General features: G+C 43.6%; 9 protein-coding genes, 1 long non-coding RNA gene and 4 pseudogenes across 16 annotated transcripts; 7 read left to right on the top strand and 7 right to left on the bottom strand.

Annotated features, from left to right (window-relative positions):
* The first annotated feature begins 14,909 nt into the window (after positions 1–14,909).
* On the top strand, positions 14,910–17,521 carry LOC127761162 (UV-stimulated scaffold protein A homolog). The gene is made up of 2 exons (XM_052285403.1): positions 14,910–15,229; positions 15,303–17,521. The coding sequence occupies exons 1-2, from the start codon at positions 14,984–14,986 to the stop codon at positions 17,223–17,225; spliced, it is 2,169 nt and encodes a 722-aa protein (XP_052141363.1). The 5' UTR covers positions 14,910–14,983; the 3' UTR covers positions 17,226–17,521.
* Positions 17,522–18,419: 898 nt separating this feature from the next.
* Positions 18,420–19,220, bottom strand: LOC127762484 (zinc finger protein ZAT3-like). Its single transcript, XM_052287008.1, has one exon. It carries the CDS (start codon positions 19,218–19,220, stop codon positions 18,420–18,422), a length of 801 nt encoding a protein of 266 aa, XP_052142968.1.
* Positions 19,221–20,513: 1,293 nt separating this feature from the next.
* On the top strand, positions 20,514–21,587 carry LOC127762486 (uncharacterized). Its single transcript, XM_052287009.1, has 2 exons — positions 20,514–20,549; positions 20,622–21,587. The coding sequence occupies exons 1-2, from the start codon at positions 20,514–20,516 to the stop codon at positions 21,585–21,587; spliced, it is 1,002 nt and encodes a 333-aa protein (XP_052142969.1).
* Positions 21,588–22,180: 593 nt separating this feature from the next.
* LOC127763420 (uncharacterized) lies at positions 22,181–27,727 on the bottom strand. 5 transcript variants are annotated; one of them, XM_052288118.1, is made up of 4 exons: positions 26,348–27,727; positions 23,927–23,962; positions 23,404–23,649; positions 22,181–22,640 (listed from the first exon to the last, which is right to left on the bottom strand). In XM_052288118.1, exon 1 carries the CDS (start codon positions 27,693–27,695, stop codon positions 26,424–26,426), a length of 1,272 nt encoding a protein of 423 aa, XP_052144078.1. In that variant the 5' UTR covers positions 27,696–27,727; the 3' UTR covers positions 22,181–22,640; positions 23,404–23,649; positions 23,927–23,962; positions 26,348–26,423. The 5 variants fall into 5 exon arrangements, with proteins under 5 accessions (XP_052144078.1, XP_052144077.1, XP_052144076.1 ...); XM_052288117.1 differs by lacking the exon at positions 23,927–23,962; XM_052288116.1 differs by having other exon boundaries at positions 23,404–23,962.
* Positions 27,728–36,709: 8,982 nt separating this feature from the next.
* On the bottom strand, positions 36,710–39,710 carry LOC127761263 (uncharacterized; annotated as a pseudogene).
* Positions 39,711–40,953: 1,243 nt separating this feature from the next.
* Positions 40,954–47,177, top strand: LOC127762903 (WD repeat-containing protein 26 homolog). Its single transcript, XM_052287432.1, has 5 exons — positions 40,954–41,227; positions 41,982–42,879; positions 44,253–44,354; positions 45,261–45,890; positions 46,690–47,177. The coding sequence occupies exons 2-5, from the start codon at positions 42,088–42,090 to the stop codon at positions 46,948–46,950; spliced, it is 1,785 nt and encodes a 594-aa protein (XP_052143392.1). The 5' UTR covers positions 40,954–41,227; positions 41,982–42,087; the 3' UTR covers positions 46,951–47,177.
* A 3,318-nt stretch (positions 47,178–50,495) lies between these two features.
* Positions 50,496–59,319, bottom strand: LOC127762747 (protein PAT1 homolog). Of its 2 annotated transcripts, XR_008015559.1 has the most exons (6): positions 59,067–59,319; positions 58,595–58,755; positions 53,990–54,046; positions 53,701–53,770; positions 51,160–53,491; positions 50,496–50,985 (listed from the first exon to the last, which is right to left on the bottom strand). XR_008015559.1 is itself a non-coding variant. In XM_052287230.1 (5 exons), the coding sequence occupies exons 1-5, from the start codon at positions 59,098–59,100 to the stop codon at positions 51,321–51,323; spliced, it is 2,493 nt and encodes an 830-aa protein (XP_052143190.1). In that variant the 5' UTR covers positions 59,101–59,319; the 3' UTR covers positions 50,496–51,320. The 2 variants fall into 2 exon arrangements, 1 of the variants encoding a protein (XP_052143190.1); XM_052287230.1 differs by having other exon boundaries at positions 50,496–53,491.
* Positions 59,320–61,653: 2,334 nt separating this feature from the next.
* On the top strand, positions 61,654–63,966 carry LOC127762487 (uncharacterized; annotated as a pseudogene).
* A 12,909-nt stretch (positions 63,967–76,875) lies between these two features.
* Positions 76,876–85,895, bottom strand: LOC127762488 (coniferyl alcohol acyltransferase-like). Its single transcript, XM_052287010.1, has 2 exons — positions 85,790–85,895; positions 76,876–78,212 (listed from the first exon to the last, which is right to left on the bottom strand). The coding sequence occupies exons 1-2, from the start codon at positions 85,893–85,895 to the stop codon at positions 76,876–76,878; spliced, it is 1,443 nt and encodes a 480-aa protein (XP_052142970.1).
* Positions 85,896–96,697: 10,802 nt separating this feature from the next.
* LOC127762748 (uncharacterized) lies at positions 96,698–103,734 on the top strand. The gene is made up of 3 exons (XR_008015560.1): positions 96,698–96,852; positions 96,924–97,060; positions 98,166–103,734. It is a non-coding gene; the product is annotated as an uncharacterized LOC127762748 (long non-coding RNA).
* Positions 103,735–103,743: 9 nt separating this feature from the next.
* Positions 103,744–106,639, top strand: LOC127762489 (replication protein A 70 kDa DNA-binding subunit B-like; annotated as a pseudogene).
* A 5,639-nt stretch (positions 106,640–112,278) lies between these two features.
* Positions 112,279–120,045, bottom strand: LOC127762746 (protein PAT1 homolog). Of its 2 annotated transcripts, XR_008015558.1 has the most exons (6): positions 119,757–120,045; positions 119,249–119,409; positions 115,934–115,990; positions 115,634–115,703; positions 113,013–115,337; positions 112,279–112,838 (listed from the first exon to the last, which is right to left on the bottom strand). XR_008015558.1 is itself a non-coding variant. In XM_052287229.1 (5 exons), exons 1-5 carry the CDS (start codon positions 119,788–119,790, stop codon positions 113,167–113,169), a joined length of 2,493 nt encoding a protein of 830 aa, XP_052143189.1. In that variant the 5' UTR covers positions 119,791–120,045; the 3' UTR covers positions 112,279–113,166. The 2 variants fall into 2 exon arrangements, 1 of the variants encoding a protein (XP_052143189.1); XM_052287229.1 differs by having other exon boundaries at positions 112,279–115,337.
* Positions 120,046–134,513: 14,468 nt separating this feature from the next.
* On the bottom strand, positions 134,514–140,851 carry LOC127764140 (cell differentiation protein rcd1-like). Its single transcript, XM_052288973.1, has 10 exons — positions 140,741–140,851; positions 138,816–138,887; positions 138,682–138,741; positions 138,470–138,559; positions 138,347–138,389; positions 137,332–137,438; positions 135,951–136,046; positions 134,926–135,116; positions 134,757–134,826; positions 134,514–134,621 (listed from the first exon to the last, which is right to left on the bottom strand). The coding sequence occupies exons 1-10, from the start codon at positions 140,849–140,851 to the stop codon at positions 134,514–134,516; spliced, it is 948 nt and encodes a 315-aa protein (XP_052144933.1).
* Positions 140,852–143,184: 2,333 nt separating this feature from the next.
* Positions 143,185–143,254, top strand: part of LOC127762490 (coniferyl alcohol acyltransferase-like) — a 4,283-nt pseudogene continuing 4,213 nt past the window's right edge.

Consider the following 143,254-nt stretch of genomic DNA (forward strand, 5'->3'; position numbering starts at 1 on the left):
AGCGACCCATTATCATCGTCATCATCCTCGTCTTCCTCATCATCAGACAGACATCCACGAAGGACACACGATCGCCGACAACCCACCGCCCCCAGCGCTGGGTGTAGGGCTTTCAGTCGTTCCCTGCGTGATGTCCGATGGCTTGAGAGATTCCGACCTGGAGCAATAGAAAAGTACGATGGGAGCACCGATCCAGAGGAGTTCCTTCAAGTCTACTCCACAGTACTCTACGCCGCCGGAGCAGACGACAACGCGTTGGCAAATTATCTGCCAACTGCGTTAAAAGGCTCTGCACGTTCGTGGCTGATGCATCTTCCGCCCTACTCAATCTCTTCGTGGGCAGACCTGTGGCAACAGTTCGTCGCCAACTTCCAAGGAACCTACAAGCGCCACGCGATCGAAGACGACCTACACGCGTTGACACAGAACTCGGGTGAATCCTTGGGGGAATATGTTCGGCGCTTCAACGAGTGCAGAAATACAATCCCCGAAATCACCGACGCTTCTGTAATTCGCGCCTTCAAATCCGGTGTCAGAGATCGCTATACTACCCAGGAGTTGGCAACAAGACGCATCACAACCACTCGGAGATTGTTCGAGATTGTTGAGCGATGCGCCCACGCAGATGATGCGCTAAGACGCAAGAACGATAAGCCGAAGACCGGGGGAGAGAAGAAATCAGCCACGGACGCACCTGAGTCAAGCAAGAAGAAAAATCGCAAAAATGGGAAAAGGAAAGCTCAAGCGGAAGTCCTCGCAGCAGAATACGCGAACCCTCCCAAGCGCCCAGACCCACAAAGTAGCGACACAAAGAAAGCAAGGTACCCCATACACAAGACGGGCAGACATTCCTTGGAAGATTGCCTCGTTTTCAAAAAATCGCTCGAGAGGCACATTGCGTCTAAAAAAGGCAAACGAGTACGCGTGATCGAAAAGGACGCGGAGGTGGCTCCCCAGGAATTGGACTCAGCATATCCAGACTCTGACCTCCACGTTTCACACATCTTCGGAGGTTCCACAACATACTCCTCGAAACAAGAGTACAAGAAAGTGGAACGTGAAGTCTGTTCGACATGGCAGGGGGCTGAACCCAAGATGGAGTGGTCTGAACAGAAGATAGAGTTCTCGGAAGAATACCACCCCAAGACCGCCGTCATCCCAGGACGATATCCGATCGTGGTCGAACCCACTATTCGGAACATCAAGGTCGCGCGGGTCCTCATCGACGGTGGCAGCTCGATCAACCTTCTTTTCGCCAGCACTTTGGACGCGATGGAAATTCCGCAAAGCGAGTTGACACCAACCGATCAACCCTTTCATGGAATTACTCCCCAATCCTCGTCCAGACCATTGGGCAAGATTACGTTGCCTGTGACTTTCGGCCAAGCCAACAACTTCCGAACAGAGCAGATCACCTTTGATGTCACTGAATTTGATACAGCTTACAACGCCATCATCGGGAGAACTGCACTTGCGAAGTTTATGGCCGCATCTCACTACGCGTATCAAGTGCTCAAGATGCCGGGACCGAAGGGAACAATCACTATTCAAGGGAACGCAAGTTGGCGGTGCAATGCGACAAACGGAGCCTCGACATGGTCGAGCAAACGCCCAGCCCACCCGCCACGACTGAGACACCCAAGAAAGTGAGCAAGACAAACAAGACGCCGAAACCGGACGACGTAATCAAGATTGTTCCACTCTCTAGTGCCAACCCCGACAAGACCGTCAAGATCGGGGCGACACTAAGCGAGAAATAGGAACTCGCACTCATCACATTCCTCCGCGACAACGCTGACGTGTTCGCTTGGCAGCCGTCCGACATGCCGAGGGTCCCCAGGGAGGTGATTGAGCACAAACTCATGGTGCGACCCGATGCCAAGCCAGTAAAGCAAAGACTGCGGAGATTTGCACCAGACAGAAAACAAGCCATACGAGAAGACCTCGACAAACTTCTCAAAGCTGGCTTCATCAGAGAAGTACTTCATCCAGAGTGGCTAGCCAATCCAGTCATGGTGCGGAAGGCCAATGGAAAATGGAGAATGTACGTCGACTTCACCGACCTCAATAAGGCGTGCCCAAAGGATCACTTCCCTCTTCCTCGAATAGACCAACTGGTGGATTCAATAGCCGGCTGTGAGCTGTTGAGCTTCCTCGACGCTTACTCTGGCTACCACCAAATCAGTATGGCAAAAGAGGACGAAGAGAAGACAGCATTCATCACGCCATTCGGAGTATTCTGCTATGTCAAAATGCCATTCGGACTAATAACCGCAGGGAATACCTTCCAACGCACGGTCCAGGGCGCACTTAGCGACCAGCTCGGCAACAATGTCGAGGCCTACGTCGATGATATCGTTGTCAAGACCAAGACAAGCGACTCACTGATTGACGATCTGCGGGAAACGTTCGACAACCTCCGGCAATATCGCCTCATGCTCAATCCAGAGAAGTGCACGTTCGGAGTACCGTAGGGCAAGCTGCTCGGATTCCTTGTCTCTGGCAGAGGAATAGAAGCAAATCCCGAGAAGATCAAGGCAATCGAGAACATGAAGTCGCCCACAAGACTCAAGGAAGTACAAAAGCTAACCGGATGCATGGCGGCACTGAGCAGGTTCATCGCTAGGATGGGAAAACGAGGGCAACCTTTCTTTGCTCTGCTAAAGAAACAAGACAAATTTGTATGGACACAGGAAGCCGAAGAGGCATTTGTTGCACTCAAGCGCTACCTATCAAACCCCCATGTACTTGTTGCTCCCCAACTTAATGAAGAATTATTCCTTTATATTGCCGCCACGCCATATTCCGTTAGCACCGTCATTGTTGTCGAGAGAGAGAAAGTACAACGACCAGTCTACTACGTCGGTGAAGCTCTCCACGACACAAAGACAAGATATCCACATATCCAAAAGCTACTTTACGCGGTCATCATGACATCAAGGAAGCTACGCCACTACTTTCAAGCCCACAGAGTCACAGTTGTCTCCTCCTTCCCTCTCGGTGATGTCGTGAGAAACAAAGACATTGTCGGCCGCATTGCGAAATGGGTAGTCGAGCTGAGCCAGTTTGATGTCCACTTTACTCCACGAACAGCCATCAAGTCCTAGGTACTTGCCGACTTCGTAGCCGATTGGACTATGCCTGATAGCAAATCAGATAACCAAGTCGACAACGAAATGTGGACAATGGCGTTCGATGGTGCACTCAACAGCCAAGGAGCAGGGGCAGGATTTATCTTGACATCTCCCTCCGGAGATCAATTCAAGCACGCAATCCACCTCAACTTCAGGGCGACCAATAACACAGCCGAATACGAGGGACTACTCGCCGGGATAAGAGCTGCAGCCGCACTTGGGGTCAAACGACTAATCGTCAAAAGGGACTCCGAGCTAGTCGCGAACCAGGTGCACAAAGATTATAAATGCTCTAACCCCGAGTTATCCAAGTGTCTCACAGAAGTCAGGAAGCTAGAGAAAAGGTTTGATGGGATCAAAGTCCGACACGTCTACCGCAAAGACAACATCGAGCCAGACGACCTAGCATGACGTGCGTCCAGACGAGAACCGCTCGAGCCCGGCACTTTTCTGGACATCCTGATGAAGCCATCAGTGAAAGAGGCGAGCGGCAAAGTTAGCCTGGACACCCCCGACATTAGCTCGGAGGCCACAAAGGCAGAACACGCCGTTGCCGATATCGAGACCACAGACGACTGGCGCATCCCACTAATCAAATTCATCAACAACGAGGAGCTGCCCGAGGACGATACAGAGGCCGAGAAAATAACCCGTAAAGTAAAGATCTACTGTATGGTCGGCAACGATCTATACAAGAAAGCGCCAAATGGGGTACTTCTCAAATGCATCTCGTCCGACGACGGCAGACACCTCCTACTCGATATACATGAAGGCATTTGTGGGTCACATGCCGCCGGTCGGACATTGGTCGGGAAAGCTTTTTGACAAGGTTTTTTCTGGCCAACCGCCCTTAAAGATGCATGCGACATGGTCTAGCGATGTGAAGCCTGTCAATTCCACAGTAAACACACAAAGCTACCTGCGCAAGCGCTCCAGACTATCCCTCTGACTTGGCCGTTCTCGTGCTGGGGGCTAGATATACTCGGGCCATTCCCACGAGGATAGGGCGGCTACAGGTTCCTATTCGTGGCGATCGACAAGTTCACCAAATGGATCAAAGCAGTACCCATGGGGGAAAATCAAGGCCGACAACGCCATCAAATTCATCAAGGGGATATTTTGCAGATACGGACTACCGCACCGCATCATAACCGACAACGGCTCCCAGTTCATCAGCGCCGATTTCCAGGATTACTGCATCGGGCTGGGGGTCAAAATATGTTTCGCCTCGGTCTCTCACCCTCAAAGTAACGGACAAGTCGAGAGGGCAAACGACATAGTACTACAAGGGATCAAAACCCGCGTCAACGACAGGCTCGTGTCACACGACAAAAAATGGGTCGAAGAACTCCCATCCGTACTATGGGCCGTACGCACCACACCGACAACGTCTAACAAGGAAACACCCTTCTTCCTCGTGTACGGCTCCGAGGCCATGCTCCCTAGCGATCTACGACATCAGAGTACACGAGTACAGAAGCACTCCGACAAGGACCAGGAGGAACAGCGAAACGTCGATGTAAATCTACTCGAGGAACATCGCGAACGAGTTGCCGTTCGAGCAGTTGGATATCAACAGGCCCTCCGCCGTTACCACGAGAAGCGCATCCGAGCACGCATACTTTCGATCGGCGACTACGTCCTCCGACGAGTTCAAAGCCAAGCAGGGCGAAACAAACTCTCACCAAAATGGGAAGGACCTTACACGATCACACAAGTCTTGCGGCCAGGCGCATTCAAAATCGCAAACGGCGATGGTCGTGAGTTAGCAAATTCTTGGAACATTGACCAACTACGTAAATTCTATGTATGAGTCAATACCATCCGTACCTGTAAGATACCTTACAGCATCAATAAAGCCTATTCTTAGGCCCATATTACAATCAAAGTGTTTTCGCCCGATGATCCCTTACCCTGATGACACCTAGCGTTGAAACCTATCCTCATGTCCCTTTACGCCGTCTTGACAAGGCCTCCGAGGAACCTAAGGGATCTTCGGCTGGGGACGCCCAGAGCCGATAAGGCCTTGTCAGATCCTGTAGAGACGAAAGACCATGTAAGATCTGGTCGTGTAAGAGTTCTCGCCGTGCGTATTAACCAAGTCGTGAAATCGGAAATTAACTTTCCAACTTCACGGCTGGGGGCTAGGATCAGAGCTTATTCAACCAAGGCAGGTCAAAGGTCCAAGAGCCTTATCCTCCGAGAAAATTCCTCTGACGACAAGGCTGGGGGCTAGGGAGAGTGTACGACTCAAACGACTGACTAAAGTCGCGAACTGAGAACACACTCTTACACACGACATCCGGAGTAAAAAACATTTGTTAAAGATAGATTTCTTTTCAATTTCACAAAATACTCCTTACAGTTTTTACACAAATTCAAGGCCATATTACACCTTTTTTCCTGAGATGTCTATCACAGGGTACGAAGACTACCAAGAAGGCCAACGCCAGTCCATAGACTGGAAGATCTTTTCTGCCAACGGCGACATCAACCTCGCCAGATGGTCTATCTCCGCCGGAGTCCTCCGAGAATGAGCAAAATCCTCACGGAGAAAATCGAGGTCCAGGCGCGGGCGATGATCTCGCAGGCAAGCCAACACGTGCCCTCCGGCATATTGGCTCGATCGACAACACTCCTGCTCCAAGGCCTCGTCAATATGCTTGCCGATGCCATCGAGTTGAGCACAAGCTCCGTTCAGCCATGAGATGTATCCGGCCGCCGACTCCTCGGGATCTCCACGGGGCACTCGAAGTTCTCTACAGACCCTGGCCATGGATGTGCAGCAACTCTTCAAGTACGAGTTGAACCACACCTCACGACATTGGAGCGTTTCCACAGCCTGCTCTTTCTTCACTACCAGCATGGTTCTCTCGAGTTCCGCTACTTCAAATTTCGTCTTCCAATATTGGATACAACGATCTTGGCCAGCAAGGGCACTCTCGAGATCTACTTAATGTGATAACAACTAAGTCAAGCTATATGCCCTTTTCGAGAACATAGTTGATCTAGTCGAGAGGGCATCAAGGGATGAATGGACTACTAACCTGAGGAAGTCGTCGCCATCTCCATCCCCGTAGCAAGGGTCTGGTCCACATTGTCGGGCGACGCATGTGGTTGAAACGCGAGAACCGGAATAATCGCCGGTGACTCGGGCTGCCCGCGCTGCTGGACATCCTCGTCATCAACATCTCTACAAAGGACAAAAGCTCCCAAGATCAACATACAAGAGTAAACTAGAATGATAATTGCACGCACAAAGGCGGTTAAAATTCAGTTTTACACGGCATGTCTTGGGAGTACAAGAGGTCCTACTCTTCAAATAGGGGGAGAACAGATTCCCCCAGATCACCGACTTCTTCCATCACATCCTTACGCGTGTTGCTAGCCACCCCCTGATCCAAGATCTTGCGCAGATCGAGTTCAGGATGCGATAGCTTTACACACGCAAGACATGGCACGCCCCGGTGTAGATCCCGTTCGACGTTTCCTCCCCGATCCTGGCCGCATGCTTGGAGGGGATCTCCCCCATCGCCATCGCTAGTTCCGCAAGAGAAGATGTCAGCAAGAACTCGTCGGGATTCGCCAGGATGGTAGACTTAATGCCGCACTCCCCGGCGAGCTGGTGCAAGCCAGTGTGTGTGACCCGCAACGAGCCACGGATTTCCGATAGGTTGTTCCCGAGCTCTGACATGCGGTCCTCGAGCCCCTGCCGTTGTCGCTCGTTGCCGGCCACCAACTCCCTCATCTTCTTGAGGTCTTCACGAGCTTCCGCCAACTCGCGTACCAGCCGGTCAGCACGCTCGTTCGCCAACGCTGCTTCCGACCTCGCCTCTGCAATCTCGCGGCCGATGCCGCGAGCACCAGCCTCGAGGAGGCGCCCCATCTCGACCTGGAGCTCCTCCTAGGTGAGGACGGCAGCTGGTGGACCACGACCAGCCGCGGGATCGCCGACTGGGCCACTTGGTGTCGCCTCGCGGCTCCCGGGTACGAGCACGACATCCGTCGAGGCCGCAGCGGGCGACGCGCCGGAGGTCCCTCCGGACTCATTTTGCGTAGCCTTCGCCCGCGCCACCCTATGAGACGACCACGGTTCAGACAACACTCGAATAAAATCACGGAAACCTAAGATTCGTCTACTTACTTCTCGCCAACCGTCACAAGACGTTGTCGTCGTGGAGGCGGGGGAGACGCGTCCGAGGCCTGAAAAACGGTCGATGCGAAGTAAGGCGAAATTCTTCTGGCTGTACGATCTGACGACAGGATAACTTACCGAAGGGGTTGACGCCTTGCGACGATGTCCGCTTACATAGGAGAACTTCCTCCTCTTTGTCGAAACATTGCCACAACTAGTGGTAGCAGCAGCAGCATCAGACGCCTCCTTGGCGACCTTCTCTTTCAGAGATGCCGCCACCTGATGGTCCGCGAGCAGCCCGGTGATGTCAGTCAGAGGAAAAACCTATGCTTAATCAAGTCACAATGTGATCTCGAAAGGAAAATGCAGGATGCCTATCGAGTACACTTACGTTGATGGCGTCATCACGTTCGGCCGCCCCCTTTTCACAAAGGGGCACGGGGATGTTACTCGCCGTTGTCGGACCACTGATCATCACCTGGCCGACACGATGTTCCACGGCTTCACTGTTCAGACCTGTGAATCAAGAACCAAATCTCGATAAATCAAGAGGAACGTGAACAGGAGCATGTCAGGATAAATGCGAGAAAGATACCCCGAGGAGAAACCCGGGTCGCGTCCTCCGGTCCGGAATAGTCAAAGGCTGGATGGGCTCGAGCCTGGAGCGGGTGGATCCGCCTACCAACGAAGTCTGCAGCGACTTAATACCCCGACAAGCCTCGTACTCGGAGATCGTCGATAATGTCAATAAACGACTGGAGAGAGGGGGTCAAAGGGGGCTTTGCGGTCCAAGACGAAATCTTGTCCGGTTGTTCTTTGGGAACAACGAAGACAGGGTCCGAATCTTTGATCTGAAGATAGAACCACCTATTCCGCCATTGGCTGCGAGAAGAAGGGCACTGGAAGGGGATATAACGCGACTTCAGGCCATCCCGAAGTCAGAACCCGATGCAACCAGATACCCTGTTGGACTCCATCCAACGCAGCTCGTAGTAGAAGCGAAAGAGATCAAGAAAAGGCTCTACCCCAATGTAGGCCTCGCAAAGATGAGAAAAGATGCTAAGAAAGGCGATAGAATTAGGGTTCAAATGGAGAAGAGAAAGACCATAGAAGTTCAAAACCAAGAGAAGAAATTCAGAAGGCGGAGGGAGGAAACCGCAGAGAATATAGTCTTCAATCGTAACCATGCGACCTAAGACAGGCTGGGGATTAGTACCTCCTGCTTCCCTTTCCATGGTTCCGCGACCGGGAAGGGCACTGTCTTCCTGAAGCTTCTTTAGCGACGCACTGGTGGAGGATGATTTGCCGAGATCCATCGCTGATCGAAGATCACCGGAGAAAGGGCTCAGGTCGATGAACTAGGGTTTCTTGTGGCAGCGAAGAAGGCGAAGAGCGCTTGCAGGCGGGATGTTTTCTGCACGGTGGGCGGACTTCAAAATGGGTCCCCAAAATTCCTTTAAATAAACGCACTACCGACGGTGCGAATTCCAAGGAACAGAGAGAGATGCCCGCCGGAAATTTCTGGGTCCGTTGCGCGCGGCGGTTTTTTGGACTTCAGTTTAAATTTGCTCGTGACCGTTGGGCTTCAAATGGTGCTCTCGACTACGTCTTGTCTCTACGGTCCTCGCACCGGGAACGACAACAGTCTCGACACTACAAGTTGCGAATGGTTACACGAGCTCATTTTAAGCAGAAGTCGGGGGCTACTGTCAGGGTTACGGGTTAGGCATACCCTTTACCCTTCGATATACGTCACATATCGGTATAGTATACCCGCGCGCATATGGATATTTCCTGCATACATTAAGAAAATCCTTCACGGAGTCTACGGATGGGAAGAGTCCTACTCGGACAAGACTGGGTTGTCAATGTATCGTATAGAGTCTGATATCTCCGAGTTCTACTTGGAAACCGCCTGACCTGCGATATAAAAGGGACCCCCCGGGGAGTACCTAAGGTATCGAATCTCGGAGCCAACATAACCCTCACAGCCTACGAAGTCGGAGCCTGCAAGGAGCCAAATCGCCGAGGATCTAGTCGAACCAACTCGACCACGATCTCGCCGGATCCCTCAAGTTCCATTGTTCCCTTTGTAACCTGTGTTTTCCACCATATAATCCCACATCAACTGGATTAGGGCTATTACCTACCAAGTGGCCTGAACCAGTATAATCTTCGTCTTTTCTCTGCTTGATATCGTATTACGTAGATCCTTGTACCAACGTACCCCAATACCCTTTATATCCGGTCTATGGGTATCACCCGTCGACAATATGATTTTTAAAACATTTTCTATGAAAATATTTTGGAAAAAAACACATACTTTTGTGTTTTTCCTGCCGAATGCAGGCTACACCTAGCATAAGTCGATGTACTGTTCCTATATTTTATTCTTTAAAATAACCAACATCGATCACTTCATCACGAGATAAAAGGTTAAAGAGCAGGGCTTACATATACTTAGAAAAATTATTACAAAACAGTTGCTAATAAAGTTGATCTCAAACCTTTAATTAATTAGTTAATACTTCCGTTCTCATATTTAACTTTGATCATTCGTCTTCTTTTAAATAAATTGGAATACTTAAATAGATATCATAGTATCAAAAAGTATTACATACTAATAAACATTAAGAATTAAACCACTTATTGTAATTAAATTGTTTTTAAGAGTTATAAGGGGTCAAAGTTGAAACAATATCGATCAATAAACATATGATAGAACTTATAAAAATCATATTCATCCACATCAATATTTATGAAAAGTTTGTAGCTATTTTACTTTACATGTAAGAGTATTAGCTTTTTCTGATGGTGAGAAATTGGCTTGTGGGAATCTGCCAACTTCTGAGTTCTAATTAATTTTCTATATTTTTCTCAGAATTTAACTGATAATTTAAACTGTGTAGGGAAACTTGAGATTTTAGGAGAACCTCTAGTGTATGGTTAAAATCAAACCATGCATAAAAAAAATCGAACAGACCATGCTGTGAAAGTCGGCTGGTAAGTGTCCGGAGGAAAACATGTTCTTTAAAGAGAAGCCGAACACAACCAGTTAAAAAAATATTTGTTGCGCACGGCTATCAGACTGTGATTCTTTTTTCGCATGGGTCCCACAATCGATTTTTACACTGTGATGGTTAAAGAGAACTTTTGTTCGGCTTTCATAGAAGTGCTAGTCGAACTAAACACTAGAGGTGCCCTAACAGAAGGTGAAGCTGTTAGAGCCGATATAATAGGATGTTTTAGCGGCGATACTGTATGTATGCTACCAAATATGCTGAGTTGGCTGAGAATTAGCAGAGAGAGAGAGAGTGTGTGTGTGTGAGCCGGCGACTAATTTGTCGCCGACTACACACACGCTCCAAGACAATGGATGCAGCACCATGACTGCTTCTACTGGAACACGCAGTTGTGGGCTCCATGCAAGGCAAGCACATGGGGCGATTTCGATGTTCGACGGCAAAAGGGGCGGAGCGACGGGCGAAATGATGCAGCGGGAGGAAAGCTCGATGGCGACGCGATTGAGAGCTAACAGAGAAGTGAGTTCGTTGGCGGCAATGCCGACGGAAGCTGGGAGGTCGAGGATAGGGACAGCTTTGTTGGCGATGACGCCGACGAAAGCCGCGAGCTCGAATACGGCAACAACGTTGGTGACGCGAGTGGCGACGGGAGCTATGAGCTTGAGGGCGATGACCAGAGGGACGATAGTTCTACGTTCTCCATGCTCCATGGAGCAAGCTAGCTCTCTTTGACAAGGGCTTTGGGCATTAAGCGGTTCAATGCAGCTGCCTGTTGTCCCACCCCGCCCGCACTCCACGCTTTTGCTACGATTCGCTCGCTGGCAGTCATCTAGCCATGGCACCAGCTCTATGTCCATCCATCTTTGCTAGCTGCTTGCAACCTGCATATCTCCATAACAATAGATAGATCAAATAAGAGGTGGAAACTAGAAAGGGAGTTGTAGCAAGCTAGAAGATGGATTGGACATGAAGATCGATGGGAACTGTGTACGGTTAGGGCAGTAGCAGTGCGTCCCACAAAAGTGAGGAGCCCATATGTCCACATAGGAGAAAACCCCGGAAAAAGGAGTTGAAGCACCTCTCTCCACAGTGCGGGCACGCGTAGTGTAGCTTTAGGTGGACCCCATCAATTTATTTTCCTGAGGCCGGCCCCACCACGACGTTTCTCTTCATCTTCCCGGATCAATCTCTCCCGCACCAAACCAACCTCCGCTCCTTCCCCTCTCTCTCTTCCTCTCCCTCCCTGAACTGGCACATGACATCAACTCCCCTCCCCCTACTCTCCTGGTCAGGGTGGAATTTGCGGACGTGGGTGCCTCCCTCCCCCTACCGTGACGGACGCTTGGCGACGACGAACTTGGCGCTTCGGGTGGCTCAAATCGAGAGCCGGCGCGGGCGGCGAGGTCCGAGTGGCTCGGATCAAGGGGCAGCGCGGCCAACGAGCTCCGGGCGGCTCAGATCAAGAGGCGCGGCCAACGAGCTCTCCGACCCCACGCCGCTTTTCCTCCGCCGCACCATTTCTCCCTCCTCCCCATCCAACGGCGCATCGATGCAGACAGAGCCGGACGGGAGCAATGATTCTAGCGCGGGAACAAAGATGCAGAGCGAGGGAGCAGAGGATTGAAGCTACGACCTCCACAGCGCAGACGCGAGGTGATTCCCTGTGTCACGCGTCCTCCTTTCGACGAGAAAACTCATCACCCAGATAGGGGGTGGGCGACTAAACAGAGTACCGTGCTTCGTCACCACATATGCGCGGGTCCGACGTGGTGTGTGAGATAACGCTCCAGCTCACCACACTGTAAAAGGCCCTAGAAGAATATTCCATCCGTTTCAGATTATAAGACATTTTGACTTTGTTCAAAGTTAAACTATTTTAAGTTTGACGAAGTTTATAGACAAATATAGTAATATTTAAAATACCAAATTAGTTTCATTAAATCAATAATTGAATATGTTTTCATAATAATTTGTCTTAGGTTGAAAATGATATTTTTTTCTACAAATTTAATTTAATTTAAAGCAATTTGACTTTAATTAAAGTCAAAATGTCTTATAAATGTAACGGAGGGAGTATATGCTTACTATATGAACTAGCAAAATGCCCGTGCTTCGCTACGGTATTAACCAAAGTTATTTTCACACTGTTTTGGTACTTTTGCTTGCTAGAAAAAGTCTCAAATGATATAGAGAAATATAGTAGCTCATAATAAATTATTGAATTTTTGCTTGCTATAAAAAATCTCAAATGATACATAGAAATATAGTAGCTCATAATAAATTATTATTCAATAGTGCGTTGCAACGGGAAAAAACTAATGTTATTAACTCAGTAAATTTATAGAAAAAAGAGCATCCACGTTAGCTCTTATGGTCTAGAAATTCTCATATTAATTAGAGTAAAATATAAAAAATAAGGAGAACTTATTGTAGACAAGGACTCTTTCATTTTTTTTAAAAAAAAATCGCGTTGTCCAATCATAAATAATATTGGATGAGGAGTCTAGAATATTCTCCAAAAGAGCCTAGAGTGCATATAGGAATACAATTTATAAAAAAAATTAAACTTCAAAATAAAAAATATTGAAAGAAGAGTTTAAAGTCCATATAGAAAACTAATTAGAACAATAAAAAATAGGAATATTGGAAGAAGAATAGAGTCCATATAGAATTAAAAATAATTGAAATTATTTAATTTTAGTCTAAATTTAAATTCTATATCATGATAAATAAATAATTACATTTTTAGTTGAAAAACAAATAGAAAAATCTAGCCAAATTTTTAGTTTATTGAATTTAGTTGGAATTAAATTAATAAGCAGTCATTAACAATTAAAATGGTATTAATACTATTTCTTAAAATAGAAAGATGCTTAAAATTACTGAGAGAGAAAACATTGATTTTAATTGCGGGCTATTTGGAGGCCCAATAATGCGGAGGCCCAATAGTCCAGTGGTCCGAGGCGGGAGAAGCCGGAGCCATTCTATCGAATGGACTGTCCAGATTGAACCAATATAAATATATGCAGCAAAACCCTAACCCTAAAATTCTTCCCCCCTCCCCACCTCTGATCTCCTCTCTCTCTATCTCTCTCTCTCTCTCTCTCTCTTGATCGAAAACTGACGGCAGCAGCGGTGACCTCCGCCACCGAACAGCGACGGCGGCGCCCTCCTCCCCCCCCCACCCACGAGCGGCTGCGGTGCACCCTTCCCTCCTTCCAATGAGCGGCGGAGGCGGCGGCTCCCTCCGTCCCGTCTCGCCTCCCTCGCCGGCAGCTGCTCCCTCCGCCCTGTCTCGCCTCCCTCGCCCCTCCTCCTCTCCCTCTCGCCTCCCTCCTGCGGTGGATACGGCGGTGGTGGCGGCGGGTTGGCGGTGGCCGCGAGCGGATTCGAGGGTGGTGGCGGCGGATCCCTCCACCCCCTCTAGCCTCCCTCCCGTGGCAAATCCGCCAGCGATGGCCGCGAGCGGATCCAGCGGTGGCGGCTCCCTCCCCCAACCCGCCTTCCTCCTGCGGCAGATCCGGCGTCGGTGGCATCCGTGGTCGGATAAGGAGCGGCGGCTCCCTCCGCCGCAACTCTTCTCCCTCCGGCGACGGTGGCGGTGTTGGCGGCGGCCGAAGATGGATCCGGCGGCGGTGGCAACGGCCGAGGGCGGATCCGGCGGCAGGCGAGTGAAGTTTTGTGATGTATATTGTTGTTCTTCTTTTTTATGTATATTTTTGTGAAGTTTTGTGATGTATTTTGTGATGATTGTGGTTGACTTTTTTGGGGCAAAGAGTGGTTGAGTTTTGGTTGTGCCGATTTTGGGAAGTGTTTCCCTGTTTCTGATTCTAAGAGCGATTGGGATTCGGGGCTATGAAGGCGCACCGCCGACGGATTCGTCCGTCTTGTGATGAACGGAAAATTACGAATATTTTAATTAGTTAAGATATACCCCTCCGTTTCTAAATATTTAACACCGTTGACTTTTTAGCACATGTTTGACCGTTCGTCTTATTAAAAACTTTTGTAAAATATGTAAAACTATAAGTATACATATAAGTATATTTAACAATGAATCAAATGATAGGAAAAGATGCGTCAAATATTTAGAAATGGAGGGACTATATACACATCAAGCAGACTGCAGAAGCAGAGGAGACGTGTGTAGAACCCTCTCCCTGATGGCTTCATCAAAGTCCGTGTGTAGGCCGCCCTGGACAAAATGGAGTCCGCGACGCGTGTGGCCCACGCGACGTTCCACCTGGGCCTCGATCTGTATGCGTGGGCCTTCATATGTTGAGCCCATTAATTTGTTTTTGCTTGGGCTCAGTTGCCTAAAGAACACTTGGATGAATCGGAGAGCGCACGAGGAAAAATTAGCGCGATTAATGACGGACGAAAGCACGCAATCACAGATGTGACGAAAGGAATTATATGAATCTTTTAATTAGTTAAGATTGGTAGTTTTTAACGCTACCTATAACAAGCTGATGTGCCAATCTTGGAGCCAGTTGCACTATCTCGCTCTTAAAACCGAGCGGCCGAGCGTAAACTAACCTCAAACAAACCGACCTGGACACGTCGACACGATCACATGGTCCATCATCCTGGGCCCACAAGTCATAGAGCCAACGAACTTCAATTCAGCCATCCCCAACAAATCGCATCGTTACTCCTCTTCCTCTGCCTGCCGCCCCCAATCGCCGGCGATGCCGCGCCCCGCCGCCTCCTCCTCCAGCCGCCCTCCGCCGGAAGGCGAGCCGGCCTCGAGCCGCGCGACCTCCTCTGCGGAGTCCTCCATCGCGTCCCTCATCGACCGCGCCACCTCCACCACCTCCCCCTCCGTCGACCCGGCCCTCCTCCGCGCCATCAAGTCCGCCGCCCGCGCCTCCGACGGCGCCATCCGCGACGCCTTCCGGATCCTCCTCTCCCTCATGTCCAAGCCCCACGCCCACGTGAGTAAGCTCCTCCCTGCTGGTTTGATTCCCTTGCCGAATTCGCCCAAACCCTAACTCGCCCAATCTTCAGGTGCGGCTGCTCGCGTTCACCATCGCCGACGAGCTCTTCATGCGCTCGAAGCTCTTCCGCTCCCTGCTGGCCGACGTGCTGGACGGCTTCCTCCCGCTCGCCGTCGGCTTCCGCCGCGCCCACCCGCTCCCGCCGCCCGCCGCCTCCGCGACCCTGCTCCGCAAGGCCGCCGTCCAGGCGCTCGAGCGCTGGCACCACCTGTTCGGCGCGCACTACCGCCAGCTCCGCCTCGCCGTCGAGTACCTCAAGGAGTCCGCCCGGGTCCAGTTCCCCGGCCTCCGTGCCGCCGTCGAGGCTCGTGCCGCGCGGGAGGCTCGCACGCAGGAGATCTTAACTGCAAAGGTCGAGCAGTTGCGCCGAAACCTGGCGGCGATTAAGGCTGAAATCCGCTCCGTGATTGATGAGATCCACAATGGGTTGGATATCATTCGCATCGAGAGTGAAAAATTTAACAATTATGCAAATGATGAGGATGAGGAGAAGGGGATTGCCTCTTTGGCGATGCGGAGTATTAGGATGGCTTCTTTGATCGCTGGGGAGTGGGTTCCTGAGACTCAGGAGAATGAAGCAGTTTTCGACGCGTTGAGGGAGTCATATCGGCTCCTTGTGTCAAAGCATTTGGTCACAGTTCAGGAATGGATATCTGTGCTGGTTAGGGTCAATCTCGCAGATAATCGTTTCAGAGATTCTGCTTTGAAGGAATTCATTGATGTTAAGAATGAAATACGAGCAGTGAGAAATCAGTGTAGTGAGCTTGGTCTTAATCTTGACAATGTCCATAGGCGGAAGGGTGTTCAGGAGGAAGAGGATGATGACTTTTGGGTTGAGGGGAATATTGAGGTTCCTAGCCCTGGTAGAGTAGGTACCAGTGCAGATGTTGCAAGTAGCAGCAAGGACACTAGAAAGGGAAAGAAGCCAGTAGGTGGCACGGATACTGATGATGTCAAGGCACCTAATGCTGGCAATAGTCCTCAAGAGCTGGATCCAGAGAGGGCAAAGCTGCATGCAGAAGCCCCTGTGCTGCCATGGAGCTCTGTTTTGGATCGTTGGGGTTCGAACAGGGATGCACTTGTAAACCAAAGGGGACTTGAGCTCGAGAGCCATTGGGGAAGGGTGGATAATGATGCTGTTATACCTGCTGCAAAGATTGCAGAATTAAATGTTCATAGTTCAATATATAGAGAAGATCCAGTTGAGATTCTACCATGCCTTGCACCTCTGAAGAAAGGAGGCCTTTGCCAGAGAAGAGATCTCAAGATATGCCCGTTTCATGGGCCTATTGTTCCACGAGATGCCGAAGGAAATCCAATTCATCAGAGTGATGGCCATTGTGATGCAGAAGGAAATCCAGTTGGGCAGACTGATGGCCGTTATGATGCAGCAGTAAGTCCTATTGATCCGAATGAAGACAGTTCTGATGTAAGAGAAAATATGATTATGCCAGATGGAAGCAGTGATGGTGAATGTATTTATGAGTCCTCTCCTTCAAGAACGGCAAACATAAATAATGACATTAGCGACAGCGATGTAGGTCATGACCTCGGTAAAATTACAGTGGAGCAGTTGGCGAGACAGGCAGTGCAGAATGTCCGGAAAAGAGACAGGGATGACAAAAAAGCTCTGGAAAAAGCCCAACGAGCGAGAATTCGTCAGCATAATCAAGATGTTTTGCGGGAAGCGGCTCTTGCTTCAACCTCGCGCTCAGCGGCAGACTATGACCTCCCTTCGCCAGCAGTGTCTCGACGGGGACGCCAAGGTAAGACAAAGGGACCAACACTGGCATCGATGCTGAAGAAGAAAGTTACTTCCAAAGATAGAATTGCAGAGAGGCTTCTGAATGCTCGAGCTAGGGATGCGACAATAAGAGAAGTTTCACATACTGAAGATATGAGCTACAGAGAAGCATTCCCAAATCAATGGTAGTATAAGAAGCCTAATTTTTGCTGAATAGGTTGGTGAATCGTCATGATAAGAGTGAATCAATAATTCTTTCTGTGCGCAGTTTTCAGTTAACCACATGTCTTCTTGAGTTGCCCAGATACAAGTAAAATTGTAGGTTTTCGTTGTGAAGTTTAGTTTTTGTACAGTACAGTAGATTGAATAAGTTTCTTTTATTTCTTTTGCATGTTCATTTTCCCTTTGTAAACATGTATATGTACCACTCCATACTTGCTGGATTAATAACTATATACGCTGAGGCTGCAGTTCAAATTGTGTTATTTTATCTGAGTAATATTGTGGATTAATTAATATTGCGGTTTTATATGGTTCAAGACTTCAAGTTGCTGGTGCAACTCGTGACCTCATGTTTTACAGAAAAAACAAGGAACGACCGTTGTTGCATAATAGATGTAACATGTTATTTTCACCCATACATGTTAGCATATATTCGCTACTTCCCCTCATAGAAATACGATTTGTTGTACTAGATTGTGTTATATTCTTACTTAAATTGTTTTTTTTTGGACGGAGGAAGAACAGAAAACCGTTCGGAAAGATTAGAAAGCGCTCTTCTGATCAATCAGCACACCTATCTCTAAAAGCATACAGAGAGTAATTCCACTCCACAGTGCACTTATGCCTCGAATGGAACAGCGCAAAGCAACGATGAACCTCTGCACATACTCACTCCGCTTCATAATGTAAAACTTTCTAGCATTGCCCATGTTCTTATTTGACACAGATATATAACATAGTTGCTAACACATTGCACAATGTTATTATTTTCACACATTACTAACCTAATTAGTACATAGTTATATACACATTCACTTACAGAAATACACATATACACAGTTGCTAAGTACATCACATGGTTCAGATCGATAAACAGAAATTACCTGTGTTCAGAACGATTAGAAACGCTCTTATCTGAACCAGGCACACGTAACCAAAGCTAAGAACTTGTAGAGATTTCCATTCCAGAGAGCCGCTTATGCCTCGAATGGAATTTAACGAACACAAATCTAGCAAAAGCAATATACACCTGCACATCATCATCACATACACAAATTAACCTACCAAACTGGACACACACACACACACACACAAATACATATATATATATATATATATATATATATGTGTGTGTGTGTGTGTGTGTGTGTGTGTGTAGCCCTAACTTTGCAACCCCAGATTCAAATCCAACGTCTCGTTCGAGCCGCCGTCTTGGAGGTTCTTCCGCGGCAATGGCGGCGGCAGGCTCAGGTTGAGGTCCAGCGCGGTGGCGGCGGTCGCCGGCGCCGGCGGAGGTGATGCCGACGTGGTAGTGGTACTACTGCTGCCGGCGGTGGAGACGGCGAGCATCGATATCGCCTGATTGGCACAGGAACGATCCGGCCAGTGGCACCGCTTGTGGCCGCCGAGCGCCTGGCCGGTGGCGAACCCGCGGTGGCAGACGGCGCACTTGTGGTCGGCGCAGGTTGCCGGGGAATGATGAGGAGCAGCGGCGGCGGCGGGGGCGAGAAGGCGCTTCTTGCCCTTGCCCTTGCCGACGCCGGAGCGGGCGGGGTGAGCGCCGGACAGCATGAGGAGGCTGGCGGCGACCTCGCGCTCCCTGAGCGTGAACTGGCTGGCGGCGGTAGACGACGCCGCGCCTGCGCCGCCACCGCCAGGGGGCGTGATCCCGCGCCAGTGGCGCTCGGGGTGGCAGCGCATGTGGCCGAACAGCGCCTTCCACGAGAGGAACCGCCTGCCGCACTCGGTGCACGGCGGCGCGTCCCCGGTCGGCGACGAGCACTTGGCCCGCGCCACCATGGCCTGCAGCGGGCGAGCGGCGGCGGCGGCGGCGGGCGGCGCGAGCGACAGCGTGAGCGCGGTGTCGTCATGGCGCGGCGGCGGCGGCATCGGATGACACGGCAGCGCGGGCGGAGGTGACGGCGGGGCAGGAGGTGGAGGCGGGGAGTGCTGCTGCGCCATGGTGGGCTGGGAGCGGGAGAGGAGAGGAGAGGAGAGGAGGTTTGGGTTTGGGAGTGGAAGTTTTGGAGGTGGTGGTGGGGAGGGAGGGACAGTGCGTGTGCTCGTGGAGGTTAATGCGGGCGGGGAGAGCGGGAGGAAGGAAGGAGAAACCGCTACTTGCCCTCAGCCTCTGGCCTCTGCTGCTGTTTTGCGACGCACATGCTCGGTTAGATTAGTACTTCCTCCGTTTAGTCTTTGCTTTAAGTTTGATTAAGTTTGTATTAAAAAAGTAGTTACGTTTTCATCTCAAAACAAATATATTATAAAAATATAATTAATTATAGATTTAATAAAATTAATTTAGTGTCGTAAATATTATTATATTTATCTACAAACTTTTTAAAATAGATTAATTTTACTTTTAATCTTAAACGGATGAAGTGATAACTAATCAGCCTGAAGGGCTGGGGGCTGGCCCTTCAGATATTCCCCTTGTGATGGGCCGTAATGGGCCTGATGGATCACATGCCCAATCTTCTCGGATAGGTCTAATTTAATTGATTCGTATTTTCTTGGGTAAATTTTTCCGTTTATGGCTTGAATCAGAAGGTAAAATTGAATCCGTGAAAAAGAAAACAAAAGTGAATACGAATATATTTTTGTAGTCGAAAATATTCTCTATATTAGCATATCAAATTTGAGTTTCGTGTGTCATCCACTAAAAAACTACCCCCTCCGTATTTCAATGTATTGACGCATTGATTTTTTACCAACGTTTAACTATTTGTTTTATTTAAATTTTTATGTAAATATAAAAATATTTATGTCATATTTAAAAAATATTTGATGATGAATCAAGTCATAATAAAATAAATGATAATTATATAAATTTTTTTAATAAAATGAATAGTCAAACATTGGATAAAAAGTTAACGACATCGTACACTAGGTACTAGGTAGTAGTAATTAAAACAAGGAAAACCAACTAATGAAACATGGTAAATGATCTACCGTCGGATCGACCGATCCCGTTCTCTCACTCGAACAGCCATATATCAGGCCCATGAGCCCATCCACGAACAAGTCGATCGCCCGTAGTCAGGCCGCACCGGGCACTAGTACTGCTCCCGCCTGTACTCGGACTCGGTTTGTACTGCCGCGCGCGCGCCTCCCCTAGCCCGTCTCCGACTCGGATTACACGTAGGCGCGCGCCTACTTATAGCTGCTTGCCCGTCTCCTTACTCCATTAGCTTGCTTGCTTGCTAGCTCGTGGCACAGTCAGGAGCAGCGAGACCAGCAGTAAGCGAGGCGCGCATGGCGGCGCGCGCCGGCGACACCGGACTGAGCAAGGTCAGGCGCTACTGATCCGGGAGGGCGCCGGAGTACTGGGCGGGCGCCGCTGTCGCTCACGACGAGATCAAGCACGTGGAGGAGGAGGTGCTGAGGTCGCCGCGCCGCCGTGTACGGCAGCCTCCCGAGATCGTGTCGGCGGCGGCGGCGGCGGTAGATGACTGGCATGAGCCCGATCAGATCGAGGAGGAAGAAGACGAAGATGATGATGATGATGCCCGGGAGGAGCGCAGAGCGAGGATAAGGGAGAGGGCGCTGCTCCTGAGGCAGCATGAGGAGGAGCAGCTTCTTCTTCTTCACCAGCAGCATCAGGACGAGGATGAGGCATCTGAGTCCGACGAGACGGCGGCGGAATCGGACTCCGACGGCGAGCAGATGGCCATCGTCTACATGGCCGTGCCCCTGTTCGTCCCTAAGTCACAGCGCGACACCACCCGGCTCAGGGAGGAAGAACAGTATCGGCGGCCGCGGCGGCTTGATCTGGAGCTGGACAAGAAGAGGCTCGAGGACAGGAAGGCTCAGACGAGGCGGATCCTGCTCCAAGAGATCATCAGAGAAGAGCTCCTCGCCGCCACCACAGCTTCGGACGAGGCAGCCATTGACGGCGTGGACACCGACGACGAGGTGGACCAAGCCGAGGAGCACGAGTCGTGGCGGCGCCGGGAGGCGGCGAGGATCAAGAGGTGCAGGGAGGAGAGCGGCATCGACGACGACGACAAGTCGATCATGGAAGACGAGAACCCGGTTGCTGACGATCGTCCCAACAAGAAGATGAAGATCAAGAAGCCGATGAGGAGGTTCATGCAGAGGTACTACCACAAGGGTTGCTTCTTCCAAGACGACGCCGACGACGCGGCGCAGACGGCCGCCGGAGCATGCGAAATCTACCGGCGAGATTTCTCCGGGCCGACTGGGTTGGACAAGATGGACGTGAGCGTCTTGCCCAAGGTGATGCAGGCGAAGCACTTTGGGCGGCGTGGGGGAAGGAAGTGGACGCATCTAGTTAACGAGGACACCACGAACAGGAACTTTACCTAGACTGATTTTGTATCTATCCCATATAATTTTGTAAAATTTCAAAAGATTTGAGCAGTGGCAAGTTATTTTCCTCCCCTTGTAATGTAAATTGTTTTGGCTTATCCATGCTTTGTATTGCATTTGCATTCATAAATCAAATATGAAAAGTTGGTATATTAAGCAATGTTCAGAATAAGAATTAATAGTACAAAGTTTCAAAATTTATAGTTAACCTATATACTACCTCTGTCCCAAAATAATTGCATTTCTAGGATTCAAAATTCGTCCCAAAATAATTGTAATTCTATAGTACTAATTGCCCTATCAATCATATCTCATTCAAATTTCTCCCTATTTTACTCTCAACCATCTTCCCACTCTCACATAAACACCATTTAATGAGAGGCACCATAGTCTTTCTTATCAAATCTTAATATATGCTAAACAACATAGAATTGTAATTATTTTGGGACGGAGGTAGTAGCTCACTCGAACTTATTACTAAGTTTACTACCTTAATTAAATTGGTCTCAATGGTCAGATTTAAATTAGATTAAAATAAACAGCAGCTGCACATAATTTTCAGTGTTAATCCTTTTATAGTAGTCCATAAATTGCAGTACCCACCAAAGAAAAAACATAGGATTGAACAAAATTGGTTCAAAGAGAATGTTCACCTAAGACAGTTGCGCTATCTCTAGCGAGTTTTCCTAACCATACTTGCTACAAACCAATCCTTCACTTCAAACAGTCTATCCGTTGATTGCCTCATTTTACTCGTAGTACTATCATCAGAGTCAGAGGCACAAGTACCCTTTAGCTAAGCCGTGTGTCCTCCCAGGTGTGTATAGAAGGAATAGAAGCAAACTGGACAGTAAATTGTAAAACACGAACAAATTCTATGGCAAGAAAAAAGAATATCATTCAGAATTTCAGATGAGCCCTAAAACACGTGTAGCAAGGTTTGCAGAGTGACAGAAGGGTAAAATTTCCAGTACTAATTTCCCATTAGAGAAGCTTGATTGCTTCATCTGTGCCTCCCCACTTCTGCACGCAGGTTGAAGCATGTGTGGCCTGCAAATGGCAGAATGAAGATGACCGAGGTTTAGATTTAGGTCCCCACGAAAACTAGGCAGGTCGAAACAAATTAGTAACAGAGTATGGTATTAACCATTCACTTAACAAAACTGAAAAATGTTCGATGACAAAATAACTTACACTTAATTTGTAACCATAGTATAAATGCTTTGCAATGTAATACCTGGTGGCAGTGACATGATTTTGCAGTGTCCTAGATAAAAGTCACGAAACTAGAGTGCTCGGTTGCAATTTTTTTGCCTAAAAGTATCCATGTACGAGGATCCTGAGACATTTTGATTTAATGACTAACTAAAAGTGAAGGTATTATGACAGTGTTTCACTTCCAGGACTAACTGAGCTATCTGTTTTATTTCCATATCCGAGTTATCTGTTTTTCATTTTTGTATCCAAAGAAAAATAAAAATTGAAATTGTGACAAAATAAAAACTAAGCAATCTGTTTTATTTCCATATCCAAGCTATTTGCTTTTCCATGTGTAAGTGCAGACTATACCAGGATTCACAATTTTAGAATGCCAAAAGAAAAAAAAAATCAGGGCACTGAAATTCAGAAATTTCAGGGGGGGAAATGTAATTTTGCAAACTGAAAATTTTAAATTTTGGATAGATTTTCATTGAATTTGAATTTAGAAATTCAAACAAATTCGATTTTTTTGGGCAGAGGCACCTCCTGTCAAGTGTCAAGATCCATCTGTAGACTGGAATCTTTGAGCTGAAATTGTAAACATTAGATTTACCTGACACCACAGGCTGCACACTGTTGAGCACCATGGTCAAACCAAGAAGCCCTGCAATTTTGGCAACGGCCTGCCACAGCTTCACATCGCTGGTGAATAGTGAATATGATGGAGAAGTGATCTCTGAGAACCAACACGACAGCCATGCAAAGCAGCCCAATCATCAGCGACTAGACGACGGCAACAATGACATCGAACATGGCAGCTCTTGGACGACCGGAACCTAGCTCACAGGAGACTCGGATACTGAAACAAATGGCAATTATCAAGGTTAAATGAAAAGCTTTGGTATTATAAGTTCATCAAGTCTTTTGTTTCAAAGAAAATAAATTACACAGATTCTTGAAGACACTTTCTAGTTAAGAACATTGAATCATCAAGTAGAAACAAATTGTAGTATATGTAGATAAGAGCAAGAGTCTGCAGCCAAGGAAGACGTAGCAAAAATCGTTCATAGCTCAAATAATGCAGCATTATAATCAAGAACCTTAAAAATAATAGAAGAAAGTTAAAAGAGTCAAACCTGCGGGCAGCCTGGTATCAAATACTGCTACATTTCCTTCAAAAATTATATTGTCAACATGTAACCTTAAAAATACTTAGGTAATATTACTTCTGTTAGTATGTAACCATATATTATAAACATAAAAAAGAAATGCCACATAACAAGGCAGTATTGAGTATCGCAAAATGGTAACCTTTTTAAATGAAAAAATGCTTTAAATCCTGTAATCAGTAATATGGTATTATAAAAGTCATAATTCAAAAACAATACTAGGATCCACTTTACTCCAGACTGAATCAAGATATAAGATAAGTTTAAGCTGCATGTGTCAACACTCAATAGTTAATCAATGCATACATATAAGAATCACCAAATGGTCCCTCCATTTCATGAGATCGAAATTGCCTCCTCAAATATGAAAGCGGACAAACGTTAGCCTCTAGAGCATCAATTAACAGGCTCATTTCAGCCCGTATACTGAGCTGCTGTGACACCATAGTGCTGACCCTGTACAGTGAGTTTTCTTGCTCAGCACTGTTAGAAGTCCAATTGCCATCCAAGCAATTTACTCGATGGATAGTGATCATCTATAGAAATTTTGGAATAATCAGTGTTGATGATTGTGATTAAATTGCTTGGAGTAGCAATTCAGTCTTCTTGCTATGTGTGATTCAGGAAAACAATGACCACACTAACTCAGAGTGCCATGGTGCCCTGTCAAATCAGTAATGGATAAAACGAGCCAAATTTGGAACTTTGAGGACTATTTTGGACATTTTAGTAGTTGGTGGACCTATTCGAGCCCAGTGCGAATGTTCAGGGATCCTTTTCGTGCAATAAGCATAAATACAAATTGATTGATAAACATGACAATTGCATGTGCTTTACGTGAACTCTTTGTTGCCAATTCTTAACTTTATTTACAAATAGTATATGGAATTTAGGAAATAACCTAGCGCTGTGGCGCCTGTGCGTTGGCCTTGGTGCACACATCCTCAGGGCTCTTAGAACTTGGAAAATTTTAAACTATTAAGTATGTGGTTGTGACTTGGTTTTGCACAATGTCTTAAATTCTTTAGTAATTCAGGCATATTACATTCTGGATACTCTGATAACTTCCAAGATTTAGGAGCAAACTGAAACTCAACTTATTATGGAACACTTCTATTAAATAATAAGAGTTCAAAGGTGATGAATGCCATTGTCATAGACTGAGTGCAAATCACCTCATCTATAAAATTGTTTATGTCATTCCTTTTTAAGGAGATATTCATGTTGTAATAGTACAGAATTCTAGTGCAGTCCTATGGAGACCTGTACCAAGGAAACATGCTTGGAATCCTAGCATTGTGCAACCACACCTGATGTTACAGAAAGTGCAAATGACAGTAACTTGCAGAGATACACAGAAACAAAAAAGTAAAAACGATAATAAAAGGTATGTTTTGGTGGCAAAATCAGTGTTCTAAAAGTAGGTGATATAGGTGACCATTAGGCACTAGGCACCGGGTAGCATGATTAGGCATTAGATGGTGCATTAGGCGGCTGAACTACTTTGGGTGGTGTTTGGTTGCTATTTTAGTGCTGCATAGTATACTTTTTATGTAATATGCTTGCTAATTTCTTGGATTTGACTAGTTGGTGACCTAGGCACCGCCTAGGCACCAATTAGACATTAGGCGCCACCCAGCCGCTGAGCCGCCTGACTAAAGCCCACCACCTTCTTGAGCCATGGGGAAATGTTTACTCTCCAGATTTATTTATGAACAAAGAATTCATAACAGTTCACCGGTTCCAATCTATTCAGATAAAAAAAATGCATCGTGCGTCTACCAAAAATATATCCTATTGACTTCTCAAAATAATCAAGTAAGAGATGCCTTGAAATACAGATATGTACAAGCTGTTATCTAGTTCTGCAGCAGCCCTGCTCCAGTTAATTTATTATATCTCCACCATAAGCATGAGAGGTTTTTTTTTCCTTGTAACAAAGTCATGACAATGATGACTAACAAAAATACGAGCGAGTTTCTCTAGTGGATTTAGATATGCTAATGCCAAAATAATTTTTGTTGTGGTGATTGTAACAGACAGTAAAGCATCAAAATCTGACAAATTAACTATCATTTCTAGCTAAAGTCCCTCAAGAATGGACATTTATATAGGTGAACCATATTAGTGCATTGTTCCCTACTAGCTACATAAATGGGATTTTAACTTCACATCGATTGTTCCACTAGTGCTTGACGGTGGGATGCAAATTTTGCCTATCATCATTGAAACAGCAGCATAGGCCAGGATTTACATATTTTTAGAAAAGGCATGTGACTTATGATTATGGCATTGAAAAGAAGATCTTTGGTTTAAACAGTATGGGCAATCATGAGGTAAATCAACTTGGATATCAAACTTTTCATCAATTTTATTTTGTACAATTACCTCACTACAGAAGTAGCAGAATCATCATATATCATCACTTGATTATGCAAATCATCTAGAGGGAAACCTTGCCGAATCACTCTAGATCATGTGTTTTGATCAATGCTGGGAAGATTGGTGGCCAAACCATCATGAAGGGGTATATCTCAAACAGAAAATCATCCTTCATTGCCATCTCATACACCTTCTCCACTGTCCTGCTGATAATATCCATGCAAAAGACCTCACCATCCACCTCCAAGAACACAAACTCAGCATTGTCCCCGGACCCAGGCAGACTTATGCGTGAATCCCCTGACTCCCAACTAGGCTTCACAAGATGACCAAACACCTCGCGCAAACAAATAGTATTTACTAGATTCCAATCGGCAGTGCTGTTTCCATCTGTTCCGTGAAGCCAAACATGGATCTTAAACCCCTCCACATGGATCAGATAAAGCCCAGATTTCTCCGCTTGCGACAGCTTAACGCTCAGCTGAAAGCTTTCGGGGCAGTCATCTCGAACGGCATCGGGGACCTCAATGAAGAACAAGCTCATGGACACCAATTCCAATCCAAGAATGTACCCTGTTGTGCCCAACATATACAGCTTGCCATTGACAAGAAAACCCCGGCTTAATGATCTTCTCCAGTGCGCAGGTAGCTCAATGGGCGCCGAGGTTCGCGCGACGTCCCAGACTCCAGCTCGCAAGATCTTCTCTACCTTGGCGAAGACCTCCCGCTCGCTGCTCACTAGGGTCACCACGGTGCACGCCACGGCATCGCCATCGCCACCGTCCTCGGGGAGGAGGATATACCGCGTGTGGCGCTGGTTGGGCGGGAGAGGGCGAGGCGGCGTGCGGAAGGTGGAGATCACCGCCCCGTCGCTGGCCGGATGGAGCGGGCGGCGGAGCTGGAGCGTGGACTCGCCGCCGCCCCTGTGGCAGACGAGGAGGCGGCCGTTCCGGCAGCAGTAGATCCCCGTGCCGAGGTGGAAGTGGAGGTCGGCGGCGGTGCCCAGGTCGAAGCTGCCGCGGCGGACGACGGCGGCGAGCTCGGGCGGATGGGGGAGGGGGACGAAGCGCGGGCGCGGGAGGCTGGCGCTGTCGACGTAGAAGCCGAGGAGGCGGGGCGGGTGGAGGGCCGCGAAGCGGCGGAGGAAGGCCCGGTCGGAGGCGTGGCGGAGCCAGCGCCTGCAGACGAGCGCGGCGCGGACGAGGAAGGTGGGGTGGGCGAGGCGGAGGAGGATCTCGCGGAGGAGGTCCCCGTCGTCGAGCACCGAGGAGGAGGAGGAGGAGGAGGCGGAGGAGGCCACCGGCGGCGGCGGCGACGGCGGGGGAGGGGGAGGGCGCGGCCGCTTGCGATCCATGTGGACGCGGTTTTGGGTGGACCGTGGGCTAATTACCAACAAATGGAGACTTGGGGATCTCCCGTTCATTTGGGGATGTAAATCGAAATCTTGATTTGTCCTTTCGTTGGAAAATCCATCATTTACCCCGTCCAGAGTACTAAGGTTAGTCTATTCGGAGCATTGAGGTAAAAAGAAGTAAAATAATTATTTTACTTTGTTCTAAAATACAAAAAAAAAGAAGTAAAATAATTTTTTTTCCTTAGAGGTTGCTATTGTATGATATCTCGTCCCAAGTTGGTATGGTACCATCTGGGTACTGAAGCGATGTATATATTATGGTGTATTGTCATTACCAGACCTGATTTGAGAGAGGGAGAGATCAACTCTCCAACTCGGTGGCTATCCTCCTATCCGACAAGAGCGTCTCCCTACCCACTTGTAGCCACCATCATCAAATCCAGCCAAGCCTAGATCATCGAAGTCGAGTCTAGTCTAAGACAGACAACGACGAGATCTGGCATCCTTGAGTTTGGGACGTGAAAGATCTATGCACTAGAGTAGCTCTTATAAGGGGAGATTGGAAGATCTATGATCCTAAGAGTGCGGTGATTGTTTTGGTGATTAATGACAACCCATTGTTGGAACTAACTATTTCCATGAGTTGGTGAGATTAGGTTAAGTTCCGGCATCGAGTTAAAAGATTGAAGCTAGAAGATGGTTATTCTACCTTGGTGAGGAGCAAGCGAAGACATTGATGATGCGGGGTATGAAATGACGATCTATGGCAAAACGGTGAAGAGCAAGCAAGGCTCGGCTAGAAGATGAACATTATACCTTCATGAGGAGCAAGTGAAGACATTGATGATGCGGGGTATGAAGTGGCTATCTATGGCAAAACGGTGAAGGGCAAGCAAGGCTCGGCTACAATGGACCATGCGGGGGTGAAGGGCAAGCAAGAGGCTTGGCGCCGACGGACCGAATCCGGTGGTGAAGGGCGAGTAAAGGCTTTGTCATTATGGACCGTGCGAGGCCATTTGAAGCTATGAGTAATCCGTATCAATTATAAGAAGACCGCAAGATGGAATGCCGAAGATCAAGAGGATGCGGTTCTCCGATGAACATCAAGTCAAAAGCCAAAGTGGGCATTGATCAAGGCAAATGTATAATTGATTTGGGACTAATGTGCTTAACTAGTTGTAGATAAGAATAGTCCCAATGGTGAAATGGCGTTGACGTTGGCACCCCTCAAGGCGAAGCAAGAAGATGGCAAGAAGGCATTCCTAGTGGTATAGCTTTTCTATTTGCATTTGAGTACAGGAATATTGTACTATTAAGAGGGATGCAACATTGATATGTTTGTTTATGTCTCGGTGCTCAAAGTGACCTATGCAAGTGCTACCTTGAGAGAAACCAAAGCCTTAACCCAACCTATGAGTGGATTTAGAGCTTGTTTCTAGTTGGGTTGGGTAGCCCTCTCAATAAGCTTTCCATAGAGCCCAAGTTTACCGAAAACGGACTCCGGAGCAAGGAGTTATGACCGTTTTTGTGAAGTGCTGTCAAGGTAGCTCGGAAGTTCCGGGCCCTAAGCCAGAAAGTTCCGACCCGATCTCTCTGTTTGGGCGAGGAGGGTGCCAGGAAGTTCCGGGTTTGGGGCAGGAAGTTCCGGGCCCTGTTATGTGAGTAACGGCTAGTTTTTTGGGGGATTGGATTTTTAAGCCCCTCCACCCTCTCCTTTGTTGGCTGCTGACTTTGGGCAAGAATAGACCTATCCATAGCCAAATAGCCCCTCCCAAACCTACCTTAGTGGTAGATCTTTGTGAGTGAGATTTGGGAAGAGATTTGAGAGATTGAGAGGTTGCAAGGTTGAGATCTTGAGAGATCCACTCCATCCTTTTGAGCACTTGAGTTCATAGCAAGCAAATCATCGTTTGTATTTGTTACTCTTGGAGGTTAAGCCTCCTAGACGGCTAGGTGTTGCCCGGTGAGCTCCAAAGCTTGTGGTGAGTCGCGGGAAGTTTGTGAGGGCGTTATTCCACCTCCGAAAGGAAACGGAATAATCGGTGAGTGAAATCCGAGGTGAGGTTTAGGAGGTCGTCTTGGTAGAGCAAGCCTCACTTGTGGTGTTCTTTTGGTGTTCAAGTTGGGGATCTTAGTGGTCACTTGAAACCAAAGAGAAATACCTAGGGGTGTTGGCTTGAAGACCGGAGACCTCTTCCTAGGCCTTTTCTTGGTGAGGCAAGGGGTTAATCAAGACCCGACTCTTTGGAGCTCCTCAACGGAGACGTAGGATTCTCGGTGGAGAATCCGAACTTCGGGAAACAAATCGTTTGTCTCCTCTCACTCTATTTATCTTTGTGATTGTGATGCTTATCTCCTTGTTTGCCTAGTTGTGCTATCATGTCTCCTATTGTATGATCACTTGTGCTATCTTGTGTATTTTCATGTGTATTACCCTTGTTTGAGACATGTTGTACCTTTCTATGGTTTAGGCTTCCTTGTGATTTAATTTACTTGTTGTGAGGTGCTTAAAATAGCAATTCACAACTGCCCGGAAGTTCCTAGGAAGAACCCCGGAAGTTCCGGGCAGCTTTCTCTGCTTGTGAGAAAAAGCTGCCAGGAAGTTCCGAACCTTTTGCCAGGAAGTTCCGGGCCCTGATTTTAACCGCTGTGATTTGAAGTAAATTTTAGGAATGCCTATTCACCCCCCCTCTAGGCGACATCAAGGCCCTTTCAATTGGTATTAGAGCCTAATCTCCGGATTGGCTTAACCGCTTGGAGAGAAGATGTTGGGGGATGGCGAGAAAAACGTGAAGGGTAACATGGTTGATAGTCAAGATGCTATAATGTCAACACGAGGTGAAACTTCCCTTGAACTTCTCATGCTAGATGGTTCAAATTACATGTCTTGGAGTACTCGCATGCTTTATGTGTTTAGGGTCATGGGACCTCAAATAGAGCGAGTTGTAGATGTGAGCATTTCTCCTCCTAGTGATCAAATGATATCATTTGAAGAGGAAGAGAAATGCATACATCTCAATGCTCAAGCTACTAATGTTTTGTTTAGTGCTTTGAGTGAAGATGTGTTTGAATCCATCATGCCACTTGAGGATGCTCATCTCATTTGGAACACACTCAAGGAGAGATATGACAAGTCCGAGTGTGATGAGGCAAAGCTCGCTATAGAAGAACCACTTGTGGAGTGCTCAAATTCATCGACAATTTGTAAAGAGCCTCAAGTGATTCTATCCAATGATCAAGATAGCCTTGCCACATTCACCTCCTCACCAACACATGTCTCCATTAAAGGTAATGAAATGGTGAGTAGCGTCAATGTGGATACTTCTACCTCCTATAGTGCTTGTGGAACTAATCTTTTGAAGGTAGAAGTATGTGGGAAAAAATGGCCAAGTGAAGAATTTACATCTCCAAGATGCTCATCTTCACACTTGGATGAATATTCTTGCATCATGGAGAAATCATTAAAGCTCAACTTGTGGAGCTCACTAGCAAGCTCAACTTGGATGAACTTTTGTGCTCTCATGGAAATCTTGTGGATTCACATGCCATGCTAGAAGTAACTCATGAGGTGATCATAACAACGGTAAAATCCTATGTGCCTCATGTTCAAGTTGACTTTACTTGTGCTAACTCTTGTTGCTCTCAAGCAAATATTTTTCCGGGCACTACATGTGACTTGGATTATGTAGAGAAAAAGGAATAACACATCGATCATGGACTTGTTGGCAATGCTCAACCTTCTCAAGATAACCGTGAAAGCATGGTGAAGAAGCTTGAGAAGGGATCAACCTAGCTTGCACCAAGTTCTATCAAGAAGATAACAAATCCAACAACAAGAGCAAGGGGCAAGATCAAAGGAAGAACAAAGCTTCCATTACTTGCTTGAAGTGCAAGAAAATGGGACATCATGTGAGAGATTGCCCTTGGAAGAAAGAGAAGAAGTTGAACAAGAATGAGGATCTTGCTCACAAGTTCTTCAAATCCACCAAAGAGGGACACTTTGCCTCAAGTTGTCCTTGCAAGATTGATGATGAAGCCACACTTCCAAGAAAGACATCAAGAATCAACAAAAGGAAGTGCTACGGTTGCAATGAGAAGGGGCATGAAATTGGATTTTGTCCGCACAAGAAGGATGATCATAGAAATCGATCAAGCAAGAGGCAAACCGGCAACAAGCAAGTCAAGAAGCAAGATAAAAGCAAAACTCAACTTTGCTATTCTTATACTAATATATGTAAGTTCCTTGCATTTAGAACTAGAACGTGAGGCATAGTAATGGCGCATGTGTGATATTCTATTGATCCTGTTTAGGCTGCTTTAGGAAAGCAGTCAAGCGGGAATGGAAAAAATGTCTTCTGCTGCTATCTTATCTGCTAAAATGGAAAAAAAAATCTTCTCTTCTTATTTATGTCACTCATCATAGTCGGATAGACCCATGAGACTTTCTTTTCTCCCAGTAGGCTCTAGCGCTACAGTAATGCTTATGGCTGCAATCCAAATAGCAATGGTCCTCGCGGATTTAGTGCACCCAATCCATTAAGGATTCCTGGTAGTGAGATTCCTCTAGTCAAGTCTAAGGATTGAGTATGAGGGATTTCATCCAGTCCATTGCGGAATGTATGGTCACAAAATAGACTCATCCCCCTGCTTATAGTATGTAGCTTGGAAGGCCTTGGATTCACACGTCTGGTGCTGCCCCATCTTCTCCGCATCAAAGAGTAAAGTATGTTGTTGAGGTGGTAAAAAGTCGACTTTGTTTGTCACTAAACTTGCAGCATTCTCGTATATTGAAGCCGCTGAAGACTAGGGCCTAAGTATTGCTTCTATCCGAGGCGCTACCTGCGACTCTGCATGGGAGAAGAGGGTTGAATTGCAAACTTTTGTGTTTTGGCTTCTATTATTGAATCAGGCTTCTATTTTCAATCTTTAGTTACCATGGGAAAAGAAAGCTGTAGCTAACACATTAAGTATCCCACCTGGGGAGTATGTTCACAAGAATGAAACTCAGAGGAATTGACGGGGGAGGCCCGGGAACGGATTCACAGCCATATGGCTGACCGACGATTACTAGCGACTCCTACTTCATGCAGGCGAGTAGCAGCCTGCAATCCAAACGCCCTTGCGGCTGCTGAAGCAGCTATTGTATATCCATTCTTTCTTCCATCCATCCCTTTCTTTCATTCGGGTCGGTCACTTTTTTGGGCTCGGATCGAGAAGTGGAAGTCATAAAAAACATTTATTTATGCTATTTGTACCGGTCACCGGTTTATGGATGAGTGCTATTGGCGTAGTCGGACTGACTCTAAACCTACATGCCTATGACTTCGTTTCCCAGGAAATCAGTTTAGCGGTTCTTGAGTCGTCAATGATTGGTGAACCGGCAGCATTCATTTGCAACTCCTCTAGGTTGATTCTCGGATACGAAGATATCAAATGGAATACATCAAACTCGCATGTCCTGCCACTCATGTGTGGTATTTGAAATGTCTTTCTAGTTATATCGCGAATCTTCTATATAAACCCCACAGGTGGTGCATGGCTGTCGTCAGCTCGTGTTGTAAGGTGTTGGTTTAAGTCTCGCAACAAGCGCAACCCTCATGTTTAGTTGCCACTATGAGTTTGGAACCTTGAACAGACCGCCGATGTTAAGCCGGAGGAATGAGAGGATGAGAGCTTTTCCTATAATTGTTGGCCCTACCTGGTAGATGCTTTCAACACTTCGAGTTTGTCTGCCATAATATACATGAAATGTTGGGAGCTCTGTGTGATAAATAGAACATTGTTGAATTGGAAATGCTATTTGTGCCGGTGAATCGATGAAACTATGTCCTATGCAGTTTTTTTGCGCAATGCCATATGTCGTAAAAAAATGTTGGACAAAATATTTTAAATCTTTTCTATAAGATATATTTCTCTCAAAATGGTGACACGATAACATATTTGGTATCTATAGTTTTTGGCTCATACATTTTTGTATTTTTTGATAACATTTTTGTATTTTTGGTATCTAGAGTCCTAGCCTCACAAATCCAACAAAAGGCAAAATCACATCCTCACATATCTGTCATACATGTGTTCTACTTAGTGTTCTTAGATTAAACACATTGAATATGTAGAAACCCTAATAATCTGTCGTTTGTTGCATTGACTCTCATGGGGCATATATAAAGTACATATGAAATAGAGATTTGAAGTACAAGACAAAGTTAGAGTAGATTATCTCTAGGATTTTATCTCTGTAGTTTGTATTCGACTCTTATCTTTAATCATATATGTACTTCTAACAACTTTATTGTCTTACATTAATTATATGTAAACTAAACCATTGTTTTAGTTTGAAAACCATGGGCATAGTGAATTCTCCAACCAACACACAGCGCCAAAGGAAAGTTATTGAAGGATAGATTGACGATTTATATAGCTGAAGTGTGGATTTGTGCTCATAAAAAGCTTGTTAGAAAAAACCATCTGTTTGTTTAGGCTTAGACTTTGTCATAAAAGCTAATAGTATATTTGCGGCTATGAAATTTCCAAAGCATGATTAAAAAGGCAATAGCTTATTTATTTAGCCTCTACCTTTTTACCAAAAAAATAAAAAAATCTAAGGACACCCCTAAACAAGTAAGGCTAAGTTCGAATGTGAGTTTTGGGGCGAGCTTTTTCTGGCATGGGAAACGAGGCAAGCAATTAGTGTACGATTAATTGAGTATTAATTATTACAAATTTGAAAAAATATATTTATTTAAAATTTGAAAACTTATATATTAAAAGTACTTTTTTTAGAAAAAAAAACACATAGTTTAGCCATTTAGGAAGTGTGCTAATAGAAAACGAGGATGTTGCTGAAAGTGCATCTAGACCCCTAATTTGTTTTGATGATTAATGACAATACGATTAGAGAGGACTAACAAGTTTTATTAAGTGAATGTGAAGGATTATCAGTCCGTGATGATTTGTAGCGCAATGCATATCTCAACGAATGTGACAAAATTATGAGTTGCGGCAATGATCAAAAGTTATATTGTATATTTTCATTTCTTTGGGTCATTAGGAAAACCGCACTATTAAGAGTGATGATGCATTGACATATGAGGTGTGATGAATGTGCTCAAAATCATTTTTTAGAAGTGTTTCTCCTCGGTTTCTGTATTCTGGAAATTTTCGAAGTTGTCCGAAATAGATTTTCGGAGTTTCCGAAAATACACAGAACCAGATTTAGCTTCTGAAAATTTTCGGAGTTGTCCGAAAGTGATGACATTCCACTTCCCTCCATCATATATTAACACATATCCACCTGATACCTCATACCCTGCCCTGGTGTCAAGTGGTAACTGGTAACCATGCATGTATCACCACAGAAATATGTATTCTAATACACAACAAAGATTTTGAAATTAAGAATTGACAATTTAAAGTTGTTAGGACGAGAATGTGGAAAAGCGCCCTTTCACAGTTTTGGTTAATGAATGATGAGTCACATCATACAGCTCACATTATTTCCCTTAAGATCTTAATCATGACATTTGTGTGGTGCAAATGATATCTATATTGCAACACCAAACACTTGGTTAGTGACAGAGGTGAGCATACTTCTATTTTGAACACAATGTTATGCCAATGCACACCTCAATCTGGTTTACATGAAAAGAAAAGCAACATAGTTCATATAATTAGAACCCATGGTTGTTAGCACTAAGTAATATTACAAGGACTGGCATGAACAAAAGCTTTAGCAGAACCAAAATTTATAGCAGAAAACAAGGAGTGGTTGGATTGGCACCAAGGTAAAGCTAAATGTTTAGAAACATTGATTTTATATGGTTTGGGTGCTTGGCAAAATTACAGACAAAACTAAGTTGTTTGGAACCAAATAAATGGCCAAATGACAAAAAAAATGAAGTTGTTTCGAACCAAATAAATGGCCAAATTAAACGTTGGAGATTTTTTTGCTATATGATCCTTTTTTAAATAGGGAAGTATCTGTGCGATCTTTTCCCATCACATTTACATGATATACTCATATTTATACAACACGTATAAATTTGTCTATTTGGTTGTCAACAATATTTGGATAATTAATAATTTAATCATATATATATAACATGTATAAAAGTATTATATAAGTATTATTAAGATGTATTTACATTGTTACATCCTTCTCATTTGTCCTTTTTAGAAACACAATATAAACGCAGACGCTCGTAACACGTGCACACTCATTTTTATAAACATACACCCTACCCCTATGTTGAGCACCTCCAAAAGATGGGCTGATATCTTGAATGTTGAGCACCTCCAAAAGATGGGCTGATATCTTGAGATTTACGAAGTCACCACAGACGCTTCGTTGTCAACGGGTACGTCACCTACCGCTGAAAAAATAATTAGCCGTAAATGCAAGCATTCGTGTCGAGTCTAGACTTAACCCGGGTGGGTTGGTTTTACCACAAAGAACCTAACTAGTTTGGTTACGCTTATTTGGTTACTAGTGATCATGCACGTGCAATGCACGTTGGTCCAATATAAATTAAAAAAAATGTCTCCAATTACAAGCAGAAACATTTCTTATTAATTTTAAAACCATATTTATCATGGTAGTAAAATATGATTTGAAGCTAGGTAATTTTATCCCAAAATTAAATTCCAGTGAAGTTTCATATTATATACTACTATTAAATTTGAACTATTGCAGACATATTCACTTGGACAATACAGTTAAGGCAAACCCAAATGATAACATGTATATATAAATGGTGTATAAGATTGTAATCTGTAAACAAACAAAAGTAAACTTGTTCAAAATAAGTGAAATAAAAGTTTAGGATGTTTGAAGTTACAAATTTTCTTCACCATAATGCTCATAACCTGAATACTGCGTACATCAGATGCTCAATAATTTAGTTTGTAATTTACAATTGGATACCCATCTATCAGTAAGTCATAGAACAATATAGGAGTACACTAAAGACTACATGAATAGTCTTTGAAACAAATTCAATATACCATGTCCGGTGCCAGATCAATTCTCACCGTTATTATTGACATGTTGTAGAAACAAAAAAAAGTTTATAACAAGCAAAGACATAGATTGTCGAAAAGTTCTCTAATGTTTCCATGCTGCGGTATAGTACATAGTATATACCACCTAATATCCAGATCCTGTGCTACTAAAAAATTACCATCAGTCTTAGGTAGCACAAATTTGAACTATCAGTCTCTAAGAGCCAACTGCGTATTTCATGATATTTTGCAATTGCTCTAGCATCCCTTCTCTAAGTAAGTCTGCTATGATAAAAAATAGAAAGATGAGGTAATCAACATTGCACAACTTGAGGAGCACCAACCCCCTGCTTCTTAGGTTATTCCACATAGCATTCAGGTACTCAGCATTTGTACCCAATCCTTTTTTTTTTTCAAATTTGTATTCTTCAGAGTTGCAAAGTAGATGGTCCTGCATGCAACAAAATTATTTGTCAGAATCATTGGTTCAGAAATTTCAAAAACATAATTTTTGTATATGCATGTGCATAAGTTGAACTCTAATAAGCATGGATGAATAATGGTTTATATATATATTTTTAGAAACTGTGATGATACATTTGAGATTCTTTGCAAGCAGAATTCATGCCAAGAAAAAAAATCCCAACTATGCTCACCTAATTTAGTGTGATGGTAAATCATAAATTGATGGATCAACCATAACTTTCTGTTAATAATATTCAAGATTACATCGTCAAATGGTTCTCATTATTCACATTATCGACTGAGATGAAATGCAGTAATATCTGACAAAATTGGAAAAAGAATACATGATTAACACAAATTTGGTCACATTTTGCACATTAACTTACCTTGTGAGTACCTCTATAAATGATGAAACATCAAAAGATTTGGCCATTTGCTTTGTTGTTACCATCATCCATCCTAAGCCATTGATTTTAGTACCATCGATGGGGTGAAATTGTTTAGCAATCACATATGCTTCTCTCTTTCCTATGTTTCCTGAAACAAACACCAGCTTGATTGGTGAGCAGGAAGCATGCCTGAGAACAAATAAAAATTTTTACACTACTGTAGCTTAAATAAAATGTGCAACTCAGTGACTACAAAATCTCACACATTCAGGGAAAATAGTAAGAAAGTACATGTTGCAGTGTCATAATCACATTAGAAATTAATATGTTGATGGCGTAGTCCCTGCTTGACACCATTGGTCATGCCAAAAACTCTGAAAATGTAGAAGCAAACGGTATGAAAGGAAAATATATTCCTAACAGGGTAGTAAAAGAGCTGTGCACAAAGAGCAACAGCTTGAATCTTTCTAAAGTGCATCATCTAGCATAACCATGCATTGATCGATGGCATAAGTCAAAATATTCATTTCACAAACAGAAACATATATCAGTTTCTCTTCTTCCACGTCTCCATCCAAAGCATCATCTGTAGCATCCCCATGACATCACTCATCATCTCCATCTCTAAATTTTGGCGCTCAACGTCCATCATAATCGAATTAATGCATAGCTTGTGTTGAAATTAAATAAGTCAGGGATTTCAGCCCATTGCATCGCATATCTAGCAGCTACAGCATCTTAAGTAAAAGATTGATCCCAACCTGACCATGTTGCTACTACTGCTTAGTACAACTTAATGAATTCAAAATCATGTACAGTAGCAAAAACCTTAGACTTTCACGTTTTTCCTTATAATGCATAGTAGATTCATAGACCATGTAAAACACATCGCTTGGTAAGCATGGAAGACACTGCTAGTTGACAAGGCATGGACACATTGTATAAATAGCAATAATTGGCATTTAGCAAGAAAGCGGCAGAGCAAATGCACAGTTATCTCAACACTCATAGAAAAGCTCCTTGAAGCTGAGATTTAAGTTGGCAGATCTTTGTGGTATGATGTTGTGTACAAATAAGATCTTTGGCTATCATTTTCACAGCTACCTGAGCGCGTCATGAGAAAAACTGGCATATCGTTGTTGAAATTGCATGGAACACAAGAAACTACAAATAATGGGCTCTAATTTGTCTCCACGGTTTTGGATGATGTCAACAACCAACTTGTGGGATGCTCCCTGAGAGATGAAAAGAAGTGAATTAGCATTAGCTGGACAAAAACAAGTAAATTAGCATTACCTCAAACCATAAGCTTGTAACCAAAATAGTACTTAAAATCAGCAATACGTGGAAAGCATAAATCTAGAAATATTAATTTCAATAAGTTCAAATCAACATCTTTAAAAAAAGCAAAATTCTGTTAATTTTCAACAGAATAAGATATTCTCTGTAGTGGTGATGATCAATAATTAACTTTCATCAAGCTGTACAGTGGATCGAGAATGAAAAGAGGAGAAATTTTCATATAGGGGATTGATGAGCTCAAAAGGGGAATCACAGAGTAATTTTCAGATGAATCAATCTAACCTGCACAAGAGAGGACCAGCGTCCAGGGAGGACCGGCGCCCTGGAAGCATCGGAGCTGCTTGATATGGGCAGACTCTACCCCTTAACTGTCACGCCACAAGAGGCGTGGCAGGGAGCCACTGGAAGGCAGGATCACAAGGACGCGACGGGGCGGCTGCGCCGGTGGAAAGGAAGCTCCACCAGGACGTTGATTGATGCGGAAGAACTTATGGCAGCGCGAGCGAACAAGAAGGCCCCCGGGGGCGGGGGGCAGCGATGGGAGGAGGCGGACGGCGATGCAGAAGGGGCCGAAGTCGGCTCCGGCGGCTGATCCGAGTGGGAGAAGCACGATCTGGCCGCGTCTCCGGTGAGGACGCGGTGTAGCGCTGGCAGCGGGGCGCAGCGGTGGGGAAGAAGGAGGACGGCCGCGGCGGCTCCGGCACGGCCGCGGCGTAGCGGCGGCAACGAGGAGCAGGAGGAGCGAGCGAGGAGGACGGCCGCGGCGGCTCCGGCGAGGACGCGGAGGAGCGGCGGCAGCGGGGAGTCGCTCCTGCGAGGACGCGGGGAGTGAGCGAGGAAGAGAAGCGCGCGGTCTCCGCGGCCGCGGGTGGAGGAGGAGCGATGTCTTCGCGCGTGGAATCCTCGGCTGTGAAATCGTGGGGTGGAGAAAACTTGCGCGGATGGACGGTCCAGATTAGTCCGGATGATTTGGCATGTAGCATTGAAGGGGGACAACTTCTACTTTTTATATTAGTATAGATAGATTTGTCTTCTTTATTGTAGAAAGATGTACAAGAACACACAATACTGTAGTTTACAGATACACACCACACTAATACACCCTCGGTGCTTTCTCTTAACCCACGTTTTAAGAGACAGATACTATTAGTACGTGCACACCACACTAAAACATCCACGAGTGCTCTACTAAAACACATTTAGGCCTTTGTTTGGTTTGCTGGGGATTGAAGATGATTGAAGAAAATTGAGGAAAAATAATTCCACACATCATAATAGATGCAAAATAAATAACCTCCAATCTCTCCCACTTGGAGACTAACTAAACATGACCTTAAAGAGAGAAACCATTGATAAATCTCTCATCTCACTAATTTCCAATTAAAAATGCGCTCATGTACATAATATTTATGATTACGGAATTTAAATTATGGTTGGTAAAGTTGCATCGACTAATCCATCGTCATATCACGATGCTTTCCTCCTTTTGACTTCACATCTCTACTGTTATAAAAATTGAAAAAGATTTTACCGGTACTTTGGTACATATCTGTGTATGAGTCGGTTTCTAAGTTGTTTTCTTTTGAAAATACATATTTGTATTTGAGTTAGTTTTTAGTTTTGTTCGCTTTTGGAAATACGAAAAGAGTCATATGAGAAATCACTTTGAATAAACTCACATATTAACTTGAGACACTCGGACTCTTATAAATTCCTAATTAAAGCTCATAATTTTCTAAAAAAGTTTATATTCAAACGAATTCCCACAGTATATTTTACCTTAGCTAAACCGTATAACAATAACAAGATTAAAGTAGCTTTCACCCGTTGCATTGCACGGACATTTTTTTTGCTAGTTGTAAAAAAAAAAAACAAACGTGGCATTACATTAGATCACATGATTTTACTTCATTCAGCACAGGCCATTTTAAGGCCCATTTCGAGTTTGCTAACCAATAGTTCCTTCCTGGTCCAATAGAGTAAGGATAGAAGTAGGGTTCCCTAGAAGTTTTTATTTTCTTTTTTTTTTTTATTTCTTTTTCTATATTATTTTCTCTCTTCTTCTAGGAGTATATTTCTCTCTCTCTCTCTAGCGAACTACCCAAGCCACTGCCCTTCTCCTTTGCCTTGCGCCCTTCTCTTTCCTCTTCCTCCTGCGTTTGCGTGACGAGGAACGAAAGCATCATCTCCGCCCCCCGCCGCCGCCGCCGCCGCCTCCCGCCGCCGCCGACCGCACCCAACGCCCCCTTCGTCCTCCCGTGCGCCCGCCCCTCTCCGCATCGAATCGATCGCCCCCTCCAAAGTCGGTGCAGAGTTCGTTGGGCGAGCCCGCGGAAGGGAGGGAGGTGGGTGGTGGTGGGAGAGGCGGCCGTGGAGGTGAGGATGAGGGGGAAACCCCTCGAGCTCTCCTCGTTTGTGTTCTGTGTGCGCGACGAGGCTAGGGGGAGAGTCGATTTGGGATGGGGTGGGGGGGGGGGGGGATTGCGGGGGGCGCGTGATTCTGGATGGATTGGTGCTTTGCGCTGCAGGAATTTGTGATCGCGCGGTGGGATTTGGGATCAATCAGAATTTCATGCGTGTTGCCAATGTTTTTTTAATGTTTGGGGGTAAGGTTTGATATGGATTGTTGGGGCCAAATTTCCCCAAATCTTCTGGGACTAGCGTTGCCGACAGTTGCTTCAGTGGTCGTCTGCACCGACCAGCGCCGCAGGGATCCGCCGCCGCCGCCAAGATCCGCCTCTGCGGCCGTGGATTCCACACCACAGCCGCTCCAGTTCATGTCTTGACAGACTACGGATGCTGGGATCCTTGATCGCTTCATCCAATCTTTGCCGAGGCGGCGATGATGGGTGTACCGCGTATTCAATGTGATGTTAGGATGTTCAGTTTCTACGCTAATTGATACGCTTGGGTGGTTTTTGCTCACTAAGGCCGATCAAGTCCGGGCTTCAATTGTATTTCACGCATTACGTGCCTTGCTGGTTTTATTTGTTGTTTGTAACTTGCTATGCAAACTTTCGTGGTGGGTGGGCATTAGCTGCAAATTGTAGATAGGATGATCACTTAGATAGACCCTTCTCTGCATTTGATCATCTAGAACTTACACTTTTCAACTGCTGTCTCTCTGCAGCAACGTCCTTTCGTTATACACCACCCATTGCAAGCATTCCGCTCGGAGCTGCATAACATCATCTCCCTAGAAGTCAAAAATATATATGGGCTGATTTTAACATTTCATGGGAGGTTTTGAAGACGATGAACCACCCTCGAAACGCGCAAGAGCATCCTCAGTAGAACCAGCAAGTTTGTTAGATAGTTTTTCTTGCTTGAAACCTGCCGCTCCTTTGGGAAGCACAATGGCTAGACCTTTGCCTTCCCAGGGGAAAGAAGTTATGGTTGGCTCTAAAGGTGTTATTAAGAGGGATGAATTTGTGAGGATAATCACAAAGGCTCTGTATAGCCTTGGTTATGAAAAAAGCGGAGCAGTTCTTGAGGAAGAATCAGGAATAACTCTGCATTCCCCAACAGTGAATCTTTTCAGAAGGCAGGTACTTGATGGGAATTGGGATAGTGCAGTGGTTACCTTGAAGAAGGTTGGCCTTTTGGACGAAAACATTGTAAAGTCTGCTATATTTCTGATACTGGAACAAAAATTTCTTGAACTTTTGAGAAATGACAATGTCATGGGTGCTATAAGGACTTTGCAGAGTGAAATTACACCACTTGGTGTCAACAAAAAAAGAGTTCATGAACTGTCGGGCTGCATAATTTCTTCTCCACAGCATGTATTACTTGGTTTTTCGAAGCTTGGCATTGAATCTTCAAACTCACGGCTGAAGCTGCTAGAGGAATTGCAAAAGGTGCTTCCCCCAACTGTTATGGTACCAGAGAGGAGGTTAGAGAATTTGCTTGAGCAAGCACTTACTGTCCAGCGTGAAGCTTGTTATTTCCATAATTCTATTGATGGCTTGTCACTCTACACTGATCATCACTGTGGGAAGGATCAGCTACCATCTTGCACGGTGCAGGTAATAACTTATACAAGTGCTTATTTCAGTTTATAGTGTTATGAATGAAGGTTGTATACTTGTCTTGACTGCTTATACACCCACATAAGAATGATTTCTTGGCCTACTGCTCTGTTGTTCTGTTTAACCACTTAAAAATATTTTCTTGATCCACCACTGGGCAATTTTATTTAAAACATTCCTCAAATACTGCCTTTGGCCACCATGAAGTAATTCTCAGTAGGATGTTACTATAATGTTGTTACCAGACTAGAGAGGAGATTTTTGTTAAAAGCAGTCCAATAGCTTATTACTGAATCTTGTTACGAAGGGTCCTACAATAGATTTATTATAGCATGAATATGTTGTGTATCACTTCTAATGGCTCTGCAATACGCTTTATATAGTAATGAGCTTCTCTGTAGTCCAACTGGTTAATGCTATCTTGGGCCCTAGCGCTAACTTGTTACTGATGCAAGTGTCAAAGTTCTCTCCCTTCCCTCCCCTCCTACTAAACAAGTAAACTGCACTATTGTGAGTGCTCAAGTGCTCTGTGTTTTTGGATAGTAAAACAGAAGTTACAGAACAGTTTACATGGAAGCAGGAAAACTTCAACTTTAAAAAGTTCAGCCTGCAGTTGTAGTAGGCATGGACCAAGTTTTTCTTGCATATTCCTGAAATATATATATTTACTATTTAGACAAAGTAACATAGTTTGATGCAAAATTCAGATTTGGATCAAGAAAAGATTTGGCTTAAAATTTTTATATCAGATAGAGCAAATAAGAAATATGTGCTACTCATCTTCTCTCATTCTGGAAAACATTGCCTTTACTATAAAATTAGATGGAAACCTAGCTTTTTGCTATGGGAAATTTGCCTGACTAAACGCTAAACATGAGGTGTAAGTTGAATCCGTGTTGTGGCTAGGTGGCTGGGCTTTGGCGTGTTTTTGTGGGAAATTTGCATGGAGAAATGTAAACATAGGGCCTTTTTGGCACAGCTCCAGCTCCAGCTCCACATCTTCTGGAGCTGGAGCCTAGCTAAACAGTTTCAGCTCCACCTAAAATGGGAGCGGAGCTGGGTGGAGCACTCACACAAAATGAACTAGAGAGGTTTAGCTAGGTTTAGGCTGCTCCACAACTCCACTCCAGACCAAACTTCTGGAGCTAAATTTAGGAGTTAGGGCTCTACCAAACAGGCCCTAATGTGCAAGGTGGATTTGCTTTGTGGTTTTCTATAACCATGCTTTGTCATATACTCATTTTTTTTACCGTTGGGTGATCAACTGCTTTTTTTTTCCTGTTAAGTTATTCGCCAAGACTTCTCTTTGCTGGCAGCTCCATATCTCAAAATTCACTGGTACTAATCGCACATTAAAATTCTTGTTGCAGGTTCTGCGTGCACACCGTGATGAAGTATGGTTTCTTCAATTTTCAAACAATGGAAAGTATTTAGCCTCAGCATCAAATGATAAATCCGCAATCATATGGAAGGTAAAAATTACGAATCTATCCATGAACATAGTGGCTTATTTGCATGGAACTGTTTGTTTAGCAGTCCAATAGCCTGTTGTCCCTGAACTTCCCATTTTGCACCTTTTGTCAAATCATGATTTTGCACAAGTTCATTCAGGCCTGATTGGGTTGGAGGATTTGGATCCTTTCATTGAATTAAATCCGAGACATTCTTAGAACAATCCCTTCTGTACACCCTCAGGTTTTGTGTCTCTGCTGTTACTTCTGTCTGAAGTGAATTCTGAAAAAAAAAACGATCTCTGAAAATTAAGATAAAATATTGCCATTTATCTGATCATTTCATCAGTCTACTTGAGAGTTATCTCCAGCTAGCTTTATCAGCAAGGAATCTAATATAGATATTTGCCAATTTTGCCCTATGAACTTGTAGTATGACACCTTTTTTCCTAGCTTGTAACCATTGCCATGAAAGTGCATATTTTCTCATCTGGTCACAGTAGTCTGTCTTACATTCCACCTAATCTAAGTTGGTTCTTATGCATGTCATTTTCAGTTTAATTAGTTGAGCTTATAGTCATCTGGTATATCTATGCCCAAGGACATTAAATTTTTGAAACTTATTCTTCAATTTTTTTCATCAAGTCTTCTTCACAATTCGAATCCTCATTAGATCTCTTTGCAGCAGGTTGGCATAAAATAAAATTTTAATTTCTTGGTCTCACAGTTTCTCCCCTGCAACAATGCTTTATTTTAGTGACTGAATCTCCTCTACAAGATTTTTCCTTTGTCTTATGGAAATTAGTATGTTGTATATAATCTGTTGCAGAGAACTTCATTATATGTTTTGTTTTTGTTATTGATCATGATGTAAAGGGTCTTTTCTTGATATTCTCTTGATGCAAAGCACATGCTATCATTCCCTAGGTTGATGAAGATGGAGAGCTATCGCTAAAGCACACATTGACTGGTCATGACAAGCCAGTCATGATGGTTGCATGGAGCCCTGATGATTGCCAGCTTCTCACATGTGGAATGGAAGAAGTCATTCGGCGTTGGGATGTTGAATCTGGCAAATGTCTTCATGTTTATGAAAAGTCTGGCATTGGTCTGATCTCATGTGGTTGGTTTCCAGATGGAAAGCATATATTGTCTGGTCTAACTGATCATAACTTTTGCTTGTGGGATTTAGATGGTAAAGAAGTAGATTGTTGGAAAGGCCAGAGATCATCTAAAACATCTGATTTTGCCGTATCAAACGATGGCAAGCTTATAATAAGCATGAATAGAGAGTCCACCATTCGTTTATTTGATCGGGAGACAAAACAGGAGAGATTGATTGAGGAGGACAATACAATCACATCATTTTCTCTTTCAGAAGATGGTGATTTCTTGCTTGTAAACCTTATAAGTGAGGCGATTCATTTGTGGAACATAAGGAATTGCCCCATTCGAGTTAACCGGTATGCTGGTCATAAGCGCAGCCGGTTTGTGATAAGGTCTTGTTTTGGTGGATCCGAGCAGGCCTTTATTGCTAGTGGTAGTGAAGATTCACAGGTATGGTGATTTTGCTTGATGGCCACCTATCACTATAAAATAATGATATGGATGTTGTTAAATTTCGTTGTTACAGTGTTCTTCTATTACTTGTGCTAATGATTGGCATTCTGCATTCTAGATTTCCTCAGTATGTAAGGAAAATATAGTCATAGCATACGTAAACATCCTCAATACATTGGATTATTACACTGTATACAAAAACATCACTACATCTAGTTCACTTTTGGAACCTTGCACAGTACCGCAAATGTATTAATGTTTAGGCCTGTTCTTCAGATTTACACTGTGTTTTCTTGTTATCTAGGCATCGACCACCTCATTTTCTCCAAAATGCTATGAATGCATAAATATTGATTGCTGTTTTATCAAGTCTAATGGCTTGGAACGGCTGTTGCTGATTTTATTTATAGAATAGAGGTGACAGATGAGTTTAAAGTTTAATCCAAATAAATATGCATTATTATGTTGGGATATTTCGTCAGAATTTACTGTCTTCATACTGATAATTAGTAGTCTACCAGATAGAACCATTTAGTATTCCAGTAATGGCACCCATTATCTGATATACAAAATTAATATGGAAAAGAAGAAAGATGAAATGCTACAAATTACTTTGGATGGAGCTAGTTAAGTCTCAAAATTGTTATGGCAAACAAAGTGTGGAGCTATGTGCTGTCTAGCGTGGTCTAACCACTAGATTGTCACGCATCTTTTCCTATCCTCTGCATCTATGTATCTTGTCCTGTCTTCTGCAACTTCCGTAACCTCAAAATCTGGAATAATTTTCCTACTTCAGATCTATATATGGCATAGAGCTACTGGAGATCTTATTGAAACTCTGCCTGGTCACACCGGCACGGTCAACTGTGTAAGCTGGAATCCTGCGAATCCGCACATGCTTGCATCTGCAAGCGATGATCACACAATTCGTATATGGGGTTTAAAGAAGGCCAATCTGAAGCGCAAGGATGTTGGCAGCAGCAATGGGATCTATGCAAATGGTAATACACCCAGCAATGGTGTGGTACACCAGTGCAACGGGAACAGCAGCAAATGAACATGGCTTGCTAACCAATGGATGGATGACTGGCATTTGTAAATCCCCTTTTCCTTCCCTTTCCTTTAGTTTCCTATCCATCAGGGAGGACGCCATAGTAAAACAAAGCTCTGCAGCACAAAGTGTGGGGAAACCTGCTGGGTTTCATGCACGATCTCTCATGTATTCCACCTTACTGTTTGTCACATTTATTTCTTAATTCATGCTGAAAAGATATTTCGATACTATATTGCACCTTAGAGGTCTTTCTGTTCCCTTCATTCTTAGTGCTTATGGTAAGTGTTGTGATTTAAGTGCTGATTGATCAAGTACAGAACAGATTGTAACTGGGTAACCTAGGGAGAAAAGGTCATCTTTAATGTAATGCAACACCTATGATCGTCATTGCCACTACCCCAAATTTAAAGAACTAAAGCATGTTTCATTTGAAATATTTTAGGACATTTTATGCCCACACTTGGAATAGTATAAACAGCATAAGGTTGTCTGGAAATTTGTCTGTATTCTGTAAATTACACAAACAAACCTATGCTGCGTGATTTTTTTTGGGTATCAGATCCTACATTGTATCATTCTTTTCTTGCTGAGTTTGATCATATATTGAATTGTAGCATTGTAGATTCAATCAAACTTATAAATGAATGCATACATTTACTTAATTATACTCTACATTGTGCCCTGTATAATGTTGTGGATATGCCTGACCCACCTTCATATCTTTGGCCTTTTTGGCTTTGCTGTCTTATTAAGGAAGTAGGTCAGTTGAGAGGTCTTATATCCCACCAACAATGATCCAAAAAAAAAGGGCATGTGGGGTAGGCCGGGATTCTTGATGGGGATATATATGCTCCCAAACGAGGCCTAAAAAACTCCATGGAGCAAATGATTTTGATTTTTAAATACTAGTAAATACGCGGAATTATCTAAATATAATGAAGAATAATAAGGTAAGAACTCATTACTTTTTTCTCTCCTCTAAATTCATATGCAAATTATTCTATTTGACATGAAATTAGGAGAAAAATGACGGGAGTAATTTATTTGTTCAAAATCACATGCTTCCTCCGTTTAACATTATAACTTGCTTTGTCATTTTTTCCTAGTCAAACTTCCTTTAAGTTTGACCAAATGTATAGAAAAACATAATACTCCTAAATATTATCAAAATATATACAATGTTATATTTAATGAAGCTAATTTGATATTATATATGTTAATTTGTTTACAAACTCAATCAAACCTAAATAAGTTTAACTTAGAAAAAAGAAGTAAAATAGACTTATAATATGAAATGGAGGGAGTAACAAATTTTCATGTAAGAATATGTTAATGTCATAAGTTCAGTGGATCCACACAATTAAATGTGATCAATATGGATCATAACTGTGTTAAATAAATAGTTTCGGTGGTTGGTAAAAAACCAATGAGATGAAAAAAGGAGTAAATTTCGCTTTTGATCATATTTTATTACTGATGTTTTATTTTGAATCACTTTTTAACTAATGTTTTTTCTTTGAACCGGTTAATCTTGGCTTTGTTTTATTTTGAACCACCTGACTCTCTCAAGCATATGAAAGATCTTGAGAACGTCGGCACCTACTCATCAAAGAACTCTCACAACTATATGAAAGATTGTTTCTTTAGGATATAACAAGTTGGATGTAGATGGATAAAAGAGTTAAGATCCAAAGTAGAGATACAAATACTCAATTTAGAATAAAAACATTGGTTAAAAAATGGTTTAAAGCGAAACATCGGTAATAAAAGACGATCCAAAATAAAATTTGTACTTTAAAGAAATACAACTTGCTGTGGGATGTGTTGGCCTATGGATGATAACTATATTTCTCGGTCTCTTTCTAGATGTGCTTTTGACTAATGAAGTGTGATGATGAATCCATTTCATTCAATAATCAGCCGTGTGTTTGGTTCGACCAACAAACAATGCCCCGGGCCAATCCTTTTGTTTGGCTGAGTCGCACAACCGAGCAATCCGTCACCTATCTGTCATTGAAACACATACTTTCTATCTCCGTATAAATAGCATGCATGAAACAATCATTACACCATCGTTAGCTAAGCACCGAGAGATTAATAAGTAATAGTTAGAGCATGCCCAAGAGATGTCCAATTCTATTTCCAATCTCAAAATTTTGAAGTTATGTATAAAAAAAATAGATCCAATAGACCTCCAATCAACATCCCAAAAAATTGAAAATCCCTTCTCCGCTATTCTCGTTCTCCACGTGTAGGGAAGAGCACCGCTTCCCAATCTGCCGATCACAAGCAATTTGCGCACATGGGTGAAATATCTCTGCCGTCGCAAGCTTATTCGTCATTGCTTCAATTTGCGCCACCACTAGCCGTCACAAGCTCACCCGCTATTGATTCAATTCACACCACAGCCGGCCCCCGAGCTCATCCGCGCCATGCTCGATTCGCCCCTCTATCAGGCCCAAAGTCGCACCGCGGCCGACCCTAGAGCTCGTCCACAACTAGCCATTCGCGACCATAACTCGCGTCTCCACTGAGTCTCGATTCGTGCTGCCGGCCATCGGGATCCTTTCGCACCCTTCTCTAGCCACCCTTGCTGTCGCCTACCGCTGGCGTTAACTTGTCTCGCTATACTCTAGTCTCGGCTCTGCGCGAGAGGTAGAAGAATGAGAGGAAGAAGAGAGGAGGAAAGAAAGGACCAATATGTAGGTCATATCGGTCAGGTCATTGTTCAAGAGGGAGAGGAACCATTGGTAGTTTTGCAAGTGGTCCCACTTTTTTTTATTATAAATAATATGTTTATCTAATCTGTTGGAGGGAAGATATTTTAGGACCATAAATTCTGGTTAGGAATTCTTGAAAACTCATCTAGGGAGCAGATTTATTTGGGTATCTCTTGGTGATGCTCTTACTCCCCCATCTCAAAACATATCAAATCTAGAATTTGAGGGGATATATTTTAGTACAACGAATCTGAACAGGGTACGTCCAAATTTGTTATACTAGGATATGTCAAATCCAGTTCTACGTTGCTATACAATGGGACGGAGGGAGTATGATCTATGACCAAGCAAAAGAGTCATCCCGTGAGCCTAGCTACTCATCCTAGAGACCCATAGACACCCACTCTTTAAACTTGCTCGTCCTAGCAGACTTACACCTTAAACCAAAACACACAATAAGATGTATGATCATTAAATGCACTCACTAGGAAATCGACGGTGGAAACAAATGATTGATGGAAACAGATCATAGCCATGTACCCAGAGATAGATAAGCAGAGTTGAGAAGAGAAAAAGCAGGTACTCCATCCGTCCCGTAAAAAAACGTACCTATTACGGTATTACGAGATGTATCACATCCTAGTACATCGTAACACTACGAATCTAGATAAGAGCTACCTCTTCTTCAGATTCGTAGTAACAGGAAATGTTACATTTCGTATTAGATTTATTTTTTATGAGACGGAGAGTAGTTCATTTCATAAATAGTAGCGGATATAAGATGGATTGAGAGGGAAAACTGGACGAAACCGAGTGGCATCAAACAAGTTGAATCTATAAAGCATTCTATATAAATTGAAATGTTTAACAATTGGCGCCAGAAAATGCCACGCCTAACACTACCATCACTTCTGACTTGTTGCATTTAAACTTGCAAACATCATTACAGCCACCCAAGTTTCTACTACTACATTCTCGATCTCTACTCAGCTAAAATCCCAAATTATACCTTCCGCTAGAATAGAAAAAGTCGGGAAAGAAAAATTAATAAATAATAATAACAAAACATAGTACCATATACCAATGCTAGCTAGGCCTTTTTCAGTACGAGGGCATGATCAACTAGTAACATTTCAACCCTTCAACACAACAAAATGAGAAAAAGAAGGCGGCTTGATTGAAATTCCACCTTGATGGCACCAGGACACTTGAGTCTTGATTGAAATACCACCTTGATGGTTCCAGGACACTTGTCTTGAAGAACAATCAAACAGCATCTTCAAGTACACAATCAAACAGCGTCTTCAACAAGCACCTTCTACAGCCAGAGATAGATACCAGGCAGGTTTCATGAGCAACAAAACTCAGGAAGAAACTTCCCAGTAACAAAAACACATCCATCTGCATAATACATGCAAAACAGATTGCATCCCTACAAAACATAATAAACCAGACATGTCGCAACAATAGTAAACTTGGTGCCTTATATTACCACTGTTTATCGATGCTCCAACCCTCTCGATCTTTGTTTCCTGGATTCATATTACTATTGACTTTTCTTTACTGGGAAAATGAGGGAAGAGTCTCCATCTTAAAGAGCCATTGTATCAAGTATACTGATTACCCAAAGAAGCAAAAACACTATGCTTTCACTCATATTTTCCAGCTTTCTGAACTTGGGATAGATTCTGATGTCATGGGTCCATTACTGGACCCATGAGAACTATGGTTGTTAACAGGCACCGTGCGCTGAGCAAAACCGAGCAACTGCTTCCGCTGATACTCATTTGTGTGGGGAAGGCTAGCACGCAACAATTCAACTGGCATTTCCCTGCCTATAACTGCTGCCACAGCAGGTTGTGTTTGCAATGCATGAATCACACTATCGAATTTACTCATGCAATACTCTGTAAGCAGCCCAAAGAAGGCATCAAATGATGCTTGCCATAGAGCTCTGTTTTGCATGCTGTAGGTAGAGGCCACATGCTGATCAGTGAGAAGCTCTGTTGCTCTGTCCAGTACAGACTTTATGATGAAAGAAGCCCCATCACCTGCAGCATGTCCAAGGGGTCGCAGAGGGGGTTGCAGCGAAGAACACACAATAGCTGCAAGGCAAGCACTTAGTCCACTCAACTCCAACCGAACAACACAGGTTGATACAGCAGTAGCAAGTTTTGTCGTTGTCTCAACAGCACTACTATCAGATGGCAAATTTCCAAATATAAATCTTAGATGCCGGAAGACTGCCATGCAAGCAATTCTAGCAAGCTCACTGCCAGAACTCACAAGTTCAAGGTAACGAGAAAGTAGCTTGCGGCCCTTCGGAAGAGAGACTATTCGGAGAAACACCAGATCATCATTTGGTGAGAGAGGTGCATTGTTACTGGGTGTAAGTGGATCAACTAGTTGCAGGGATTCTGCCAGCTGCTCAAGGAGGGCCTGTCTCCTGTTTCTCAGTTGCAAGCCACCATCTTGCTGCTGGCTAAATTGCAGCAAGCGATCAATATCATCTACATCAAGCAGTAGGCAGAGGCCATCTTCAATTGTGATCCTAGCAGCCAGCATTGGTTCTTGGTCAAGTGTTTTTGAAGCAGATTTTTCAGTAACGTCATCACTTGATTCAGAGGTTTGTTCAACATCGAGGAGTGGACGAGGCCTGCGGATGGAAGAAAATGGTAACCTTCCAAGAGCATCAACCTGGAGATATGCATGTGGCTCATCTTTACTCCGTGCATGGGATGATGGATCTCTAATCAAGGTCGGACAGAAGTGGTGCTTGAGTTGACCTCCTGCTGACTTTTTAGCTAAACAGGCTTGATGATAGTAATCATCAATGTACGGATCGTTGATCTGAGTAGCAGCTTGCTGCATCCTTGCAATGTTCTCAATTTCAGCCGTGGACATGTACTTGGATCTGAACCGCGGCCACCCATTATCCATCCTCATACCAGCAAGCTCAAAACCTTGGGGGAGATAATGCTGGCCATGCACTCCATGGTGCAGCATTGCTCTTGCTCTCGGATCACTCAAGTCAGGCATTGCCAAATTTGCATCAAATCCACTCATCATTTGTGATGGATGCTGAGGATTGTACATCTGACGACCTTGTGGTGGAGGATGCCGAGGACCAAGCATCTGAGCATGGAACTGTGAGAATTGTGGCGGAGAGTGTTGAATTGGGGCCATTCCATGTTGTGGACGGCGTGACAGCATTTGAGGTGGGACCAATCCATTTGGACGCTCCAGATTGTGCTGCATGAAACCTGGTGTAAGCATGGCACCATTTGGTCGAACTGGCCCACTGTTTAGAGCATTCTGTTGCAAATTATTAGTTGATAAACCTGCTGAATCCAAATGAGCCATGCTCCGACCAAGTGGCCCTGGAGGCATACCACCACGAGGAAACTGGGGATGGTGTAACTCATTTTGTGCAGATACAGGCATTTGGAATGAAGTGGGAGGAGATGGCATGTTCATGTTATGTGGTTGACCTGGCGAAGAATGGGATACTGCACCAGATGGAGGGTACGGAATGAATGATGATTTAGGTACCGGAATTGGTTCTGTGTGATTGTATTGAGGCTCTTGTTGTGGGTATGATGAAGTTCTATGCAACGGAGATGGCATTGCTCCAAGAATATGTTCATTAGGATTGTATTGAGCATCTTGCTGCGGCGATGAGGATGTTCTGTGCAGTCTAGAATCAGCAAAGCGGGCTAAATGAGGTGGTTGAGACCACCGGCTTTCATTATTCAGCCCTGGTTCAGCTCCAAATATAGGCTGTGTAGGCCAATATGAATCTTGTGCCCAGTCCGGAGTAGAACCTACACAAATTGAATCCATTAACATTAGAATACAATGTTAATAAATCAGAAACCATATATGAAACCTACAAGAGAACAAAGACTGTAAAAATGTATTGAAATTCACATTCTAACAATGGAAAATTAATGAATATGTTCATCCCATTGGCCAGATGTAACGAATCTTACATATATCCTTGAAAAATGGAATAAATCAAATACCCACTCACTTTGTCTAGAAATTGAACCCCCACGACTAATTATTCCCGATTGTGTTGGTTCATTGATGCTTCTGGTCAACTGAAAGTGGAGAAATCAACAAATAAGTTCACAGTTAAAAAAGAACAACACGATGCAAGCATACAAATAGGTATACAAGAGTAATATGCAACTTTATTTATCTATAATCTACATTCTGCAATTTCTACAAAAAAAAAAATAAAATACACCATGTTTCTGTTAGATCACATTTGTGTATATTATGTGGTTACAAAGCTATGCTTTTTTAAAAAAAAAAACCTTTGAGAATGCTCCAGCAAGATCATCAACGCCAGTAAATGAACCTCCACCTTCATCCTGCAAAAGCAAAAGCTTGATTGGTGTGAGCAGCTGAAGCTGATTCCTTAATTTGCAACATAAATAAGTGATAGTGTGATACTGCAATCTTTTAAGGTAATCAGAAGCACATCACAGCTTAAACTGTTATTTAGGCCGCAACACTAAGCGAAGAAAACTATAACAATAAGATAACCTGGATATGATCCAGATAATTACTGCACTATTTCCTGAGCTAAATTTGCTCAGAAGTACAGATAGTGAGATAAAACAACCTCTAGTATAATGAGAAGTGGACTTGAACAACTCTGCAGCAGAGAAATTACAAGCTGCCTCAGATTGCAAGGCAACTTTTTTGGTGAAATACTATTTCCGCTAAAATAAAATTAATTGAACTCTACAAAGTTTTCAAGAGTAGCAGTGTGCATAAAATCCAGCAGTTTTCTATAACAGGTCTACTAGGCAATTATTATGGGCATGGGCCAAAGAAAGCTTGACCAGTAACACATGCCTTCCAGAGCCAACTCCTAGATCCTTTGGTCCACACTCGGGCATATACAAGGAATGAACACTCCATGCCTATTGCTGCATAATTGCCTGTTATGAAATATAATCATTACCTATGTAACACCAACGCAGGATACCAGAAAAAGCGATTTTACGATCATTCTCAGCTACTCAATAAAATAACAGGTAAACTACTGAGGATCCCAAAATTGTATACATAAAAGGCCTACATACATGCACATAAGGCCCCACTGCTTCCTGCATGCTGTAAGCCAGCCAGCAAACCTATATTGAAATAAAGAAGGAAAGGAGGAGAGTACAATCAATACAGTAACCTATATTAACTTTACACTTGGAGACATGAAGCCGTGCTCCGTACCACGTGACTGCAGTTGCCAAATGTTCCAAGGCGCATTCTAATATTATGTTCCCTTCCTACTTCACCCAGTCCTCTCCCCCACCATTACATGCCAAGTTTGCTGCTGTTTCCATCAGTCTTTCCATATTATATTTCCAGTCAAGTCAGTCAACACTTCTACAATCCAGTCTATTAACACTAGCTTTACTTGGGAAAGTAGTGAAAGTCCTGCTGCTGGATAAAGATACTGGAAAAAGCCATCAAACCGCTGATGAGGAACAAGAAGCTTTACCAGTTAGAAATTTTGACGAAAAAAGGGGGAATAAGAAATTGGTGTTCCATCTACGAGATTCATACACTCTACTCCCTAGCTTCGGTCTAAAAACGAGTCTTCCAAGATCTGCTATGGTTACAGGATGAAATTTCATCCTCAAATAAACCTCGTAATCATAAGAAAGTTGGTTTTTTAGCACTAGGCCAACCAAGATCGGATATAGCTGGTTTTCCGCGAAATCTATTTCAGTAGAGCGTATGATGTCGATGGCCCGAGGTAGAGCACTCAATGGGCTTAACCTCCACAATGGAGGCCGCCTTGTATATATTGCCTTCTAGGTCGGTTACAGGTGAAGCCATCTGCTACCCTCCTCCAATTCCCCAAATTTTCGACCTCGCTATCAGAGATAGCAAATCTGCTTCTATTTCTTCTCCCCCAGGTGATCATCCTTACCATGAGCTGATGGCAGGGGAAAGGTGCAGTGGTGGCGATAGGTGTCGAGAACAGCAGCAGTACCTCTGGTCTCTGGGTATTTGGGTCTGCTGTATCTGTGTATATTGTTCCAGTCCCATGCCGCTGCCGTATTGCATCTGTTTTCTTGTAATTCTAAATCGATTTGATGCAGTTCCGATATGTTGTATGACATGCATATCATGTACGGAACAGCAGTTGGTGCTGAAGCAGTGATTCTTGGATAGCTACTAGGTGGGTGAACTGCTGCGTACCCAAATTTTTAACCTTGATTTTTTCTCTACTAAAAAATGGAGTCATCCGTCCGCTCTCCTCCGCACCCCACCGCGCGGAGCATGCCCTGTACGCCTCCCTCCCGTGAGCGTAGCACCCTCCCTACACTCCAAGCCCATCCCCAGTTATATGGGCCCATAAGCCCATGAATCAATGTCCATTGCTGCGCACGGGCATATTACTAGTGCAGAGAAAGGATGCTGTTGGTTTCCTATTTGGTGACATAAGTTCCGGGATGATCAAGTCATGAGATGCAAGAAAAGCTCAAGGCTTGCAAGCGCTCTTCTGCAGCTCAGGTGTACAAGTTGAGATTGAACCGAGGCACTTGTCTATATGTCTTGAGTTATAGTATATCTGATGTTAATTCCAATAGATGGAAGTAATGAATTCTTAAAATGTTTATGGTGGATTCGCCTGTTCGAATAAAATACTGCCTTTTTATTTGACAATGGATGCATTAAGTCGTTGTAAGGTGATACTTAGAATAGCTGGGCATCATGATACCCTTCTTCATGAGACTTTTTGTAGTTGTTTCCTTATCTGAATTAGGCTCGAAATTCACTCGACGTTGAGTCGAGTCCAGCATGAGCCAGTTCTCTAGCTCGGAATCCAGCTTGGCTCAAAGTGAGCTCATTTGAAGTATAATGTGAGCTTAGTCAATGCAAGACTCATCCATGCATCCCATGGCCCAGCCATATCATATTGGAGGATATAAGCTCATAAGGCAGTCACATGCCACAGCCACAAATCTCACGGCAAATCTCTCCCATCTGTCGATTCTTTAGTAGACAAGCATGGTGCGAGCAGCGAGCAGGATTAGACGGGTGGTGCAGGCGTGCGGGCAACGGGCAACATGAGTAACACAAGCGCCTGTCGCCTTAATGTGAGATTCTTCGGTAAAAACCGTTCCCCGTAACTACCGAACCGATTTTATTTGGTTTTTTCGGCTTGGTTTATATTCGTAAAAAAAAAATCTCAGTGGCTATTATCGAGAAACCGAATTTTATGAAAACCGAAGAATCGACCCGACTAAACCGATGAAACAGAACATCGACACCTACCTTTTACCACAATATTTTCGTTAAATTCTGTGTGGTAAATATGGTATTACTCCCTCCTTCCCAAATTGATCATCATATAAGTTTATACACTAAGACCAAGGATAATTTAAATCACATCAATCTCCCACAATGCATGCATCGATTAAAACACCATGCCAATTACACCTTAGCATACACACATTCTCCCCTGCTGCATTAATTGTATTATGATGAAATCCGTGTCCATGCGGTTATATGATGATCAATTTGAGAAATTTTGAGTTCCATTATATGATGATCAATTTGGGAAGGAGGGAGTATTTGTTTAGTAAATACATTATACTTACAAAAATACAGATCATTGTTGTGCTATTGGTAGATACAAGTTTTTTCAGTTCCACTTTGGTAAATACCATATTTTACCAAAGTTTACGGCAACTCTTTTTTAACATAATTACGAACTAAGAATGATAGCTGACAGTTAACAGATGAGACAAGAGAAATTAATCCATGCATGCACACAACCACACACAGGATAATAAAACAGTGACAATCACTCAAGCAGCTTACTGATGAACATGAGCAAGCAATATTAGGTGCTTATGTTGGTTGTGTAGCCAGTACTGGCCAGTCAAAACAAGTGGCCGCTAATTGTTGGAAAGTTGGCCAACTGGGCAACTGAGCCAAGAAGACTATCAAGCCGGGCATGCAAAGACAGAAACATGTCGCAGTACACAAGACACCAAAAGGCCAGGTTCATGTTATTCGGTATTGTTGGTATATTCAGTTCCTAGCCAGTTTTTACCCCAAAAAGCAAAATTTCAAAACATGTTTTATCAAACACTAAATAACAAATACTGATCAAACCGAGTTAACCAGTGCGGATCGGGATAGTTGCGAAACACCCCCTACGCTACACATCCCATTTGCCAGTTTCCTAGTGCATCCCAAATTTACCCTTCTGTTGATTGGCTGCTTCTCTCTGCTGGATGCTACAGCAGTCAATGCCTAACAAAGGTGCTATCTACCCTGAAGTGACTCTAGAAAAGGAATTGCAAGGGCGAGCAGAAATCATGGTAGTGACAGCACCAAAGGAAAGTTCCAGCAATAACAATGGCAAGAAACAACAATGTCTAAGCTTAGCTCTCCCTCTTCCCGTCCTCAACTAATGTCCCTCTCTCCTTTCAATGGTCAACACAGCATGGTCCAAGGCTTCCGCATGATGAGTCCACAGTCTCATGGACTATGTGCATCCTCTGAAGCTACCATAACACCGATGCTTACTATTTACTCTTCATTCAACATAAATCCGTAGTGTTCGGGTGGACCCTGCTACCTCTTACTGAACCATGATAGACTAAGTATTAATTCCCGTTGGATTGAACAACAATGAAAACAAACAAGAAGTAAAAAAGAATGATCAAAATAACCCCTAGGAGCACCTCCCACCTCTCTCTCATGTTCTGAACACAAAAGGGTGTTTGCTACCAAAGTCATGAGTGCTGTGGGAATTACAAAATTACATACTGGGCACACTGTGTCATAAAGAAACATTGATTTCCAGTGAAAGTTTTTTAAATGGAAAGTAATAAATAATGGATGGAAGTTTGTCACATCAAAATTAAATGAACTGTCATCTATGTTACCTCAAACATATCCCTTCCATAAGCAGAAGGGTATTCTTTATCACCAGGACCAACAAAACCAGCATCAATACCATCATCATCCTCCAATCCACCCAGCTCAACTTCTTCCACCGCGTTGTTGCCAAAGAAAGCATACTGCGACGCATCAAACTTGGTATCGCCTGCACAGAGCCAGAGACAATCAAAGAGCCCGGGAATCAGTAGTGAAAGGTACAGTATCTCCACACTCCTTTCATTTAAAGGTAAAGGAGAAGCTATTTTGAGTTGGGATTGTTTGTTGGTGTTCTCCACCCCTCAAGTGACAACGTATTTCGTGGCTAGATCTCTATATACAAGTAACAAAGCGAATCATACCTAGAACACACATAGCAACCACAAGCATAAACCATCCCAAAACACTAATAATCCAATCAACGAGAGGAAGATCTTCTCCATCTTGGGGCAATCTATGAGAAGAGACGAGTTGCATTACCCGTCGATGCCGACGAAGAAGGCTGCGCCGCCATCCGCGGCTAGGGTTGCAGGTTGCGGCAGAAGATGTGGGTGAGACACAGGACACTGGCGCGCCGGCCGAACGGAGCGGAGGCCGGAGATGCCGGAGCGGATCGGGGAGGGAGCGAGCTCGAGAGAGGAGATGGCGGAGAAGACGGCGGAGGCGGAGGAACGCCGACGAGGAGGAGCCGAGCCCGCTCGAGAGATAGAATCAGGTCAGAGGGGAATTTTTTTTTTTTTGGCTGGTATATGTTGGAGGGCAACATCTCTAATGCACACAGGCCCTCACGTGTACACACGTGCACACCAACTAAAAAATATCAAAAAAAATCTAGAAAAAATTATGCACATACTTTCAATTGTATTACACCTAGGGTTAAAATCTTAACGTCAAATTCATTATATTTTAGCCGTAACAAAAAAACAAAAAATCTGACAGTTTTAAGGTAGTAATTTTGTCAGAATTTTATCTTTTTTGTTATTCTCTATGTAGAATGAATTTGAAGATACGATGTAATACTGTTGAAAGTACATATATGAATTTTTCTAGAATTTTTTATGATAATTTTTAGTTGGTGTATACGGTGTGTACACGCGAGGACCTGTGTGCATAGGATACGCTACCATGTGGGAGACGCCAAAACGTGCGAACTTTTTGGGTTTTTTTAGATTACGTGCAAGTTTGACGGGAGCGGTAAAAATAACTGAATCGTATGTGCACTTCTGATGATGGTAGAGGTGAAAAGTGACTGAAGCGTGTGCTATTTTCTTTTTCCAATCAGATCTTATGTAGTTTTGCAATTATCACCCTGCTAGAAAAAAATTTCGAGATTTCAATCGAGCAAAAACAAATTTCAGAAGCTAAGTGAAATATGGTGAATACGAGTTTTTAAATATTTGAAGAGAGGTATTCTGATCAAAACCACTCCATCTAAATTCTCGCGTCGCCCTCCCCTGGGCAGCTCAGGAGGCGACGAGCTCCGGCTGCCCCCTCCCCCTCATCTTCCTCCTTCGCCTCGCCGCCACCTGAGTGGCCGCCGGCAAAGCCGCGCAGCCGCAAGGACAGTGGCGGCGGGCTCCTCGTTTCGCCGATAGGGTCTCGCTCCCGGGGCCAGGGGAGCCACCCAGGGCGGTGGCAGCGGTGACCACCAGATCCTTGCCGCTCCGGCTGGATCTGGTGGGGTGGCGGTTGGCGGCGGGGATGGAGACGGCGACGGTAGGGGCGAGCTGCACCGTGCGGCGGTGACGATGGCGGCAGGGATGGCGACGGTGGGCCAGATTCGACGCGCCGAAGGCGGATCTGGCCACCCTGTGGCCAGATCGGGTGGGGCGAGCTCGCGGCGGTGGTGGCGCGGAGCTCGCGGTGACGGCAGCAGCGGGGCGAGCTCGCGGCAGGAGCGCTCGACACGGCGGCAACGGCAGTGCGAGGCTCGCGGCGACGGCGGTGATAGCGGGTGGCTAGCCAGCGGCAGTAGCGCCCGGCAGCGGCGGCGACCGGTGAGGTGCCCACGGCGCGAGGAGGCGCGGAGGTGCGGCACAGCTGGTGGCTGTGTAGGCCGGCGAGGCGCGGGTAGCGGCGACGGGGTTAGTCGCGGTGCGAGGAGGTTCAGTCGGCGGCAACGGTGGTTGCAACTGTCGAGAGGAGTGTGCCATTGCGGTGCAGCGACCGGCACAACGAGGTGACATGGCGCAGCCGGTGGTGGCATACGGAGGCTGCCCGGCACGGGGCACCGGTGCAGTGGTGTCCACACACTGGCGGAGGTTCAGATGGCGGTGGAGCATCGGTGTGTCAACAGTGGATAGGCAGGCGGTGGATGGTGGGTGAAAACTTCCGTCCTTGGCCGAGCCAGCAACGATGGCGGTCGAGCGTCACTCCCTCCTGAGGGCATTGTCGTGCTGTCTCACCCCCTCTAGTGGGTGAAAGCCCAGTCAAGGTTCTTGAGACCTCGCGGACGGCGGCGGCGATGTTCGTTGTTTCTCTCTATCGGTAATATGGGCCCGGGGGTACCTAGGCTAGGAGGAAGAGAAGCCTTTCCTCCGCAATGCGCCCGGTGGACCCAGCCCCCCTTGGGGGGTCACGCGGTCGGCCGAAGACCGACCGCCCGTTTCGCGCCCAGGGGCTCGGGGTACCTTGTCGCGCCCCTCGGGCCCGAGGGGCTGAACCGCCCCGAGGCCCTCGCTCGAGCGCCACGTGACCGCCACATGGGGGCTTGAGCGGGGAGGAGCGCCGTCTACCAGGCGCATTTATGGGCAGTGCTCCAACTGCCCCATCGCATTTAATGCAACGTGGCAGGACGTGCGCCGCCCACTAATGGATGTGCGCCAGGCGACCGGCTTTTGACCAGTCTGTGACCCGGCGATGGATGGATGGGACAGGCGGCAGCGCACCCACGTCTCACTCCCCGGCGATGGATGGATGGGACAAGCGGCAGCGCACCCACGTCTCACTCCGTGTCAGACGGCGTCGGGGCTGGTATGCCCCGTCCCATCGTGTGCAGGGAAATGACGTGCAGGTCACTGCCTCTCACGCATGTGAGCCCATGAAGTCGCCAAGAATTTATTAGGGAATGACGGGGGATGTCCCCCATGTCAGATAAAGGACTTTGGTGGGGGCCACGCAGGGGCGGCCGTTCGGATCGCTTCCGGCCCAAGGCATGGGACACTTTTTAATGTAGGCCATGTGGGCCCTTCTCCCGAACAGGGAGGGCATGAACGCTGCATGTGGTATCCCCTTTACCTATAAAAGGAGGACCTCGTCCTGCGATCAAGGGGAGGATGGTTGGATGAACAGAATTCTGGGTAGAGGCTAGTAAAGCCCTAGTTTGCGCTCCCAGGATCCGAACTCTTTGTAACCTCAAAAAGATCATCATACACACAGGAGTAGGGTATTACGCTCCGTAGCGGCCCGAAACTGTATAATCCCCCTCTCTCTTTTCCTCACAGTTGACCCTTCAAGCACAATTCCCACCAACACGGGCACGAGAACTCACAATGGGGGGGGGGTCTCACGGCCTCTCGCTAGAGAGGGTCACCCCTCGACACTCTCCCTGGAGACGCCGTCTAGGTAGCACCCTTGCCAGAACCACCTAAACTTTTGTTGCATGCTTGCTCTAGAGTCACATCGTCTTGTATCGGCGCCCTAGTTTATACAAGTTGGACACATCGGAGGGCCTTAGGGGGGAGCGGTTCCATTCTTCTCTCTCACTCCCTCTCCCTAGATCCCTTAGATGTGGATAGAGTAGTGCTTTGTGTCGGTTGTAGGGGTTGGTTTTTGGGCGATCCCAGTTGTAGCTCCTTTGTTGGTCTAGCGGCGGTCGGTCACGTTTAGCGGTGGCCGGTCCGGTGCTAGCCTTCTCTTGGGTTTGTGGTTGGCACTGTCGGTATGTGGGTGGTGGTATACCTTTTTTTTCCTTTTCCTGGTTACGGTCTACTAGGGTTGTGATTTTGTAATTTTTTCTACTTTATCAATTTGAACTTCGCACTGTCTCGTCCGAGTCGTTAAAAAAAGAAGAAGAGAGGTATTCATATTTGGTTATGTAATGTTTCGATCTTATTTGATATTTTTTATATATAACTATTTTCCGATATATATAAGCCTATGTTAAACTTATTCTTCATGCTCACATACTAAAAACCAATATTTATAAATCATGTTTTATACATACAGAAAGTAACCAACGGTTTAGATATTAAGCGCGCCAAACGGCGCGCGAATTTTCTAGTATGGGTTATAGCTCAGGTGGGTAAGTCCGGCTATTTGGTTTAATCCTTTTCTTTCCGATATAGCAGGTGTTAGGAAACGATAGGCGAACAAACGATAAAGAACAATAGATCAATCACAAAAGACACGAGATTTAACGTGGAAAATCCTCCCAAAACAGGAGAGAAAAAAACCACGGGCGCCAGCCAGCAAAATATCTTCACTATATCTGAGGTGAGGTTTCATCGCCGTACGGCGGCTTACAAGAGGTATATATATAGTGGAACCCTAAAAGGATGATGATCCGTACCGCGGGGGCTCCGCCCCCGCACCCCCAAGTGTCTCTAGGCGCACAGCCCAATGGGCCAGCCTCAGCCTTCGCTCCGCTACGGCAGAAGCTGGCCTTTATTAAGTGCAAATGAATTTGGATCACAACTCAACAGCAGGACAGGTTTGGCCTATTGTTGAATGTTCCTTTATACATCGATGATGAGTATTGCAGGGAGGAACATGGCACAAATTTGAAGTGCAGACATGGCATGTGACAAAAAGGAGGACTGCATGGGAAGGAACTGACACCGGAAGGAGATTTCTTGGTTGCCTTCCTGAGGTTTGGTTTGTTGTACTTTTTACTAGTTCATTGATACTTAGATTTTCTGTTAATTTAGTCATGCATGTCTAAATAATAGTACTATTTTTTTTGTTAGGAGGATGAGCAATGCGACACTTTGATTTGGGTAGATCCAGAGTGGCATCCAAGAGTACAAAAGGCATTTGAGCAGCTTTGGCACTTGCTAGAACGTACCAATCCGGGTCGGAGGCGCTCTGAGTGGACCTGTTATGTTGAAAAAAAAAAGAGAAAATTAGAACCATGCCATTATAATTTTATAAAATTTGAGATATGCCATCCTGATCCACATGTCATTAACTCATGTGGGTCCTACATATCATTGAAATACCGATGGCATATCTCAAACTTTGTAAATTTATAATGGCATGGTTCCTGAAGCTAGAGCTGGAAATGGCTGACCGTATTTCAGACATGGAAATTTCATTCGAGAAGAAGTTGTCCAAACAGAAAACTGATGACATTAGAAATTGGTTCATAAGAACAATAGATGTAGTTGTGTTCCTTCTTATGAAATTATTTGATAATATGTACTATGCTTGCCGTTGTTGATTTTCTACATGTAAATTAGCTATGTTAAGGCAACAGACGTAGTTTGTCATCTCATTTGTAGTAAAAGAAATGGGGTCTCAGGCCGTTGATTGTCATCTCATTTTTCTAGCCGTGCATTGTTCATTTGGGTTGATGAGTACCGGATGGATGGTTGCAAGTTCAGGTGTACTGAGACAAATTTTCCAGAAAATTATTCATATGGAACCATCACTTTGACACTATTTTGGGAGGCTCACTGGAAATCAGTATGTTGGAACTTAAATCTGACAGTCCGCAACCTGGCATACTGCCGGTGGAATATTAGCTGATTGCAACAGCCTGTTGAGCTTGGTAACTGAGAAATTGCAGACACCAATGTCCTAAACCAGCCCATCTGTCACAATTCTCTACATTTCACAATATGCAGCTGGGTCTATATATTAGACAAACTTTGGAGTGTTATATCAGTGCAGGTCCCATTAGATAGCTTTCAGAAAAGAATAGAGGTTCAAGCCTCATTTTCAAGACGAGTGAGGGTCCTCTGCATTACTCAGCAGTAATGCGCGTGGGGCCTACATGTCAGTGAGCAGTACTGCAGAGGATCTGGATTGCAAGACAAGATTGCAATATTCAAGCTCCATTCAGATATATCATGCTCTGTTCACAGCAAACAAAAATAAGACAGCAGATTAGCTTAAAATTTTCCATTTAAAGATTAAAGTCCCCAGCAAAAGCTTGTGCTTTTCTCATAAATTCATTACAAGAAACATGGCAGATTGAATTGTTCATTACAAAATAACTACACCATACAGCAGTAGGGCATCAACAAAGTGTGTACAGGACACACGTTCATAAGTCTCATAGCATGATAGTGGCAAACAATATATAATCCGTCCAACAATACAGCTTCCCACACATCGAAATCAAACATTAAAATTATTAAAATTATGATCAAACTCCAGATTCAACTTCCACCGGTGCAAAGAAACACTTCATAATTCTCATACATCTTCTACTTTGCTGAAAAAAAAATCACTGAGCAAGTTAGTAATTCCTTGAGCCGTCGAGGGGGCATAGGGGACGCGGAATGCCACGACACCGTTGCTCCTGAATGTGGCGGCGCTGCTGGTGATGGAGCTCGACAGTGGTTCCACTGCCACGGACGGCAGATGGATGGGGAAATAATCGACATCGGTGGGGGCATGGATGCGGGGCAAGCACGCTGTTCCGTTTCTGCTCTCGGAGGGAGGAGAAAATAGCGAACAGATGAGAAAGAGGCGAAATTGCTAATTAGCTACTGGTCGTGCACCCCTCCCCCCCGCGCGGATGGACGCGTGGCACGTGTAGGAGGGGAGGGGGCGCGGCGGCTGCACGCAGTGGGGGCCCACGTTCCTTTTTTGCCGGTATTTGTGGTTTCGGTTTTCTTTGTTTTTTTCTTTGTTTGTTTTTTCTGTTTTTTTTCTGGTTTTTTATTATATATATACAAACTTTATATACGTATGTATATAGTGTATACAAACTTTATATATGTGATGTCTCTTTTTTTATTTTTTAATATGAACGTACGTATACAAAGTTTGTATACGAATTCTGTATACAAACTCTGTATACGTATATAAACTTTGTATATGCGTATATAAAATTTGTATACGTGATGTTTTTTCTCCTTTTTTTTGATTTTTTAATACGAACGATATAAAGTTTGTATCATATACAAAGTTTGTATACGTCATATATAAACTTTGTTATATGTCATATATAATGTTTTGTATATTTGTATATATTTTTTTATATATAAAAAATATATATTATAAAATATTTTTTTATAGTAGTAGTACGAGTAGTAGTATAGTAGTAGTACTACTAGTAGTAGCAGTGTAGTAGTACTAGTATAGTAGTAGTGGTATTGCTAGTAGTAGTATAAAAGTAGTATGTACTAGTAGCAAACAAGAAATTCAGATGTTGTCTCATTAAAGTGATTGTCTAGCTCTTGAAGTAACCAATCCATAACATTATTAAAACAATCCACTTCATAATAATGCTTGTTTGTAATTCCTATTTTTTGCCTTGGCTTCTTTGGATTAATGTTTACTTCTCCCATCTCTAGTTTGGTAAGATCATATTTGTCACAGAAGTTATACACATCACTCTCTAATTTTTCCCATCCATGTCTTCTAAGGTCATCCAAATGACCTCTTGTAGATCTCACACATTTAACCGCATTCACAATATTTTGATCCTTCCATTGTAGTGCTAATGACAAGGTGTTTGTGATTATTAGGATAGTCAACATGAGATGCAAATAAAAGACAAAGTCAAAAGACTGGAAATATACTAAAAGACCCGCTGCTTGATCTCTGTTTGCTCTATCCCTACCATCCTCTTCCACAAATTCTAGTACTTCAACAATTGTTGGGAACATATCTACCAAACTTTTGAGAGTTTTTAATGAGAACTCTAACAAGTATCTCTGGCCTTTGAAGACATTGCTCTTGGTTCAACCCTTTTCCACTTTGAAGTAGCCCACAACCTAATGCCTTGCTCACATGCTCATCATTGATGTCTCTAACCATGTCCCTTCTCTTAGCTGAACCACCAACTACATTTAACAAGGTAGAAATCATACTCACAACAGCCACAACTACTAACCGAAGTTGGTGGGCGAAGCAATGGACATAATAAGCTGAAGTACTCTCTCTCATAATCAGTGATTGCAGCCTATTATATTCACCTCGCATATTACTGGCCCCATCATATCCTTGGCCTCTTACTTGACTCAAGCTTAGATTAAAATCTGCCATTAGAGCATCAATAGAAGCCTTGAGGTATGAGACCGTTGTTTCCTTCACATGAACAACACCAACAAACCTTTCTTTCACAATTCCACATTTATCAACGGACCTCAACACCACGACCATTTGCTCTTACAAGAACTATCTCTTGACTCATCAATTAGCAAGCAAAACACATCATGGCCAAGTTCTTCCAAAATGGAATGTAATATTTCTTTGGCAAAGCATTCAACAATATCCTTTTGAATCTCAGGAGCTATCATAAGACAATTCTTCAATGCATTTTTCCCCACTACCTTGCCTAAAGCAGCATCATGCTCTGCTAAGAAATCACGTAACTCTAAGAAATTGCCTTTGTTGTATGAATCACTTGATTCATCATGGCCCCGAAAAGGCAAAACTAGCTTTAACAACCTCCTAGCAACATTAATTGATCCATTTAATCGAACAAAATATGCATTTTTAGCAGCTTCACTTTGCACTTGCATATGGGCATCGATGTGTTGGGCTCTTTGCAACAAAGCATCACAATTTTTCATGGCTTGATTATGTAAGCTACCAACACCACCAACATGCTCTTTTAGCCTACTTTTTCTATGCCAACCATTCCAACCATCAACCACAAAGGCTTTATACCCATCCTCTTTCTTATTGCAATCTCTAAATAAGAAACAAAAAAAAACACAGTATGCTCTGTCTTTTGCCTTGTTATATTCAAGCCAACTTCCAAATTCATCAAACCATTCCTCAATAAACTGTCTTTACCTGAGATCTTTATAACCGGAAAAGTGAATGGACGTGGTTGGCAAGGCCCTTTCTGCAAGTATTTCCTCCTGACTATATCCCTCTGATTAGGATGGTAATCATCAATCTCCTTTCCCAAGCCTGGATCATATTCAATCTCATTCTCCCAACTACCATCATCGACTTGTTCTGGACAAGAATTCCGTACAGCTGCATTATTGGAATTTGCGCTTTCCTCAAGGTACTTGTCCATAACCTGTCAATTAAATAGTTTTATTATGTCAGACTATAAGTGCACTGTACAATAGAATAATGTACACCCCAAGAAGACAAAAATTTTTAGCAATGATGGTGTCACAGTATGCTTAAAATTTTACTAAGAGAGCAAGGTCAATAACATAGCCCGCTGTTGGCTCCAAAAAATAGCCATGTCATCTATAGTAAACAATGTAGCTAATGTATACAATAGAAATACTACAACACTAATTTTTTATTGTTTCATGGGACCCACCATCTTCTCCTACCTCACACTTTCTTTCTCCCTCTTATCCTATCTTCTTCTCCTAGTTCTTTTTCGATTCGACGAAAGATAGCAGCGGAGTGCGATGGACGTCGGAGACAGCGGCGGCGTAGCCGCGCGGCGGAGGCGGAAGACGGCGGCGGCCGCGCGATGGGCGTCGGAGACAGCGACGGCGTGGCGGAGGCGGAAGATAGCGGCGGCCGCACGACAAGCGTCGGAGACAGCAGCAGCGCGGCCGCGCGGCGGAGGCGGAAGACGGCGGCAGCCGCGCGACGGGCGTCGGAGACAGCGGCGGCGCGGTGGAGGCGGAAGACGGCCGTGGGCCCATGACGGGCGTCGGAGACAACGGTGGCGCGACGGAGGCGGAAGACGACGGCGGCCGCGCGACGTGCGGCGGGGCCGCGCGGCGGAGGCGGAAGACGACGGCGACCACGCGACGGATGAGGGAGACAGCGGCGGCCGGGCGGCTCCAAGACGACAGCGGCTCCTGCTGGCCGTCGCATTGGACAAGGACAACATACTCCGGCGACGGCTATGGTGAGCGAGTCGTGGCGATGAGACTTGCTGCCATGGATGCGGGAGGAACGATGGGCATCTGAGCATGAGCGGACCCACACTCTCGGGTCGCGCGTAGAGCCCGGCGACTAATTAGTCGCACGCCCATTCTCTCTCCTCTTCCCTCTCTCCTCCAGCTCATCACAAAATCTGACGTGGAGCACTTGTCGCCGATTATTGTACCTGCTCTAAGTGATGGTTGATGCCTTGATGGACTGATGACTACAGGACAACAGATGTCCTTGTCCCTTCCAGAGAAACTTTCAGTTCTTCCCTAGCTTATATAAATCATTTAATCTGGATAATTGAAAAGGTGCTATTAACAAGTTAGAAATCAAATAATAGGATTAAAAGTAAGACTAGAACTAGAAGAGATGATAAATTGAAATTCTGAAACTAGTTAAAAGAAAGATAAGTACCTATCTTTTACTCTTTAGTCTCTTGCTTGTGCATGACTGCTTGTGCAATGCAGTTTGCTTGCTCGGCTGCAGGTTGCTGGTTGCCCGTAGGCTGTAGTAGTAGTACTCCGGCTGCCCGCTGGGCGCTGCCGCCGTGCCGTTGCAGACCTGCAGTGCTGCGGTGCTGCCGGCGGCTAGCTAGGGCGACCAACAGCAGCTGCAGTTTGCTGGCCAGGACGGGACGATCTCGACAGGGCGCTGAGCGGCAGGAGTAGACGCCACGGTGTCTCGGCGAGAGGAGACGAACAGACTCACACAGACGTCCTATCGCGTTTGGAAAAAGAAAGAAAAAAAAACGAAAAAAAGGGTGTCGAGGAGATGTGCGGCGCTGGTTGGATTGACGAGGCGTCGCTCTCGCTCTCGCTTCCACAACTCGCTCATGGGTCAGGGGTGGTGCACGAATTTGCACTGAGGGGTTCTCATGTGGTGAAAACGGGAGACCTCTCATGCGCGAGCGCGCGACCAGTCCGCTCCTCCTACTACTACTATAGTGTACCATTACTACTACTGTTACTAGCGTTGCTACTACTAGCGGACCCGTGCGCACAGCTTGGACTACTAGTGCTGCTGCTGCTGCTAGTGGGGCCCACACGCGCAGCTAGGTGGTGATAGTAGTAGTACTACTATACTATACTACTACTACTTACAAAAATATACACACGTATATAAACTTTTGCATACGTATACAAAGTTTATATACGACGTATACAAACTTTATACATGTATGTATTAAAAAATCAAAAAGATAGAAAATACATCACATATATAAAGTTTGTACACATATACAAATTTTCTATACGTACAGGATACAACGTTTGTATACACGTACACAAACTTTGTATATGCATATAGAAACTTTGTATCCCATACATATAAAAAAACAAAAAACCAAAAGACCTGCAAGCAAAAAAACACCGAAAAAAACAAAAAGAAAAAACTAGAAAAAAAATCGGCCACATATATAAAGTTTGTATACGCGTACACAAACTTTGTATACGCATACAGAAACTTTACATCCCGTACGTATAAAAAAGGAAAAAAAACTGCAAGGAAAAAACCAAAAGAAAAAACAGAAAGAAAAAACCAGAAAAGAATAGGAAAAACTGGTGGGGAAAAAAAATCGTGCGACACGTGGTGCCGTCCCGCAAGCGTGCGGTGCTGCGGCTCCCTCTGCGTGTGCCACATGCCTTGCCGCGCGGGGGAGGGGGGAGGGGTAACCGCTAAATATAAAAATTGGGCCTGGTGCCTATGAACCCCCCCTGGCCCATTGGGCTCCGCCCCTCTCCCAGGTTCAAACAAGCTTGTATACATGCGGCACCGGCGGTTCCTACGCACAAATCACAAGTACCACAAGATGTAGTCGGAATTCGATGGCACTGAAGAGAGTGATCCTCCACTAAAACTTACATCCGGGAAAAAGTATGTGAAATGACAGAGAAAATAGTTTGCGGCCGATATTAATTACTCTGTTAATATATGGCAATGTGGGCGAATTTAAATTTGTTAATATGACATGTGGGCTCGATATTAATTATATACTTTATTTTTTATGTTAAAAGTACGAAACGATGGCCGATAGTACTAAAGGAAATGAAGATAAGGCTGTAGGGGAGGTGGAGTCGTCACATCCGACAGTGGAGCTGTCCCTTGCTATTGTGGTTGCTCCGAAACCAACGGTGCCGCCGTCCAATGGTTCCGACAACGACGTAGCTGACGAGGACGATGAGTACTCCTCGCTAAGTGATCCTTGTCCAAGCCCGAAACGGCGGAAATAGGACGAGGGTGAAAAAGGCGACAATGACTACATTCCCCGCGATTAAGGGATAAGTACAATTAAGATCTGAACTGTTTGAGTGATAACTATTAGCCCGAACTAATTCGAAACTTTGATACCTACTCATAGGAAACGGGGCCACGGAGATCAAAACGGCAGCCAAGAAGAAAGATAAGTCAAAAGACGACGAGGTCCCAGCTAAGACCACCGGCTCAAAGAAAACCGATAAGTTAGCACAGGCGAAGAAAAGAAGGGCAAGAGAAGCGTCAATAAAAACGACGAAGGGTTCTATGTTGTGACCCATGTTGGTCCAAAAGGAGAGCCGCTCGCCCCTCCGACTGCACGTGCGAGATTCAGTTCACAGTGTGTCATAATAGTAAGGGAAAGGATCATAATCACGATCAAGGACTGTGATCATGTATAGGATGGAGATAAGGAAGTCCTATGAAAAGAGCTGAAGAAAATGTTCCAGTTCCCGGATGGATTAGAAGCAGCGGTGAGGAATCGTGCACTGCAAACAATGGACAAGTCGTGGCGTGGTTGGAAAAACACATTGAACACAAAATTCGTGAAGACGGGCCGGACACCATTTGAGACATATGCCAATATAACACCGACACGGTGGGATGACTATGTTAAGTTGAAGACCTCCCCGAAAGAAATTGCCAAGAGCAAGAAGTTTGCTGAGTTGGCCAAGAAGAACAGATTTCCTCATCGCTTAGGCTCCGGGGGGTATGCACCAAAGGTGGCGCAGTGGGCAAAAGAGGAGGAAGAAATGAGGAAGGCGGGGCTTCAGGTACCAATGGAGGAATGGAGCGAAAGATCGAAAAAATGGGTAAAAGCTAGAACTTCTAAGATCACGCAAGAAGGCAAATTTTCGTTTGAAGACCTCGAGCTGCAAGGGGTTGCCAATAAAATAGAGTCTTTATCCAGTGCATAGAAGACATGATTTTTTAAGCCAAAGAGGGAGAAAGATGTGCTAAATACGATGCTGGGTACTCCTGAGCACAAAGGGTAGGGTTCGAGGTGTATCGTCCAAGCTCAGTTGGAAGGAAGGGTTCAAACATGACCCCTACAAGAAATGTGACGCCTACAAGGATAGCCTAAGGGATGAAGGGGCTAAGGAATTTGAAAGGCAAATGATGGATTTCTGCATTAGGCATCTTATTTTGCCTGACCCCGCAACCTGAGAACCTGAGCCAGATTACCCTTTTGATGACCTGAAGGAGAATACACCCTGTAAGTTGCACGTTCCAATTGGATGCTCTGGAAGAACTCTTGAGGCTGCTACAGCCATTGCTATCCCTGGCAGAACATATAACGGAGAGTTCGTATCCGATGAGTATGCCAAAGTGCAGTCGCAAGTGGTCTACCAAGGGTTTGAGTCGTACGACATCGACATCCCTACTCCTGATGGTGTATCCGTACTTGGGGATGCGGTCGATATTATAATTCTTTGGCACAAGAATGACATATTCTTTGGATTGGGCACCGGCGCCCAGTGAAAACTGGTGGTGCCAAAACCGAGGGTGCAAAAACCTCCGAGACCTCCTCCGAAGAGGCAGGTGACTGATAAGGCGGAAGAACCCGAGATGCCTATGGAGATTTCAGTGCCCGAGGTGTCTAAGGAAATTTCAGTGCCGGAGGTGCCCATGGATATTTCAGTGCAAGATGTGCCCATGGAGATTTCAGTGCCACAACCAGATGTGCAACTTCTAGCAATAGTCGGTACAGATATAGAAGTTATACCAGGTTTGGAATGGGACGGTACATAGCTAGAAATCTTTGAAGACCCTAATCCTGCGAAAGACCCTGAGGTGTAAGAACCCCCGGTCAATGACAAGGTCACTGAGAAGTCTGAAGTGCCTAGAGTGCTTAGGAGCCACAATTCCAAGTCCAAAGATGATCAAAAGGAGAAGTTCATGGTATCCGTCTTCAGAAGGGGTAAGGCCAACCTCAGAGAAGATGACCCCAAGAAGGCCGCTGCACTAGCCGGGAAAAAAGAACTTGGCAACTGATGATTGCCCGGAAAAATACGAACATGGGAAAGAAATATGACCGGATTTTGCACTTGAGGACGGTCCATGGGAGATGAGAAGGTTACATAAATGGTACATGGACACTAACAAGAAAGGCCTAAGTAATATAACAGTTCGATCACCGATAGATGCTTTCGGCGGCAACGGTTACTTCTGGCTAGATTTCGAAGATCTCCACGCCATATATCGTCGGGAAAAGATGGACGTCAACTATGTCGCTGCTTGGTGCCTGTGAGTATGAGTTTACATTAATTACATGAAAAATATGTACAATACAAAACCATGTGATTATTACTAACAAACTTCTTTAAACTTCTTTTGTAGGATGCAATACATGGATGCTAAGGAGAAAAAAGAACTTATCGGATTCCTGGATCCAATTAGGATCTGTCAAACACAGCATACCGTGAGGCTATCACTAGGGTCAGAGTAGTTGAAGGACAAGACTCCCGAAGAGATAGCTGAATACAAGTTGGGCTTGCAGAAGCAAAAAATGATTACTATCGCACAGTACATTGGACGAGTCTTCTTGCACTTTCAAAATAAGAGAGTCGTCCTGGCCTCTTATAATTTTAAGTAAGTCCGGTACATTTCTCTTCTACATATATGCCTTATTTTAGCCGCGATTAACTGCATTGTCGTTAATATGTAGCGATCATTACATCTGTTTAATCATCTATCCGAAGCACGGAACTGTGACAATCTTGGACCCTCTCGATTACCGTCACCAGTCATACAAAGAATTTCTAACAATCTTACAATAGTAAGTGATTCTGACACTTGCATGTATACTATGAATGTATTATAATTAAATCTCCTCCTTAATGCGAAACGATACGAAATCCATACAGTGCGTACAGCTACTACAAGTTCAAGGGTGGAGAACAGATTCGAACAAGGGAGAAGCTGCTAGTACATACATATTGGCCGATAATACTCCACTCACTTAATGTATTCCAATTATTTCACTAATTGCAAAATTTAACTATTTTCTTCTACGATATATCATGAAGTGTCACAAGCAACCTAGAGGTACTGTCCTCTGTGGGTATTACGCGTGCGAATTCCTCAGGGTTAATGGGAGGTATATGGTTAACGCAGAGGATGCAAGTCTCTACACTATGGACTAGACAACTTCACATATAGATGATACTAATATATTGTGTTTCTTCGATGCATGCAGTTGCCAAGAATAGAACATTGAACAAGCTTTGACGATACATGCATCATAAATATCTAGCGCGATCTCTGCCACTTCATCCACTGTGAGTGTTGTCATGTGAAAGGAGAGTTCTTCGACCCAGAGGGTGCCCTAGCTACAAGTAACGAATACAAGCATCTTCTGGAGTGGAGCAATGCTATGCCATAATATAATTAGATAGTGTATTTCAAGTGAGAATGTAAAAAATATTGTAATATTTTGTCAACACTTTTCACTTATGCAATATATGTAGATTTCTAAGTATCAAAAGCTTGTTATTTACTAATATTATTCCTGCATCAATTTCAATTAAATAATTGAAAACTAATTTATAGGCAAATTATTATTGTATCAAATTTTAAATTTTTTAACCTACCTTCGCAGGCGGTAATTTCTTATTTTTTGCAGGCGGCCGTTATCTATTTTCGCAGGCGGGTCTAGTTACACTCCGTCTGGGAAAATTATCTTCCCAGGCGGACCGCCAACCCGCCTGCGAAGATCGGCGATCTTTGCAGTCGTTGGGCTACAGGCGGACAGCGACTGGCGAAAATGTTTTTCTAGTAGTGGAGGTTACCACATTCTATGCAAACGATTCTAAATACTCAAGTTTAAATCCAAGTAATTAAGGCCATGGTATCTCAACGCCAATTTTTTCATGCAATCAACTAGGCCGGAGCTATATTTTTTTTTGGATGATTTGTTATTCCATCTACCTACCATCTACCATGTAGCAATTTACCGAAAGGAGAACAAAAATGTACAGTACTTGTGTGCCGTGCTCTGTATGGCCTGGAATGAAGAAATTTTACCTTTTGATGGTTTTGGAGCACTTGTAGCATTCAAGATCAAATACTCCCCTCGTTTTAGATTATAAGACGTTTTGACTTTAGTCAAAGTCAAACTGCTTTAACTTTGCTCAAGTTTGTGGAGAAAAGTAGTAACATTTTCAACTCAAGACAAATTTATTATGAAAATACATTCAATTATTGATTTGATGAAACTAATTTAGTATTATAAATATTACTTTATTTGTTTATAAACTTAGCCAAATTTGAAATAATTTGAATTTGACCAAAGTCAAAAATGTCTTGTAACCTAAAACGGAGGGAGTAGCTAGCTGTGCTCATAGGGTGAAGGGAGTTAGTTCTTCTGATGTTTCAGCACTGACACTGTTGTATAGAGAACGGCAATTTTGTTGCTGTTAGCCTTATTTGTTTTGTGGTGGGATAGCACGGTGGCACCGGCTACAGCTAAGAAAGGATGGAAGTTTGGGCTATTTTCTGGCGTTGTTCGGCCCCCAACTGTTTCATTTCTAGTAACGGAAATGTGAGAGACATTCCTCTCTTTCTGAAAAAAAAAAAAACTGTACTGGTTTCTCTGAGCGTGTAGCGGTTCGGCCACCGGCATTGTTGATGCATCTGGTGGAGCTGGCTGCAGAGCCCGGAGACGGGAGATCCTTCCCTCCCTTTCCCCACTCCTACTAAAGATTATAGGAGCTGTATTTGTTAGAAGCTTACGGAACCAAAAACAAATATAGAGCAACACCATCATGGGGATCAGGACAACAAAGTCATGTATATGCCACTCAAGTATTGTGCACAATAAGCATAGGGAAATACACATAAGTATATCAAGCAATTCATCTCTGAAACTGATGTGGTTGTGGAGTCATATATGCATGACTTTAATTACTAGGGTTGAACCTTGGGGTACACAAATATGGATGTATGCATCTAATTTGATAGAGGTAAGAAGTCATACTTCCTTTGTCGAGAAAATACTACTTCACATTTTCGACCAACTAAAACAGAGGAGGTTGAGAGCACCTTGGTATTGCAAATCTCCAAGGATTTTTAAGAAATGTCCATTGTATTATCCAACGGCTTGCCATAGAAAGGATTTGTTTGTGACCACGTTGATAAGTGCCACTTTAATGCAAAAATTGCGGATCATCTTCTCAACCATGACAACTAGAGGAGGCTAATGCAAAATTGAAGGTAGTGGAGATTGAAATATAGCTGGTCGGGTGTTATCCTGAGATCTTGTCAGGGATAAAAATCTTGACAATAAGAAAATTATATACCATTATCTTGTTTTGATTGTTGTCTCTCTTGAGGAGATGTGAGTTTGACACGTGAGAATTCCTATACATGTTCGGGTCCTTCTCGGAGTAATAACCCTCTGTACTGTTGACTTTTTTTTAATTGATAGGGAGAATACGAGTACAAAGAGGATATTTGTGGATCCTATGCTTAACTTATAGCTAGTAATAGTAGGATCTTGACTGTAAAATTGTATTTTACCATCAAGGCATGATTGTATATTGTATGGAACGAGCTATGAAATAATCATTCTTCTCAGTTTTTTTTTTGTTAATTGCAACACGGAACAGATGAAAATAAGGAACTATGAGGGGAAATTATTCTAAATTCTCAAGGGGACGTCATCTCATTGTTACATGCCATTCAAATAGTTATAAAAAAAATTGATAAAATTTAACAAGATAGATTAATATGTGATAGATCACTTTACAAACATACGAGCTTAAATTTAACTTCTACGAGTCATAAAAAAATAAATTTAACTTTAAATATACATTAACTGTAGGTATTGTCTAATTTATTTTTTTTATTGCAACTTGTAGAAATTAAATTTTAGTCCGTATGTTTGTAGAGTGATCTACCCCATATTAATTTATCTTCTCAATTGTTTAAATATTTTTATAACTATTTAAATGATACGTAAATAACTAGGTGATATCCTTGGTAGTTTAACAACCACTCCAAGCATGCAAACGAGATCGCTGCAGCAGAAGCGGAGCATCAGTTCAGAACTTCAGATTATACTTCATAGCGCGAGGCCACGGCGCATCTCGCCGGTGAGGCCGAGGAACTCCGCCGTGAGGGGCTTGAAGACCCGGCGCCGGTCGTTCTCCAGCGCGGCGGCGAGGCGCGGCCACACGTAGGCGCTGACGATCCACGCGTCGCCGCCGGGCTGCCTGCCGACGCAGAGGTAGGCGGAGCACATCCTGTCGTTGGCCGACGTCGCCAGCACCAGCGCCGCCGCGCCGAACCCGAAGTCCGCCGCCTCGCACGGGAACGACGCCCACACCGTCTGGTGCAGCGTCGGCGAGCCCAGCCCCACCGCCGCCCTCTCCGTGTAGCTCCGCGGCCGGTGCGCCTCCAACCAGTCCACGGTCTCTTGCAGCCGCTCGTCGTAGTCCACCGCCGCGATCGCCTCCCGCACCATCGCCGCCACCACGCCCAGCGGCTTCCTCAGGACGGCGTCCGCGGCCTCCTCCCGCTCCACGTAGGTGGTCGCGTTGCCGACGTAGCCGCTCAGCGTGCGCCGGAGCTCCGGCGACCTCACGCGCCACCGCAGGTCAACCCAGTACCCCATGCTGCAGCGCCGCGCCGCGGTGTCGGACTTGGCGATGCTCGCCGACGAACTGACGACGGCGGCCAGCTTCTTCCACAGGTACGCCGACACCGCCTGCACGCTCGTCGCGCGCGCCTTGCCGCCGCCGGCGGTCGCCTCCTCGCGTAGCCTGGCGATGTCGGCGGCCTCGACGAAGTAGAGGCGCTCGACGAAGCTCGCCTCCGCCGTGAGCGGGTTCACCTCGTGCTCGTGGTCCCACGGCACGAACATCCCGTCGACGGCGGCGCTGTACATCGGCGGGGATCGGGGACGGCTCAGCACCGACCGGTCAAGGTTCAGGCCTCCGGCGAACGTCCCCGTGAGCGCGAGCTCCGACCACGACCGGAGGAGCACCACCGCGATGTGGTCGTCGCCGAGGAGGTGGTTGGTAGCCCACACCACGGCGAAGCCGCCGCAGGCGAAGGACAGCAGCTGGACGGACATGACAACCTCGGCGGCGTACGGCAGCTGGATCTTGTTAAGTGACGCCCCGGCATTGCCCCAGTCGAGGCTACCCGTGACGCCGACCTCGGCGACGACGAGCTCGGCGCCCTGGTTGTGGCAGCGGACCTCGAGGAGGCCGGACGCCGGGTTGGTGGCGATGCGGCCGGTGAGGAAGAAGAGGTGGCTGAGGAAGGACGGCAGGTTGGCCGTGAAGGTGGCGACGACAGCGGCGAAGTCGCCGGCGCCGGAGGGGGCAGGGTTGGTGTAGACGCAGGTGACGGTGGTCTGGACGTCGTCGGCGTGGAGGTCGATTAAACTCCATACTTGTTACGCATATCAAAAAGGCAATCAGGGTGTGTTTAGTTCTTTGGGTACGTGTAAAGTTTTTAAAGTATACGAACACATATTTAAAGCCTAATTAATTGTAGACTAATAACAAAATAAATTACAGATTCCGCCTGTAAACTACTAGACGAATTTATTAAGCCTAATTAATCCGTCATTAACAAATGTTTACTGTAGCATCACATTGTCAAATCATGGCGTAATTAGGCTCAAAAGATTCGTCTCGCAATTTACATGCAAACTATGCAATTGGTTTGTTTTTCCCACATTTAGTGCCCCACGCATATATATGTCCAAACATTTGACGTGATGTTTTTGGCCATAATTTTTTGGATCTAAACAAGGCCTCAATAACTAGATAGAGCCCTGGTACTTTAGTACTCTCTTCGTAATTCACGATGTTTTGGACAAGGTGAAGATTAAACTTTTGTAACTTTAAGTATCAGTAACTTTAAAAATATTTAGTGAACTAAACATATATATATAGATTTATCTTTCAAAGTAATATAAAAAAGTAGACATACACATTTATTTATTGTATATATTATAGTATAAAAACAAAGTCAAACATATAGTTGAAGACTGTGTCATTGCCCAAAACATCAAGAACTATGGAACCGGAGGGAGTACACTGTAATTTTTTTTACTAGGGACTATCTATACATTTCTCTTGGAAATTTGTCAAATGTAAATATAGTACAATAGTAATGTAATTACATTATAACTTATTACATGTAATTAAAACGTAATTGATATGTAACTTTCATGTGATTTTGAAACCATTAGATTTGCTTTAAGATCTGTGCAAGTGAAGAAGCAAAAATCAAAACGCACACACAAGTAAGAGGATTTGGTATCATGACCTCCGCTTCGTGAAATAGCATGTTATCACAAGATTTTTATAAAGTTACATGTAAGTTACAGTATAATTACACTACGATTACACTATTTACATCTGTCAACTTTTTAGGAGATAGTTTGTCGACAAATGTATAGCAAAACTGTTTTTTCTATTTTCAAGTGCTGAGTTAAGTTCTTGGTTTTCATATTGAAACACCTAGGTGGGATTGTCCTACGCAAATTGCTAAGAATAGAATTAGATTCGATATACTTAAATTCTGTTTTAAGATACAATTGTATCTTCTACTATATATATTTTTAAAATAAATCTGAATATCATATACAACTCCTAGCTCATGTTACTATATGTACAATTATATCGATCAATCTACACTGTTATAATTTTGATCATCACGGTTTAATGGATTAAATATTTTCTTCTTCTTTAATTAACTATAAAAAATGCCCATGCATTGCAATGGGTACAGACGTTTTCTAAGTGATACAATAGCTATTAGGAATTGAGAAATAAATTGAAACATTGGCCTCCTCTCGCTGCCAAGCCACACCCTCGCGTTTCGGTAGCGTCTTTAACCTCTGAATAAGAGTCCCATGCGCCTATGATGCTGGAACCGATCCTGTACATCAAATCCGGCTAAATCTCTTTTGATCTCCAAAAATTGTTTGAGGGCTTTTGATCCATTCAATCTCCTCTTTCTATTTCCCCAAAAATTGATGCAAATCCATAGAACTCGAGAAAAAAAGGGCCCACGGAAGCTCACTGGCTAACCATCATTGGCGACCATTATAAACGAAGATTAAATCTGGCCCATAAAAGCTGAATTGAAAGGGAAAATCATGGGGAAATGATGAGGGATGAATGTGGAATCGTTATTTGCAATTAATTTGAAGAGAAAACGCATGGGGAGGGTAGATCAACGTGGCGGTGGCACTAGGTTCGGCCCGAGTGGCGGCTGAAGGCGCATGAAGCACGCAGTCAGTGGATCGGACTCATAAAAATATACGGAATCCTTGTAAAAAATACGGAAGAAGATTCAAGAGGGAGAGAAAAAGGGAAAAAGATCAAGAGGGGGAGAGATTGTGGCCAGGGAGGGAGAGAAAAACAGAACTGGACCGGCTGAGAGACAATGCCGGACGAAAAAGGTTACGGAAGCAAAGCCTTACGTATTTTTTAATTAGGTATAGACATAGATGTGGGAATTTCTAGTCTCCGTAGAAAATTTGGTGGCTTCTTTTTAAGATATTTTAAATAATATAATAATCCCTATATATAATAAATAGATAGATTGATACCACCACTTAACTATACTGATTTTGACAAGAGGATAGGAGGAAGGATCTAATTAACCCGAGACCTTGTGAGCTAGTAGCTGTGTAGCACATTCAACAATCTAATCTAAGCACATCTTTCTAATAATTACATGCAATTTCAATTTAGTTACACTAGAATTATAGTATATATATAGTTATAATTTCTTTATCGAAAGATCTATAGCTAATTCCTAATATAGTAACTTCAAAATCTGCCCACTGTGCCACCAAAAGCCACTAAGAATAATTTAATCCAAATTCAAACATTTCTATCATGTCGCCTTTTCTCGTCGCATGTTGAGGCTAAGCTCTTTTCAAATTATTACTTGATTGTTCAAACAAATTGTTATAATTTTTTTACCGGGAGTTCTACAGCTAATTCTTTAAGTAATCTAGTACAACTTCAAAATCTACCCACTGTGCCACCAAAAAGCCACTAAAAGTAATTTAATCCAAATCCAAACATTTATATCATGTCGCTCGTTCTCTCCGCTTGTTGAGGCTTAGTTCTTTTCAAATTATTTACTTGATTGTTAAAACGAACTAGGATGTAACCCGTGCATTCACGCGGGCATGTATATCATACGCTGCATTTGAGAAACTTATAAGGATTGAATATTAAACATGTAGCACTTGCCAAGCTTCAGAAGTACGTTTTATTTCATAAATTTATTTGTCGGCATTTCTTAAATAAGTTTTCTTTGGTATTTGTTATCTTTATACTACACAATATTTAATTCATCCATATAATTAATTAATTATTAATTTCTACTTCATAATTTAAAAATAAGGTAGACTTATTTTGTTTACAAAAAAATGTCTAACAAATTAAGTTCAAATTAAAAGTAAGGTGTTTTTTTTGTTTTAAATTGAATGTTTTGGGGCTTCTTTTTTACAAATCTCGAAAAACTATTATTCTTAATAATGTACTATCAAGCTAGCACTCCTTTTAATTGGTTCACATTAACACAATTTGTTATATGTATCTACATATGGATCAATAAAGATATAGTAGATGTATGTATTCTGATCTTGTTTCCAAAAGACATGCATATGTACATACAACATGAGGAGGGGAGAAGTTTTGTTTCCTTTGAGATAGATCCAATGGTTTTACCAATTTGAGTTTTCTATATTTATAAAATATTAATGACCCAAAGTAACATACTTGTTAAATATCTATTTTCTAATTAAATTGCTTATTATTATAACATTATAAATTGACTTTATGTGTTGCATATTGTTCTATTAAAAGCTATGTGTTGTTAAATAGATCATTAAAGTATCTATATGATTTTTCATATAAATGTGTTTTAGTTCTTTTACTTATTAAATATAGCATTTGGGTGTTGAATTATAAATTTTGTTGTAAATAATCTAATGATGAACGTGGTAAAACATTGGCTATATGATTTAGATCGTATAATTGTTTGGAATTTATTATCACAAAATATATTTTCATGAAGAGTAGGAGGGGAGGAGGTATGGCATACATACGTGCACTGGTGCATGTAACTTGTGGGCCTTTTCGTTTTGTTAGCTTTTTCTTATTAAGGTAAATCCAATGGTGGAAAATAGTGGGTCCACTGTATTTAAAGTAAAATCAATGGTTAGATTTTTTGAGAATTATTAGGAATTCCTCTAATTTATTAGAATGCCACGTGGTGACTTAGGAGTGTTTGTAGGAGTCACATGTGGCGGCTTGAGAGCGTTTATAAGAAATTTAATGGACTTTTAGTATATAATAATTAGGAAGGTAACCTGCACACATGCGCAAGCACCTTATTTAATGTTGCTTGTATTTTAATTATGAATATTTATGTATGGATGAGTATTTCTTAAAATATTTTTTACATTATTATGAACATGTTTTTATCAATAATTTGTATGAGATTGTACTTTTAATGCATGAATTCTCATATATAACTTTAGTATGGTTTATGTTCCCTAATTAACCAAACTTAGTATGTACAAAATACCCACACACCATACGTATTTAATAGAAATCAAAGGGGGAAAAACATGACGTGTACTCCATCTGTTATTTTACTTATTATTTAGGGTGTAGTCTACAAAATGTAGAATTTACACATGATTTGGTAAATAGAATTGGCATTTTAGATTATCCCCGTATAGTCTGGATAGATTGGAATCCACATGATAACAATATTTATAGATATAATCTAAGAAATGCCATTGACAAGCGTTCAAGTCCCAGAAATGCCATCAACAAGTGTGAGTTCCAAGAAATGCCATCGTATAAACGATTTTGTCCCAAAAATGCCATTGCCATTAGGATTCCGTCCATTTTGCGCTGTTAAATACACTGTTCATCCTATAGAACTTAACGGCGAAGAATAGATCGAACCCTAACGGCGATGGTATTGTTGAGACAAAGTCGTTTGTACGATGGCATTTCTTAGAACTCACACTTGTCGATGGCATTTCTGGGATTTGGACGCTTGTTAATGGCATTTCTTGGATTATCTCATATTTATATGATCATATAATCTATATTGTTAATTTTTATCATGATTTGTCATAATTCTCAATTGCCATGCAAGGCCCCGGATGTGACCTGCTACTTGTTGCATTGTAAATCTAATTTAGCCGTGCATATTTGTGAACTGATATGGGCCGAATATAGTGCACCCTACATAGTCGCATATTTATGTGATGATTTTACCCATATCATTGAATTGTTTCTCAAATGCCATGTAAAGCGCAAAGATATGACATGTTTCTTGTTGATATTGTAAATCTAATTTAGTGGTACATATTTTTATAACCGATAAAGAATATATAGTGATATATAGTCTATATTGTCATCTTTTTTATAATTTTCATGTCCGTTTGGACTACAGAAAAAGAATGAAAATATGACCTAAAATATAATTTTACTTTACAGATTAAAGTATGGTTAATATAGATCATAAATTAAGTTAATGGTAAATAATATAATATACTAGTAAACTTTATTTTCAAACGTCTTAGAGTTAGTTTTAGTATTTATGATTATAACGTGATCTATGACACTATAACCTTTGTTTTCGTTTTTTTTTTCTGTTAGACATAACGCAAAGGGTCAAATCATGGATGAAAATAATATTTATTTTTTTCTAAATAAAAATATAGTAAATATGGATTGATTTAATTGTGGTCGAATAAAAAAATTGTATATATAATTGAAAAGTTACAATAGTTTATTTATTATATATATACTACATGTTATCTCAACCAATATATGGAAAAAAGGAGTTATGAAGAGGGAAGAGGGGGTCCACATTATCTGCAATTAGTGAGTGTGGCTGGTTAGTTAGGTATGGTGGAACTTAATTGCCCACGCCTAGGTTCAAGACCTAGACTTCACATGGGTCTCATATTTACGGCTAATTATTTTTGATGTAGGCGACGTTCCTATCGATAGCGAGGCGCTTATGGTGATTTCGTTAATTTGAAGATATATCATTAGCTTAGTCTCTCGAATATGTTTTCTATGGATAATTGTACGCGTGTGTATATGAGCGCTTGTGTTTATACTATGTTTCTTAAAAGAAGTTGGCATGCATTACCCTTCCAAAATAATTATATAAAATATCAATTAACAAATTTCTGGTGGTAAAGTACGCACTATCAGGACGCCTCGACCAAGTACTCAAAAATCAACCTACAGCACCCAAATACCTGACAATAGTGAATATATTGTCCAAGAGGCAAGAGCTTTGATATATCACTTTGTTGATGAACAACTTCACCAAGGAGTAGTATAAAAAGCGAAATTATATGCTTAAATAAACCGAGAAGTGGAAGTTGCTTGCATCATTCACCTGTTTGATACGATTAGGATTATTTCTCCTTTGCAGGAACAAATGTAGATGTATGTCGTCGATATTGGTCGAAAAAGTGAGCTAGAGGCGCATTGCTTTTTTTTTTCCTATGGCTTTGCATCTGAAAATTTACTTGTTGATTTTTTCGGGAGAGAAATAATTGATTCTCTGCATTTGTTTACTCCTAATTAATTATTTTGGTGGGACCAAAGCATGCAACCATCATATATTAGGGAGGAGAGAAGATAATTTAATCTAGTGAGAAATTCATCAGGCCCTGAGGGCAATATTCATGAATCTGACCCTAAATCTGTATAAATAGTTTAGAACAGTCAGTGATATTCACTTTTGTAATCAAACAGATACAGGAAAAATTCAGAAACTAACTACCGAGGGCAATATTCATGAATCGGAACCTAAATCTGTAAATAGTTTAGAACAGTTAGTGATATTCACTTTTTTGACGCAAAGGTGATATTCACTTAAAAAGTGTTCGTTGTTTTATTTATTTTTGGATGATGGAAGCACACACCCAGGCTCCTGCATTAAATGATAAATCCACAACGTCGGTTTTCTTTCCAAGAATTAATTCTGCGGTATTTTTTTCGGGAGAGAAAACAACTGATTCTCTACGTATGTTTACTCGTAATTAATTATTTTGGTGGGACCAAAGCATTTAACCATCATATATTAGGGTGGAGAGATGAAAATTTAATCTAATGGTCAAAATGGGTCTACCGAATTAAGTGAAAATCAATGGTTACATGCTTATCTAATTTATTAGAGTATCACTTGATAGCTTGGGAACGTTTCTAGAAGTGCCATGTGTCGACTTAAAAGCATTTTTAGGATGTTTTATGGATTTTTAGTATATAATAGATAGATAAATAGATAGATAGGTAGATTATTGCTTCATATGCTTCAGAAAATATATTTTCCCAATAAACTTTCTTGTTAAGTCCTATTGTATTGCTTAACCACTTCTGTTAGATTATTTATTAACTTTATTTATTATAGTATCTAATTTATTCTTATATAATCAAAAAGATAATCCGGAAAAAGTACAGTTCCTCAATAATTAACTCGTTACAACCTAGCCTATAGCAGGAGAGCCGCCGGGGAGCGGCGGCGCCGGAGCCGCCATCCTTCCAGTCATATGCACGCGTCGAAAGCTCCCGTCGCAAGAGGAATGGAAAGTTTAACCGACAAGCATACATGCAATTAGTTGCTCCATCAACTTTAATGATCACCAAATTCAATTCCATCTCTACTTGGTTAGCTTGACAGTTACAAGTACCAAATACCCCCATAGGATTTGACTGCACGGAAGAAGTAAAATGACGGATGATCGATCTGGAAATTAACTACAGATTAATTGACCGGGATCAAATAATTTCATTAGCATGATTAAATTAGGGGCAGTTCCTGATATATTAACTTGCAATTCTTTTATATGTTCGTGAAAAAAAAATTAGGGACAGTCCGTCCAAGATCGAGCAATCGATCGATCATTGAGCGTTCGTGCTTGATTGATCAATTTGGCACAGCTGGTTTACGACCAAAGCTAGCTTGTTCATGCATGCCGATGACTGGGCGGCGGCTGGGCACCGGCGGCGAGGCGGCGGGCTTCGGTGTGCTGCGATCTGCGTTGGTGATCGACATGAGCGCTTCGGTGTCCGGCTGTCAGCATCGGCATTACGTTGCGCATTAACTGGAAGAGAATAAAAGTTTATGCTTGGGGAAGTTTCTAGCTAGCAGTTGTATTTTTCATCAGAATTTTCAGTTTCTCAAACAGTCTGTATTCATATACAAATTTAATGACATAAAATTCATCGTACACATAGAGGCATGAGATATTTGCTTAGCTCTATTACATGTCCTGTCAATCAGGGTTCAGGGCATGTTAGTTAGTTTGATACTACAACTAACAAGATATATATGTCAGGGTTATGGATACCACATACCCAATAATAATCGACTAAGCTTGGCGGGGCCCACCACATACCAAGTCTTATACGGAAACAAACCACGTATATAGAAGGAGTTCCGGATAAGGAAAGACGAGTAAAGTTCTATATGGAAACGATAAGGACTAATCGGTTTGTATCTATATTGGTCTTCCTACTTTTACTTGAACAAGGGGGCATCTATGGGTATAAATACAAGCCCCCTAGGAGGAGAGGAGAGACATCCACCACAGTCTACGAAGCCACAAGACACAACATACACACAAGCCAATACGCCGCTAGAGATCGATGTTAGAGATAAGCCTAGATATACCCTATCCGGTGCCTACGGAGGCTAGCAAGAGGAATCTAGCGTCATCTCTGATCCCGACGAGTTCATATTCAAGAAGGAAGACTATGTTGTCGTCGACTACGAGTTGGTTATCTAGCTGCTAAGTCGATGACAACTAGATAGCTAGATTATCCCAATTATTGTACTTGTGAGATTCAGATAAATAAGAACAACAACGGCTTCGGCCAACAGGAGTAGGGCTATTACCTGTCAGATAAGGGGCCCGAACCTGTATAAAAATCGTTGTCTCCATCCCTTTTACCTCAATCTCGCACATACACTGGTACCAACGATCCCCATACTATGCAAATATCATAATCATGATATCAAACGTCAACAATATATAAAGATTAGATTGTGGGGCAGATTGGCCAAAAGGTCGATATATAATCATGTGCCTAGCCGATGCTGATGGAATTTCGGATCGATCGGCTATAACCGATGGGATATAAGTTATGAAAAATAAAGCAAAGAATACATTAGCCAAGATTTGGATGTAATATAATTTTGAATCTTCTAACTCTATTAAAACTAATCTTAATAGATCGGATCAAACAGAGATTATAAGTATAAGATTGATAATTATAAGATATCAATTAAACAATTATATGATCTTTGAATATGGGCTGATGCACTGGATTGATTGAAACTTGTTATTAACTTTTTTATTTCTTTATTTTTTAATTTCTCTGTTTTACACTTAGATTCTTTTCCTAAATTTCTATACTTTTCCTATCCTATAATCTAAACAAGCGCTAACCTCTCCCCCCCCCCCCCCCCCACAAAAAAAAAAATCCTCTCTTGAGTCCCCAGCCAGCCCACACCCAACCACCACCTGGAGGGTTTCATTCTAATGGGAAAAATTTCTGAGGTGACTCATTATTTTCCTATGAGTTTTGTCTCACCCTCAAGAAAGATTAGTGATCTGGTCATATATTAACAAAAATAAAGGAACCAAACTTACACTTTGTCATGTGCTTCACACGATAGGAATGACATAAAAAGGTATGAACCGCTAAACTTATCTTTTGCATGACTCATCGCAGATGTGGAGCTGCAGTTTTTAACTTTGGATTCTTTTTAGAGCAAAAGCAACATGCACCCAAGGTTACAAAGAAACCAACAAGATAATGTGCATTTATCTAGAACAATTTCTACTGATTTCTTATGAAACAAGTAAATGCACATCATCTGTATCTACACTACTTAAAGGCTGTAGTGCCCCTATGTATCACAGATTTCTATTTTATTCCTGTAGAAGCATTGGGGATTGTTTGACTTAGAGTTTTATATCACTTCTTTCATTGGATATAGCTAGTCTTCACATATTTGCTACATTGACTAGTGAGGTTCCTAGCCATAGGGACCCTGAACTTGTTAAGCGTCTTATTCTTGATCTGCTAGATCCAGAACTCAAAGGACATGCATGGGCGAATTCATCGTTGGGGCTTGTTGGGGCTTCAGCCTTAGCTCCCCTCGATGAACCCCAGGTACCCCTAGCTCCTTAGAGGCAGTAGAGGAAAGGGTGTGTAGTAGCAGCAGCAACCAGAGGAGGAAGACTATTATCTGTTGGTTGGGTTGTGACAATCCTGCGTAATAGGTGCAGGAAATTCTTTGTCCTTGAATCGGTGTATTCAGGAATAACAGGTTGTTCCAGCTAGATACCGTCAAGAATTCCTGACTATTGCATGGGAACAGATTCATGTTAGAAGTATTTTTCCTTTCCGATGAGAGCATACAGATTAACAGGACATGTCAATTCGTTACGTGATGATGTGCCATTTAGTCAACACAAACACACTAATTTATTTAGTTATGTTTTCTTTCTGAAATGTTCCTAATGCTTATAAAATGATTGGTAATTTGGTATTTTGTCAGTTTGATGGTCTTGACATGTTCATAGAGATGGAAAATTTAGTTTGAATTTATAATTCGGTTAGGGGCAGCAGATATTTGCTTTCATTCTATTTATATATTAATTTAAATTAGGATGCCTAAAAAATAAATTTGTTTAGCAAATGACCGGCATACACATATTTTCATGTTGCTAGGCCTTTTAAGGCCATGTTGGATGGTACCGGTTAATAACTAATCCATCACGCACGTAAAATATAGCAACCCATTAGCACACGATTAATTAGGTATTAGGTTAAAACCCTTAGAAAAGAATTAATATGATTTTTTACCGCAAGTTGTCTATAGATTTTTTTTTAAAAAAAGCATCATCTATAATTTAGGGAACATGCGCGGCTGTGTGCGGAACGAGAGAGTAAAAGTTGGGACAAGGTAGTATCGAACTCAGCCTAAACTGGCTTACATGGAGCACCCCCTCAACTTTTATCCTAGATTCGCCACTGAGGACATGCTCTTTCCGAGCTGCGCAAGGTAATTTGTATCTTTTGTGGGAATTGTCTATTACATCATTCCTTTTATTTGAAGAAGTGGACTGGGCTGTGAGTTGCGTAAAATTAACTTGATTTACTAAGATACTAATGAGTTGTTTTCCACCAAATAAAAGTGATATGTCTAACACACATACATGTGACAGTTGAAAACAGATGATGCACCTTTTTGCATTTCATTATTTCTTATTGCAGATTTGTGCATGAAAGGAATTATCTAATGATGCTATATGAGATATATTCTAAACATATATACTATTAGTTTTCCCCTCAATTTTTAAATAAATATGTGTAGAATTAAATTAAATTTGTCGATAATATGCAATATTTAAGAAAAATTTTGGACAATTTGTGGCATGGCATGCATTGATGTGACAATATTACCGCAAATGCCTATTAACCTAACCAATACAATAGTAAGGCCCCTTTGCTAGGTTTGGATATTTTTCATAAAGATTATTAGACTACTACACAGTGTCAGGCATTCTAACTACAAGAATTGTGGTTGAGGCGATAAATTGTCTAAGGGAACAGGAGGGGTGTGTGGGAGAGGGGGGAGAGGGGAGGGAGGAGGAGGGTGAGTGTTTGAAGTTCACATGATTCATGTTTCCACTGGTCGCTTCAAATAAAATAGGGAGAGGGGTAGGTGTAGGGAATTACTCTAGTTGCTTCTACATACAGGTAGAGGTGTAATGGCTTTTGGAAAACTGACCAAAAGTTGTTTTTCTTGGGTTTTGGCATTTGCACGTTTAAAAGATGCTAGGTTGAGAAAAAGTGTGCACAACTCAGAAGATCTACGTGGAATAGGCTTAACTGCAATATAGACAATTATATAACGTCCCTTGTTCTTACATAAAGACAAAGCTATCTATGATAAAAAGGCATGTGCATTGCATACATACTTCTAAAAGGTACAAACTAAACAAAAAAAAGCATAAGGAAAGGGGAACTTTCCCGTGGAAGAGCTAAAAGAGAATGAACCAAACTAAGGAGGATCTCAATACCAAACTAGTAGAGAAGAAATAAGCAAATAGGTTGATTCCAACATAACATAGAGATTGAATGTTGACGGTGTGTGCACACACATCTCCCACCAAGCGTGCTAAGCTTCATGACTTCCCTTAAAGAGCAAGACTATAAGGAAATAATGATACATGTTACCAATGAAACTAAGACCTAGAAATTTATACAAGCATACATCTATATGAAACAAAAAGAACACTTTATTTTCCTCCATAGCACACTCCTCTCTCATGGTCTCACATTCATCCCCGTGTGAGGAGGTAGGCACTAAAGTTGGTGTCATCAGGGGCGGAGCCCCCGCCCAACTAGCCCAGGCAGCCGCTCGGGCTCACCGGTGAAAAGTCCATTAAATTTTAATATTATTGAATATATTGATGATGAAATTTCTGTACCAAATGATAGTTATAGTGATGTTTGCCTAGGCTCAGAAATCTTTCTTGCTCCGACATTGGGTGTCATCGAGTAGTGAGCGAAGGATCAGAACATGACATTAGCAGAGAAACTTGTCCTCAACCTTTCCAATCCTATTCTATGTGAGAAAGCACACCTTGAGGTCTCAAAGGGTTGATAGATCTCCTTACCCTAAGATATTAGTTAATTTCTAATTGCCTGGTTGATTATTTTTGTAATTGTTCTTAATTGAATAGGTAATGGTAAATCGCATATTCTACAATTGACATGTTACAACATCATGGAAGGAAAAACCTATGAATAATGCAGCTTCTTGAAACTATTTTTCTGAAAAGAGAGATGTTTCAAAACCAGGCTCTGCTGTTGTGGAATTCTTTTGGCACAGTTGCTTCACTGCTCCAGGTATGATCATGCTTGATCCCACAAGTATTAGTAATTTTTGCTATGTTGTACTATGTACGTGTTCAGTTTTTTTTTGAGGTCTTCTCCAAAAAGGTGGTTTTGATGTCAGCCACTCTTAGTAATTCAACATTAGCACAAGTTGAGTTGATGATCATATCAATAAATGTGCTAATTCAACTTGTTGATGTCTGAACTTACTTTTATTTATGTGTGGTAGGACAAACACTCATCTCTTTTTCTTATTACTGACAAACAAACATGAGATTGTAGTTGTCTACCCTGCATTTTCACCCTCAACATTGTCATTAGTTGCTTCAAACCGAGTTTGCAATGCGCTAGAACTTCTTCAGGTATACTTACTGCTACCTTTTCTCATCTATCAAATCTTATGATAATCATATTTTATTTAATTTATTTGCATTATGCAGTGTATTGCCTCACATCATGAGACTAGGACCCATTTCTTACAAGGTAAAGAGCATTGATATGTCTGAACTGAAATATGTTGATGGTGTAATTTGTTAATTATCTTTATTCCAACCTCAATGATGTCACTCATTATTATGTAATATTACTATACCTCTGTCGGCTCCCAAAACTAATGATTCGGAAACCGATATGTTTAACTGTATCAAGCCCTGGATCAGTAGATTGATACAGCTTCAACAATCTGGATCTTCATTGTGTACATTTAAACAAGGCTCCAAAGGAGATATTATTACATAAAATAATAGGGGAATTTACAAGATTGTGGCTAACTATTACAGCAGAAGCTATAGAGTGACTCAACTCTAAGGTTTTGCTATAGACTTAAACCATCTAACTAATCTAGATTTGAAAACTAGGTTGAAATAAGATTAACTTATATGATTGAACTCCTGGCTTCAGCAAGAACTTCAATTTAACTCTGGAAAAAGGGGTTTGAAGCAAGGGTGAGTACAACGTACTCAGCAAGCTATTATATTCAATAATGAATGTATGAAAAGGTAATATTTGAGTAGGATTACGATTACTTGCAGAAGGCAGAGAATATAGAAATAGAAAGCCTGATGTTTTAAATGCAGCAGCATTTAGTAAAATCTTGAATTAGGTTTCTAACCAAAGTACCATATGAGTCCCGATACTCAATTCCGTGAGCACGGCTATTTGAATAGATTCATGTTTATTTTACTGCAGTAAATGTACGCTTTACCCGCAATCCATGACATGCCAATATTCATTAGCTTAGTCATGGAAAAGCTTTTCGGTTACTAACATCAGTGGCACCTGTTCCATGAACTCTCATCCTCATGCGCTCTGAACGTAACGTTATCAGCAGCGAGAGGAGTTCTGGCGTTCCCGAGGTTTTTAGAGAGAGAACTGGTTGAGAGACCCCCGTCATCTCAACCAGGTTTTCACAATATACACACACTTGAGCTCAACAAATCATTTACCCGCGCCTCGGTAAATGTTATATTTGCCCTTCGCGGCATATGCCCTTCGCGACATAAGTTTGCCTCCTGCGCGAGGACTTAAATAAGAACCACTGTACAGAGGTACCACCTTTGCTAGACAACCTACTTTGCAAAGGTCTGTCCCCATTCTAGAATTGCGGTCGTACTCGTTCGTTTGACATAAGTACTTGGTAATAACTATATTGACTGAGACAGTACTAGCCACCCGGAAATCAACCAATTCCTACGTACTGTCCCAATCTAAGTTCATTATATTTTTATGCAGACTAACTAGGCAGGGCTAAGCAAAGCTAGCATATATCTGGTTTGCTATATGTTCAGGTTATGCATTCAAAATCATGAATGACTAATGCATAGAATAGAGATATAGAATATAGGGTAATTATGTTCAAGGGGAGGAATAAAAACTTGCCTTGCTCCAACGCAAATAAATCCAAGGTAGGCAACCTGATTATCCGATCCTTGAAATACCACAGGTTGCCATCCAAAATAAAATAAACTCTACTGAAGAAGAGGAAGAGCCAAATTCAATAAAATCCATAAAATAACAAGAAAACGATAAACGACTTAAAAGGGCTAGGGTTTAGGGTATAACCTATCTCCTTTAAAGGGTATAGGTATTATTAGGTTAATATTTTATGTGGAGGTTGTAGAGGGTTGGAGGTTGAGGTGGAGAGGGGATCAAGCAACTCATGTCATTTATATTTCATGTGTGGGTCTTGGTTGCTTGGAGAGTAAGGGATACAACTGGTTAAGTGAGTATGTGGCTAGTATTGGCTGGTGGTAGGTTTGGGTAGTATAATACCTAGGGTTTGGTTATATTTAAGCCGATTGTGGAGTAGGGCAACATATCTGCTAGGTTCTATATTTTATGTATAGGTTCTAGAAGAGTAGGTAGCTAATAGTATGGTGGATAGGTGGATATGGAATTTGGATGGTGGTTGGAATTTAATTAGGAAGGCATCAGCTAGGGTTTGGTTGTTTGCTAGTCGTTGCTAGAATTGGACAGTATAACGACTAGAATTGGTATCTTTTCTAGCCGGTGTCAACAGATAGCATAACAGCTAGAGGGATAGGAGGTTTGTGTGGGTTTAGTGGGGCGGAAGTGTTACTCTGACAACCGTGAGTGGTGGCAGAGCGGCTAGGATCACACAGAGCCCGAGAGCTAACCGTGCGGCGTGCTGTGGAGGTCGAGGGAATAGTGAAGCTCCGACCACTATACGCATCGAGGCGTGGGGTGCCAGGAGCAGCACTTCGACCTTAAGTTTGGTTTTGCCGGGCTTTACAACCAACGGTCCGACGTCGGGGTCGATAGACCGTACGAACGTCCCCATGGAAGGCGTAAAGTTCTAACCGGCGGCTTTTTAGTGGCTAAAAGGTATTTTGGAAATAAACAGAAATAATCGAAAAGCAAATATAAGTTTAAATTGTAAATTCAATTATAAGATTAAATCAAATATTTATTCAAATGGTATTTGAATAAATTAAGGAAATTCAAATAAAATATTAAAATAGCAAATTTGGTGTTAAAAGGTAGGGTTTGAATTTAAATGAATTTAGGTCTAAGTTTCACTGGAATCAGATCTACGGTTTAGGAGATATGAGCTTCTAAAGATTGGAATTTGAATTAAATCTAGAAAAGACGAGATAGTACTGTAGGGGCCCACCTGTCAATTTTTCTTTTTCTTTTTCTTTTCTTTCTTCTTCTTCCTCCCGTCTTCTTCTTCCTTCTCTTCTTCCCGTGAACAGCAGAGAGAGAAAGAGAAGGGGCGCCGGTGCTCCAGTGATGGAACGGCCTCGACGGCGGTGGCCAAGCGTGTTCCCGAGAGACACGCACCCGGGGAAGTGGTCGCCCAGCGAAGGAGTTAGGGGAGGAGGCCGGAACGGCGACGGCAGGAGCTTGCCTCGGCCAATTTGGGAGGTGGCGGTGGTGGCTTAGCTCAAGGTGGAAGAGATGGGGGAAAGGGGAAAAATGGATTCTCCTCGACGAGGCGAGGCTGGTGGTGAGAGGGAATTGGAAGAGGAGCTACAGAGGAGGAGATCGAGTGGTGGTGGCTGTAGCCGGACATGGCAAGGAAAGAGGAATCGAGTTGTATGCAGAGAGGGGGGGGGGGGGGAAGATGGCCGGCTATTTATAGGTTCGGAGGTCGGTTCGCGGAGGAAGAGGAAAAGGAGGACACGGCGACGGCAGTGGCGTGGGGAGGAGGATGATGGCGGCCGATTACTTCGTGACGACGGAAGGCGTTGCGGCGGCGTGCGCGTGCACGGCACGTGCGTTTGCGGGAGGAAGAAGGGCGGCTCGGCTGTGTGGTTGGGCCGACTTGGGCCGAGTGAAATAGAGGAGGAAAAGGAGAATTCGGCCCAATGTCAAAAGGAAGAAGTCTAATTTTCATATAGGTTTGAATAATTGATTCAAAGGAAATTTGAATGGCTAAGTTTTACAACGGATTCGAATTCGGAAAATATTTGAATAGGAAGGTTTGAAAGTAAATTATATCCAAATATAATTTCCAGAATAGATATTTTCTGGTTTATTTGAGTGCAATATCTTTAGAGGTGAAGTTTGAGGGAATTTATTTGGGAGCACTCAAATAGGAAATTCAAAATATTCAACACCATAAATAATATGGCTCTAGATTTGAATATTTTTGAGTATGTGGAGGGAATATGGAGGGAGTAGAGTAAATAGAATTTTAGCCCAAAATATATGGCATGGAATTTAAAGAATTAGAATGGGCTAAATGAGGTTTTGGATTTCGGGTGGAGGGATAAAGTCTATTCTCTTAGCACAGGAGCAATTATTCATAATAATATTATTCTCGTGCCGAGAAGGAAATCAAGCCACGGAAATTAAATCGGCGGCTAGATTTAAAGAAATAATTTGGATTGAGAATTTTAAAGGATGGGTCGACAATTAATTCCAATGAAATTGGAATTGCTTGGGTTTAGGTTCAAAGGTATAGTTGGAGGATTTCTTGGACCATGATTCATAAAAGTAAAAAGGATTTTTAAACTAAATTTAAAGAAAGGAAATTTTGGTCGAAAGAAGGTTTAAGATACAAAATCAAATCAAAGAGAATACCTCGATTTAACAAGATCACTTTTTAGAATGAAACCACGAAAGATTTTAAATACCAAAGAGGGATTTTATGCAGGTTAGTTTTAGGAGGTCCCTCTAATTATAATTTCTTAGGTTTAGGAAGTTATTAAGAACATAAGAATCGGCATGATGCATATTTAGAAAATAGCAAATTTTCAGTATGTTACAACCTCGCAAATAAAAGTAATACCTATACATATCATACCTTTGATTCCATATATATTTTGGGATAAATAAGTCTATTTTACCCTTCTTGTCTTTATCTAAAACACACCCCTAATTACAAAACCGGGTATGACACCCCCTGCCCCATAACTATCAATACCGAACACTTTACCCTCTAAAGTAGATTTAGGCTAGTTTTGATATTCGTGGACACCATGAAGGATCCAACCTATACAAAGATGCCATGTCAGCAGAGGAAGAAGAGGGGTGGGGGTGCCACCTATTAGGCCACTACAACAAGAATCGCTCGCTGCTGCTCCTTCCCCGCCATGCCGCCTACGTGAGCGAGTGAAGCAGCAGCTCGCCGCTACTCCTTCCCCTCATCACCACCTCCATGGGCACACGAAGCAACCGTTTGCCCCTGCTCCCTACTCCCTACTTCTCCTTCCCCATGCTGCGATCATTGCTCAGCCACTGCACCTTCAACGTGCCACTGCCACTCCTTCAATGCAGCATCACATTGATGCCAATGAGCAATGAGTAGGCAGCCAATATGGGCAGGGCCCATCGGGGTAGTTAAAGATGAGGGTGATCTGCTCGCACCGGAGCGTTTCACGCAACTTCGGCATGGCGTGTTCGCTTCTGCTGCTATCCACGTCATCCTGTTTCTGCGCTGGCTCGGTTCTCGCTCGCTCTCGGTGGGGTGTAGTGGGCCACGATTTTTTTTTGGGCCCTGTGGCGCGCTTTGACCCGCCCTCTCACTGATGAATGGGCCTCATGCACCTTAGGCTGCCTTTTGCCCATGTGTACAGGGAGGGAACGGCCTGTGAAGAAGGGCTGTTTTGCCGGCTTGTCATCCTCTCTGACAGAGGCTTTGTTGTTTGCATCGGTAGGCCTGGTCCATATATTCTGTGTGTGAAAGAGTTGGAGATGTCAGGTTGATGTCTATGGACCGATACCATGGCGCACAGCGCGCTTCTGCTCGGTGAAAAAATTGTGCGATCTGTTCGAGAGTTATTCTGTCCGCACAAGGCCCCTAACACTGGCAGGTGGGCCTCGATGGTGATATGGCCCCACGGATCAGCCACTTGGTGGATTTGCCCGGTGGGTGTAGCTTGCCGTGCGTACTGTACCCGGCCAATGGGAGATCGACAATGGCGTACACATCTCCCCGTAATGTCCTGCACCCCGTTGATGTCGCCCAGCGCCTTCTCTCTTTCTTACTTTTCTTGGTTCTTCCTTTCCCTTCAGTTCGAAAGGTGCTCTTCTCTCCGTTCTTGCTCTTTGTCGCCGATGGAGATGGGTAGGGTTTTTCCCGTGCTGTGATAAACACCCCGATCCGCCGACCTGCTGTTGTGGGAGAGGTTACACGCCTTTCTTCCTTCCGTTCGGCTCTTCGGTTTACTTTTGGCTTCAAACTTTTCCGCTGTTATAGGAGGGTTGCTGGAGGACGCAGGTGCCGTTCTTCCCTTTGTTCGTCCGTGCTCTTTCGGCTGTGCCGTTGACAGTTGGGTGTTCTCTTTGGTTGTTGGCGCTCCGGGACTTGGTTGTTGGCGCTCCAGGACTAGGAAGGTAATGCCGCCGTTCTAACATTGCTCCAGCTCTTATATGTTGTTGTTTCCGCTTTCAATGCTGCTTTTATTTTGGCATCTTTGTTTGAGGAGGTGGGGGGGGGGGGACCACACACAGATGGTCAACGTTCTTAGGTCAAACTTCCTTTTGTTCCTTCTCGGATAGGGTTAGCCGCCTTGGAGTCCTCTGCCGATAACATGTGTAGCCTATTTTCAAAATATACATATGTATTTTTCTGCAGCATAAGTGGATTTGGCCCCACACGACAGTGCAGCTTCTTTATAATAGTAGCTTTCTCTTCTTGGTATCTTTCTTACATATATATATAGATCTCACCTAGTCTCATCCCAATCCTGTCCTGCCCCTTTTTGTTCTACTTTGCCTCCTATTTGAAAATTCTCTCTGCGATTCGCAGTGTTCTCGGCGGGATGGTCGTGGTCGGTGTTTCGTTCGTTTCTTTGTTGAACGCTGTTGCTTGCCATTGCCGACTACCTTTGTTGTCGTACCTTTTGGAAGTGGATGGGGATGGAGTTCTGTTAGCAGGCGTTGAACTTTGCCTTCCTGAAGAGCAGTTGCCCTACGGTGCAGTCAGCAAGTTTTTCTGGGTTGCTGCAGCAGATCCGTCCACCATTTCTCATGAAATGGTCACGCAACAGGCTGTTAGGTTCCTCCAGGCTAAGCATGGTTTTGCTGAGCATGACTATAACTTCCAGATGTTGCTTTCATACAGAAAGATAGCCGCATCTGCAGTTGACACAGCTATAACAGCGGTTGCATGCCTTACTAGGTTGCAAGCTCGCTATGGTCCTATAGATCTGCCTTGTGAGAGTGTACTAAGGCAATGCAGTTCTCTATGGTTTAGCTTTGTTAGGGAAGACCATTTTTTCTGCAGCGCCCAGGCCATAGGGTGCTTAGTATGTTGTTTCTCTGGGTGCCTTATCGTTATGCTTTGGTAATACCCATGGTGTGCTCTATGTGTGCTCCTGTATGTGACATAATAATTACAACTGTTTTTTCGTGTTATTCTAGCATTTTTCCCTTGGTTTTCCCTATGTTGCTTGCTATGGATGTTCAGTTATGTTTTGTTTCTGATGGATCTATGCAGAGCACCTACGTATGTGCGGTATGACTTATTGCGAATGTCGGGTAAATCCAAATCGCGTGTGGAGCGAGCGTGAGAAAGTCAATTGAGACGTCATACTTTGCTAGGGCAGGGTTTGTTCTTGACATATATAGTACATTTCGAAGCACTAATTGCATTGTTTAGCTCAGCTAACCCAGAGTATAAATTGGCTTCCTTAGGTTTTTTGCAAGCTCCAGTATTTGGTTCTATAGGTTCAGTTCCTTTGCGACTGAGCTCAGGTGTTGGTGATACTGGTCCTGGTAGTGTTCCTGCATGTGATGTGTTATCATCCAGTCCATCAGGACCTTACCAGCAAGCCCCCTCTTATAGTTGCAATGCCGACAGTCAGCTGCCTATGGGGATTGCCCCCATTCCTGACAGTCAGATAGGTATTGTAAAAAGTAAGTGCATAAGTGATACCCTTGATAAGCCGACTTAGTTATTGCTTATGAGAAAAGAACGAGACATTGTTTGTGATTGCCTTCTCAGTGCGACTAATTTTGCTCTTAGGAAAGAGGACATTGTTAGATATACCACGAAATGCTGCTGCGAACAATAGGGAAAGACGTCGTATGAAAAGATCTGGTGATCAACCAAGTTACCCTCTCATGAATGTGCTTAATGGTATTTTCTCAAACAGAAAAAAAAGAGGGGAGAAACATTGACTCTGTTCTCCTTACAGGCGTTTCTCTTTTTGGTATATAGGCCCCAAACCTACTCTTGAAGACATCTTACTTTTGCCTAAGGATTATATTGTGTCCCCTAAAAGGTTTGTTCCATGTTTGTTACTGGGCAACTTTTCTTTTGGTTTTCAATTCGGTGATACCTTATAGTTTTGGTGTGCAGCATTGCCCCCTGAAAGATCGTATTATGGTGGGCCATCCCATGAATGCCCGTACTGTGGAGCTGTTTTTCGGTTTCAAGAGAGGGTGAAGAAAGGAACTGTGCTATCACAGCGAAAAATTGTTTACAACTTATGTTGTAGGGGTGGCAAGATTAGCCTCCCTGAGCTGAAAAAACCACCTGATTTCCTAGCAAAACTAATGAGGTTTGATGGTGATGCACGATCAAAACGATTTATAAGGCAAATCCGATCATACAACTCTATGTTTGCTTTCACTTCGCTAGGAGCTGATGTTGATAGAACGATAAATAATGGGTCTGCACCTTCTATGTTTAAAATCAACGGGGTGGTACACCATCGTATTGGTAGTCTCTTACCTAAACTTGGTGCTCCACCAAAATTTGCTCAACTTTATATATATGATCCTGAAAACGAAACATCAAACAGAATGAACATATTTGAGAGAGATACTAACGTTGCTGATGAGCCAGACCCAGGAATTGTTAGTGAGCTGACTTCTATGCTTGATAGCCATAATAATCTGGTCAAAGCATTTCGCTTTGCTAGAGATCGTTTAAAGGACCATGGTGACCAGAAAATTTCCCTTAGATTGCTTGGGTGTGATGCGAGGGATGAGATCCAATACAACCTTCCAACAAGTGGTGAGATTGCAGGAATAGTTGTAGGTGGCTACTCAAGCGGTGAGTATACGTACGATGTAATGGTTCAGTCTTGTGATGCTAGGTTACGACGTGTTTCTGCTCTTCATCCATCCTATATGGCTCTTCAGTACCCTTTGCTTTTCCCATATGGAGAGGCAGGGTTCCATTTAGGTATAAAGTACTCTGACTTCCCTAGCATTTCTGGTAATTCACGACGCTATGTTACAATGCTTCAGTACTACCGCTACCGACTCCATTACCGGTTGAATAAACCAGATCCCTATACTTGTTGTGGTCATCTAAGCGATGCAATATGTGTTGACTCATACTCAACTGTAGAAGGTCTAGACTGAAATACATTGCTGACAACCAATATGAACTCCGCTCATAATCTGTACAAGGGATAAGTGATGCCATTGATCATGGTCTTGCATCTAGGGATTCTGTAGGAAAGAAGTATGTACTGCCCACCAGTTTTACTGGTGGCAGACGTTATATGGTACAAAATTACCAAGATGCAATGGTCATATGCCGTGTATTTGGAGCACCTGACCTATTTGTGACTTTTACTTGCAATTCTAAGTGGCAAGAAATATACGATGCATTGTTGTTTGAACCAGGCCAGGTACCAAGCGACCGTTCTGATATGATTGTTAGAGTTTTCAACATGAAAGTAGACGAGTTTATCTCGGACATTAAGGAAGGAAAGACATTTGGCCCAGTCCTTGCTGGTAGGCTTTTTGTTTTTGCTCTATTTAGTTTGTTCTGTGCTTCCTTGGTTGGTTCTGATATTTTGTGCTTATCATATAGTGCTCTACATAGTAGAATTTCAGAAGCGTGGGCTCCCTCATATACATTGCCTTATTTGGCTTGCTGCAGCCACTGCTTACTTCCTATTGTTGATGGGTTCATTTCTGCTGAAATTCCTGATATTTTCACTGATCCATTGGGGTATGCTTTGGTTGATGAGTTCATGATGCATGGCCCTTGTGGCAACCAGAACAAATCATGCCCATGCATGAAAAAAGGGGAGTGTTCTAAGCACTTCCCTAAGTCTTTTCAGGATGAGACAATAATAGACGAGTTTGGTTTTACTATTTACAAACGTAGAGATAACGGCCGATATGTTCTTAAAAATGGAGTGAAGCTCAATAATCGATGAGTTGTGCCTTACAACATGGAACTTCTTAAAAAATACCAAGCACATATAAATGTCGAATGGTGCAATAAATCTAACATGATTAAGTACCTCTTTAAGTATGTCACAAATGGAGCCGACAGATCTAAAGCGTACTTTGAGGTTAATAGTAAGTTACCGAGTCAGTTATCTGAAAATAAATAGTGCACCACAGAACGACACATCAAAGAAAACACCAAACAGTAACAGCACACCACGGAATGAGATACAAGAGTACATTGATGCAAGGTTCCTATCTACTTGTGAGTCCCTTTGGCGTGCTTTTGAGTTTGATATCCACTATAGGGTGCCTTTGGTTGAGCGCCTAACTATGCATCTTCCAAACCAGAACTTTGTTCAATACAAAAAAAGGTGCTGACCTGAATTTGCTGCTGACAAGTCCTGCAGCCCAAAAAACGATGCTGACAGAATGGTTTGAGGCCAATAAAAAACATAGTGCTGCAAGAACACTGACATACTGCGATTTCCCAAAGGAATGGACATGGGATAACAGCTCACGTAGCTGGCGTCCTAGAACACCATGCGAAAAGATAGGTAGGATGTACTATGTGAGCCCAGTGAGCGGAGAATTGTACTACCTACGAATGCTATTGATGATAGTGAAAGGTGCGATGTCATATGCTGATGTTAGAACATACGACTGTGTTGTTTATACAACGTTCAGAGAGGCGTGCGAAGCAAGAGGGTTACTCGAGAGTGATAATGAGTGGTACTTGCTATTTGACGAGGCTATAATATCTGCATCATCTAGCCAATTAAGACAGTTATTTGTTACTGTTGTGATGTTTTGCTCTGTTGGAAATTTTAGATCCCTGTTTGAAAAATATTGGTTGTACTTTACCGACGATATACAGCGACGTCTTAGAATAGCTCTGTCAAACCCTTCTTATTTGGTCCCCCATGATAGGCTGATGTCACTGTTAATGAAAAAAATGCAGACTGCTTTTTCTAGCAATGGTGGTACCATAGACGACTACGATATACCGCGCCCAGCGATTTATTCAGATGATGTGGTAGGTAATAGAATGATTGAGGAAGAGTTAGCTCTTGACAGCGCCACACTGGATACCATCGCTAGATCAATAATTCCAGAATTAAACATCGATCAGAAAACTATTTTTGACATGATTATGAAGCATGTTAGCGATTCAAAACCTGGATTCTTTTTTGTATATGGCCACGGTGGTACAGGCAAGACATTTCTATGGAATTACAAAAATACGATCTGAAAAGAAAATTGTCCTTGCTATTGCTTCCTTAGGTGTTGCTTCACTGCTTCTGCCTCGAGGACGCACTGCTCATTCAAGATTTAAAAATACCAATTGAGATTGATGAAACCATTATCTGCGCTATTAAAAGAGGTACTATGCTGGCTGAGCTGATTCAAAAAACATCACTTATTATATGGGATGAGGCTCCAATGACTCATAGGAAATGTTTTGAGGCCTTAGATCGAACTTTGCGTGATTTACTATCCGAGCACAAACCTTCTAATGGCAGGCTGCCATTTGGTGGTAAGGTAGTTGTGCTTGGAGGTGATTTTCGACAGATACTACCAGTGATAAGAAAGGGCTCACGTGCTTCCATAGTCGATGCATCCATAACTAACTCCCCCCTTTGGCGGCATGTTACTCTTTTAAGGATGAAAATAAATATGAGACTTCTTCAAAATGGGCTTAATGAACGCACCTGACGAGACCTTGAAAAATTTGGTAATAGGATCCTAGATCTCGGTGATGGCATGCTACCTACAACCAAAAAAAACGATGAATCTGAACCAACATGGATAGATATTCCTGATGATTTACTAATAAAGACATCCGGCGACAAAGTAAAGGCAATTATAGATGAGGTCTTTCTAGATTTCCCCTCCAACTACACAGATCATTCATATCTAGCATGTCATGCTATTGTTTGCCAAAATAACTCAACAGTCGATGAAATAAATGATTGTGTTGTTAAGATGATACCTACCGAAGCTAAAGAGTATCTTAGTTGTATACAATTTCAAAAGCATGTGACCATATGCCTGACTTTGATATACTCTACCCAACTGAGTTCTTAAATTCTATTAATGTTAACAATTTCCCATCACATTGTCTTACTCTTAAAAAGGGTGTCACAGTTATGTTGTTGCGAAATTTAAATCAATCTATGGGTCTTTGTAATGGCACAAGACTATTGGTTGTTTCTCTAGGCCATCGACTTATAGAGTGTGTAATATTGACTGGTTCTAACATTGGTGAGAAGGCTTTCATACCTCGAATCGTGCTTACAACTACAAGTTCTAAGTGGCCTTTTACACTTCAAAGGAGACAGTTCCCTGTGCGCATATGCTATGCAATGACGATTAACAAGAGCCAGGGGTAGACTCTTTCATGGGTTGGGGTTTATCTGAAAAAACCTGTCTTTACACATGGCCAACTGTATGTCGCTGCTTCTAGGTCAACCTCAAGAGCAGGCCTTAGAATCCTTATAGAGGATGAGGATGAGGTCTGTGGTTCAAAAACCAGGAATGTGGTTTACCAAGAAGTATTGGACGCAGTGAGATCGATGGTATATTTTAGACAGTTTAGCTCCATCGACATCCCTATGAAATTGACGCTATATCCAAATACACTTTAATATATTGTGCTTTCTATACTGCAGGATGTTGGCACCTAGCTACCAGCTATATCGCCTTTTTTGCAGCTGCTGTATACCTATTCTTTTTCACTTTTAGGTGTGCCATGTTTGTATTGTGTATGTAATGTTGACTATCTTACGTCCCTCTTATCTGTGCTTTTACTATTTGCCGTACCTATGATATCCTAGGAATTTCCGTTATGAACTATCCGTTTCAAACTTTCTGTACAGATGGAGGCTACGCTAATTAATAGGCTTGAACCTGGTCTTGGGAACCCAACAATTCGTGTTCGTGTGTCAAGGTTCTAGGCTTTTCGTGACCAAAATGATGAAAGTAATTTGCACCATCTTGGGCTGGTTCTGCTTGATCGCACGGTTAGTTCTTTGGAATCTTTGCTTACAGTTAATACACATATTTTCCCTTTGTAACGTTCTACTATGTAAACAGGGAGCCAGTATTGCAGCCCAGATTTTCCCACCATTAGATGAGCTTTTCCAGCCTCAGATCACTGAAGGGAAGGAGTATGATCTGACATTCTATCGTGTAAGGCAGTGCACCAGCCAGTATAGGCCAGTGAGCAATATGCAGTCAATTTCTTTCACAAAGTGGTCCACACTAGAAGAATGCAATGATGTGCCAGAAGATTTCCCTAAGTATGTTTACTCTTTAACGCCGTATGATCAGCTAAGGAGCCGGGTAAACAGGAAAGACTCTTTCATAGGTATTATAGTTGCAGTTAAGTTCTTATAAATTACTACTGTTCTCATTGCATTCCTAAGAGACTATTCCTTCCTATTGTCATCATAACAGATGCTATTGGAATCATTACCGAGATAACGTCAGTAGCTCCTATCCAGACACGCATCAGAGACGGTGAAAGCCTCAAGAGAAGCATCTACATCCGTGATGCCGAGTTAGTCCTCCATCTCAGTTTTTCATATCTGCCAAAAGATATTTACTCTGCTTCCCTAACAACTTTGTTGCCACTGTTCCAGTAACGCCAGCTAACCGCTGCCCAATATTCTCCTTCATTTCAATATGTGCTTTTTGTATATTGTTATGTTTTACTAACAACATAACAAACACTTACCATCCATATACCTTTTCTGCCATTATACTATACCTTTTAATAGTAATGTGACAATAAATGTTGCGCTGTGGGGAGACCGAGCTACAAGCTTCCCTGCAAATGACATTCTTGAGGCTGGCCAAAAGAGTCCACAAGTAGTAATCTTTGTTGGGACACTTGTCTGGGGATTTGGCAGTAAGTACATTAGAAACGTTTGCTATCGTTGTTAGTACCTTTCCACAAATTCTCTGAGATTCTTATAATATGTGTACAGAGAATGTTTCTTTATCTGGTAACTCTGCTTGCAAGTGGTACATAAACCTTGACAAACCAGAGGTGGCTGCCTTAAAAAACAGGTTCCTTATTTGTCCTTTCTTTGCCATTTATATCCTGTTAGTTTCTGTTCCTACCACCAGTTTAAACTCACACCTATTGGTTCTGTGCAACATCAAAAGAAATTATGAACCGATAAAATATATCGACCTCCCAGCCTCATCTGATGCTCCAAATAATGCAGAACAAAAGAAAATTATTGAGATCAAGGACCTGCACCCTTTTAAGTTCAAGGTAAATCTTTACTAATATCAGTACTCATTATTGTGTTTGCCATTCTGCAAAATAGTGTGCTAATCACCACCCTACTTCTGGCAAACAGAAACATCAGTTCTTAGTCACCGTTGTCATTAGAAAAATCAATATGGATAGTTCCTAGTGGTACACTGCTTGTGACATACGCAACAAGACAGCAAAGTGATTTGGTAGCGGATACAGATGTGGAGATCCAACATGCCCACCAGTTATTTCAGCTTCCCCTAGGTCAGTTACCACGGGCTTCAATATGTAACATATTGAATATATATTAGTCTGCTATATCTATACTGATTATGCTTTTCACAGGTTCAAGCTGAGTGTGTTAGCAGGCGACGACACAGCTGATACTTCGTTCATTATCTTTGGTCGTTTGGCACAGCGGCTCATTGGTCGTTCAGTGGAGACGCTGTTGCAACAGAATCCAGCTACCACTGATTTCATACCAAAGGAGATCACTGATCTACTTGAGAAAGAATTTTCTTGGAATATTAGTATCACAGAGAACACTGCCTCTACTGGCAATGTTGCGTTCCAGGTGAACAGGATCCTTGGAGGTGCTCCTTCCCACAGCCTTCCCTTGCTTCAGTCCCCATCTGCATCTCAAGCATCTTCTCTCCCAGCTTCCATGGCTCTATCACCAACTTCATCAGTTGGCCTTAGTGATGCACAGACTGGACCAACCAGCCCATCAACTGTTGTATTGAAAAAGGAGTTGGACATAGAATGTGTTTCAAAGACCCCTGCAGATGTTCAGGATAAAGAGGATGTAGAGGATGAGATTATTTTGCTTCTCAGTTTTCTTTTAATCAAACATCTTTCAAAACTATGAGTATTGAACTTCTTTTTCTATGGACTAGGGTGCTGATCATGCCAGCCTGCCACATAAATTTCCTCCATCTGGCACTAAACAAAGCAGGTAGTTCAAAGACGATGGTGACGATGGTGCTGGTGGCAGGTATAGCAAGCTCCAAAAAATTTTTTGGGCCCTATGGTCAAACGCTTCAGATTTACAGTCTACATCTTTGTCCTAAATTTGCGTTTTCTTTCTGTCCTTCCAGTGCCATCAACCAGGCCTAATATGTTATGCAAGAGACCTCTTACTTTTGGGTTCCAGAGTTGCAGCCTCAATCAGCTTCATCGAAGGAGAACAATATATCCCGTTCTGTCATTCTTCTGCAAACTGTGCTGCTATTAAATTGCCCGACTGTCTGTAGCGGCAATTCTTTTGCAAAAAAACTTTGTATGAATTGCTCTTTATGCATGTAACCAGGATTCTATATTATCATGCCTCCACCGTGATAATACTGAATGCTGGTAGCTATCTGAAACTACTTCGTCTGACTGAGCATTACCAGGTTTATTCAAGCATCCAGTTTAGTTCACATTCATCGACCTAGGATATCTGTGCGCTTACTCACCACTATCGGCCTGCTTTCAGGAAATAAAAGTTAATCGCCATCCAAATACTATACCTGAATATAAGTTTCTTCCAAACAAAACATCTATAGACCGTACCACACCGCTGTATAGTACAAAGAACCAAAATACACACACACACACATACATATATATATATATATATATGTATATATATATATATGGTATTGAATGCTAGGGAAATCCACCCATCAACCAACTCCATACTGAAACAACAGCCTACGCATTCTTTACACACTCCATCCACACCATCGCTTGCCCGTACATGCTGCCTTTGAAGAGACATGACATATTTGCAGCGAGATGCCATACAGCACATCCTATTATTTCTATCTCTACCACACTCATCTTCTCCTCTTCGCCGCTACTTCCACCTCCCCACCACATATCTGCTGCTCTTCGCCTTCCCGTCAGCAAGAACAATTTCACAAGCTCTTCAGCCTCCCTCCCCAGGTAACAACTGCAGCTTATTATCTTCAGTAATCTCCATATGTTCATTCCTATCCCTCCTCTCCCTATACAGAAGTGGGTCAGATCCAAACATCTGTAATAGAAAAATATTGGAAATTATTAGAGCAAACAAACTAAACATTTTTTTGATCTCTGCAATGGGCACGCGTTAACCAATAGGTCTTCTATTTCTTTCCTAGAACACTATGGAGGCCCATCAAGATAACCACCCTAGCCAGAGACAACCACGACCATTATCCTATGGCAATAGCTGTCCACTGTTAGCGACAAAATTTTCAAGCCGCGGAGAAATTTCACAGCTACTCGCCGATGTCATTTACCAGGACGCTGTGGTTGTCACCGTTCTTGGAGCTGGCAACCCAAACACAACGAAAATATCAGCTATGATAGACTTCGTGTGTGACTGCCATATTGATGATTTTGCCTTACTGCCGTTCAGGCACAAAATGTACATTGTGCTATTCATGGACTTAGACAAGCAATATGAGAGATCTCAAAAGGCGTTTACCCAGAAATCCTACACATTCCAAACAACTCAGCTGCATTTTGAGCCTTTCAAGATGAACCTTCATAGTGTCCCAAACCCACTGCGCCAAAGAGTCATACTTGCACTCGAAGGAATACCACCAGAATCATGGAACAAGCAGGCCATGAAAGAATTACTAGACGGTAGTTGTATGGTTGAAGAGCTTTATGAAGAGCATCATATACAAAACCTGTCGATTTTCAGATTGGCTGCATGGACAACGGACTGCAATCTCATCCCCAAACTAATGGATTAGAATATTGAGGAGGTTCAAGGAGAGGAACAATCATCTGACCGAGGCTGGAAACGCAATGCAGATTTATCTGTCATATTAATTCACATTGAAAAGCTTTTTGACTACACTGATGAAGACAACGACAATGAGATCGATGGAGAAGTTTTAAAGCAATATGAGAAAGACAATCATCGACTGCTAGTTATAAAGACATTCCAGTGGGTATCTCGGCAGATAGACATAGATAGCGGACCTGTTGAAGGCGGGTTGCCGGCAAGGCCACCACGGCGTCTTCCTCTTGAATTTCGTAGGCGCCACCCATATCATCCAGCTCCATAGCAGAATAGTTCCTTCTATATATGTTCTCACCCACCACATAGTCAAACCACTTATGCTATAGATCTCCTATGTGATATTTTTTTGGCTACTCCATTAGAGTCATATGTAATTCACCTGGTTCGAATATACAATTCCATCGCATGCACTATGTAACATATCATTTTACGTATGTTCTCGCGACACTCTATTTTGCTTTGAACTGATCTTCAATGTTTGCTTACACTCTTCCAAACTTAACATTACTCTTCACTGCCATTGCGGCACGGCAAGGCGCGCCAAACGTCCTAGTATAATGCATAAGCAGTGGCGAATCTAGGATAAAAGTTGAGAGGGTGCTCCATGTAAGCCAGTTTAAGCTAAGTTCAATACTATCTTGTCCCAACTTTTACTCTCTCGTTCCGCGCACACTTGTGCATGTTCCCCAAATTGTAAATGATGCCTTTTTAAAAAAAAATCTATAGAAAATTTACTTTAAAAAATCATATTAATTCATTTTTTAAGGGTTTTAACCTAATACCTAATTAATCATGTGCTAATGGGTTGCTATATTTTACGTGCGTGAAGGATTAGTTACTAACCGGTACCATCCAACATTGCCTTAAAAGGCCTAGCAACATGAAAATATGTGTATGTCGATCATTTGCTAAACAAATTTATTTTTTAGGCAATCTAATTTAAATTAATATATAAATAGAATGAAAGCAAATATGTGCTGCCCTAACCAAATTACAAATTCAAACTAAATTTTCCATCTCTATGAACATGTCAAGACCATCAAACTGACAAAATACCAAATTACCAATCATTTCATAAGCATTAGGAACATTTCGGAAAGAAAAAATAATTAAATAAATTGGTGTGTTTGTGTTGACTAAATGGCACATCATCACGTAACCAATTGACACGCCCTGTTAATCTGTATGCTCTCATCGATTGGGCACCTATTACGCAGGATTGTCACAACCCAACCAACAGATAATAGTCTTCCTCCTCTGGTTGCTACTGCTACTACACACCCTTTCCTCTACTGCCTCTGAGGAGCTAGGGGTACCTGGGGTTCATCGAGGGGAGCTGGGGCTGAAGCCCCAACAAGCCCCAATGATGAATTCGCCCTTGCATGTCCTTTGAGTTCTGGATCTGGATCTAGCAGATCAAGAATAAGACTCTCATAATCCCCTTCTAATTACCTTATTCATTATCCCCTCTAGGTTAAGCTACGCAATCATAATTATTATGTCAACCATTAGATTTAGTCTAAATGTATCCTTAGAGCACAGGCCCTATTGGACATTACAGCAAACAACCCCCTCCCCCACTCCAAAAGTATAAAGCCCAGTTCACTCGGTACTCCCAATTTCTATTCTTCCCCATTGAGACCCATGTGATACCCATGCCATATACTGACATAGACTTCAGCTATGTTAGTTGTGCCGCTTGCTGCGCCCCTTTCCCCACGAAAATCCTTGACCCCAATGCCTCAACTAGTTTTGCCGCACCTTCAAAGTGAGAACCCCTCCCTTAGTCCCACCTGCCTCCAAAATTCCTCCATCTCTAGCTTCAGGTGCAACTATTGTGCACAAGATCCATCAATTGTTTGTTTGGGGAGAAGAGCTTGGGTGTAGGTAGGCTAAGAGCTTTGCGCCGACAACGGCAGAGTCAACTTTACTATAAGACACATCAATCAAACTCGACGAACTAGATTCTAAGGAATCAAACAAGAAGATAACCAAAGTAAGAGGTCAACTTACTAGAATCTTTTTCGCTTTGACAGAAGCAAAGGTCTAGCCGCGGTCGCCCGAGGAGGCTTTCTTGGCAGACTTCTTCTGCCAATTAATAAATCATCAATCGCTAAGACAAATTCCATAAGAGAACCTAGTAGTGTTGATGTTTTACTTACCACGGAGACGCTAACCCTCCTGAGCATCCCTGCTCCTTTGGCTCTGGGAAATTTGGTCCAAAGTGTCCTTTTGACTCCTATTGCACCACTAGAGCCAACGCCCGAGGATGTTGCGGTCACTGCTGTGAGGGCAATGGCTGAGTGGGGATGTGCCTCGACGTCTTCACGGAGCGAGGTAGATTCCTAGTGGTCGATCAATGCCCCCAATCACATCCGTTAAGGGCGATTCTTGAAAGTATTATAATTACTACTCCTACAAAATGAGTTAAGATCAAGAGAGGATAAGTAATCGGGTATTTACATTTACAATTTCCTCTCGCTCTGTCTACGGGAGGTCGCACAGTGGTGCTGGAATGTTATCGACTGACGACGTTGGGTTAGTCACCACATTCTTGACATGATTCTTCACCATGTCACTAGATAAACCTGCACCAACATTATCTAGATTAGTTGTCAGCGAAAGATTCTACTATGAGAAATACTGCTGATAACCCATGCAATATACCCTGATTTGATATCCGCGTGGTGTCTCCATCCCCTGTGTACTAATAATTAATAGTTAGAGCATGCCCAATCCTATTCCCAATCTCAAAATTTCGTAGTTTTTTATTTCAAAAAATAGATCCAACAGATCTCCAATCAACATCCCAAAAAATTAGAAATACCTTCTCCGCTATTCTCATTCTCCACATGTAGGGAATATCACCGCCTACCAATCTGCCGATCACAAGCAATTCGCGCGCACAGCTGAAATGTCTCTGCTGTCGCAAGCTCACCCGACGTCGACTCGATTCGCGCCACAGCTGGCCCCCGAACTAGTACACGCATGCTTGATTCGCCCCTCCGTTAAGCCCCAAGTCGCACCTAGAGCTCTCCACAACTGGTCATTCACGACCTTGATTAGTACCTCCCCTGAGCCTCGATTCGTGCTACCGGCCACCGGGATCCTCTCGCACCCTCCTCCAGCCACCCTTGCTGGAGCCTGCCACCGATGCCAACTTGTCTCGCTGTGCACTAGTTCTGGCCCTGCGTGACAGGTAGAAGAACGAGAGGAGGAAGAGAAGAGGAAAGAAAGAAGGAACAACATGTGGGTCCTATTGGTCAGGTCATTATTCAAGGAGAGGAAACATCGATAGTTTTGTAGGTGGTCCCACTTCTTATATTATATGGTAACATGTTTTTCTAATCTCCCACTTCTTATATTATATGGTAACATGTTTTTCTAATCTGTCGGAGGAGAAGATATTTTAAGACCCTAAATTATGTTTAGGAATTCCTAAATTGGTGATGCTCTTATTCACTCCGTATCAAAATATAACAAATCTAGGATTTTTGAGAATATATCCTAGTACAATAAATCTGGACAGAGGACTATCCAAATTCGTACTATGATATGTCTCATCCAGTCTTTGCTATACATTGGGACGAAGGGAGTATGATCTATGTCCAAGCAAAAGAATGATCCCCTAAGGCCATTCCCAACTCAATGACTAGGATGGTATCCATAACATTAAATAAGCTGTCACCTATGATGAAAAATGATGTGACAAGACAATAAATAAGGAAAAAGAAGAAAACCATGTCTTGCATGAGACATGGTTTCTACACAACATCCAAGACATCATGTGAAATAGGTAGCATTAAATTTAAGTATGGAATAATGGTTTTTGCATTGAAAGAGTAGTGTCTAGTACTAATTTATTGATGATGTGGAGTTTATGAAAACTATATTAGTGTCTTGGGTTGAGAATGGCCTAAGCCTAGCTACTCATCCTATAGACCCATAGGCACTCGCTATTTAAACTTGCTCGTCCTAACAGTCGTGCACCTTAAACCAAAACACACAATAATAAGATCTATAGTCATACAAGTGCACTCACTAGGAAATCGACCGACGGTGGAAGGAGATGAATGATGGAAGCATATCAGAGCCATGTACCCATAGGTAGATAAGCAGAGTTGAGACTTGAGAAGAGGGAAAGCAAGTACTCCCTCCATCCCATAAAAACAAACATACTACGTGATGTGACACATCCTAGTATATCCTAACGCTACAAATCTAGACAAAAGCTGAATTGACACCTATCAAATTGACACATATCCTGATTCGTATTACTAGGTTACGTTATATTCCGAAATAGTAGCGGATATAAGATGGAGTAAGAGGGAAAATTTGACGAAATCAAGTGGCAACTATATATCCAACAAGTTGAATTTATAAGGCATTCTATGAATTGAAATGTAGTACACCATTTTTTCCTTTTCCCTTTTTGAACTCATCAGCAAAATACTTCTACAACATATTAACAATTGGCGCCAGAAAATGCCACGCCTAACACAACCCTCAACCAAAAATACCACCCCAAGACATGAGCCATCTGATGGTCAGGTGGTCACTTCTAACTTGTTGCATTTAAACTTGCAAACATCATTACAGCCACCCAAGTTTCTACTACTACATTGTCAATCTCTACTCTCAGCTAAAATCCCAAATTATACATTCCGCTAGAATAGAAAAAAAGAAGTCAGAAAAGAGACAAATTAATAAATAATAATAACAAAACATAGTACCATAAACCAATGCTCAACATTCAGTACAGCTAGGATTTTTTTCAATATTAGGGCATGATCGACAGTTACATTTCAACCCTTGAACACAACAAAATGGGAAAAGAAGGCGGCCTGATTGAAATTCCACCTTGATGATTCCAGGACACTTGTCTTGAAGAACAATCAAACAGCGTCTTCAAGAAGCACCTTCTACAGCCAGAGATAGATACCAGGCAGGTTTCATGAGCAACAAAACTCAGGAAGAAACTTCCCAGTAACAAAAACACATCCATCTGCATAATGCATGCAAAACAGACTGCATCCCTACAGTACATAATAAACCAGACATGTCGCAACGATAGTAAACTCGGTGCCTTATATTACCGCTGTTTATCGATGCTCCAACCCTCTCGATCTTGTTTCCTGGATTCATATAGACTTTTCTTTACTGCGAAATTGGGGAAAGAGTCTCCATCTTAAAGAGCCATTGTATCAAGTATACTGATTACCCAAAGAAGCAAAAACACTATGATTTAACTTATATTTTCCGGCTTTCTGAACTTGGGATAGATTCTGATGTCATGGGTCCATTATTGGACCCATGAGAACTATGGTTGTTAACAGGCACCGTGCGCTGAGCAAAACTGAGCAACTGTTTCCGCTGATACTCATTTGTGTGAGGAAGGCTGGCACGCAACAATTCAACTGGCATTTCCCTGCTTATAACTGCTGCCACAGCAGGTTGTGTTTGCAATGCATGAATCACACTATCGAATTTACTCATGCAATACTCTGTAAGCAGCCCAAAGAAGGCATCAAATGATGCTTGCCATAGAGCTCTGTTTTGCATGCTGTAGGTAGAGGCCACATGCTGATCAGTGAGAAGCTCTGTTGCTCTGTCCAGTACAGACTTTATGATGAAAGAAGCCCCATCACCTGCAGCATGTCCAAGGGGTCGCAGAGGGGGTTGCAACAAAGAACACACAATAGCTGCAAGGCAAGCACTTAGTCCACTCAACTCCAACCGAACAACACAGGTTGATACAGCAGTAGCAAGTTTTGTCGTTGTCTCAACAGCACTACTATCAGATGGCAAATTTCCAAATATGAATCTTAGATGCCGGAAGACTGCCATGCAAGCAATTCTAGCAAGCTCACTGCCAGAACTCACAAGTTCAAGGTAACGAGAAAGTAGTTTGCGGCCCTTCGGAAGAGAGACTATTCGGAGAAACACCAGATCATCATTTGGTGAGAGAGGTGCATTGTTACTAGGTGTAAGTGGATCAACTAGTTGCAGCGATTCTGCCAGCTGCTCAAGGAGGGCCTGTCTCCTGTTTCTCAGTTGCAAGCCACCATCTTGCTGCTGGCTAAATTGCAGCAAGCGATCAATATCATCTACATCAAGCAGTAGGCAAAGGCCATCTTCAATTGTGATCCTAGCAGCCAGCATTGGTTCTTGGTCAAGTGTTTTTGAAGCAGATTTTTCAGTAACGTCATCACTTGATTCAGAGGTTTGTTCAACATCGAGGAGCGGACGAGGCCTGCGGATGGAAGAAAATGGCAACCTTCCAAGAGCATCAACCTGGAGATATGCATGTGGCTCATCTTTACTCCGTGCACGGGATGATGGATCTCTAATCAAGGTCGGACAGAAGTGGTGCTTGAGTTGACCTCCGGCTGACTTTTTAGCTAAACAGGCTTGATGATAGTAATCATCAATGTACGGATCATTGATCTGAGTAGCAGCTTGCTGCATCCTTGCAATGTTCTCAATTTCAGCCGTGGACATGTACTTGGATCTGAACCGCGGCCACCCATTATCCATCCTCATACTGGCAAGCTCAAAACCTTGGGGGAGATAATGCTGGCCATGCACTCCATGGTGCAGCATTGCTCTTGCTCTCGGATCACTCAAGTCAGGCATTGCCAAATTTGCATCAAATCCACTCATCATTTGTGATGAATGCTGAGGATTGTACATCTGACGACCTTGTGGTGGAGGATGCCGAGGACCAAGCATATGAGCATGGAACTGTGAGAATTGTGGCGGAGAGTGTTGAATTGGGGCCATTCCATGTTGTGGACGGCGTGACAGCATTTGAGGTGGGACCAATCCATTTGGACGCTGCAGATTGTGCTGCATCAAACCTGGTGTAAGCATGGCACCATTTGGACGAATTGGCCCACTGTTTAGAGCATTCTGTTGCAAATTATTAGTTGATAAACCTGCTGAATCCAAATGAGCCATGTTCCGACCAAGTGACCCTGGAGGCATACCACCACGAGGAAACTGGGGATGGTGTAACTCATTTTGTGCAGATACAGGCATTTGGAATGAAGTGGGAGGAGATGGCATGTTCATGTGATGTGGTTGACCTGGTGAAGAATGGGATACTGCACCAGATGGAGGGTACGAAATGAATGATGATTTAGGTACCGGAATTGGTTCTGTGTGATTGTATTGAGGCTCTTGTTGTGGGTATGATGAAGTTCTATGCAACGGAGATGGCATTGCTCCAAGAATATGTTCATTAGGATGGTATTGAGCATCTTGCTGCGGCGATGAGGATGTTGTGTGCAGTCTAGAATCAGCAAAGCGGGCTAAATGGGGGGGTTGAGACCACCGGCTTTCATTATCCAGCCCTTGTTCAGCTCCAAATATAGGCTGCGTAGGCCAATATGAATCTTGTGCCCAATCCGGAGTAGAACCTACACAAATTGAATCATTAGAATACAATGTTAATAAATCAGAAACCATATATAATCCTGCAGTACCAAACAAGAGAACAAAGACTGTGCAAAAATGTATTGAAATTCACATTCTAACAATGAAAAATTAATGGATATGTCCATCCCATTGGCCATATGTAACGAATCGAATCTTACATATATCCTTGAAAAATGAAATAAATCAAATCAAATACCCATGCACGTGAATTGAAGAAACACATAAAGAAATAGCAAAGGATTCCAATTGCAATCGAGCAAAACAGGGCATTACTCACTTTGTCTAGAAATTGAACCCCCATGACTAACTATTCCTGATTGTGTTGGTTCATTGATGCTTCTGGTCAACTGAAAGTGGAGAAATCAACAAATCAGTTTTCACAGTTAAAAAAGAATACCACAATGCAAGCATACAAATAGGTATACAAGAGTTTGGAACTTTATTTAACTATAATCTACATTCTGCAATTTCTACCAAAAAAAATACACCATGTTTCTGTTGGATCAAATCCCAATAATTGGACATTTGTGTACTAATATTATGTGGCTACAAAGCTATGCTTTTCAAAAAAGCAAACCTTTGAGAATGCTCCAGCAAGATCATCAACACCAGTAAATGAACCTCCACCTTCATCCTGCAAAAGCAAAGCTTGATCAGTGTGAGCAGCTGAAGCTGATAACTTAATTTGCAACATAAATAAGTAATAGCGTGATACTGCAATCTTCTAAGGTAATCAGAAGCACATAATTCTAAATCACAGCTTAATCTGTTATTTAGGCCCCAACACTAAGTGAAGAAAACTATGACAATAAGATAACCCGGAAATGATCCAGATAATAACTGCACTATTTCCTGAGCTAAATTTGCTCAGAACTACAGATAATGAGATAAGCAACCTCTAGTATAATGAGAGGTGGACTTGTGTTAATAAACAAGTCTGCAGAAGAGAAATTACAAGCTACCTCAGATTGCAAGGCAACTTTTTTGGTGAAATATTATTTCCACTAAAATAAAATTAATTGAACTCTACAAAGTTTTCAAGAGTAGCAGTGTGCAGAAAATCCAGTAGTTTTCTATAACAGGTCTACTAGACATTTTTTACGGGCACGAGCCAAAGAAAGCTTGACCAGTAACATATGCCTTCCAGAGCCAACTCCTAGATCCCTTTGGTCCACACTCAGGCATATACGAGGAATGAACACTCCCTGCCTATTGCTGCATAATTACCTGTTATGAAATATAATCATTACCTATGTAACACCAACGCAGGATACCAGTAAAACGATTTTGTGATCATTCTCAGCTACTCAATAAAACAACAGGTAAACTACTGAGGGTCCCAAAATTGTATACATAAAAGGCCTAAATACACGCACATAAGGCCCACTGCTTCCTGCATGCTGTTGGCCAGTCAGCAAACCTATATTGAAATAAAGAAAAATGAAAGGAGAGTACACTCAATAAAGTAACCTATATTAACTTGACACTTGGAGACAAGAAGCCGTGCTCCGTACCACGTGACTGCAGTTGCCAAATGTTCCAAGGCGCATTCTACTATTATGTTCCCTTCCTACTTCACCCAGTCCTCTCCCCCACCATTACATGCCAAGTTTCCAGCTGTTACCCCTCCTCCAATTCCCCAAATTCTCGACCTTGCTATCAGAGATAGCAAATCTGCTTCTATTTCTTCTCCCCCAGGTGATTGTCCTTACCATGAGGTGATGGCAGGGGAAAGGTTCCGATATGTTGTATGACATGCAAATCGTGTAGGGAACAGCAGTTTCTGCTGAATCAGTGATCCTTGGATAGCTACTAGGTGGGTGAACTGCTGCGTACCTATCATAAAATTTTGAACCTTGATTTTATTCTCTACTAAAAAATGAAGCCAGTTCTCTAGCTCGGGATCCAGCTTGGCTCAAACTGAGCTCATTTGAAGTTTAATGTGAGCTTAGTCGATGCAAGGCTCATCCATGCATCCCACAACCCAGCCATATCAAATTGGTGGAGATAAGCTGATAAGGCAGTCACATGCCACAGCCACAAATCTCACGGCAAATCTCTCACATCTCTCAATTCTTTAGTAGACAAGCGTGGTGCAAGCTGCGAGCAGGAGAAGACGGATGGTGCATTGGCGCAGGCGTGCAGGCAGCAGGCCACATGAGCAGCCAGCATGAGCAGGCAGAGAGTGAGGCTAGCGGCACGGGCAGCATCATGGACTGGGCGCTGGCTCCATAGCCCATCAGAGTGGGGGCTGTGCGCAGGGCAGGAGCTCTCCAGAGCTGGAACCCCCACAGCTGCACCTCAGCATGTCAACGCAGAGGCTCGACAGCAACGCAAGCGCCTGTCACCTTATTATGAGATTCTTCAGTAAAAACCATTCGCTGTAACTACCGAACCGATTTTATTTGGTTTTTTTGGCTCGGTTTATATTCGTAAAAAGAAATTCCTCGGTGGCTATTATCGAGAAACCAAATTTTATGAAAACAGAAGAAATCGACCTGACTAAACCAATGAAACAGAACATCGACCCCTACCTTTCAACACAGTATTTTCGTTAAATTCTGTGTGGTAAATATGGTATTATTTGTTTGGTAAATACATTATATTTACAAAAATACAGATCGTTATTGTGCTATTGGTAGATACAAATTGTTTCGGTTCCACACTGGTAAATACCATATTTACAAAAGTTTACGGCTTTACACGATCTGTAAAGCTGATCCTCAACTCTTTTTTAACATAATTACGAACTAAGAATGACAGCTGACAGTTAACAAATGAGACGAGAAATAAAGCCATGCATGCACACAACCACATGCAGGATAATAAAACAGTGACAATCACTCAAGCAGCTTACTGATGAACATGAACAAGCAATAGTAGGTGCTTATGTTGGTTTTGCTGCCAGTATTGGCCGGTCAAAACAAGTGGCTGCTAATTGTTGGAAAGTTGGTCAACTGGGCAACTGAGCCAAGAAGACTATCAATCTGGGCTTGCGGAGACAGAAACATGTCGCAGCACACAAGACACCAAAAGGCCAGGTTCATGTTATTCAGTATTGTTGGTATATTCAGTTTCTGGCCAGTTTTTACCCAATAAAGCAAAATGTCAAAACGTGTTCTCAAACACTGTAACAAATACTGATCAAACAGAGTTAACCAGTGCAGATCGGGATAGTTAACACCCCAACTCAACACACCCCATTTGCTACTTTCCTAGTCCATCCCAAATTTACCCTTCTGTTGATTGGCTGCTTCTCTCTGCTGGATGCTACAGCAGTCAATGCCTAACAAAGGTGCTATCTAACCTGAAGTGACTCTAGAAAATGAATTGCAAGGGCGAGCAGAAATCATGGTAGTGACAGAACCAAAGAAAAGTTCCAGCAATAACAATGGCAAGAAACAACAATGTCTAAGCTTAGCTCTCCCTCTTCCCTTCCTCAACTGATGTCCCTCTCTCCTTTCAATGGTTGACACAGCATGGTCCAAGGCTTCCGCATCATGAGTGCACAGTCTCAGGGACTATGTGCATCCTCTGAAGCTACCATAACACCGATGCTTACTATTTACTCTTCATTCAACATAAATCTCTAGTGTTCGGGTGGACCCTGCTACCTCTTACTGAACCATGATATACTAAGTATTAATTCCCGTTGGATTGAACAACAACGAAAACAAACAAGAAGTAAAACGGAATGATCAAAATAACCCCTAGGAGCACCTCCCACCTCTCTCTCTCTCATGTTCTGAACACAAAAGGGCGTTTACTACCAAAGTCATGAGTGCTGTGGGAATCACAAAATTACATACTGGAAGTTCTTTTAAACGGAAAGTAATAAATAATGGATGGAAGTTTGTCACATCAAACATAAATAAACTGTCATATATATTACCTCAAACATATCCCTTCCATAAGCAGAAGGGTATTCTTCATCACCAGGGCCAACAAAACCAGCATCGACACCATCATCATCCTCCAATCCACCTAGCTCAACCTCTTCCACCGCGTTGTTCCCAAAGAAAGCATACTGCGATGCATCAAACTTGGTAGCGCCTGCACAGAGCCAGAGACAATCAAAGAACCCGGGAATCAGTACTGAATGGTAAAGTATCTCCACACTCCTTTCATTTAAAGGTAAAAGGAGAAGCTATTTTGAGTCAGGATTGTTGGTGTGCTCTACCCCCATCCCCACCCCCACCCCTCAAGTGACAACATATTTCGTGGCTAGATCTCTATATACAAGTAACAAAACGAATCAAACAACCCAAACTAAGTCACCTCGGTTAGCTAGCTAATCCGGCCACAAGCATAAACCGTCCCAAACACTAATAATCCAATCAACGAGAGGAAAGATCTTCTCCATCTAGGGGCAATCTATGAGAAGAGACGAGTTGCATTACCCGTCGACGCCGACGAAGAAGGCTGCGCCGCCATCCGCGGCTAGGGTTGCCGGTTGCGGCAGAAGATGTGGGGGACACACAGGACCACGGGCGCGCCGGCGGAACGGAGCGGAGGCAGGAGGCGCCGGAGCGGATCGGGGAGGGAGCGAGCTCGAGAGAGGAGGTGGCGGAGAAGACGGCGGAGGCGGAGGAACGCCGACGAGGAGAGCCCGCTCGAGGGATAGAATCAGGATTCAGGGCAGAGGGGAATTTTCCTTTTTCTTTCTTTCTTTTTTTTTTCTGGTGTACGTGGGGACACGCCGAGACGGCAAATTCGTCAGAGAGCTGCGGCCTGCGGGCAAAACGTGCGAACTTTTTCGGTTTCTTCAGAATTATTACGTGCAAGTTATTTTTTTCAAAAAAACACAGGCGCGTTATCGTAACGCCCGCACAGCCACACCTATAAACATACACACGCACGCCTTATCCTATAAGCTATGAGTATCTCCGGAAGACTAGACCAGCATATCTTCAGATTGACGAAGTCACCACGGACATCTCGCTGTCGACAGGTACGTCGTCTGACAGACACACGCACACCCTACCCTATGAGCACCTCCGGAAAACTGGACCGGCTATTAAAATGACACTCCACACATCATAAAATGAACACCATATATAAGAGTGTTTTTCCCAATTTCAATTGCACGCACGTTTGAATGAGTCAGTTTGCAGTTCTTATTAATACAACTCAAAGCTTTCACTTCAGTTTAACACCTATAGGATTAGGATGTCGACTAGACGGGGGTGAATAGGCGATTTTAAAACTAAATGACACATAATCAAAATTAACCTAAGTTGCTAGGCTCGGTGAGGGTCAAGTCTAATTAAGCAACTAAGTTATGTTTTGCAAACCTAGGGTGATAGTGGCTCAATTATATCTCTAGAAAAGTAAAGGCAAATTTTGCTACGGGACATCCTGACTTCGTGGTTTTAGCTGTAGAACATCGCACGAAGTGACTTTTGGGGAAGACACTCTCAAAAGTGGGATATTTGTTGGTGGACATCGAACCATTAAAATAATAATTTTCGGATGAGGAAGAGAGAGAAATCACGTGAAATATCAAAAGTGCCCTTGGGCCCACACGTCAGCTCTTCTATTCCCCTCTCTCTATATCAGGCGGCAGCAACAGGGAATTGCGGTGGCGCCATCCATTAGCTTGACCATGGCTGTCTCCACGCCGCGCTGACCACCATGATGGCTGGGACCGCGACCGTGGCTCTCTCCAAGGCAGAGAAGTGAGGGGTTTCCATCCGCCCCTCTCGTCCATCGTCCCACCGCGGCGCCGACGACGCCACCCGCCACCGCCACTTGGGCCCTGGGCACCAACGCCCAAGTCATAGTCGGCGCGCCCATGTGTACCGAGACCGCCGTGTCGCCACACCAAAACATAAGCAGTGTGTCGACGGGGGATACCCGTAGACCGAATATAGAGGGTACTGGGGTACGCTGGTACGAGGATCTACGCAGTACGACATCAAGCAGACAGAAAACAAAGATTATACTGGTTTAGGCCCTTTGATAGGTAATAGCCATAATCCAGTTGATATGGGATTATATGATGGAAACCACAGATTACAAAGGGAATAGCGGAACTCGATGATACCGACGACATCGTAATCGAACAGGTTCGATTAGATCTCCCGGCGACTTGGCTCCTGTAGGCTTCAACTCCGTAAGCTGTGATGGATGTGTTGGCTGTGAGATTCGATACCTTAGGTCCTCCCGGGGGGTCCCATTTGTATCGCAGGTCAACTTGCCTCTCTAAATAGGACTTGGAGACATCGGACCCGGCACGATACAATGATGACCTAGTTCTGTCCGAGTAGGACTCCTTCCATCTGCGAACTCCGTGATGAATTTCCTTAACGTATGCCGAAAACGTCCATATACGCGCAAGTATACCATATCGATATGTGACGTATATCGAAGGGTAGAGGGTATACCTTACCCATAACCATGACAGTAGCCCTTGACTTTTGCTTAAATGAACTCGTGTAACCGATCGTGACTTTTGATGTTGAGGTTGTTGTCGTTCTCGGTGTGAGGACCAAGAGACAAGGAGTAATCGACAACGCCAAGTGAAGCTCAACGGTCATGAGCGAATTTAAATTGAAGTCCGAAAAACTACCGCGCGTAATGGACCCAGAAATTTCCGGCGGCCATCTCTCTCCTTTCCTTGGAATTCGCACTGTCGGAAGTGCGGCTATTTAAGGGAGTTTTGGGGGTCCATTTTGAAGTCCGCCTGTTGTGAAAAAAAAAACTCTCCAGCCTCCAAGCGTCCCTCGTCTTCTCCGCTCCCGCAAGAACCCTAGCTAGCTCATCTCGGTCCCTTTTCTGGCGATCTCCGGCGGCAATGGATCTCGACAAGTCTACCTCTACCAGCGCGTCGCTGAAGAAACTACAGGAGGATGGCGACCTTCCCGGTTGCGGGACCATGGAGAGAGAAGCAGGAGGTATTGAACCCCAGCCTGTCCTGGGTCGCATGGTTGCGATCGAGGACTATATTCTCTGTGGTTTTCTTCCTCCGCCTTCTGAATTTCTTCTCTTGGTCTTGAATTTCTACGGCCTTTCTTTGCTCCATTTGAACCCCAATTCCATCGCCTTCCTTAGTATTTTTTCACATCTCTGTGAGGCCTACATTGGGGTAGAGCCGTTTCTTGACCTCTTTCGTTTCTACTACGAGTTGCGTTGGATGGAATCCAACAGGGTATCCAGATGCGTCGGTTTCCGACTCTGGGATGGCCTGAAATCGCGCTATATCCCCTTCCAGTGCCCTTCTTCTCGTAGCAAATGGCGGGCGAGGTGGTTCTATCTTAAGATAGAAAATTCGGATCTAGTCTTCGTTGTTCCTGAGGAACAACCAGACAAGATTTCGTCTTGAACCGCAAAACCTGCCTTGACCCCTTCTCTCCAGTCTTTCATCGATGCCATCGATGACCTCCGAGTACGAGATTTGTCGGGGTATGAAGTCGCTGCCGACTTCATTGGTAGGCGGATCCAGCCGCTCCAGGCTCGAGCCCACCCAGCCTTTGACTATTCTGGGCCGAAGGACGCGACCCGAGTTTCTCCTCGGGGTATTTTTCTTGTAGTTAAATTGACTCTCTTATGTGCGTGTTCCTCCTGACTTATCGAATTCTGGTTCTCGATCTACAGGCTTGAACAGCGAAACCGTGGAGCGCCGCGTCGGCCAATTGATGATCAGCGGCCCGACAACGGCGAGCAACGTCCCCGTCCCCCTTTGCGAGAAGGGGGCAGCCGAACGTGAAGCTGCCATCAATGTAAGTGTACTCGGCGACCCTTTTGCATTTTTCTTCCGGGATCGCATTGTGACTTCATGAAGTGTAAGCTCTCCCTCTGACTGATATCATTGGGCCGCTCGTGGACCATCAGGCGGCGGCGTCGCTGAAGGAGAACGTCACCAAAGATGCGTCTGATGTTGCTGCCGCTGCTGCCACAACGAGTGACGGCAAGGTTCCGAAAAGGGGGAGGAAATTCTCCTCCGTGATTGGAAATCGTCGGAAGACACCCACCCCCTCGGTAAGCTCTCCTGATCCTTCATCGCGTAGTCGGGAAGCTTTCACCTCATATCACGCCCGTTATACTCCAGGCCTCGGATGCGTCTCCCCCGCCTCCACGACGGCAGCGGCTTGTGACGCTTGGCGAGAAGTAAGTGGATGAATTTGAGGTTTTATCACTTCGTCGAACTCTTGCGTGTGTGAGGTAGGCGCATCCTGAACTCGATCTCCAGAAGATCTTGGATCGAGGGCGGCCAGCGACGCGCGCAAGGATGTGATGGAAGAAGTCGGCGATCTGGGGGAGTCCGTCCTCCCGCTTTTTGAAGAGTAGGATTTCGGCTCCCTTGTACTCTTTAATCATGCTTTGTAAAATTCTCATTGGTTCCAACCGCCTTTGTGCGTGTAGTCATCACCTTAGTTTTCTTTAGCATTTTGATCTCGAGTACTTTGTTGTCGTTTGTAGAGATGTTGATGTCGAGGATGTCTAGCAGCGCGGGCAGCCTGAGTTGCCAGTGATCGTTCCGGCACTTGTGTTCGAGGCACATGTGCCGCAGGGCGATGTAGATCAAAATTCGCCTGTGGAAACGGGCATGGCGGCGACTTTCTTAGGTTGGTTATTTTTGTTTTCATCTCCTTCACTCTTCCGTCTGGATCGAGTTGATTTGCTGTGTTCTCGAGAGAGAAGAGCAGTTTGACTTAGTCGTTTCCAGGCTGAGCAGATCTCGAGAGTGCGCTTGCTGACCAAGATCGTTGCATCCAGTATTGGAGGACGAAATTTGAGGTCGCGGAACTCGAGAGGACTACGCTGGAAGTGAAGAAGGACCAAGCCGTGGAAACACTCCGAGGTCGCGAGGTGTGGTTCAGCTCATATCTGAAGAGTTGCTGCACATCCATGACAAGAGTCTGTAGAGAGCTCCGAGTACCCCGTGGGGATCCCGAGGAATCGGCGGCCGGATACATCTCGTGGCTGAATGGGGCATGCGCCTAGCTCGAAGGCATCGGCCAGCGTATCGACGAGGCCCTGAAGCAGGAGTGCCGTCGATCGAGCCGATATGCCGGGGGGCATGTATTGGCTTGTATACGAGATCATCGTCCCTGCACCTCGAGTTCCTCCACGAAGGGTTTTCTCGTTCTCGGAGAACTCCTACGGAGATAGATGGCCTGGCGAAGTCGATGGCGCCACTGACGGAGAAGGTCTTCCAGTCCATGGACTGGCGTTGGCCTTCCTGGTAGTCTCCGTATCCTATGACAAATGTCTTAGGGAAAAGTGTAATATAATTTTGGAGTTTTACGGAATTGTAAGAAGTACTTGTGAAATAGAAAAGAAATCTATCTAACTAAGCTTTCTTACTCTGGACGTAGCGTGTAAGAGTGTCTTCTCACTTCGCGACTTCGATCAGTCGTTTGAGTTATACACTCTCCCTAGCCCCAACCATGTCATCGGAGAATTTTTCTCGGAAGATAAGGCTCTTGGACCTTTGACCTGCCTCGGTTGAACAAGCACTAATCCTAGCCCCCAGCCGTGAGGTTGGAAAATTAATTTCCGATTACACGGCTTGGTTAATACGCACGGCGAGAACTCTTACACGACCAGATCTTACATGGTCTTTTGTCTCTACAGGATCCGATAAGGCCTTATCGGCTCTGGGCGTCCCCAGCCGAAGTTCCCTTAGGTGAACCTAAGAGGCCTTGTCGAACGGCGTAAAGGGACATGAGGATAGGTTTCAACGCTAGGTGTCATCTGGGTAAGGGATCATCGGGAAGGAACACTTTGATTGCAATTTGCACCTGAAAATAGGCTTTATTGAAGCTGTAAGATGTCTTACAAGTATGGATACTATTGAATTATACATAGAATTTACGTAATTGATCAATGTTCCAGGAATTTGCCAACTCACGACCATCGCCGTCTGCAATCTTGAATGCGCCTGGCCGCAAGACTTGTGTGATCGTGTACGGTCCTTCCCATTTGGGTGAGAGCTTGTTTCGCCCTGCTTAGCTTTGAACCCGTCGAAGGACGTAGTCGCCGATCGAAAGCGTGCGTGCTCGGATGCGCTTCTCGTGGTAACGGCGAAGGGCCTGTTGGTAGCTGGCTGCTCAAACGGCAACTCGTTCGTGATGTTCCTCGAGTAGATTCACATCGTCGTTTCGCTGCTCCTCCTGATCCTCAGCGGAATACTTCTGTACTTGTGTACTTTGATGTCGTAGCTTGGTGGGGAGCATGGCCTTTGAGCCGTACACGAGGAAGAAGGGTGTCTCCTTGTTAGATGTTGTCGGTGTGGTACGCACGGCCCATAGTACTGATGGGAGTTCTTCGACCCACTTCTTGTCATGTGACATGAGCCTGTCATAGACGCGTGTCTTGATTCCTTGTAGTACTATGCCGTTTGCCCTCTCGACCTATCCATTGCTCTGAGGGTGAGAGACTGAGGCGAAGCAGATCTTGACTCCCAGCCTGATGCAGTAATCCTGGAAATCGGCACTGATGAACTATGAGCCATTGTCCGTTATGATACGGTGAGGCAATCCGAATCTGCAAAATATCCCTTTGATGAATTTGATGGCGTTGTCGGCCTTGATTTCCCCCGTGGGTGTCGCTTCAATCCACTTAGTGAATTTGTTGATCGCCACGAATAGGAACCTGTAGCCGCCCTGTCCTCGTGGGAATGGCCCGAGTATGTCTAGCCCCCAGCACGAGAACGGCCAAGTAAGAGGGATAGTCTGGAGTGCTTGCGCTGGTAGCTTTGTGTGTTTACTGTGGAACTGACAGGCTTCACACTGCTAAACCATGTCGCAGGCGTCTTTGAGGACGGTTGGCCAGAAAAACCCTTGTCGAAAAGCTTTTCCGACTAATGTCCGACCGGCAGCGTGTGACCCACAGATCCCTTCATGTATGTCGACGAGGAGATGTCTGCCGTCGTTGGACGAGACGCATTTTAGGAGTACCCCATTTGGCGCCTTCTTGTATAGATCATTGCCGATCATACAATAGATTTTTTCTTTACGGGTTATTTTCTCGGCTTCTGCGTCGTTCTCGGGCAACTCTTCCCTGCCTATGAATTTAATGAGTGGGGTGCGCCAGTCGTCTGTGGTCTTGATATCAGCAACGGCGCGTTCTGCCTCTGTAGCCCCCGAGCTGATGTTCAGGGCGACCGGGCTATCTTCGCCGCTTTCCTCTTTCACTGATGGCCTTGTCAGGACGTCCAGAAAGGTGCCAGGTTCGAGTGGCTCTCGTCTGGACGCACGCCGTGCTACATCATCCGGCTCGATGTTGTCCTTGCAGTATACATGTCGGACCTCGATCCCATCGAACCTTTTTTCCAGCTTCCTGACTTCTGCGAGATACTTGGATAACTCGGGGCTAGAGCACTTGTAATCTTTATGTACCTGATTCGCTACTAGTTCGGAATCCCCTTTCACGATCAGTCGCTTGACTCCGAGTGCAGCTGCAGCTCTTATTCTGGCCAGTAGTCTTTCGTACTCGGCTGTGTTATTGGTCGCCCTGAAGTTGAGGTGAATTGCATGCTTGAATTGATCTCCCGAAGGTGATGTCAAGATGAATCCTGCCCCTGCTCATTGGCTATTTAGTGCACCGTCGAACGCCATTATCCACGTTTCGTTGTCGATTTGGTTGTCTGACCTGTAATCAGGTATAGTCCAATTGGCTACGAAGTCGGCGAGTACCTGGGACTTGGTGATTGTTCGTGGCACAAAGTGGACATCAAACTGGCTTAGCTCGACTACCCATTTCGCAATGCGGCTGACAACGTCTTTGTTTCTCATGACTTCACCGAGAGGGAAGGAGGATACAACTGTGATCCTGTGGGCTTGGAAGTAGTGGCGTAGCTTTCTTGATGTCATGATTAACGCGTAGAGCAGTTTCTGGATCTGTGGATATCTTGTCTTTGCGTCGTGGAGAGCTTCGCTGACGTAGTAGACTGGTCGTTGCACATTCTCTCTCGACAACAATGACAGTGCTAACGGAATATGGCGTGGCAGCAATATAGAGAAATAATTCTTCATTAGGTTGGGGGGCAACAAGTACAGGGGGATTTGATAGGTAGCGCTTGAGTGCAAGGAATGCCTCTTCGGCTTCCTGTGTCCATACAAATTTGTCTTGCTTCTTCAGCAGAGCGAAGAAAGGTTGTCCTCGCTCTCCCATCCTAGCGACGAACCTGCTTAGTGCCGCCATGCATCGGGTTAGCTTCTGTACTTCCTTGAGTCTTGTAGGCGACTTCATGTTCTCGATTGCCTTGATCTTCTCGGGATTTGCTTCTATTCCTCTGCCAAAGACGAGGAAACCGAGCAGCTTGCCCGATGGTACTCCGAACGTGCACTTCTCTGGATTGAGCATGAGGCAATATCGTCGGAGGTTGTCGAACGTTTCCCGCAGATCGTCAATCAATAAGTCGCTTGTCTTGGTCTTAACAACAATGTCATCGACGTAGGCCTCGACATTGTTTCCGAGTTGGTCGCTAAGTGCGCCCTGGACCGTGCGCTGGAAAGTGTTTCCTACGGTTATTAGTCCGAACGGCATTTTAACGTAGCAGAATACCCCGAACGACGTGATGAATGCTGTCTTCTCCTCGTCCTCTTTCGCCATGCTGATTTGGTGGTAGCCGGAGTAAGCGTCGAGAAAGCTCAACAACTCACAACCGGCTGTTGAGTCCACCAGTTGGTCTATTCAAGGAAGAGGAAAGTGATCCTTGGGACATGCCTTGTTGAGGTCGGTGAAATCGACACACATTCTCCATTTCCCGTTGGCCTTCCGCAACCATAACTGGGTTTGCTAGCCACTCTGGATGGAGTACCTCTCTGATGAAACCAGCTTTCAGAAGCTTGTCGAGCTCTTCTCGTATGGCTTGTTTTCGATCTGGTGCAAATCTCCGCAGTTTTTGCTTTACTGGCTTGGCGTCAGGTCGCACCATGAGTTTGTGCTCAATCACCTCCCTAGGTACCCCCGGCATGTCGGACGGCTGCCAAGCGAACACGTCAGCATTGTCGCGGAGGAAGGTGATGAGTGCGAGTTCCTATTTCTCGCCTAGTGATGCCCCGATCTTGACAGTCTTGTCGGGGTTGGCACTGGAGAGTGGAACGATCTTGATTGCGCCGTCCGGTTTCGGCGTTTTGTTTGTTTGCTCACTTTTTTGGATGGCTCAGCTGTGGCGGGTGGGTTGGGCGTGTGCTTGACCATGTCAAGGCTCAGCTTGTCGCATTGCACTGCCAGCTTAGCATTTCCTTGAATAGTGATTGTTCCCTTCGGTCCCGCATCTTGAGCCCTTGGTACGCGTAGTGAGATGCGGCCATGAACTTCGCGAGTGCAGTTCTCCCAATGATGGCATTGTATGTTGTATCGAATTCAGCGACATCAAAGGTGATCTGCTCCGTTCGGAAGTTATTTGCTTGGCCGAAAGTCACAGGCAACGTAATTTTGCCCAATGGTTTGGACGATGACTGAGGAGTGATTCCATGGAAGGGTTGATCGGTGGGTGTCAACTCGCTTCGTGGGATTCCCATCGCGTCCAAGGTGCTGGCGAAAAGAAGGTTGATTGAGCTGCCGCCGTCGATCAGAACTCGCGCGACCTTGATATTCCGAATAGTGGGTTCGACCACGATCGGATATCGCCCTGGGATGACAGCAGTCTTGGGGTGGTTCTCTTCTAAGAATTCTATCTTCTGTTCAGACCACTTCATCTTGGGCGCACCTCCCTACCACATCGAACAGACTTTACGTTCCACTTTCTTGTATTCTCGCTTTGAGGAATATGCCGTGGAACCTCCGAAGATGTGCGAGACATGGAGATCGGAGTCTGGGTATGCTGAGTCCGATTCCTGAGTAGCCGCCTCAGCGTCCTTCTCGATCGCACGTACTCGCTTGCCTTTTTCCAATGCCATGTGTTTTGCAAGCGACTTTTTGAAGACGAGGCAATCTTCTAGAGAGTGTCCGTCCGACTTGTGTATAGGGCACCATGTTTTCTTCGTGTCGCTGCCTTGTGGGTCTGGGCACTTGGGAGGGTCCGCGTATTCTGCTGCGAGAACTTCCGCTTGAGCTTTCCTTTTCCCACTCTTGCAATTTTTCTTCTTGCTTGACTCAGGTGCGTCCTTGGCTGATTTCTTCTCTCCTCCGGTCTTCGGTTTGTCATTCTTGCGTCTCAGTGCATCGTCCGCGTGAGCGCATCGATCGACAATTTCGAATAATCTCCGAGTAGTCGTGACGTGCCTCGTTGCCAACTCCTGGGTAGTATAGCGATCTCTGACACCGAACTTGAAGGCGCGGATTACAGAAGCGTCGGTGATTTCGGGGATTGTATTTCTGCACTCATTAAAGCGCCGAACATAATCCCTCAAGGATTCACCCGGGTTCTATGTCAACACATGTAGGTCATCTTCGATCGCGTGACGCTTGTAAGTTCCTTGGAAGTTGGCGACGAATTGCTGCCACAGGTCTACCCACGAAGAAATCAAGTAGGGCGGGAGATGCATCAGCCATGAACGCGCAGAGCCTTTCAATGCAGTTGGCAAATAATTCGCCAACGCGTTGTCGTCCGCTCCGGCAGCGTAAAGTACCGTGGAGTAAACCTGAAGGAATTCTTCTGGGTCGGTACTCCCATCGTACTTCTCTATTGCTCCTGGTCGGAATCTCTCAGGCCACCGGACGTCACGCAGCGAACGACTGAAGGCTCTACACCCAGCGCTGGGGGTGGTGGGTTGTCGGCGATCGTATGTCCTTCGTGGATGTCTATCTGATGATGAGGATGAGGAAGATGACGACGATGGCGATGGGTCACTTGGTTCTGGTGTTCGATTATGAGGACGTCGGCCGGGTTCACGAGAATCCTGTCATCATCTCCTGTTGTTGTCCCAGCGCCGATCTCCATCGTCGTCGTCATTATGGCGGCGTCCTCGACCAGTATCGCCTAGCACCCGCCGTTCGTGATCGTCGTGATCGTGGCGGTTGTGGCAGTTATCACGATCTCGGTCTTTGCTCGAACGGCCTCCTCGTTCTTGATTATCGTGGCGTCGTGAAGAGACGCGATGTCGAGAACGGTTCTCGTTGTCTTGTGCGCGTCGTGCCTCTCGGCGGCCATTCAGGTGATCGCGGAGATCATCGGTGCCGCGAGGTGGAGGGGTGGCTCGATGAGGCGATTCCCGCTGTTCAGGGTTTTCGCCATTAGCACCGCCAGTTGGTGGCTGTTCCGGGTGCGCTGCAGCAGCGGCCTCTTCGAACGCGTTGCTGAGGTTGGTTACTGATTCCCGTAGCCGTTCTGTCCACCGTGCGAGATCGTCGTTCAGAACGGGATCGTAAGGGATTTCCCTCAGTATTGTGTTGACGGCCCTGATGTGCTGGGCCGGTGTAGTCACTTGATTTTCCGCTTCCGCATTAGCGCGCGCTGACGTGCTAGTCCCATCGAAAGCCAATACCTCGCGTGGCGTACTTGTTGATGATGAGCCATAGTCTTCGAGCAGGTGCAGGACTGACGGTTCGTGGGGATCGATGTCGATTACCCCAATGAATCGATCTGAGATCAGCGTCACTCATTGTTCGTTGTCCTCATCCCTGAGGGGGATACGTGATTGCTGGACCTTAGGAGGTGACGTCTTCATGGCGCTGAGAAAGACCTTGCAGCTTGAGAAGTCGTGATTCTTTGTCTTGTGAATAGGACAATAGACATCACGAGTTGGAGAAATACGCTGAATTCCACGCACTTTGCAGGCACGAATTTCAGCGTGGACGTTAAGAAAAACCCAGCAGGCTTGTAAGGTGTGTTTTCTGGTTTTGTGGATAGGACACCAGGACCTTGTCACCTCGGAAGTTATCCTCGTCGACTCGTGATTCTTGTCGGAAAGACAAGGTTTGGCCGCACTAGGATCCTTCTCGGGCTCGGATGTTGTCGACGTTTCGTTCTCCGCTTCGGCGGGAGGATCCTCCGACATGGAGTCGTCATGGGCTGTAGCCACTGCGTTCTCGCTTCCGGTCATTGATGGACCAGCCGAGATCAGAACTGTGGTGTAAACCGGGAAGACGATTTCGCCGACTTGGGTCCACACCAGCATTGTTGAAGCAGGAACTCCTTGGTTGAGGTTGGTGTTGACGCTGTTGTCGACGAAGCTGGATGACGTAGTAGTAGAACCTTGAGCACCAAGTCCCCCTACCTAGCGCGCCACTGTTGACAGGGGATACCCGTAGACCGGATATAGAGGGTACTGGGGTACGCTGGTACGAGGATCTACGTAGTACGACATCAAGTAGACAGAAAACAAAGATTACACTGGTTCGGGTCCCTTGATAGGTAATAGCCCTAATCCAGTTGATATGAGATTATATGATGGAAACCACAGATTACAAAGGGAATAGCGGAACTCAATGATACCGACGAGATCGTAATCGAACAGGTTCGATTAGATCTCCCGGCGACTTGGCTCCTGTAGGCTTCAACTCCGTAAGTTGTGATGGATGTGTTGGCTGTGAGATTCGATCCCTTAGGTCCTCCCGGGGGGTCCCTTTTATATCGCAGGTCAACTGGTCTCCAAATAGGACTCGGAGACATCGGACCCGGCACGATACAATGACGACCCAGTTCTGTCCGAGTAGGACTCCTTCCATCTGCGAACTCCGTGATGAATTTCCTTAACGTATGCCGAAAACATCCGTATACGCTCGATATGTGACATATATCGAAGGGTAGAGGGTATACCTTACCCATAACCCTGACACAGTGTAGTGTCGTGAAGATGCTGGCCCATGACATGAAAGGGGAAGAGAAAGAAAAACGAAGAACAAGATGAAGAAGAAGAGCAAACAAAAGACATGCCGCTGCAGGGCCGTGCTGTGCTGACTAGCCGCCGCACCATGGCTGCACTGTCTGCCATGTGGTGGCCGAGCCACCGCGTCACGGCCACGCTGCGCCTGTGCCACAACCGTGCTGGCACCGAGCACCCACACAGCCACTGCCCGGCCTCGCCGCGCCGCCACCACACGACCACGCGGAGTCCGTCCAGATCGCGACCACCATCGGCAGTCGCACCACGCCCGCGCGGCCGCCCACGCTGATACCGCCCGGATGCCCGCGACGCATCCCAGATTCCCGGTTGCCACGCTCGCGCCATCCAGGCCTGCGTGTATTGCCCGCACGACTCCACAACCACCGGTGCCAGCCGGCCACTGTACCATCCGTCTCGCCCACGCCGGACCACGCCACCGCCACATGGCTGCTCCTCGCCGTCGTCGCCTGGCAGCGCCACCCTGCCGCACGGGCGCGTCGCCGTCATCTGGCCGTGCCGCTCCAGCAGTCGCACCTTGGACTTCGCGGTCGTGAGCTTCTTGGGGATTCCGTTGGAGACCATCAAGTGGATCGCCCCATCAGTGATAGTCGGCACGTGGAGCACGCTGGCGGCTAGCGCGTGCTTCGCATGGAGGAAGAACGTCGTCGTTCCATGTTGCTGCCGCCTGATAGAGAGAGGGGAATAGCAGAGCTGACATGTGGGCCCAAGGACACTTTTGACATTTCATGCGATTTCTCTCTCCACCTTATCCAGAAATTATTATTTTAATGGATGTGGTGTCCACCAGCAAATATCCCACTTTTGAGAGTGCCTTCGCCCAAAAGTCACTTCACGTTGTGTCTTACAGCTAAAACCGCGAAAGTCATGATGTCCAGTAGCAAAATTTGCCAAAAGTAAATCACACTCCTATGTCAATGTTTAGCAATCCTAGGGTGATATGATCTCAACTATGTCTCTAGGAATGTAAATTGCACAAATGTAAATGCGACAATCAAATGAGACAAGGAGACAAGAGATTTTTCACTGAGGTTCGGAAACTCGCCGGTTTCCTACTCCCCGTTGAGGCGAGCCCTACTCCACCGCTCAACCACGAAGCCACCGCACGCCCTCTTCGTCAAGGGGTGGGCAAGGCGGGAGCCGGCCCACGGAGAGGACTACCCAAGCCTTGATCACTCGGGGTAGTTCTTCCTTCACTCCGAAGGTGGTGAACTCCAAACCACTCACAACCGGCGCCGGGCCTCCTCCACAATCTTCTCGGAGAGGTCACCGGGCAACTCCTCCACAAGCCGTCTAGGAGGTGGCAACCTGCAAGAGTAACAAGCGATGACGTGGCTCGGAGATGATCAAATGCCACACTAGCTCTACAATGGAAGCAATGTACTTGACTCTTGGCTAGAACAACCTCAACCACTACAATGGATGAACACTAAGCTCAAATGTGTGTGAGAGAGGTGCAAGGGGTGTATGCAATTGAATTGTGTGCCAAGAGAGACCTCTTGCTGCTGGTGGGGGAGTATTTATACTCCCACCAACCAAAACTAGCCGTTGGGGGTGAAATACCCCAACTCTGTGTCTTGCCGGTCTGACCGGAGGTATGTGGCCGGTCAGACCGTGCTACTCTGCAACGGCTAGAAAACTAGCCGCTGTAGCCCTGTCAGACGGCCCCATCGGCCTGGCCGGTCAGACCGACATTGAGTGGCCGGTCGGACCGGCCACGGCTCGGTCAGACCGCCCTTAGCTCGGTCTGACTGAATAGGGCTCTGTCGGCTCTGTATCGGCCAACCCTGAGCAACACCATCCCGGCCTCTAGGGGGGCGGTCTGACCGTATAAGTGCCGCCGGTCAGACCAGTCTTATGCACCGGTCAGACCGCCCTCTTGGGCCCGGTCAGACCGGCCAGGGCACGCCGGTCAGACCACCACTATGTGGCCGGTCTGACCGCCCCTGGTCAGGCCGAACACAGTGAAAGCAAGTGATGTGTGTGTTGTGAAATGTGAGCAGAAGTGAATATGCATAATGACCTAATGTGGCAATTAAGATCATCTCTTTGCTAGGTCATTACCCCTCTTAATAATACAAAATTAAACTAGCAAATTTGATCGCCCTACACCTTGATCAATTTAAATATAAAGCACTATTTTTACCGTCTTCTTTCCCTTCGCTTTGCGCCGTCAATTTTAATCCTTCGGTGATCATCCAAGCATACACAATAAGTGAACCTAACTCAAAATGAATATCTCAAAGATAATGATTAGTCCACAATTAGCGCTTGTCATTAATTACCAAAACTAACGACGGGGGCATAGATGCTTCAACACTTCATTTCATAAACAAACAAGGTGTTTTACTTAATTGTTAACTGCAATTCACAGTAACATAATGCATCACTGCAGTTATTTACAGCCACCATGTTAGTTTATCCCCACGACACATGACCAGCGCTGTTACCAGCTCCTCCTCCCTTTTTTCCACTTGTCATCTTAACCAGCAGTTGTTGGTGCAAATGTCGCCCCGAAGGATCATCCTGCATTTGCAATAAGAAAAAAATAACCTCTAGTTAAAAGTTGATTGCAATTTATCAGTCTATTCTAATATTTGCTCCAGTGTGGTGATAATGAATTACTAGACGACAAAATAATAACTACGTTGCACATCTCACCCTAAGAGAGCTGTTGAATGTGCCATCTTTCAGCTGAGGAGGAAGGCAAGTCTGCAGTGCAGCGAAACCCCTGAATTGAAGAGGGAAGGAAATGGACAAACGACATTAGTGCTACTGAAGGAGAAAATATGAAAACTTAATTCGGTGACATTTAAGCAACAGAATAAACCTAGGATTCTCTGACATCCTGAGGTAACAACGGATAACGTGTTTCAGCAACCTCTTCGAAGGCTGATCAACCATTGAGGTAACCACGGTTGCTAAAGCAGCTCCCACAGCATAAAACCGATCAGCATTGGCACAAACGTAAGCTAGACCGGCGTCATCTACGACAATCTTTTCAGTGATAAAAGTTGCCACCTGCATACATATTTGACTGAATCAGTTTACGAGAGCAATGGGTTTAGAAATTAGCAGACTAAGGGACCATTTTCAGAACATCAAGCATAGTTTATGGTGCCTATATTTGGGTTTAGGTCTATTTTTTGGGGGAAATAACCGACAATCGGTGATGACAACCTAGCGTGGCCTTTGGTTATATGTGCTAATTTATGGCTTGTTTGGTTATATATAATCTAGAAAAAGCGAGGCACTTTAATGTAAAGAGTATTCATATGTATTAAAATTATAGAGATACAAATATGGTATACTGAGTGAGAGTAGTGTACTTCACATATATAAATGATCAAAAAATAGCTAAGAGTAATCAAAGGTCGGTAGATGGCCACTAGTTTGAAGCATTCAATCAATGAATTGATGTGAAACTGCACGATCGACTAGGCCTAAAGCACATTTTGAACTAACTAGAAAAATGCCCAAGTTTTGCTATGGGCAGAAGAAAAAAATCATAATATGTCATAGCAATATATATATTTTTTTATCAAATACCTTACTATCACTTATTTGCTTATTTACTTATGTTATTCACTTGTTTGGATCAAACGTTGGACTATTCCATAATAATACAAAATACAGTACGGTAATTTATAGAAACTACAAAAGCAATAGTGGCGACCTTAGGGTGACAGATTCACTGCTACCACCACTAGAGGCTTTTAAAGGAGTATAGATGACTCTAGGTGGAAAAAAAAAGAAAACGTGTTCCTTCCATTTTTTTTATTCACAGGAAAGAATACTGAAAAAGAACTAAAGGTGGTAGTATTTTAAGGGGGATTGATGTGTCTGGCTACATACAGTTTTTGATAATTCACTGCCGATCGTCATATTATGCAGGCACAGAGGAACAAATTCATTTTCCAGCAGAAAATTGATAATTTTTGGATCATCAACCTGCATGCATGTATAACAAAGTAAAATAAGCTTCACTCTAAATTCTAGAGAGGTATACTGATGAAACCCAAAAAACTATAGATTTCTTACATGAATGTGCATAAGTGTATAAGTGGTGGTACATAAGTGTATAAAGCCAAGATGGTTTATAGTAGTTCTAGTACATAAGTGCATAAATCAATACCACCACCAGTGTTAATGCAATAATATCTTTTCACATCACAGTTCAGAGATAACGGAGCAAAAATAGGCTTGAGTCTCCCTCAGATCTGATATGATTATATATGTAATTAAGGAGCTAATTAAAATAAAAATGCTTACTCTTTCAATAGTTTGTTTTGTGAGACATCTATTAAATTTTCTTAAGATACAATCTATATAATATTGAGTCATTCAAGTTTATAATTCTCAGCTGAATTATTGAGAATTACAGTGGAGTCAGGCTCAGTGAGATCAGCTAATGGCTGGTTTCTATCAAAAAATAATAATTGTATCATGTGTTGAGAAAATTAAGATCAGAGCTATATCTTTATCAGCAGTTCTGAATGCATACTATATAAGAGCTAGATGTGTTGTGCTATAACACAGCAGTTCTTGTAATGTCAAACCGATATTAAGGTCTGTAGAGAGGGGTCTGTTTCATGATATGTGGTATTTGTTTCCAAAAAAGAAAAAAAAATTGCTACTTGTTCATTTATTGCTAATTGTTGTGTGTAAGTTGTTTAGCTCTATATTACACTTGATGAGTATTTCATACTCAGCCTTTTGTTTTATTTTGTTTTTAGGTACAAAGTATTTGCAGCATGCATGGGCAGGAGTAGCAGCCTTGATCTGTGTACTTTATCACTCATTGTAAAAATAAATAATTTACATCATGTTGAGCTTTGCCATGGTTATATATGTGGAACTGTTTCTAACATAATTATCATATGATGTGCAAGCTATTTTAAAATCTTATTTTATAAATTGTCATTGTAGATGTCCTCCTATTTAAGGATATCTACAATGACAATTTATAAATAATATAGTTGTTACCCACTAACTATAAAGTTCAACATGCAAGTGTGCGACATCATCACTCACTAGTAATTATTATCTATAGCATTCAGACATATATTATTTACAATTTTGTTGTATTTGGAGAACTCAACATGTAAGCTATATCAAACCATCCTCTCCACATCATTTTCATATTATTTAAACATATACATATATTATTTCTATAATGTATAACATGTATTCACTCACATATCCCATAGCAAAGTGCGGGGTATCCACTAGTTACCTTAACAAGAGCGCCAATGACACCCAAGCTGGTCAACCGCAAGTACTCAAATTGTTTGGCCTTGTTATCAGTTTCCAAAAATGCACATAGGTACAACGGAATGCGGGCTGAAAAAAAAAGTATCGAAAGGTAGAAAACAGCAAAATCACTAATAGCAAACAAACAAAATACTAAAGTTTTGTACCATGAATGATTTTACTACAAAACAGAGTCTGTGATACCACCAACTATCAATATTGGACATTTTAACCCTTTAGCAGTTTTAGCATGTTTTTTCATATAAATGAACGCCACATAGGATGCCACATGTACTAGAGGTCCATGTAAGCCCTTATGCATTATATGGGCCCTGCCCATATTGGTTGCCTACTCGTTGGTCGTTGGCATCAATGTGACGGTGCATTGAAGAAGTGGCAGTGGCGCGTTGAAGATGCAGCGGCTGAGCGACGAGCAGCCGTGGCATGGGGAAGGAGAAGCAGGGAGGGAGCAGGGCCAAACGGTTGCTTCGTGTGCCCATGGAGGCGGTTGTGAGGGGAAGGAGTAGTGGCGAGCTGCTGCTTCACTCGCTCACGCAGGCGGCATGGCGGGTAAGGAGCAGCAGCGAGCGATTCTTGTTATAGTGGCCTAATTGGTGGGACCCCGCCCCTTTTCTTCCTCTGCTGACATGGCATCTTTGTACAAGTTGGATCCTTCGTGGTGTCCACGCATATCAAAACCAGCCTAAATCTGCTTTAGAGGGTAAAGTGTCTGGTATTGATAGTTGTGGGGCAGGGGGTGTCATACTTGGTTTTGTAATTAGGGGAGTGTTTTAGATAAAGACAAGAAGGATAAAATAGACTTATTTATCCCAAAATATATATGGAATCATAGGTATGATATGTACAGGTATTACTTTTATTTTGCGAGGTATAGTAATATTACATACTAATGGGTGACATCATTGAGGTTGGAAGGAAGATACTTAAAAAATTACACCATCAACATATTTCAGTTCAGACATATCCATGCTCTTTACCTTGTAAGAAATGGGTCCTAGTCTCAGGATGTGAGGCAATACACTGCGTAATGAAAATAAATTAAGTAAAATATGATTATCATAAGATTTTACAGATGAGAAAAGGTAGTAGTATAAGTGTACCTGAAGAAGTGCTAGCGCATTGCAAACTCGGTTTGAAGCACCTAATGACAAAGTTGGGGGTGAAAGTGCAGGGTAGACTACTACAATCTCCTGTTTGTTTGCCAGTAATAAGAAAAAGAGATGAGTGTTTGTCATACCACACATAAATAAAAGTAAGCTCAGACATCAACAAGTGGAATTAGCACAGTTATTGATTTGATCATCAACTCAACTTGTGCTAATGTTGAATTACTAAGAGTGGCCGACATAAAAACCACCTTTTTGGAGAAGACCTCAACTAAAAAATTGATCACATACATAGTACAACACAACAAAAATTACTAATTACTTGTGGAATCTATCATACCTGGATCAGTGCAGCAACTGTGCCAAAAGAATTCCACAACAGCATAGCCAGGTTTTGAAACATCTCTCTTTTCTGAAAAATAGTTTCAAGAAGCTGCATTATTCTTAGGTTTTTCTTTCCATGATGCTGTAACATGTCAATTACAGAATATGCAATTTACCATTACTTATTCAATTAAGAACAATTACAAACATATTCAACCAGAAAATTAGAAATTAATTAATATATCAGGGTAAGGAGATCTATCAACCCTTTGAGACCTCAAGGTGTGCTATCTCACATAGATTAGGATTGGAAAGGTTGAGGACAAGTTTCTCTGCTAATGCCATGTTCTGATCTTTTGCTCGCTACTTGATGACACCCAATGTCGGAGCAAGAAATATTTTTGAGCCCAGGCAAACATCACTATAACTATCATTTTCTACATAAATTTCATCATCAATTTATTCAATAATATTAAAATTTAATGGACTTTTCACCAATGAGCCCGAGCAGCTGCCTGGGCTAGTTGGGCGGTGGCTCCACCCTTGATGACACCAACTTTAGTGCCTGCCTGCCTGCCTCCTCACATCGGGATGAATGTGAACCATGAGAGAGGAGTGTGCTATGGAGGAAAATAAAGTGTTTTTTTTCTATTTCATATAGTTGTATGCTTTTGTTAATATCTAGGTCTTAGTTTCATTGGTAACATGTAACATTATTTCCTGATAGTCTTTCTCTTTAAGGGAAGGCATGAAGCTTAGCATGCTTGGTGGGAGATGTGTGTGCATACCGTCAACATTCAATCTCTATGTTATGTTGGAATCAACCTATTTGCTTATTTCTTCTCTACTAGTTTGATACTGAGATCCTCCTTAGTATGGTTCATTCTCTTTTAGCTCTTCCATGGGAAAGTTCCCCTTTCCTTATGCTTTTTTTTTTGTTTAGTTTGTACCTTTTAGAAGTATGTATGCAATGCACATGCCTTTTTATCATAGATAGCTTTGTCTTTATGTAAGAATAAGGGACTTTGCAATGTGAATAAAGTCTGTTCCAATAAGATTTCGATGTATTTTGGTTTACTTTATATAATTGTCTATATTGCAGTTAAGCCTATTCCATGTAGATCTTTTAAGTTGTGTACATTTTTTCTCGACCTAGCATCTTTTACACATGCAAATGCCAAAACCCAAGAAAAACAACTTTTGGTCAGTTTTCCAAAAGCCATTCAATCTCTACCTATATGTAGAAGCAACTAGAGTAATTCCCTACTCCTACCCCTCTCCCTATTTTATTTCAAGCGGCCAGTGGAAACATGAATCATGTGAACTTCGAACACTCACCCTCCTCCTCCCTCCCCCCTCCCCCCTCCCCCCTCTCCCACATGCCCCTCCGTTCCCTTAGACAATTTATCGCCTCGACCACAATTCTTGTAGTTAGAATGCCTGACACTGTGTAGTAGTCTAATAATCTTTATGAAAAATATCCAAACCTAGCAAAGGGGCCTTACTATTGTATTGGTTAGGTTAATAGACATTTGCAGTAATATTGTCACATCAATGCATGCCATGTCACATATTGTCCAAAAATTTACTTAAATATTGCATATTATCGACAAATTTAATTTAATTTAATACAAATTTATTTAAAAATTGAGGGAAAAACTAATAGTTATATATGTTTAGAATATATCTCATATAGCATCACTAGATGATTCCTTTCATGCACAAATCTGCAATAAGAAATAATGAAATGCAAAAGGCTGCATCATCTCTTTTCAACTGTCATTTATTCATGTATGTGAGTTAGACATATCACTTGTATTTGGTAGAAAACGACTCATTAGTATCTTAGTAAATCAAGTTTTACGCAACTTGAAGACCAAACCACTTCTTCAAACAAAAGGAATGATGTAATAGACAATTCCCACAAAAGATATAAATTACCTTGCGCAGCTCGGAAAGAGCATGTCCTTTGAGTTCTGGATCTAGCAGATCAAGAATAAGACGCTCAACAAGTTCAGGGTCCCTAGGGCTAGGAACCTCACTAGTCAACATAGCAAATATGTGAAGACTGGCTATATCCAATGGAAGAAGTGATATAAAACTCTAAGTCAAACAATCCCCAAGCTTCTACAGGAATAAAATAGAAATATGTGATACATAGGGGCACTACAGCCTTTAAGTAGTGTAGATACAGATGATGTGCATTTACTTGTTTCATAAGAAATCAGTAGAAACTGTTGCAGATAAATGCACATTATCTTGTTGGTTTCTTTGTAATCTTGGGTGCATGTTGCTTTTGCTCTAAAAAGAATCCAAAGTTAAAAACTGCAGCTCCACATCTGCGATGAGTCATGCAAAAGATAAGTATTAGCGGTTCATACCTTTTTATGTCATTCCTATCGTGTGAAGCACATGACAAAATGTAAGGTTGGTTCCTTTATTTTTGTTAATATATGACCAGATCACCAATCTTTCTTGAGGGTAAGACAAAACTCACAGGAAAATAATGATTAACCTCAGAAATTTTTCCCATGAGTTACCCATCAGAATGAAACCCTCGAGGTGGTGGTTGAGTGTGGGCTGGCTGGGGACTCAAGAGAGGATTTTTTTTTTTTTTTGCGGGGAAGGAAACAGGTTGGAGCTTGTTTGGATTATAGGATAGGAAAAGTATAGGAATTTAGGAAAGGAAAATCTAAGTGTAACCAGAGGAATGCAAAATAAAGGAATACAAAAGTTAATAACAAGTTTCAATCAATTGATAATAACAAGTTAATTATAAGATATCAATTAAACAATTATATAATCTTATACTTATAATATCTCTATTTGGTCCAATCTATTAAGATTGGTTTTAATAAAGTTAGAAGATTCAAAATTATATCACATCCAAATCTTGGCTAATGTATTCTTTGCTTTATTTTTCATAACTTATATCCCATCGGTGATAGCTGATCAATCCGAAATTCCATTAGCATCATCTAGGCACGTGATTATATATCGACCTTTTGGCCAATCTGCCCCACGATCTAATCTTTATTTATATTTTGTTAGTTGTAGGATCAAACTAACTGACATGCCTTGTGTCAGGGGGTTATGGATACCACATACCCAATAGTAATCGACTAAGCTCGGCGGGGCCCACCACATATCATGTCTTATATGGAAACAAACCTCGTATATAGAAGGAGTTCCGGATAAGGAAGGACGAATAGAGTTATATATGAAAACGACAAGGACTACGCGGATTGTATCCATATTGGTCTCCCTAGTTCTACTTGGACAAGGGGGCATTCTATGGGTAAAAATACAAGCCCCCCTAGGAGGAGATGGGACAAGCCACAAGATCAAGACACAACATATACACAAGCCAATACACATCGCCAGATCTCGACATCAGAGATTAGCCTAGACATACCCTATCCGGTGCCTACGGAGGCCGGCAAGAGGGTGTTGACGGTCGTTAGCGATCAGTTTCGACCGTCAATATTACTAAAATAGAGAAGAACTAGTTATGCTTGCAATGCATATTCATGTTAGAATAATAATATTCCACTAGTATTAGGTTCACTAACCTTTTTGCAGAGAATAACTATAAAGTGGAGGAAAATCGACATCAAAGCAGACGATAAATCAATCGGACGATGTCGAGAATCAGACTTATGTATGAATGGGCAAAGAACTCCTAATTGACATGATGAACTGGGGCAAAATTCACAAGTCTACGGAGACAAGAAGCCGAGGAGGCCACCCGCCAAAGCCTGGGCCGAATGGGCCTAGCCAGGTTCGGCTGAACCGGCCATAGCGCCGTTCGATCCAGGGATTCTCCTGGATGGCTGAGATTGACTCCCTATGGCGGTTGGGAGGGTATTTCCGACCATTCCAACCGCCACAACCGTCAATCTCAATTTATAAAAGGAGCTCTCATCCTTCACTTCTTCACACACTCCAAGCAAAGCTTTCTCATATTCTCTCAAGTTTAGTTTATTCTCTCAAGTTTAGTTTAGTATTCTTAAGCTAGTGGAGTAGGAATATAATAGAAATCGGAGTCCGGAAGCCTTCAGAAGAGTTCGGGTATAGCTTTAGTAGCTCTCCTTTCCTCTTTTGTAAGCTTTGTACTTTATTTAGAATACTCTTCTTTATACATTTCTGGTATTGAAATACTATCCGAATATATGAATGCCAACTTTACTATATGTTCATGTTATACTGATTATACTGCTAGCTTATTTGGGAGATGCATAGGTATGGGTATAATGTTTGCTTTTGCAATTACTCTATGTCATGATGATGATATTAGAGTAGTATCTGGTAGTTTAGGCGTGGTGTCTAGATTACGGGATATCATTATTTGGGGTTATATGCTGCGGAAGAGAGGTGGGCCGATGATGGTGACGGCTCAGTACGGGTATTCCTCCGCGCGTGTATATAGTCCTAAATTAATTTCCTGGGGAGGAT

Source organism: Oryza glaberrima, chromosome 2, assembly GCF_000147395.1.
Source record: "Oryza glaberrima chromosome 2, OglaRS2, whole genome shotgun sequence".
In the NCBI taxonomy this organism is placed as follows: Eukaryota; Viridiplantae; Streptophyta; class Magnoliopsida; order Poales; family Poaceae; genus Oryza; species Oryza glaberrima.

What these genes read in the sequence shown, in the direction of transcription:
- LOC127761162 (XM_052285403.1), top strand. Translation starts at nt 14,984, where the DNA reads ATGCCGCGCCCCGCCGCCTCCTCCTCCAGCCGCCCTCCGCCGGAAGGC. An exon ending in TGTCCAAGCCCCACGCCCAC is followed by an intron (nt 15,230 to 15,302) that starts GTGAGTAAGCTC and finishes CCCAATCTTCAG; the next exon opens with GTGCGGCTGCTCGCGTTCAC.
- LOC127762484 (XM_052287008.1), bottom strand. Translation starts at nt 19,220, where the DNA reads ATGGCGCAGCAGCACTCCCCGCCTCCACCTCCTGCCCCGCCGTCACCT.
- LOC127762486 (XM_052287009.1), top strand. Translation starts at nt 20,514, where the DNA reads ATGGCGGCGCGCGCCGGCGACACCGGACTGAGCAAG. An exon ending in GCGACACCGGACTGAGCAAG is followed by an intron (nt 20,550 to 20,621) that starts GTCAGGCGCTAC and finishes GACGAGATCAAG; the next exon opens with CACGTGGAGGAGGAGGTGCT.
- LOC127763420 (XM_052288117.1), bottom strand. Translation starts at nt 27,695, where the DNA reads ATGGATCGCAAGCGGCCGCGCCCTCCCCCTCCCCCGCCGTCGCCGCCG.
- LOC127762903 (XM_052287432.1), top strand. Translation starts at nt 42,088, where the DNA reads ATGGGAGGTTTTGAAGACGATGAACCACCCTCGAAACGCGCAAGAGCA. An exon ending in AATCCGCAATCATATGGAAG is followed by an intron (nt 44,355 to 45,260) that starts GTAAAAATTACG and finishes ATCATTCCCTAG; the next exon opens with GTTGATGAAGATGGAGAGCT. An exon ending in GTGGTAGTGAAGATTCACAG is followed by an intron (nt 45,891 to 46,689) that starts GTATGGTGATTT and finishes TTCCTACTTCAG; the next exon opens with ATCTATATATGGCATAGAGC.
- LOC127762747 (XM_052287230.1), bottom strand. Translation starts at nt 59,100, where the DNA reads ATGGCGGCGCAGCCTTCTTCGTCGGCATCGACGG. An exon ending in TTGCTGGAGCATTCTCAAAG is followed by an intron (nt 53,771 to 53,989) that starts GTTTTTTTTTTT and finishes CTCCACTTTCAG; the next exon opens with TTGACCAGAAGCATCAATGA. An exon ending in GGGTTCAATTTCTAGACAAA is followed by an intron (nt 53,492 to 53,700) that starts GTGAGTGGGTAT and finishes CAATTTGTGTAG; the next exon opens with GTTCTACTCCGGACTGGGCA.
- LOC127762488 (XM_052287010.1), bottom strand. Translation starts at nt 85,895, where the DNA reads ATGTCGATCACCAACGCAGATCGCAGCACACCGAAGCCCGCCGCCTCG. An exon ending in TGAACAAGCTAGCTTTGGTC is followed by an intron (nt 78,213 to 85,789) that starts GTAAACCAGCTG and finishes ATGCGTAACAAG; the next exon opens with TATGGAGTTTAATCGACCTC.
- LOC127762746 (XM_052287229.1), bottom strand. Translation starts at nt 119,790, where the DNA reads ATGGCGGCGCAGCCTTCTTCGTCGGCGTCGACGG. An exon ending in TTGCTGGAGCATTCTCAAAG is followed by an intron (nt 115,704 to 115,933) that starts GTTTGCTTTTTT and finishes CTCCACTTTCAG; the next exon opens with TTGACCAGAAGCATCAATGA. An exon ending in GGGTTCAATTTCTAGACAAA is followed by an intron (nt 115,338 to 115,633) that starts GTGAGTAATGCC and finishes CAATTTGTGTAG; the next exon opens with GTTCTACTCCGGATTGGGCA.
- LOC127764140 (XM_052288973.1), bottom strand. Translation starts at nt 140,851, where the DNA reads ATGTTGACTAGTGAGGTTCCTAGCCCTAGGGACCCTGAACTTGTTGAG. An exon ending in TAGGACCCATTTCTTACAAG is followed by an intron (nt 137,439 to 138,346) that starts GTAAAGAGCATG and finishes TTTTTTTTTCAG; the next exon opens with CCCGCATTCCGTTGTACCTA. An exon ending in GCAGTGAATTATCAAAAACT is followed by an intron (nt 135,117 to 135,950) that starts GTATGTAGCCAG and finishes ATATGTATGCAG; the next exon opens with GTGGCAACTTTTATCACTGA.